This window comes from Battus philenor, unplaced genomic scaffold (genome assembly GCF_028537555.1).
Source record: "Battus philenor isolate CCGP_79_NKW_IND1 unplaced genomic scaffold, ilBatPhil1.0.hap1 SCAF_18, whole genome shotgun sequence".
NCBI lineage: Eukaryota > Metazoa > Arthropoda > Insecta > Lepidoptera > Papilionidae > Battus > Battus philenor.
This window is the reverse complement of record NW_027181680.1, coordinates 5,814,632-5,935,484: the sequence shown is the minus strand read 5'-3', so window position 1 is coordinate 5,935,484 and position 120,853 is coordinate 5,814,632. Positions and strand designations below refer to the sequence as shown.

Below are 120,853 nucleotides of genomic sequence, written 5' to 3'. Positions count from 1 at the left end.
TGTAAATTAAAATACGCAAAGCTCAGTTTCTTATGTAGTGGAGTTGTGTGCCTGTGTTATGTCTGTAGGGCGACGGCGACCGTCATTGCTTTCAATGCTTTAAGCTCATACCAACTTAATGCAGCACGCCCCGCTGACGCACTGAGTGCTTAACGCGTATCCTGTCGGGTTGATCTTTAATGCTCATTGATGGAGTTTACAAAGGCCGCTTGTATTTTATTTCACCATCATCACCATTAAATTAGCCGTTTAACGCCTACTGCAACTGGAGAACCCATAGGCTCGATATGGGTAGTCTGCCTACTGGTTTCGACTAGATAGTTAAAGTCGCTTGAAGATAGTAACGATCCTTGGAGTAAACCTATTCCTTTAAGTGGGCGTCTATTTATCTTAGTTACATTAATATATTCTAATAAAATGTTCTGCTACTGTATCACGTGTAAAATATGATTAGTTAAAATAAAATTGTAAAGTAACGGACACAAAATTAAAACGGGATACAGTACCGTCGTAGTAAGAAGCAGGATACTTTTGTATCAGAAATAAGGAGATCCTCAGTAGAACGCCGCTCGTGCAACCAACGGCTGTAGGGGTCAAAATGTTCTCACATAGCGACCAGGAGCTGGTAGAGGCAGCATTGGTAGGCACCCACTACGTGAATCAGTAACGTAATCAAGGTTGCGGAAAGTCACTAGATGCGAGCAGCGTAAGGTGGCGCTGGTCATCATGGCGATTTTTGGAGGAAGCTTATGCCTTGCAGTAAACGTATCGAAATGATGATGATACGACAAAAGAGCTGTTAAATCTGTTAAGTCAAATAACTTTGAGTTTATAGTACAAATTATTACGAGTTCGTTTAGTTATCCATTGTAACAGCACGAAGTAAACGGCTTAGTAATAAAATTACTCAGGAAAAGAAAACGTCTTAGGAAAATAATTGAGATAATTAGATATCTAGGAGCCGAGGGATATAATTCATGAAAAAACCCGCAAAAGATCTTCCGACAAGATTAAAGTAAATTCAAATACATTGTCTGTTTCTGAATTAAGTTTTCCTTGTTTCGGTATTAGGGTCAAGTAGATCGGAGGGATAAAACTCAACCCGTTCTACTCTTATAATGGACGATCCATTAATTTGTATTGCGTAATTATGTTCTTTTTTAATAATATTTGAAAAATTGGTAACTTTCTGTAAGTTTTAATTTTAAATCAATATATTTTTAATTGAATATATATGTATATATGTATATATATTCAAGGAATTTATTCAGCAGAGATGTCATAATAAATTACAACATTTTTTTACTTATATTTACAATTATTGTCATCTACTTAATGTGAATACAACTTCATTCATTCATTTATTTATGTCAGCCGATACACGCCCATTGCAAAGCATAGACCTCTACCAGAGATCACCACTATGTTCGATCTTGCGCTGTCGGCAACGAGCTACCTCCAGCTACCTTGATTATGTCGAGAACATTGGTTGTTAATAAATACTACTTACCTATAATTTTTATTTTTAATTTTTTATACACACCCTCTGCAAGGCATACGATCGCCACTATTATATTTCACATTTTTTAAAATGTATTTTTTTACTAATAAGGCAAAAGAAAGAAGATTGTTATTTTGTCTGTTTTTTATCATTTGCTTGACGCTAAATAACTCATCTTTCACTATTTATGATACACTCCTGTCGAGCAGTAGACCAGCGACTTGAAATCATAGGTTGCGGGTTTGATTCCAGTGATATTATTTCACGCTTTGTGCATGCAATTATATGGATTGTTACTACTCACACACAATTTTGCAGAGAATGGAGATAAGGATCATCTGCGTACCATACTGCGATCGCTAACCTGCCTGCCAGGCGTGGCAATTATAGTATTTTCTCATAGATCTCCTTAGGGAAAGTCTGTACTTTGCAGTGAGCGTCTATGGACTAAAACTACAGCGACAACGACTGTCAACCCGTTATTAAAACCAAGTAGTAATGATATATTAAAAAAATATATTTATGTACGTATATATATATTGTTCTTTTAAAGACAAGATATTAGCAATAAATGATTGCAGATCCATTTAAAAAAATATGTTTTGCGCTCGCAAAGAAATAACATTTCCAATTAAATCTGAAGTAGGTTAAACTCATAACAGCACACTCGGCTATTAATAGTAAAAGTGCAGTTAACATCGACGTAATGGTCTTCTGTGATCATTTGTGTCCATCAAAACAGACTTAAGTAATTGAATAGAGAGTCCTTAGGTTATGTCTTATTAAATTTATTTTATCTAGTCACATATTGTACTTTTTGTTTATTAACATAAAACTGTTTGTTGAAAATGTTTTCTGGAGTGTAAAGAATACTCAATTAAATTAAATTATCTCACCAATGAATTATTCAGTTTCTGTTTGCATAGAACAAATTTTATTAATTTAAATACTTCTTGATAATAATTTCATTCGTATAATTACATACTTTCGCGGTCGACTTTAAGCAGTTTATATTCTAAAAATACGAAAACGAACATTTACTTAATAAACCGAAAAATCACTAAAAAATATTTTTAAAATATATATGTTATATGCAAATGTGAATATATAGTTGTACATACTCTTGCAAATGGATAAGGAAATATTAAAGGAACCGTTATATTATACAAGATACTTTAGAGCTTTAATTTAATTATTATTTTGTGCAAATAAAATTTAGTGTACATAATTAAATATTTTAGTTTTGTTAAGAAATTGCAAAGGCTGGTTTATTTAATATAGCTTTTGTAGTTTCACTATTGCATTTTAAAAGTTTTTGTTTTTTTAATCAGTTTATTAGTTTTATGCCAAAAACACCATAGCATAATTTGAAAGAAAGTTCTATCAGAATTAAAATTTTATATACATTTAATGGTTTCCTTAATTATCCTCATTTTTTTAAATCCAGTTAAATCATTATATCATTCATATGATTTCTCATATTTTAATTTATAAGAAATTAAAAATGCGCTCTCACTTCTTCTAAACTTGAACATTATTTGTACTATGCTTTAGAAAATATTGAAATATGATAATGGCGTGAGGTATTTACAATAATATTGCAAAATAATAAATTTTGGTTTCATTTTACATTGAAACATATATAAACAGGTGATGACTCATAGGTGTAAATGTTTTAAAGTGGTGAATGTAAAGCTCATTTATCAACAAAATTTTTTGAAAATTGTATACCTATTCCTAATAACCTTGTATAAAGTGGTCACTGTGAAATATTGTACATTAATTTATTTTTCTAATGAAATGTGACAAGCTTCTGGAAGAAGGGCCTATGGAGACAGATACTAAATAATAATAAATTTTAATAAATAGTAATCCGAATTATGAAAACGCTTTTAAGGCAGTATATTGTAATTTTTTTCTGAAACGTTTCAACCCATCGGCGCCCACTGCAAAGCATAGGCCTCGCTCTAAGATATCTATGGGGGAAACTTTTTTGTGGGCAGTGGCAAGCCTACGTAATTAATGTGCAAAGTGTATCATTGAAGTGTATATTATATCGATAAAATCGAACCTTCGAGCTACGATAGCAAATCTTACTTTTCTACCGCGGCTACCACTGCTCGGATAGCGTGTATTACATATTAATTGAAAGTAAAGCTCTTAAAAATATAACCAATTGTCCTATATGTAAAGGCGAAGATCCTTTAAGTAATAACTATTATTTTAAGAAAAATTAATCAAATTTTATACATATTTTTAGCTCAAATACTTTCATTTTATTACTTTGCATATTTTAAATATACAAACCTCTGCTATAAAGTAGATACTATTCTAATGCTAAGTTGAAGTAAAATGTCAAAAAAAACACAATGTGTTATATCAAAACCTTCAGACGTAGCATACTTAGACCACTTGATCTTTCGCCAACAAGCGAAATAAGTTCTTTGAACTTTATCCCCTGAGGTGTGATTGTTACGATGTATAGGTATTCTGTATTTTCTCGTAACTCATAAGATTTTACAATATTATCTATAATGTCACACGATATTAACTATAAAGAACACATTAGGATAGACAAAATTTAAAATATTTACATTAATATATAAACTAATCTATAAACAAGCGCTAGTAATTTTGTAAAATATAATTAAAAAGAACTATTATTTAAAATGTAATTTAATAAATAATCATAGCGAATACTATCTCTACAATAACGAAAGCAAAAGATATTTTTATTAACAGGACTTATGAACAGGAAAAAAATTTGGGTATTTAAACTTAATTTTTACTTATTATTCAAACCAACCAATAAATAATTACTTGAAATATAAACGTGTAATTTATATATACGTGTAATTTATATATACCAGAAATTATATTAATACCGGCAGGGTATCGATTTAAAACTATTTTATATTTATTTTTACGAGATCCAGCAGGATCAGTGACAAAAATATTATAATTGAACATAAGTCATAAAATAAAAAAATATATATGTATATGTCGTAAATTTTCATTTACCGTAAAATAAAAAAAACATTATAATAACATTACATCTGTAGCTAAGAAGTATGAACATATAAATTGAAAGTTAAAGTAGTAAAAATCATTTATTATAATTTCAACATAAAATTTTTTTAACGATAACAACTCAAAAATTTATGAACATGATAAAACATATTTTAATAAAATTATTCGTGTAATATACATAAATAATTAAGAGATATATAGCAGATTAATTTGTAAAATTATCTTTATAAAAGATATACGTCATATATGTTTTCAGTTTCTCAAAGTTTAAGTTAATACATTTAACTAACTTTTTATACAAGGTCAACATTTGTTATAACAGTTCATTAAAAACTGTTTATGTATTTAAAGTAAATTGTACCATTTCATGCAAGCGATTTTGTGATAAGTATTATGGAGATCGTAATCATCTCTTTATTAATTATGAACGTAACTTAGTTTTAAGTATTCGTTTTATTTCGTTATTGCTTAAATATTTTCATGTTGAATATTTAACGTTATCATCTGTCACAACTAAATGAAAAACACAGAAAGGTTATTGCAGTTGAATAGTAAAAAAATAATAAAATAACTCTACCTCTACGATTATGAAATTTACACATAAAATTTTTAAAATTAAAATTATTTGAAATGTAAATATGGATGGTTTTATCAATTCAACATGTGCATCTCAAAATTACCGCTATCGTTCGATGACCTACATCTCCTGTTTCCTCTTAAAACTATAACTACAAACTACTAAGCAAACATAAACTTACAAGTCTTATTATTCACACCCACTGAAAACACTCCCACTCACTAAAAATCAAGTAATTACGTCTCCAATAACAGCGTGTAATGTTCGTAGAGTCTTGGAAAGTGTAGCAACGGAACGACGAGCGCAGCGCTCTACGGTCGTAGCCCGACTGTAGCTCGTAGCCGCCGCTCTGCACGGCCTACGCTGGATGGAGAAGAATCCTACGTTCTGATCGATGAGACTACACGCCTAACTTTCAGAGCCGTCTATATTTATGATGTCATGATTTCTACATATTAATATTTTCCTGGTAATGGAATTCATGTAACAAAATATTGTGTCAATATATTACGATACATAATGCTACGAACTCCTAAAGTTTGTAACAAAAATATTATGTTTTATTAATAACATTGCTTAAAACAAACATTTTATACATGAGATAATATGCGTAATATATAAAAATACACATGTACATACAGGTGATTGGTTATTAGTGTGAAAACTTTAAATTGGTTAAAGCTTATTTGTCAGCAGCTTTAATACTTTTACACCTATTTCTAATCACAATATATATATTTTTTTTGATTGAAACTTTGGGCAGTACATAGTTTGCAAGGAGTGATAGTAAAAAATAATAAATGTAGTAAATCGGATTTTATATACTATATTGTCATTATATTGTATTGTACTATTTCTGAAACCATTGGTTTTTGAATAGCGTATACCATACATTAATTCACAGAAAATGAGATTTTCATTCATCCCTTCAAATCTTTTAACACCCATAACCAACCACCCTGTAAAATTGTGAAATAAATCCTTAAGTCTGCGTCCACAAAATCTCACGTCAACGAAATTTTAATAAAATCTTTTGTAAATTAATAGTAACTTTTTCACGTTTAATTTACCGATGAAAGATTAATTTAGCGAGAACCCTATACGATAACAGCATCCAAATACGCCTACAAAACTTATCAAATTCCTACTGTGCTTTAATTTGAATGCAGAATTTTAGGATGGCGTTAACTTTTACAATTCTGCGCAATATGACAACACGTCATATATGTAAATTTGTCAAACGCAAACAAAATACTTTGTTTGTCAATATCCTAGCATCATATTGTGATTATATTGAAATAACTCACGCATCGTTGTCACACCTCACATCGCTTACAACAGTGATTATGATATATAATTAATTCACAAAGTGTGAATTATGTATAAAACTGCATCCCGGGAATTGAATTGACCTACGATCATTAGTATCATTCCTCTACCGCTAAACTACCTCTGCTCAAATATTCGATATTATTGCTGTAAAACTTGAGCGATGTGATAAATATATCTAAAACATTCAAGTGGTGCTCAAGATATCCGGAATAATAAATTCGCCCTGAATCTTTAAATGCTTGAATATTGTAGCGTTTTGACAAGATCTAATCTCTAGATTCGGGTAAGTATAAAATACTTTCACTAATAATATAACTACTTTTTTTTAATAAAAATAAACATTCGATTTAAATTAAAAAGTAGATTGGGAATTGGCAACATATTGTTGCATTTATGGTTTAAGTTAGCTCGTTAAATCGTCCTAGCTCATAAATTTTCTTAGCGTTCTACAAACAGGTACAAGAAGAAGCTCTTGCGAAATAAATGCCGCGCCCATAACTGTATGACCTTAAACAGAGGTTCTATAGTTTTCACAACATGAAAAAGTAATAATAATAATAAATATAGACAAAATATTTATGAATTAAATAATAATGTAAAATTTATAAATAATATTATTCTCAAATAGAATAAAAACATTTTTACAAAAACTGTTGTCGAGTAAGTTTGAATTTAGTAACACTTATGATTTCCACGACCGAAAGGTTATGGAAGATTGTTATCCTGTCTTTTCAGTACGGACTGGTTTCTGCAACATAACCAAATTGCACTAATTTTGCGTCAAAGTTATAACTTAGGTTATAAATACTGTTACAGTAAAAAAATAATATTAAAATTGAATTCGGAATTTCTCATTATTATACGAAAAGTCCGCCAATCGGTGTTAAATATTTTTATGATATAAGAATGACGTGGGGTAATAAAACATAATAAATAATTGTACAGCATTACATAAAGTAGGTATAGACCCAAATACAATTTTATAAACTCTCTATTCGCTTGTTGGAAGAAATTCTTGTTTAATATCAAATTCTCATTACTAATTATATATTTATATTAAAAAATATTAACAATATAAATATTTTAACAGTTTTAAGAAAAATATTCGTGATTTCAAATTAATCAGTATCCTCATCATTTCCTCCATAGCATGACCCCTGTTCGACTTAGGCCTCCCCCATAGATTTTAAATAATACCGGTAAAAAGCGATCTGCATTCAAATTAATATACACTTTTATGTAACTTTAAATTATATTAAAAAGCTCTAGAGATTTTACTGTTGTTTACATATACAACTAAAAAAATAGGTTCAACGTTTGACGCTGAACTATACTGAACACTATACTGAATATTACGCGGCACACAAAAAGACTGCCTCTGAACTCACTCGACACTGCTCTCGTTATGAAAGAGCACAGAGCATTATTTGACTTACCATTTCAGTGCGAACATCAAAATGCTCTATAAACATTTACCATCTCAGAGCCGTGCTTTCTCTGTCAAAGTTTCGATGTCGCAGGAATTGCAAGGCCTTGTTATTCTCCTATCTACTTGAAAGGTTCTGAATTCTCGTTCAATTTTTCATAATCAACATTTTCTAGGTTAATAAATCTAGAGAGCCTTCTTGAAAGTCGTTATTATCTTTAGTTCAATAAAAACAGTTATTTTTATTAGAAACAATTTAGCTCTCTATTTAATTCTATATTATTATTATTTTTTTCTATACTATTATTCAATGACTCACGGAAACGAATTTCACACAAACAAATCTTTACATTTTATTATCAAACAACAAGATATACCACTTCAGTCTTAACTACATAACGTTTATTTTGTGTTATTTAGAACGTGAAGACGTCGGTTACTGTGAAGTGAAAAACACATTCGCATTACATTTTATTTTTAAGAAATTTTCATTTGTGTTATATTATATATATTAAAGTTTATTAAATAGACTTGTGAAAGTAGTTAACATCTGTAAGAAATGTAAACGCTAGTTATTATCGATAATATTGCTAATTTTAATCTAGGAATAGATGTTGTTTATATACTATACAAATAAATGCATGTATTTTAGTTATAAAAATTATCCACTCTTTAAACCCTAATAAACGATTAAAACATCTTTTTTACATAGAAAGAAAGTTATTTATTATTATAAAGTCATAATCATTAAAAAATATCTCATATTATTTTTGTTAATTAAATTAGTTGTTCCAAACAAAATTTCTAATGAAAAGTTTTGATTTTTAACGAGAAAACTTTGGCTTCGTTCGGTCTAAAACTTAACCAGCGCTTTGTACTTGGATGGAAGCCACAAAAATATAAAAAGTTCTGGCGAATTACAAGCATAAAATATTATTCGATTTCAATCCTCAAAGAAAAACATAATATGATATAATACATAGTATATTAAACAAACGATGTATTTAAATTAGTTATAGGTGTAAAACTTTAAAAGGAAAAATCTATTACTTACTTAAAATTTTTTTAAAGGTTTACAGATTCTGTGTAAATAAGATTTCAATGAAATTAAAAATGGAATAATTACAAGGAAAATGGAAAAAACAACACTTCATTTCCCGAATAAAGCACAGAGTAAATTAAGACACCTGTCCCTAGCTGTTAACATTTGACATGAATTGAACACATTAAGCCAAATAAGACTTTTGATGTAATGAACCAAAAATATCGCTTATCTCAAAGTATCTATGAAAAAATAATCATATTGTAATTAAAGTGATGTAGTATATGAAATCATTGTTTACTATAAAGATATTAAATTTATAAATAAAATTACCACGCTAAAATACGTCCGTAGCTTTGGATAGTATGAAGACTAAGCAGTTAGTTGTACTATCTTTGATACTACTTAAATCATGCACACGGAAACCCACGGAATTTCCGTCTCGACTACGAAATAGTTACCGCAAACTTTCTGGCCGACAGGACAGGTCCATTAACTCATTTACACACATTACAGTAAAATGTATTCATAAAATTGCGGCTCCATATAATAGACCATTGCTCCGACGTAAACACGTACGTAAAATACATAACAAGCCCACCGTTTCCTATAAAACGACAGTTACTGTAATTGTATAAGATATTTTGTGTTGAGATTATACTCGGTCCATGAAGCAATAAAGCCCCAATTTACTACCAAATCCAATTAGTAACGTTAGACATACACGAAGATTACATACAGAAAATCGAGCCAAAGCAATCTGATATATAGTTCTCATTAACGAATGTATTTATTAATGTGACTAAAGTATTTATAAAGTTCGTGTAATATTAAAGCTTGATGGTATTATTTCTTTTGCGGCAGACTTTTGCAGCTTCATTGAAATTGAATTTGTGGAACTAACACAAAATATACTGTCCCTATCATATTCCATTTGAATTATGACGAACACACGAAGGTACACGTGTAAGTGTAGAGTGTAGGGAGTGTAAGTGTACGACTAGGGATGGCCGCAAGGACTACGTGGTTGGTATACGAATCCTACCTCGGATAACCCTCGCTGTACACGGCTAAGGAGAGAGCAGCCATTTCCGGAAACAAAGCGGATTATGGAAAGTGTAGTGCTTGATTCTGTTGCATTTTACACGTATTTGCGATTATAGTAAAATAGGTAGAGTAGTTGTTGTTTGAGGTGTGGTTTGCGTTTACAGTGTTCTGAATATCTGTGGAGGATGTGGTGTGATGAGTCGGTAAGGATATCCTTAGAACTCTCACTCAGTGTAACATAGCTCCTGAAGATGCCCCGTGGAGGGGTGAAACACGTGTTGAGTGATTTAACGGTGGTAGTTGTGTAAATCGCATTGTTTGCCGCATGCGCATTTATCAGCAGGCTGGCGGGCGGTGTACTTTATTGCACCACTACCACTGCATGTGCAGAAGTGGCTAAATATTGGTCGTCCTTAGAACGTCTCATCCTGGTTTTGGGGGAGATGTAGGGGTGAAGCGAGATATATACATAGCTGTGAGAGTATTAGAGTGTGTCGAGACTGATTCAAAGTAGGCCTTTCAGCAAGCCTGAAAAAACTCCTGGTTCAGCTTGTGGACATCTCTGCAATCTATTTATAGTTTGTAGAGGTCGTTAAAATATTGAATGCTTTGTTATAAACTTTAGGGATCAGGAGTTGAGATATGTTTTTATGAGTGAGTAAGTAGGTGAGACGAGTATTACTTGGTTAATATCATGGAACCAGTAGTTATGTATATTGCGACTACAAGCGCATCTGGAGAGAGACCCAATTACTTGCTGTTGCTAGTGGTAAAAAGAAAAAACTCTAAGCTCTGTATGAAAGAGGAAAAACTCACCATGGAGAATCATCATCATTATTTCAGCCATAAGACGTATACTGTTGGACACAGGTCTCTTAAATAGTTTTCTTTTACGACAAGTTGAAAACACACTGCATTTAGCATCTTCTAACGCCGTTAACAAGATTATCTGTCAAACCCCTGAACAAATGATGTGAGCTAGGACAGAGGAGACTAGACTTTTAGACAGACAGGCAAAGAAATAATTCCCAAAATGAAATCGAGTAAGTCAGTGTACTATGATGTATTGTATACTGACTTACTGTCTGTCCACACAGTCATATTTGGGAAATTATAAAACATGGCTAATATCTAAAATACTTTATATTGCTCATATGGTGATTGGTTATAAGTGTAAAAGCTTTAAAAGCGTCGAACTCATTTGTCAGTAAAACATCTGAACACTGAATATGTTGTATGAACATAAATTTATGTTTTTCTATAAGAATGTTACAGGCCAATAAATTTTGCCAGAACAAACTCTACAGGGACATAAACAATAATCAATCTTAATATATAGTTATCCGAATTTTTAAAGGGTTTTTTACTACATTATCAATACAATATTTATAATTTCTAAAGCTATTAACTTCTGGATAGTAATCTTACATTAAACTATGGCTAACGTCTTGCAGTATAGCTATATATATATTTACCACTTCAAAGCTTTTATTTGTAACTAAACATCTTATGTTAATTTATTAATAATCTTTAATAATAATAAATCACAAACCATAAAAAAATCCATTTATCAAAAAAGCACTGTATATAACGGAACAATGGCGGATGTCCTCAATGTACTTCAATCAAGGCGGTGTAAGAAATGACTCTATAAATATATTGGTCGACTGTAATAAAGTTCAGAAAGCTTTTAACATTTTACGTTTAGCGCAAAGATTGAACATTATTTTTACTAGTGCATAACACACTTCTCGTTTTTATTAGGATCAATAGTTATATTTTCTCTAATGCCTGTCATGAACGATATCTTTATACTACTTTAGGGGAAGCAGTGGAAGCTCAGCGGTAGAAGACAGACTTGATTTTAGGTAGCGGGTTCGTTTCCGACATACAATCTTATATAATTTACACTATGTGCGTTAATTACATAGGTTCGCCACTGCTTACGAGTAAGTTTCCAGAGGATGGGTAATAACGTCCTCTGTGTACCATATTATCACATTACGATACGATGATAACTCTTATCATATTTTAAGTTAAATCTAAATTTTATATCTAGTTAGATTTTGTTTCTTTTATTATTTGTACCTAAATAAAATTATAATCAGTGACGGAGTTCATAAATAAAGATAGCTAGGGCAAAGTAAAATTAAAAAATAAAGAAAAGTAAAAAAAAAGTAGAAAAGTAAAGAAGGACCAAGCGTCATTGGGCTCAAAATGGTAGACCGCTGAAGCCATTAAACCTAGACTTCTTTGAATAATAAGTAACTAAGCTTGTTACGGTGGGAGTAAGACGCTAGATGTAAGTCGCTTCTAGCCTCCCCTATTGGAAATCTATAGGGAAGCAATGTTCAGTAGTAAGCTCAAGGACTTCGTTAGGATCAGCACGTACCATTTTATTATTTATTTCATCGGACAGCGAAGCTGGCATACTCCTAGGTTGTTTTAACGCATATTTCATGGAGTAACATGGTGCTGAGGCGCACGTAAGAGTATTTCATCTTGAACAGACACTTGAGGTAGGGAAAAATTTATTTGAATTAAAATGTAAATGCGCACTTATGTTAATTTTGCACTACGCTAAATTTAACAAAGGTATTGGATATTCCTACATGATAAAAAATTCCGTAGAATATAGCTACATATTAACGAAAAAAATCATGAACAAAATATATCTATTAAAACAATACAATAGAAATATGCCCTTTTTAACAACGTAGCCTGGTGGATAGATAGGTTTAAGTGGCGGTGGGAGCGCCACATAGCAAGCAAAACTGTCACTGAGGCTTTGAGGTTCTGGAGTGGTGACGATAGGCCGCCGGAATGTACACCCACCCATAAAGTGAACGAAAAACCGTGTTAAAGCCATCTGAAAACGCTAATTGCAATCCGCTTCAAACTGATCACTTTGTAAGTCTATGGGAGAGGCTTATGTCATACAATTTAACCAATTTTGATGATATGCCTTTCGTTATTGCTGATAGATTTTGTATTAAAACAACAAATATTATGTTATAAAAATGTGAACTTTAATGTAATGTTTGTTTTATTACTATGCAAATGGATCGTACCAACATGCTATTGCGTGTTCACTGTACGTTAGCCACTTGTAAATACACGCACGTACGACGTTTGAAATGCAAATGTGCCACCGCACCAATCACTTCTGTGTTATTACGTTAAATTGTAGAATAAAATGTTATATGCAGATGTTTTGTATTATATTAATATAAATGAACATTGTAACCTATTTTTTTTCCAAAAAATCTTTAGAGATTTAATTTGAACAAAAATAAGCTACATATTTATAAGTAAATACAAAAATTCAACAACGAATACGTAGTGTTTGTAACAGTGCCTTAATTAAAATTGATGTCTTGAGGATATACATTCTGTTATACCAGAGAATACTAATGTCGTAGGTGGTACATGAAGGTGGTAAGTTGAAGTGGTTGTAAAGTTGCAGTCTGAAGTAGAAACTAACGCAGATAGGACCTCTACTCATAAGGTACACGGGCAACCTTCGGAATCGGAATACGATGGATTAAAGCCGTTTTCTGTCAGTCTCATTTAAAATATGAAGGAGAGTAGTCTAGTCATAGACATCATTCGACTGAAAGGATTATGACAATATGGCGGTGAGCAATGAAGAGAGCCGTGCTCAGAGTTTTGCTGCGAGATCGAATCAGAAATGACGAGATCCGCAGAAGAACCAAAATCACCGATGTAGCTTAAATATCTGTTTGTCTGAAGTGACAGTGGGTGGAGCATACTGCTCATGCAGCCGATGGCCATTGGGGTCGGAAAGTTTTCGAATGGCGACCTCGAGCTGGTAGACGCGGCGGGAGTAGGCCCATCACTAGGTCGACTGACCAATTATATATTATATTTATATTAATAATAAACCGATCATCGTGGCGATCTTTGAAGGAGGGCTATGTCTTGCAGTGGGCATTCATCGGCTGAAAAGCAGAAGAAAAATAATGAGGCGGTGAATTATTCCAAGACAAAAAAAGGGAATTTCAACTACTAACTTTCCTGTAACCAATATAACATACTCTTGCATGCATTTATTCTGCACCTATTTTTTGTGTACTTAAAATAGAACATTGTATTGTTCTATTCTGAGTGGGCAAGTCACCATGTTGAGCGTGTTTTAAAACATAACTTAGGAGTGTGAGTCTATAAGAGATACACTGGTTATTTCTTAACTGATAATTTGAAAAATTGAGGTAGTAAAATCACAACTGCTTAAGCGGAACGCAAAGGAAGGTCAGAGGAAAATTTTTGTTTTCAGACGAAAAAATATTCAACAACCAAGAATGGCTCTTTCAGCTAGACTCATAAAGCTCGATCCACCCATTCTGGCTTATAAACTAACGTTCTGAACTTCATGAGAGCTGGCCGTCATCTACTTCTGATCCTAATTCAATGGATTATGATTTATGACCAGTTTTAGAGAGTAAGGCTTGCTCTAAACGTCTTGATAATTTGGAATCTCTGAAACAATCCATATAATTTGCAGTAAATAATTACCCCAAAGAAGTAGTGCGTGCTGATATTGATAACTGGCATCAACGTTTAATGGACTGTATTGGAGGCCACTTCAAATAGGCTTTATATATTATTAACGATTTTATAGACATGCAATAAGCTAACATACTAATTATAGTATACACTATATACACGTACATACTATATACATACTATTATATAATATTGTATTTACGTACGTTACGTAAAAATGAAAAAATGTTTTTTTTTTGTAACAATATTTATGACAAGACACATTATATAAATGTCTAGATGTTTCAGAGGTGATTAGCAAAGCCTTATCGAAATAATTTTTTTATTGTTACAATTATTGCTCGTAAACTTTGTGTTCGAGTGTAAAAAAAATTACTTTCATTGTTAAACCAATCTGTAATTAATTTAACTACAAAGTATAGGCCACAGTCTCATTGCTATTTAATTGAATAAAATTCAAATTAATTTTTATAACTGGCTTTAGAGGTTTAACAACGCTCTCCATTAGCATAAAAAATACTCTCATTTACATAATGAGACATCTTCCTCGAATATTTAACGAAAAGAATCTACAGAAACTGCCCACAGATTTTGATTTTTAAACGAAAATTATTTAGTCTTTTCATATCCTACGAATCATATGAAACGTTCTATGAAGTTGAAAAATATTATTAAATTCTTATTATTATTATTTTTTGTCTTGTCTGTTATTCATTTTATTTTTAGTCCATATATTAAAACTTTCATTAATGACATGTAACTGTAATTGTAGTCGCTTAAAGGGCCATGGATAAAGCTGTGCTCGAAATTTCTCACCGAGATCTAATTAAGAATGAAGTGTTTCGTAAATAAACAAAAATGATCGTCATAGCCCAGCGCATTAGAGACCTGAAGTAGGAGTAGGCAGGCATAGCAAACCAATCAGATGGCCGTTAGAGTATTAAGGATTTGGAGAAGTGGCCACGGACTGGTAAGCCCTGCGTAGTAAGTCCGAGGTCAGCATAAGATTCTGGTTGCTCGCCGCTCTCAAAAGGTTCTAATATAATTTTCTAAGGGGAACGCCTATGTCCAACAGTGCATGTCTTATTGTTAAAATGAAGATGATGATGATGTACGGGTACGGAAAACATCTCCTTCTTGTGAGATATTGTATCTCAAGTGTATGTTGAGCGTAAAAATTACATTACGCAGAACATTGTATAACGAACTCTTTGTAGCAAGTGAATGACCTGCTCTACTTCTAACCTCATCACTTACTCGTATAAAAAATATTCAAAACACTGCCTTAGCAATTTGTACTCGCATAAATCGGTTTTTTTGTTTACATTAACGACGAGAGAAAAGTGTAATAAAGGGCCGTTGACCTTAGTGCAAAAATAATTTTTAGTCATTGAGTTTAAATATTAAAACAAAAGACGTGTTATATAAAATTTTATAGGCTGGAATACAAAATTGTAATTTTTTTATATAAAAAAACGTAATAAAAATTTTAAAATATTTCAAGGGAATCATCGAGGTTATAAGTATTTTCTCTGGCTTGTCCTTTTTTTCGTTTGCAGGCAAAACATTTGACCTCTGTCTCACCGCATGTTAAGCGATAACTAGGTCTACGATACTATATGCTTGCCTAAAAAAAACCTATTCAATCTTTGTTACATATTTTTAATCTTTCTTATCAATATAATTTCAGCGATAGAACGTTCCACGGAAGATATGGATTTCTGACAGGGAACATTCAATGGAACTTATTTTTATTGTTTCCATTCCGACCTTAATGTACAGTTTTAAATTATTTTCTGAAAGCTGTTTTAATATTTTGTGAGATGACGACAAAAGTATTGAAAGATTCACGAGCCACGATTAATCTCGCACGGCTGCTTATTTGTGTTCGTTCTGACATTCATTTATACCGAAGCTTCTCAGATTTTTTCTTATAGACAAATTTTAAATTTTCAGCTGGTTTCAATAGATATTTAATAGATTCAGGCGCTACTTTACGGAAGTCCATCCTAAGTAAGAAAGGGACTAATATATAGCTATTTCCGCTATGCAGCAGTAGTAGTGAAATGAAGTGCACCGCCCACCAGCACGCTGATAAATGCACATGTGGCAAACAATGCGAATTACACAACTGCCACCGTTAATTCACTCAAAACGTGTTTCACCCCTCCACGGGGCATCCTCAGGAGTAATGTTACACCGACCAGTGCCAAACACGAAGTCAATACATCGAGTTTATATCGAATTACCGAGTCAATAGTCGAGGTTTCAATAGATCCCTTGCTACTACATTTTGGTCTTGCAAGTCTCGACACGTTATATTGAATAAGGAATATTCAAGTTTTTTTAGGTAAAAATCGTGGATAATTTATAATATTGTATACCCAGATGAATAAGTGAAGACAAGCGAATATTTTAGTATCTTCTCTATCGAAGGCAGATAAATTTTGAACACTCGTTTACAAATTGTGAACCGTGTTTTTTTTTAAGACAACGATCCCTGGGTGTCCATTTAGGCCACATGGGACCTAAGGATATATACGTAAGACATTTACTTTTTTTTTGAAAAATTAATTAAAAGAAACATGTAACACAATTTTGTTTAATTAATGATTATTATGTAAAATTGATAACGTATTATTCTATATAATATCCTATTAAATAAAATTAATTGAAACCATTTTATTACTCTATAAAACTTTAACAAAGCAAGCGAAACTGCATTCTTTCTACTCTATTGGAAGTCTAGACATGTAGGAAAAATCCCTGTGGGAAAGCTTTTATAACCGTATTTAAACTTCGAGTCAAAGTTCTAGTGACTGCAGTCACACCACGTCCCTGCTACGATATTGAGTATCGCTTGATTTCCTGCGCTTACTCTATTTTTTTTTTTCTTAAGAAAAGTCGAGGAGTCATTTTTCTTTGAACGGATGTACACATACGTTAATACTCTTCACGTTACAGGTCAATGAACTTTCTTTTAAATATCTTTCTATTCTTCGGATGAAATCTACAGAAATACAGAGCAAATAATTTATTTTTAGAGGTAGTAATGTTAATTTCAAAATCACTTTTTCTTACTTTATTATTACATACAACGTATTTATTATTTCTGATTGATTGACAGCATATTAACTATACATTTACTCCTTTAATTATAATATACCTTTAAAAAGTCATCATGTATATTGGTTGTTTTTTAATATTGGACAAAAAAAATTGCAAACGGAGCTAATAATTTGATAATCAATGTTCCTTTAAAATTTTACTTAATGGTGCATTCAATGTTTCGAATTATGAATAGATTAATAAATATATTTTCCTCTTGTCTGTCTCCTGCATATAGCGGAAAGATTAAATATCTATGTTTGAAAGAAACGGCAAGTGCTTCTGATTGTTATTGACACCACAATAGTAGTCAACGGCCGAGTAGTTCTCTCTTTGCACTCCACCACAAAAGAACATTCATTACACTATGCAGCTACACGAGTATAGCCTTCCTTCATGCACATATCTTCGGTCAACTGATGCAGTGAACTGATTTTTATTTATTTTTATATTTCGCGAACCAGTCTGTTTACGAAAATCCGTCAAGGCTATCAGCGTCGTCTTCAAAGAAAAAAAACGAAAAAGAACATTCAATATTAGTGAAATAGAACAACAAATAAAAATTTAACTGCTGTAAATATCAAGTGCAACCTCATTAAATTATCGTTCGAAGAAGTTATGAAAAATTTAAAGATAAATTTAACACTACGCTACAAGTTAACTACTATATATGCTTTTTAGAACGAAGATAATATCTACTAAGAGGTTAATCGTAGAGTCTATCTCGGCTAGGCAGTGTCCGGGAGACAACAAAACATCTTCTCGACCAATATGCTTCAATGTCCTCAGATATGTTTTCATAGAGCTTAACGTGTGTTACCAGTGATAACTTCATACATTCAAACGTGGTCTCACACTTCAGGCCTTATTAGCAAGCTAACAAACGTTTCATAAAACATAGATGGTTACGCTCGAGATTTCTCTAGTAAATCGAATAATGAATGAAGAATTTCGTAGATTAATAAAAGCAATATATAAAGCCCAGTAGATTGACAAGTTGAAGCAGATAGTTGGCAGTAGGGAGGCTACATAAGAGAGCACAGAGTAAGACGTTCACCCACAAGGTGGACAGACAGCGATATTAAAGTCGTCAGCAGACGTTCATCAAGGCTTTTTCCAATCGGTCCTGCTGGATATGTCTGGAGGAGGTCTATATCCAATTGTTAACTTCCTACGACCTCCAATCTAATATAGAGTGATGGTATAGCTTTAGTTGAATAGGTCAAAACCACGTTTAGAAAAATCCGCATTTACTACTGCGTGATCATTAATGCTAGCAGAGCAGTGGTTTACAACTTCAGAGGACTGATACTGGGGATCGTAGATTGTGGATTGATTCCCGGGGTACAGTATAACATAATTCAAAGTTTGTGCATTAATTAAATACAATTGCCACTTTTCACAAACAAGTTTTCAAATAGGCAGCAACCTTCTACGTACCTATACCTATAACATACTTCTATCGCCAACTAAGCATGGGTTATGGTATGTCCCCCATATACAAACACACACACACACACACACACACACACACACACACACACACACACAATCACCCTGTGGATGAGGTCAGTCGGACTAGAACTGGCTGAGCAGAAGACGGAAGCAGTGCTCATTACTGGCAGGAGAGTTGCGGAGACCATCACACTCAATGTCGGCAGCTGTGAAATCGCAACTCAACCAGCTATACGGTACCTAGGAGTAATGATCGACCATAGGCTAAACTTTAAAGATCAGGCTGAGAGAGCAGCAGCGAAAGCGTCTCTGGTGACAGCTAAACTCTGCCGACTCATGCCTAATGTCGGAGGTCCCAAGCAAAACAGAAGGAAGTTATTAGCGTCGGTGACTACGTCAGTGCTTATGTACGGAGTACCCATATGGTCCGACGCACTGAGCAAACAGGAGTCCCGACGGAAAATCGCCTCTGTTTATAGAGTCAGCACTCTACGGGTAGCTAGCGCCTTTCGTACAGTATCGGAGGATGCAGCATGCGTGATAGCAGGTATAGTTCCTGTTGCGCTTCTTGCAGACGAAAGAACTGATCTGTACCGTAGCAAAAAAAGCAAATCAGACCCAACTTCAGCTGAACTTAGAATTCGGGGAAGACTGAAAAGCTTGCAACAGTGGCAATCGTCCTGGGATAAGTCGACGAAAGGAAAATGGACGCGTAAGCTTATACCAAACCTAGAGTCATGGGTGAACCGAGATCATGGAGAGTTGAACTACTACCTGACTCAGATGATATCCGGCCACGGCTGTTATCGAGCGTATCTCCATAGGTTCAAATACGAAGATTCCCCTGACTGTCCTAATTGTGTCGGAATGATTGAAGATGCAGAGCATGTCTTTTTCGTCTGCCCCCGATTTAACGAAGCCAGGAGGTCTTGGGAAGAAGGTGTAGGATGCAAAATCTATCCTGAAACTCTGATAGCTACAATGCTATCCTCGCCTTCGGCCTGGGAACTTACGAGCGCGTACTGTACGACGGTGCTAAAGGAGTTGCGTAAAATAGAGCAAGAGCGGAGGAAGTTGGCCTGAACAGCCACTCTATCAGAGAAAGCTGCGGCTAAATCCCCCCCGCGAAGTAATGCCTAACGGCCATGCCGTGGGGACCAGGGATACCGAAGAGAGAGGATTGTTTTTAGTCGGTATTGATCTAGATCGAGTCCGACATACGGGGCACCAACATCAGGCCCTATGATACGTAAAGGTATTTTTAAACCTCTATAAAAAAAAAAAAAAAAAAAACACACACACACACACACACACACACACATATATTTGGATTTGCAGTGAGTGTCTATAGAATAAAACTACGACGGTGAAGATGATCATTAAAGGCAATAAATATAGAAAATATTATTCATGAGAACGTGATCGATGTTCAACATTATAATGTTGCTTCACCCTCTTCTTTTACTTTCAGTCATGGATATAAATAAGGTAGACATATTTGATTTCTTGACACATAGTTTCCATTTGTATACGCCAAGATAAACAACTATAATTTATCTCATATTACAACTTTTCCTTTTCGTGATGCTAACGTTTAAGATATAGCATTTTATATTTATTACTCAATAAAACTGGTGTAATGTATAAGGTTTAAAAATATAATTTATTTCTTATATTCTGCGATAGTATAAAGAACTTCGTCAAAATTAAAATTTTTCAAAACAAATTAGGCGCAACTACTGGCGCATGGCCATTTACTAGCACTTCTACCTTAGTCTACCAAACTCACAAGTCTAGTCGCTATCATTAATTAATATAATAGAAAACTTAAAAAAGTAAAATAACACATTTTTTCATAACTTAACTTACGTTAATGCTGAGAAAAGACAATTTTAATTATATATTAAACTAATAAATAAATATATTATTTTTTTTTTCAGGTTGTGTAAACGGAATTTGTCTGTAATATAAAAATCTGACTTGCAGCATTGAATGAAATCAGTTTATTTTCTTTTTGATTTATAGTAATACATAGTAAAGGTATGTTAAAACCATATACTTCTTCAATGTGATAAAGACGGAATTAATAAATAAACAGAAATAATCCTTTCCCATGTTTTCATTCAGGTAAACAACATAATGTATCCTTCGTTTCTCATTAAAATTGGGGAAAAACGTTGTATTCAATACTAAAACCTCTTACGTTTCCTCATAAATATACGCGTGTTCCCATTACAGAGTCAAGATATAAAAACAAAAAGTACTTAAATTAACCCATTTTAACCATTAATTAATTAATTTTCTGCTTATTAAATGGCAAAAAAATCTTGAAAAACGTTGGATTAAACTTTGAGGTTTTATTTTGGACTGAGTAGTTTTTTACAGTGTTTGGTGTACAGGCACTGAGTGAGTTAATTACCTCCGTTTCGTTAAAATATTAACTGAAAATAAGTGGCTGTTTCTCTCTCTGGCTGCTTAACAATTAGAAATGTTTACCAAATAACCACATAAATGTAAAAAATTATGAACATTTTAAAACTTCATCGTAAAATTATTTAATCGCAATCCTGAAACAAAAACAAAGGCGTTTTACGACTGAAGTTAAGGGATTAATTGATATTCGATCAGAACTCAACCCAAGAATTGCTTTGCAAGTTTGGTTATCTGTGGGGGCAAATCAAGTAGTTAAACGTTCAAAAGATTATAAAAATAACGTTATTTATGACTTAATCGTAAATGCCTCTTGAAGAAAAACAAGGGGTGATTTCTAACGAACGAAGAACAAGAATTTGTGCCAACTATTTTTTTCATAAACGCGTTCCTAACGCGACATGTGATAAAAAGAGAATATCAAACATGACATGACAATAATATAATTTACACGCGACTGTGAAATATGTAATATAAATTGACATTATTTATGTTAAAAATCAAAAATAAATTACAAGTTCACTTGATTATTCATTACCATCATCATCTTTTCAACTGTTCGCCCACGCCCACTTCTAGGTTCTTCCTCAAAGATGACCAGTTTTGTGCTGGTCTTGCCCCCAGCGACTTTCTGCGTCCTTAAATATATCGTTAGTCCACCCAGTGGGGCACATACCTACGCCGCGTCTACTGGCTCCAACGGCTGCCTGATGAGTGTTGTTCTCCACCCGCTCCTATTTCAGATAATTAATTCTTCATCGTTCTACGTCGGTGACCTTGATAAACTAACTTGATTCTTTTTAAAGCAATTACTTTAACAATAATGATACTACCGTAATACAATTTCGATTCTTTCAAATCAATCGGAAATCAAAACGATGACCGGAGTAATCTACTGCAAAACAGGAATCAATGATGTTTTTAACTATTCATATTTTACTAACACATAGTCCGTATAAGAAAACCTAATGCATTATAAATCATTTATTATTTCATCTGCACGATGCCCACTACTGGACGTAAGTCTCCCCCGATTACCTTGGCAGATCCGTGGTGTCTACTCCAGAACTTTAACACCACAGCAGCTATCAGTTCTCTGCATTAAGCTTCGAGCCTCTTTAAGCTGCTTATTCTGTAGTTTTTTATCTTGACCGGACTCTCACTGCTGCACAAATGGCATTTGCAGGTTCTGCGGGCTTAAAGTGGCAGGGCGGAGAGTGCGCTTAACCTAAGACCTCTTTTTACTCGGTGGCTATGTCGATCACTATCGTTCGTTTACGGATCTCCTTATTCTTGAGCGTAACCCTATTCCTGACTCGTAGATGCGCGAGTATTATCTTGTCAACGAGGCCTAGAGTACCAATGAGGCTTATTACATGTTTCAGTGCCGTAATTTATCACGGGTAACGTCACTTGTCGTAAGCTTTTGTCTTAAAGCGCTGAGGAATATTAGGTACTTTGTGTTCAAGGCTTACCATAGTATAAATATTATTTTTAAATACAAGGAAACTTCACACACAGATACACAGATTTTTTGACCATTCTTTTAACAAATTTACAAACGGAAATAAAAATAGCTTCAAACTACACACAACTTAAAACTTAAAACAGACACTTATCACAGTTCGTTAGTCTCATCGAGCAATTAAAACATTGAACAGTGAACTGACGATTAAAAAATTGGAAATAAATATATTTTACATTGTACTGTGCACTGTAGCGTGCTGTGTTAAAAAAAACAGTACATCATGTAGGAAAATATTATTATTCCTGCCTCTGAGACAGGTGTCATTTTTAACAACAGAAAGACCTTTCTTCGAATGATCATATTATGGCGGTAGATAACTATAGATTTTATACGGAGTGATTAATTATATGTCTAAAAAATTTAATACTGAAAGCGTATTTACTCACAATTAATGTATAGTACAAAGCTGCCTAAAAATCAAAGATTTCAGAGATAATAAAGTAAGAAAAACGTTTACGAAATTCGCATAGCTACATATCTAAATTAAATATTAATTACTGTCAGTCCCTGCAGACTTTTTACCGCCAGAAGTTATTGGCTTCTTATATTGCAATAGAAAAAATAGTGTAATGTAAATAAATAATTTCAGTGATCCCTGCAGTGTGCAAGGAAATTAAATATAGCTTTTTGCTAACAAATGGGTTATACATTCACCCTTTCAAGCTTTTATGCCTATAGCCAATCACCATATATGTTGTTAAACGTTGTATTAATCATGAAACAGTGACCCAATTGGAACGGACATACTAGGGCGGATACACGAACAAAATGATAAAGAATTTTTTTTCAAAGACGACTGAAACAGCGAAAACGTTAGGAAAAATGAGTCTGGAGTGCTCGTGCGACCATAAAAGACAGAAAAGTTTCATGTGTGGACCTAGAAAATAAAACTTAGTTGAAAATATAGTTGAAATGTGGTGTTTGCGGAATTATTAGGAAATAACAAGTGGCAAATTTGTAAAATATGCTTTAGTAATAGCAGAAAAACGTCGAAAAACTTATTATTTCATTGAATTTAGGAATATAGTTCTATAATACAGAACAGTGAAAATAATGTATTTAGTAAATATAATTGTAAATAAAAATCAGCAAAATTTTGTCAAACAAATGAAACATAGAGAATTAGACAGTAATCGAATTGAAATTCAAAATAAAATAAATTAACAAGTACGTTGAGAGTAAAAATCTTGCTGCTTAATAGCTAAGTTTGTTCCAAATATAAATTGTTTTTTTCTAATATATTCTTTCTAATTGGATTTATATGCAGTGGTCCGAATATTTCTTCGAGGAGTTAGTTGAAACATTATATGTATCATTTAATTAAATAAATCATATTTAAGAATTAAATTTACAAATAATTGCATTGACAAAATGCACATATTTGTTCCAGCAGTTAATTCCTTAAAAACTACTGCCATAGTAAGACGTAGAAAACAACTTCAACAACAACCTTTCTCGGGATACAAAAGGTTCAATTCGAACAGCACGAACTAAAGTTAGATGAAAGTTTTAAGCTCATAGTCCGAACTAAGTTAAAGTTAATGTCTACGACCAACGCGCTGGGATCAAGACAAGTTGATGTTGTCGTTTATTTAAATGACCAGGTAATCGTTTTAGTAGCAGTAAAACCTAAAGAGATCATCAACATATACTGCAAATGTTTTTTCAATAGTAATAAAATTCCAATCTTTTTCCCTTTAATTACAGAAATAATTTGTTTTAACGAACAATAAAACTTAGTATTGTGTAATGTGGCAACAATGTAAGTTGGGTAAGCAGAAACGATTGAAAGGAATCAATAAAAACGACGCAAACTGGACGGAACAAAGAAGTGAAGTGGAGAAAATAGCTAAATATTGGAAAAAGCGTAACTCAGCGTGGCAACAAGGCGAATTTAAGAGATTTTCTTCGAATAAGAGAGTTCTTAATAAGTCAGCGTGAACCAGCGTAGTTCACAATCCTATCTGTGTGCTCGCAGCAAACCGAGACTTATCAAGTATAAATTTTCCCCCGTCTCGAACTTTAAGCGCCTAAAGTACAAGACTTACAAATTTTCTTCGCTTATGAAAATAAAGCATTTATGTAAGAAGAAAACGTTTCATTCCATAATTCATAATACTTGTTCATGGAATGGACAGAGTAACTTTTCTCCTTTTCGTTCTAACAAAGGCCTTATAAGATTAAAAGGGAAGCGGATATATTACAGAGGAAACGAGACGTCTACTCTATGACTTGCATGCGATAGTGTTTTAAAAAAAATCGTTTTGCAACAGATTTTAACCACGTTCGCACTTATCATACATACTGTACACTAACATGACACCAACATGTGACACAGCCACCGCAATAATGAATTTATTGCAAACTAAATTTTCATGTCGCATAGTTTCATGAAATTCAATTGATCACACATCTTATATACAGGATAACTTTAGATAGATGTAGAAGCTTTAATCCCTTTAAATTTATATAGCAATCACCTGTATATGTGGCTTCTTTTTTGCGAGTCAAAAATTAAGTAAGAATATACACAAAACCAATTAAATCGATTCCAGCCTTAAAACCCAAAATTCGTGAAGTGATTTTTATATTATTATGTAATTATTTATAGTTATTATTAGTCTGCGCCATGGTAATGGCAAAAGACTTCAATGTTGTTAAAACCAGAAAGAGATTAAGCTCGTCTAAAATGACATATACTTAGTCTGAGAGAATTCTACGAGAAACTATGTCAGGTTTTTTTTTTGAGGTTAACATAGCGATATCATTGATACAGTTGTAGAGAAATTTATTCCCAAAGTTAATTATTATTCATAAACTTTTCACATTGTAAAGAGATTCTATTCTGTTTTTGGATTTTGTTATGTTTTTAGTAAATTTTGTATATTTGTAATATTAAAATACAGAAACTAACTAAAATATTTGAACTGGTACCATGCTTAGAAATTTGAATGTCAATAAATATTCCAAATAAATTAACATTCATTTTGTCGGAAATACTCCAGAACATTGACGATACCTGAACTCTAAAAGTTATGGTGGATAAACCTACATATGGATTCAAAGAATAATTCCAAATAACTTTAATAAAGGTTTAACTCATATTAAATGACGCTTGTTTTTATACATATTTTTAATAGTCGTACTATTTATTTGATGAGATATATGTAACGTTTACGACTCGTATATATGTACTCGTATGTTTGAATAAGGATGCTATTGGACCGGAATAACAATCAAAAGATTAAAAAATCGATGACATGCGACTTGCATGGTGAATTATACCCCCCCCCCTTCCTATATCCATATGAATATTTAAGTTTAGCGAAACGTTAAAGTGGAAAAAATCAAATACATTTTGATTTCAATATATTACATCTTACTGACATCAAGACGGGCTCACAGCCTGTACATATGATAAATGCCTCAGACCTGTAAAAAATAAATAAAATAAACTAGGCTGCACTACATATTCTTAAAATAAAAAACACATTTAATTAGTATTGAAATAGCCCGGGGCAAGCATGTCATTTACAGGGCAAGAATACAAACGTTCTCAGACTTTTTTTATGTAGCAATATTAGCTTTCTGAACATTATCGGGGATCCTATTTCCCGTAGATAGTTATAGGCCAATGAATGAATGAATGTTTTCACTTACGAATTAGTCCACCAAAAAGGCTTAATCCGGAGAAAAAAGAAACTCGATTTCTTTATTCGTTTACCTCTTCTTTACATTAATGCCCTTGAATAGGAAATAAATCTTCGGTCTTATATCCGCATGCCCTAATATATGCTTAGTACCATGATCCAATCTAATAACACTTAATATGATGATATCCAAGATTAAATTCTCTATACATATCTTTTCAATATTTTTCGGGACATAGAAGACAATTTATATATAAAATGAATTTAACAGACATTTGAATATTCAATTTCGTTTGGCAGTCTATTCGATTTAAAGACTTGTATTGTTTCACATAAGTCGACGCGAGGAGTCAATGGCTCCCGTTTTATCTGCTAACGTCACCTTGCATTCAGTTGTTTGCGACGAATAATCACGAGTATTCCAGAACCAAAGCTTTGTTTTGTACCTATTTATTAGTCACTCTACCGAATGGTGTTTAGGTTTTCAGAGTTCAGATTCAGAACTTTAAGTAATGTAACATGTTATGTAAATGTAAATATAAATATATGTACATATACAAGACTATTGGCTATAGGTGTAAAAGATGAAGGGTGAGTTAATAGCTCATTTGCTGCCAATTCATGTATGGTACAGCCTATTCAAAAATCTATTTCTAATAAAAAGAGTGTAATAATAAAAAGTGTTTTCAAAACTTTGGATTACTACATATTAAAATTAATTACTGTTTACTATCTGTCCTGCAAACTGTACTAGCCGAAGTTATTGTACTGTCGTATTCCAAAAGAACACATAAATGAATGTAGCATATTTCAGATTGAACACTTTATACGGGATGATTGAAAATAGGTATAAAAGATTTAAAACTTTTTGCTGCCTAATGAGTTACGGTATTGGCAATCTGTATTAACGATTAGATAAACGAAAAACCTACTTCAGTTAAAAATGTGGTATACTTTGTGAAATCGTTACATAGCTTGTAAACATTCCATTGTGTTAAAAATACTATGTATGCAGATGACTAATACGATTTTGGTGAGTTTATTTCGTTTCTTTCGTTCTTTTTTTTACAATACAGCATCGTCATCGCCATGTCAGCCGATAGACGCCCGCTGTAAGGTACAGGCCTCTTGTAGTGTCCACATCGAGCGACTTCCCTCGGCTTTTATTATATTGTCGATCCACCTACTCGGAGGCCTACCGATACCGCATCTACCGACTAATCGACCACTAAGAAGTAGTCAATAGCAGACCTTTCGGACTAAACGGCGATCGGTTTTACTAGCGATGTACGAATCTTATCGAGTTACGTCAGTAACTTTGGTTCTTCTGCGGATCGCCTTTTCTACTTCGATACCACAGCAAAGTATTATAGTAAGTTAACTACGTATATTTTAAGTACTACGTATCTCGATATTTATGTATGTCGTAAGTTCACCCAATGGAGGTGCATCTCCACCAACTCCACCCATGCCGAGACTACCGACTCTGGTCGCAACTTCTGAAACATTCAGCTCAAGCAGACGTCTGTTGCACAAGCGATATGCTTTACCCAATAATAATTACAATACACTCCCATATAATTTCCTTCAGTAATTTGTAAATAAATATGAAAGTACAACCCGACATTAATGTTACCACAAAGTTGTTAACGGTTACCGATTATTTTGTTTACTTTAAAAACATTAAAATATTCATTATGCATGTTCAGTACATCGTACGTGACATAATGACGCTGTTCAAAACTTTCTAGGCAAAGTGCTGTTTAAATTTTCATGAACCCATCTACGTTTAAACAAAATGCAGGATTTCGTAAATAATTCCTTTTATATTAACAATCAATCTCCCTTCTATGAATTTGTAATACAAACTGAGTGCAGTGAGCTATAACAATTGTACCGTTTAGCTATTTATCAATTGTTCCTAAAAATCCGGATGAAATAGAATTCCCTTGATTTTAAAAGAATGCCAAAAGGTAGAGAGGCAGTTGCTTAATAAGCATTCTCTTCTCGACCGAGATTTGTGCAGATGTAACAAGTATGAAGCTAGTAAAAAACAACTCTTAATATTAAATATTGCATAAATTAGAGGATACAATGTACACATATGGTAAACATATCCATATAGAATATAATATAACAGTACGATAAAGATAACCAAACCTTCAATTTTAAATATATCTGTTTGCTAACTCTCGAACTTTGGGGAAAAGTTTATTACAAAGTTTAGTATAGAATAAGAAAAATAAACGAAGGCAAATTTAAAAGAAGGACAAAGTAGTAAAATATTAAATGACAGTCTAGATTTCGCTCAGGAGTCAAAAAATTGCAAGTATGAAGATATTAAAGAAGGAAAGCGAAGTCTTGGATATGATTAAGAAATAGAAAATAGAAGAGTCAATTACAATAGACATTTAACTATCCAATATAAATGAAATTAATTTCCGAGTTCTTAGTTCCTGAAAGAGCTGATTCAATAACTGAGATAGATGAGGCTTCGTCACAGTTCACTTCGATATCCAAAACAGGGCAAACTCTGGATCCAGAGCCATGCATTACTTTCGATATTATCTCTTTAAAGCGTTATTTTCCTTATGCATGAAGTGGCAGATATTACTTGATCTCACCTCCTAAATCCTGATCAGCGCCTGAAGAATGAAAACATTAGTGAAACGTGCAACGTGCAACATTTATCTTCAGATAAATAAATCACATATCCATGGATATAATGCTCTTCACTTTCTCTCTCATTGACTGAGTTTTTAGTAATTAAATTAGTAAGATAAATAGATGAAACCGAAAATATCAGCTTTATTAAAAAAAAATAGTTTTTTGTCATAATGTATATAAAATACACGTTTAACTGATAGTAATTTTTTCGGCCCCGCTATAAATTCATAGGGATTTTAAAAAAAAAGAGTACTTTTTATTAGGCAGTAATTTCTAAGCTAGCTTTCTTAGCTAAATATTCGTTTAAAGAGAAGTAAGGTTATATCTTCTTGAACAGAAAAACTAATATACCACTAATATTCAATCAATTCTGTTCAAAATATTCTATCAACCCAGTGTTCAACGAACTTCTCATTAATGACAGAAATATCCCTCTAAAGATACATTTTACTTCTATATATATAGACTATATAAGAAATATTTTAATTATGATTTTAAAATGTAAAGAATACACTTTTTTCGTTATATATTAGATATTATATTATAACGCCCCTATTTTCAATAGAAATAGACTTCGCAAAAATACCTAATATAATAATAATATAAATATATAAATGGATTCAGTGTAACCCCGAATAATATTTACATGAATAACGGAACAAAATGTGGCAGAAAATGTAGTTTTAAAGTTGTTTTCAAATTAATTCTATTAAATAAAAACAGATTAAGTAATTATTTCATGTCAAATTTGTGTGTTTATAGTGGTAGAATCTTTTTAAATTCGATAGCAAAGTTTCGTTTTCATTCCAAGTTTAAATTGATTCGCTATTGCACGAAATTTCATTTGAATATACATGAGAGCAGAGAAAGTTTTAATAGTATTCTGCGCTAGAAATGAATAAGTTTTACAAGATCACAATATTTGAATAGATTCAGAATTGAACAAGAATTTGAAAAAACAATATAAATTATTGCTTGTTTATTTGAGAAAAAATGTTTTAAGTCATGAGGAAATCATAAAACGTCTCAAATTTTTGGAATAAAGTATTCTCACATGCCCAGCACTTATTAAACTAAAACTGTTACACTCGTTGCGATTTTAACATTTCAATATATTTTCGGAACTTACCCTGAAAGTTCAGAATTTAAAATTTTATACGCTTTGAAATCTACTAAGTCAAGAATTCGACTGAAAGTTTCAAAGCGCTCATTTAATTCTCGAGTAAGCTGCAGCGACATTAGTTTCAAGAGTTTAAGCAAATGCAGGTTACGGGTAAGTGTACAGCGCATTAAGTTGCCCGCGTTAAACACGGAAACTAAGTTAAGAAGCAAGGACTAAGTTAAAAGAACTTGCGAAATTGTGTTTCCGATTCATTTATTTTTGTTTCAATTTCACTCATCTATTTTTTTTTTTATTAGTCACAAGCAATTTTTCGACTAGAGACCTTATCTCTATCTACGACTAATAAGTTTTGCAGAATTATTTTATAAATAATTCTGCAAAACTTAAGTAATTCTTTTTACTTTTTTACGACTAAATACTTCTTCATTACAGTTTCCTTTACAAGATTTTTTTATTCTTCGTTTCTATTCCTATTTACTTAACCAACTTATTATTCTAATATGTATTATAGTTTTTGTCCGAAATTCGGGAAATTTTTACAAAAAAATATAGAAAGGTCTTTGTTCTTAAAACGGTTAATCATAAGGAATAATCATTTATTAGAAAGAATCACTTTATTGAACAACAAATTATATAACATCAGGCATAAAATAAATGCTTTTCTTTTGTAAAATAACATCATAAACATCTTAACATCGTACAGACGGATTTCAATACAAATATGCAAAGGCTCTTCTTTGTGCTTCTTTTTGCTTATAAGGCAAATCTACTAATTACACAACAAATGAATTTCGTTCTAAAATTCTTCCTCTGAAAATATAATTACATAAGTTTGCTTAATTTTAATGATGCCTTCGAGCAATATAACTTAAAAATATAACAGAAAAAACTCCTTTAGAATTATTACAAGTTTAAAGAAGTTTTTTTATAATCTTATATGTTATGTTATCGATATTATCAAGTATTTTAGTACTCGAAGGAATTCAAATTCTATGGACTGTTTGTTCTGTCTATTCTCATCAATCCTTTTGATCAAATTTAACACATGTATTGAGGATTAATTTATTTTGATGATTCTTCGCCTTGGCAGTGCGCATAAAAATGTTATGGCGGTTTTAATTATTAATCATTTAATTAAGGCGATTGTTTAATATTTTTTAATAATTTACGTCTAAAATGGAAAACAAATGATAGTTATGTGTTAAAGTTTCGAGACACGCGTGATGTTTATCGAATGACGAGTAATACAGAAAACAGAAAAGAAATAAATACATAGAATATATTTGAAAGAAAAAGTACTTTTGAAAACATATCACTGGTAGAGTTTTCATTATCGTAATGACTTTTATGTCTTACCTTACTACATCATTATCTCCATATTCTGTGATTGTTTACTACGAAAGCAAAAACTACACAGATAAAATAAACATTGTTTCTTTTATTGCAGATCTTTCTGTGTATCTTATGTTTATTCGTAATATACTTTATTTATTATCAAATATTTGCAGATTGTATCAACAAAGATTTTGTTCTCTGTTACGTATCATACGAAGTATCTTAGGTTTGATTGAAATATTTTTGTAGAATTTAGTTACTTATGTAACGTTATTTATTCTTGACAACTAATGGTTGTCCTCGGTAGACATGTTTCCATAGCAAAGACTGCATTAAACTTATTATACATTTTCCACAACAATCTTTCAGTTTATTTGAAATTATACCTCCTTAGGATTATGTACAATGATTACTGGCGTACGTCATAAGAATGCCAGACAAGCTTAATTTAATCAAAACATTCTTTTATAAAAGGCGGTTCCAATCGCAGCCTGATTTAAAAAGAACCCACAAAAACAGGCGGTGTTTTTAAGACTAACAATTATACTTTATACAGTAGATCCGAGTAATTCATATACATTTTATTATAACTACAAAATTCTTTACACTATAGATTTTTATTCCAAATTTTAGTTTAATAAACTTTTTGGCTTTTTGCTTTTTTTGCTTCCAGGTGTTCCGAACATTAGAAATAACTTAGTAAATATACACATCGTAAATACCTACGATATTTCTATAATAATGAAAGATCCAAATTTTAAAATTTAAAAAATGTTTTGCCCAATTATTTCTTAACAAAATTTTCTATATATTTCCCTCGGAATTATTTATTAAGCTACATGCATCAACAAGCACTCATTGAATTAAATTTTTCCAATAACGCTAATGGAACTCCAAAGGAATTACATTATAGACATTCTCCTGCGGAGTAGTGCTGAAAAGTTAATACAAAGAATATATCAGCAAAGTCAAATGTCTCAAGATTGTACTTTTAGAAATATGACATCGAATCTCATATTTCTAAACGCATAATCTTTTATTTTAATATACGCCAATGATTGTTTTTTTTTTCAGTTTAACCAGCTATAGGGTATATAGGCAACAAAAATAACTGCTCTTATAAAATATGTTTATTTTGGCAATATTATAAAATATTCTATACAAAAGGCTAATAGTAAACTACACATATATCAACTTCATATGATTTAATTTTATTTTATCTGCGGTCAAGGTTCAAACTGTGAAAAAAAAACAAATAGTATATTATTGCGGTGCATACATTTTATTTACATCAAGTTTCTCTGAATAACTATAATTAATTATGCTTTTACATTATCATGTTATTCGATAAGTGCCCACAGTAAGATATAGACCTATTCCAAAAGTCCGGATTATGACCGGACTTGCGCTACCCACATCAAGTGACTTTAACTTTGTCTTAGGTCCGATTGGTGGTTGGCCTATCCGCCCTATGTTTACCGGCTCCTGGTCGCCACTCGAAAATCTTAACGGCCGACGATTGAAGGAGCCATCGCTGCCCCGTCTTATACTTTTACATGTTATAATTTTTTTCTTTGTTCTAATTTCAATATTATTAAAATAATATGTTACATATTTAAAAATATTAAATATTAATAAATTTTGTGAACTTAAATGTATTTGTCATTCGAATATATAACATTTTACACGTCAATTTCCCGTTACTAAAATGATCAGACCATCAACCGTACTTTAAAGTTGTTTTTTCAATATTTTGTTATTTTATGTTAAAATAATTGCTAAATAATTAGAAAATAGTTAAACATTGCTTTTTTATATAAATTTCATTAATATTTTCTACTCTGAACTGTTATTATTATAAATTGTATTTAGTTCAGTAAATTAAAATTTCCTTTCTTTTCACTTTTTAATAATCGATTTAAATTATTATGATTAATGCCGAAGCTGTCCTATATCTGAATCTGTATCCGCCTGCAATAATGACTGAAGGTTCTTGGTTTTATATTATTTGTGTTTGATTATAATTGTATTGTCTGTGTAATTTTTTTCTTATGTAGCACTATGTGTTATTTTTCAATAAAAATATCCAATTCTTCTCCATGAGTCGTTTATCGATTCTGAGGGTTGTGACCTCCTATCATTATAGCGAGGGAAGTTTTCTTATGAACATAATAATAGGTATAAGCTATATGAGTATTAAATGAAAATAAGATAAATAAAAACGGTAACGGTAAATCTTTTAAATAACTACCGTAATTATTTGTTGATAAAAATAAAACGTATGTTAAATAACAAGGCTACTCTACTCAGGCTACTATTAAAATTTTATATTTATGTATAGAGAAGTTCATTACATCTGTCTCATTTCCCGGTAATCGTAAAATAAAAGAAAATTCATTTCAATATTTCATATGGTACACAAATTGCACAACTTTTTATTTGTGAAGTTTGGCTTCTACAATTCTACAAATATGTTGACTTTATTGTATATGCAAAATTTTTGCAGCATATAAAATTAAAACGTTTCGGTTTGATTTTTAATATGTAGTCGGTATCGAAATAATCAATTCGATCGATGTTTGATAGTACTCTTTTTTAAATTTAATTGGTTATTAATTTTATTTACCACTTTGGATCAATTGTTGTGATGACATATGTAATTATGTCTAAATAAAAATAAAAAAGCTCAATCCTGTTGAAACAATATCGAACTGTTCTACTTTAAAATGACATTCCAAGCTTGAAAAAAAAATTGCATTATTCCCAAAATTGTATTATGATTTAAAATTCTGTAAACCATTGTATATACACCATTTTGTACAATTTATTTGAGGTAGCGTTAAAGATAACATTGAATAAGCTATTAATAGCAACAATGAAATTCTATTTATATTTACGATGTGATTTTTTTTTCATTATAATGCTTGGATACGGGATATTTTTTGTTTGATCACATCCCAACGCGCCTTTTGTATTGTTTCTATTGAGGTCAAAAGTTTGACGGTCGAGAGAGGGATAGGTATTTAAATTTACTCAATGGTTTGATTGGCAAAGAAGTATGGATTTTACTATTTCGGATACAAATTTTCCATTGTGTCTCCTTGGAAACCTTCCTTGTATTAAGACACAATGCAAGGGTTAGTAAATAAGAAAAAAATTTAACAACTTGTTTGGCGATTTGATTTTATTATAGATTATTCGTGTCTGAATAGGGAACTCCCTAACAACATAACAGTTTGATAATGTCTTCGGCGCTAAATTCGCCGTTATACATACATTACATAAGATGTGTGTAAATAAATAAAGAAATGATTGCACTAATTTAATATTTGAACCAATCAAAACAATATAGTCATGATATATATTACTAAAAAATCATAATTTATAGCAAATATAAATCTAATATTTATCTTAAGAATACTAATTCCTTTCCTATCCCATGTTAATCGAACTCTCTTCCAACTATATCTTTTCTTAAACATATTAAAAGCTTGTATCATTAAAGGCATTATATGCATGCGTGAGACGAGTCGTATCTCAAAAACCTTCAGCAGAAATTTTCAGTAAGTTATTAAAAGCTCTTCTGCAGTTTCGACGAATAATAAAAGAAAATATGGCTGTGTAAACAACAAAAAATGTTTGTCTATTATAAATAATAAAACCATACGCCTGTAAAATGTTATTTGTCACTTGTCGCATCATTCAGGCGACATTGCCCCCCGTCATAACATAACGCAGGAACTCTTGATTAATAGTCACTTCTCCTATAAATAGAGTAAAGTAAAGACAACAAACTGCAGGTTCATTTTTCAAAGAAGTATTTATATCATTTATATATTATCATGACGGAAAGTAACAGTAGGTATGCCGAGTACTGCTCTCAGTGGTCGTTCTCGATAATCATTATACTAGCTAAGGTAAAACATACGAGATGCGATCCATATTAATCTACTCTTATAAATAAAAAACCAAGAACAAGATTTTGCAGTTTTGGTGTTTGCTGAACACGGAATTTTTTCTCAACGCCGTCTCTCCCATTCGTTTTATTCATAAAGTTCTAAAATAAGTCAAAAATCAATCAAAAATGCACAAAATTCAGTCTTTAGTTCTTCCTTAGTTTTAGAAATGGAAGAACTGCCAACCCAAGTCTCTAACGAGGCAAGAATTGGCACATAGCTCAACATAATTTATAGAGAGAGGGCTATATCCAACAGTGGTCGCTCTGCGGCTGAAATAATAATGATAAAGAATCGAAAGTCAATTTTATGAATAGATTTAAAAAAATCATCAATTCAATACGAAAGTTTAAAAAAACTGTTCAAAAGAATATATGAAGCGGAAATTCATAGATGAGTGAAAAAATATGCTCAGCGAATCTGAAAAGTCTACCGTTTTCAATGGAAGTTTAAATTGTTTTTATTCAATTTGCCGCGATGTGCATATGCAATAAGCGTATAATAAATTTAAGAAGAATATATAATAACATTGTATTTTTTATTGATAAAAGCAATAAAGTTTTTAGCAATAAAATCCATAAAGATATCACTGTCAATAGAGACCTTTACTTTGGCTGTCATGAAATTTGATTGCGAAGCCCTCTAATGTATAAGTTATGAAATTTATTAAATTAATTGAGTTATTTTATTTTGATGAACAATAAACGCCTGTTGCATATTTCGGGTTTGGTCTGGCAGGGCACAAGGACCTACTATACTACACCTAGCCTAAGAACTCTTTAAATGTATGGAATCTTGGGGTCTCCCGCGAGAGCCTCGGCTCTGGCCGCCACATATTACTATTTGACCGGATATAAGACCATTTCAGGTGATACCGTGTTGCACCAAAACAATGACCACAATTCTATTCCTTTTTGAAAATTCATCACATAATTTGAATTAATTTTTGAGCTATTACTTGTAGGTCTTGATGGATGTATAAGCTCTTGTGGTATATAACCTCCAATCTAGTAATATAATACAAAGTATCAGTCCGAATCGAAGCTCCCGAAATTGGCTACCTCTGAAAAAAAGATTAGGTTTATCGTTACCTTCACGCTTTTTTTGCTTTTTCTCTGTTAATATTAATGATGTTAGCCCTAAGGTTTTTACAGTTTCATCGGAGCTGAGATCACGGAGCGAAGGGTCTGTGAACTTGAACTAAAAACTAAGAACTAAAGCTGGTAGGACGCCTACCAGTTGCACAGTGACGTTCGCACGTTGCTAAGGCTCTTCGCAAGTAAAGCTTCGACGGTGTGTGTTGCTGATGTGTGCTTGCGGCTTGGGACGGCAGCGTTGACCACAGTCGAAGAGGGATCCGGATCCAACCACGTTCCGCCCACAATGTTCGCGGTTAGGGAGCGGGCGGCTGCTCCCTAAAAACAGGTGTTGTGGCGTGGTGGGTAGTGTTTGGTTTTATTGTATAAAACGCGGCGACCTGTGTGAAGTGTTGCAGGTGCAGTGGTTGCTGATGATGCTGAGTAGTTTACGGTTGCAGTGTTGTGAGTGTCTGCAGCGGGTGTGGTATGGTGAATGTTCTGTAGGAACCCTCTGATGGGCGTGAGGAGTACGTCTTTAGGACGTCTCTTGGTCTTTACTATGGGGGGGGGGGGAGTAGCGTTAGGCGCTAGCTAGCTATTAGGCGGTTGAGATGTGCAGATGCCGACTCAAAGTAAGTTTTTGAGCAAACCAGAGAGAATTCTTGGACCGTAGGGAGTTTGAGGTCGCTGTGAAGGTCTACATTGCGCTGGAACCTATCCGCCTCGGTTGCTATCCGGGTGAAGCGGTTTTAGAGCGTTTGTAGAGTGTTGAGGTTGGCGGGTGCAACGTGCGCAAATATAAGGCTCGCGTAAGAGAAAACTGGTCTTACGTAAGTTTTGTACAGGTGCAGCTTGTACCTATGGGACAGTTTGCTTGAGGGGGTAAAGCCTACTGAGAATGTAAGAGGCTTTGTTCCTGACCCGGCGAACCTGCACGCTTCCCAATCCGGAACTATAAATGCTATTAAAAGTAAAGGGCTGGAGTGATAGTCCCGTAAAAATGCACAGAAACAGTTAATGCTTGAACAGACCGTTCAGATCTTTGAAAAGGTTGTTACGCTATTAGCGGAAAATTTTTCGAAACTGTGTTATATAGGGAATTTGTTATAATAAGAAAAATTATATTATTGGCGGCAGAGTTGCTATCGTCACGCTTTAAAAAAACTATATATATATATATATATATATATATATATATTTTTTATATATATATATATATATATATTAAAACACATTATTTAAGCATAAAGAAGAAAAGCGTTTTAACTCGTGAGCATAACCATGTCCATTGAGGGAAATAAATTATATAATGAAGCCATTTCGGATAATGTGATTACGTGACTTAATTTAATTAATTCTTGAGGAAGGGAAGCAATAAACGGTGAGTCTGAAACGTTTTTATTGGTAGCGTAAAAGCGTCCGAGAAATTTTCACGTAATAAAAGTGACAAATTAGACTCGTCAACCTCTTAATGGATGCAAATGGCACGTCTCTACATTTCTGTAAACATTTCATTAATAATGACTTTAAAAAATTACCTGATATTTCTATGTTAAAAAGCAATAAAAAGTATAAAATAAAACCGGAAATATAAAACACAGCCAGTATTTTATTTCTTTATAAATGTCGTCAATATAAAAAGTAATTAATGAAACAACGAATCATCTCTGAACGCAATCATGGCACGTGTCGGGGGATTAGGTTTGATCGATTGCAAATTGGAAATGCCCGCGTGACGAGAACAGGCGACGTCAATAAATCCACCAAGATGTGGACAGATACCACTATAGTGTTCTTGTCTTGCTTGTCTTAATATAACCATACAAGAAAAGAACAACGAAAGGTTTCTTTGTTCGGGTTACTTCAAAACATCTACTCATCCAATATCCCTCAGTGCCTTAGAACGAAAATCTACGACCAATGTGTGTTACCAGTGATGGCTTACGTCAATTAAATGTGGTCTCTAGCTTTGAGCTCTATTAGCTAGCAGATAGTCACTCAAGAAGCCCTGGAAGAGGTTATCCCTGGGGTTCTCTGAACGGGAAAGAATGAGGTGATCCAAAAAACATGCCGACATAGCCCATTGAATTAGTTTAAACTTAAAGTGGGAGTAGGCAGGCCAAACATCGCGCAGAACTAGTCTTCTAGGACTTTGAAATTCTTGAGTAGATACCACGAACCGACAAGGGTAGTGAAAGATTTCCTCTTTGGATGCAAGCCTTTTCCTGCTGATCTAAATGGAAATCTGTGTACTCTGTACAATGAAATCTGTGTGAACGCTTATGGTTAGCTATGAAAGTCCTGCGGCTGAAATGATGATGATAATCATGACCATTTAGCGTTATTATGAGGGTAACCAACCAGCCTATTCTATTTTTAAAGATTCAAACAAAGTGCTGATGTTGTATTTAAAAAATTCATTAAGCACCACACTACTATGTGCCTACAATACGTTCTTTCTTACATAATTACAACTAAATATTTATAAATAAATATTATTCTTCATAGTCACAAAACCAGATTTTATCCTAGTTAAAATTTTAGGTACATGATTTTTGTTATAGCTTTAAAAGGCTGACGAAATTTTAAAAATTTCCGTAAAGTGCTGGAAAAAATTTGAAAATTCAATCTATTTGTCCTGAATTTTTTTTTTCAAATAAATAACACAATTTTTATCAGATTTGCAGCATTACAAAAATTTAGTTAAGTAACTTCAGAACCAACCTTACGTCACAGAGAAACAAATTTTCATTAAACCTCGAGTTTCAGAGACAAGTACGAAAGGTAAAAGTTTTTAAGTAGCCTTATAAAGGAACGGAGGTATAATTTGACTGTCTGGTTCTCTTCATTTAATTTAAGTGGAAAACATATTGGAAGTTGGATTAAAGAGATAAAAAAGCTTGCGCACTGTTAACTCTTAATTTTGTCTATCTAGAAACCCATATATTGTATTATCGATTGTTTAATAACATAACATAAAAGACTTTTTTAAATTGTTCAAAAAGGTATTCAGAATTACAAGAATTAAAAATTTCAAAATATTCGTAAGGAAACGACAGGAAATTAGGAATGGCATTACAAAAATAGTGTCATATTCCGTTCCCGTAATAAAGAAGTGTGTAGCGCTTGGAACTGTAGCTCCTAAGAAACGTTTCGAACTTTGCTACCGAAAACGAGCTTTAGATGCTTACCCCATCAACCCAAGAAATCTATAAGTGCCAACAGGATTGACCATCCGACACAAAGAAGTGCTTAATTAAACTGCACACGCATACATCATCATCATCTGATAGATGCCCACTGCAAGGCAAAGACCTCTCACAACGATCACCACTATGGGTCTTGCGCTGCCCGCCTCCAGCAACTTCCCATGACCTTAATATGTAACGTATGGTGATAGAAATTATTCCGATTAGTTGCACAAATACTTTTGTATATACGCAATTCCTTACTATTCGTGACATTTTCTACTATAGTTTAATAATATATCTATACGCTGAGGAAAATTATAGAAAGCCCCTATATTTAAACCGAGTAGTAAATAGTGAATTGTAGTGGAACCTCACTAAAATTTCAATGTTTTGAAGTGGAAACTACAATCCAGCAAGCGCAGCGTGGGACTTCAACCCGGATGACTCTGGATGGAGGCTGCTTCCATTCGGTCCTAGTAGAAATCTCTGGCGGAGGCTCATGTCCAGCAGTAGACGTCTTACTGTGGAAATGATCATAATATATGATCAACTTACAAATACAAAAAATGTCTTAGGTAATTAGTAATTTTAGCACGACTACTGCTGCATGGCGGAAGTAGCTAAATATTTGTCCTTTTCTTACTTAGAATGGACTTCCGCAAAATAACGCCTGAATCCATTAGATAATTAGAAATTTATTTTTATAACCAAAGGTAAACAATCATGTTGGTGTAGTTTTAATTTATTTCATTGCTTGTGAAATGTGAGATATTTTTCTAAATGTATTTGAAACTAAATAGCGGAGTACTTAGCACTTAGGAATGGTTATCCGCCATTATGATTTTAACATGTTGTCAAACGCCATATTAAAAAATAAAAGTAAAAAACAACTCTTATGGAAAAATGCATAAAAGAATTTCCATTAAAACTTTAGTCTATCTGTGAGACTGGAATACTTAAGATTTATCCATTTTACGCAAACTGAAGCACGAAACCTGCTGCAAGCACGTACTAAAGATAAGTGAATCGGAGACATTAGCGATATCTCTGCTTAGTAAGGACTGATAAATGTAAACTGTAGTTGCGAAGTGAGGAAATGCAAGTCCAGACTACCGTGCGATGTAGTATTCATACATTTTGATATATGTTAGTAATGCTCAAGACGTTTTAACTGAATTAATAAAGCAATACGACAGTAAGTTCTGTTGCGTAAGAAAACAGCATATTATTCTGGGATTGTTTTATTTATTATAGAGACAAAAAAATGATAATAATAGAGTAATAAAAATTAGGCTCTAATACAATTTTAACACGAATATGAGATGAAATTAAAAAATATTATTTATTACGGAAACTAAATAAATAGGTTAGATTTTAAAAATATAAAATTGCCGTTAAATACTTAAATTCTATACTTATTTACTACTTTTTTACATACTATCTATATAATGCAATCAGAAAATCATATAATTTTCAATGAATCATAACATCAGGATGTTCCAAAGTAATATTAAGTTTTATTATCCAATGTTGAGAATTAGTAACACTTTTTTAATTCATTCGTCTCTTTATTAATTTATTTAGGAAGGCAAACTAAAAGCAAATGCTTTCAAGTAAATGTACATAAAGTACAAGTAATAACAGGTATTTTAATTATCTAATTACATATTTCTGACTTTTATTCTTTATAATGCAATTACAGACACAGTGAATTTTGAATGTATCATAATGTCATTAGTAATTGTTCTTGTTATTACAAGTTGAAATACAGGTTGTTCCTAAGTTTTAATCATGGGGATTTTTTTTAATTTTTATTTAATAAAGAACACCACAAGCACATATATGTACATAATTATATTTATGCATTATTAACAAATGAAAATTCTGATCCACCTTTAAGACATGTAGTAGTATGCGGTAGTCTGGCCAAACCCGTACCACTCCCAACATTGTTTTTTCTGAGACTACATGTCGTAGAGAATCTGAACAGATGGTGGAAGATTTTAAAAGATAAGATAACTTTATGCTTGAGGTCAAGACGACCATTAGGTAAACGAAACATGGAGGAGGTTGTATTTTATGGGTGTTTATAGTAAAGAACAGATTAATAGTTAAAAAAGTGTTTGAAGACAAAAACAGTTTCTTTTCGTATACAAACAAATAACGTTGCATCTTAAATTTGTTCTTTACATTGAATAAACAAAGGACACCTAAAACATCACATTATAGAACATTAGATCTACACTTGTTAAATATCAACTTTGATAGGACGCTTTCAGTGTACTCTAGTATTGTTTGCTTTAACTCGATTGTGAAAGCTGATATCGCAAGTGTACGGCGTCGTCCTTTTAAGTTTTAAAGGTCAAGTTAAATAGCACTCGATAAAGGTAACGCAATGTGTTCTGATACATAACTACAGAATAATTTTGTTTTAAACTGAAATTTATTTTTAATGATACATATAGTTTACTAAAAGTATTAAATAATTAATTCTATTTACACAGTTATGTAGAATTGAGTCTTTTTGAAATCTAATCAATCTTCAAGCAGTGATAACTCTGGAATATGTTACATTAATTTACTTTAAGGGGTGGTCGTTTGTACGGGCCCCTCGTCCCGAAATAGATAATTCGATGTAAAGAAAAACACTTGACGAGTAGTTAAACTTATGTAATATCACAGAACAATAGATCTCAATCTGTGTTACAAGTATTTCCTTTGTTGAACAGCGGTTGAAGCGACACGTCCGCTCGGTAGCGCGGCGCGGCAGATGCGTTCATAAATAATAAATTTGGGTGCGTTCTAAGGAACGCCACAACTTTTTCTATTAGAATGCGAAAGACTAATAACCTTTGGTAGTACAAAGTTTGTAGGGACAAACTGTAAACAATAATTAATTTTAATATTTCTCAATCTGAATTTTGGATACGATTTTATTACTAAATAAATAAAATTAATATCTAAAAGTTATTTATTATCTCTGTTACCATTGATTTTGTATCGGAAGTGCCTGCCATACTTTAATTGACCCTGAGTGAACCCTGAGTGACCATGATACATTCACGGTTGCTCCAACAAGGGGCGCGACATATAATTTTTTATGAATGAAGCATAAGCTCATATAAGATATATATGAAAGCATCATCATCATCGATGATGTGCCCTGCGCTGTTAATTCAGTCGAACGATCCTTTGGGCTAATTTAGACCTTGGTTCTTTTAGAGATATCATTTTTGATTCGATCTCGCAGATACACTCCCAGCTTCTTATAAGGCTCATCGTAAATTACTACGTCTTGGATGCATAAGTCATTTCCGACAACAAACACTGGTCAAAGATCTCTGTCTTCTGATATTGTAGCATTTCATTAAGATCCTACATTACCATAACATTTTGGTTTATTTTCGTATTGAGGTTATTGATATGACTTAAGGTGTAATATGAAATAAATAAATATTTATAGTGTACATTGTTTGTAGTATCCCTATAACATATATAACTCGCAAGCTTTTTGAGCGATAACTTATTAACTTGGATTACACTTTATTACATAAACACGGAATAACGATTTTTTTTAAATATTTGTTAGTTTTTTATTTGGTACGAAATAAATTTCTCTCATTAAAGTTCGGAACGTAATTTGCAATTACAGTATATCACGGAAACTAAACCCGATAACGGCTTAAACAAATGCTATACAATAAACTACTGTTATCTGATCTACAGAAAAATAGCATCAAACTTTAAGTCATTGGAACAAGTAGAACAATAAAAGTTACTCCATCTCAGACACGACAATTTCATTGCTGTGCGTCTTATTCATTTGACAAGTGTAAACAAAATTGTTTGTTTGCGATAAATTGCGTCATGTTAAGGGTTTATTACGTAATCTGACATCTGACTAACAAATCCTCTTGTAGCTGGAAAACAAATATACCCAAAGACCGCTCGCACAAATAAGATGAACAAGTACCTAACAAAATAATTATGAATAAATCCAAAGTGAAATTATATACGCTGAAGGTGAAAATCTCTCAGACGCGTACTAAAGAATGTAGGACTATTAGAAATTAAGTGAGATAGAAAGAGGAGTCTGGTCGGTGAAGGTAAACGCCTTTCTAACTCTGCTACGCGAGTTGTCAATCCCGAGCACTGAACCCGGCACCTCGACCTAAAGCGCAATGGATCCGGGAATTCTCACCATTCGATTGAAATGTTTAAAAGAACATCTCCTATTCTGTATCAAAATAAACTCTCACCTATTGCGATAAATAACAATGCCAAAGAATTCAAACCCTAGAACTTAATTTCACGCACAATTTGTACCCCAGGTATTTTATTTGATAATCATAAAATTATGCTACATAATATTACGACAGATTTACAATAATTTTATTATGATGATATAAAACATATAGAGACATAAACATTGGTTGTCATTGTCTTACAATCGAGCATCCATAAACAGAAAATAAACTTTTAAAAGCAAGATTACTGAGTACAGCAAGCACTGGTAACACATTTGTTTTAGACTTTCGGCTTAAAGTTACGAGGCATTTTGGACGAAAAAATGTTTCAGTTTTCAGAGCGCTACCCGGCCAATTCGGATTCGAAGATTAACCTCTTTCTAGAGTTAATAAATATATTACTTACACCTCCTTGATTTATAATTTCTCTACTTTATTTATTACATAAACAAGTTTGCAATACATAAAAGTAACGTAACAAATTTAATGAAAATTTAAAATTTCCGGTGAAGTATACATTTAATTTAAAACTAAGAAAAAAAATAGTTATGTTCTTGTAATATAACACATTTGGTAGCAAAATAAAATTAAAGACGAAACTGATAATAGTTTGTACGTCAGTACGTTATAAGTACTGTGAAAACTGGAATCAAAAATAAATTTGCAGGAAGAGTTAAACGTGAATGTTAGCTATAAAAAATCATAATGTAATAAACAATGAATAATTAACAATGAATAAAACATATTTACGCAATATTCATTTCTCGCAGTATTTTAAAATTTAATAAACAGTGATTTAAGCTTCTCATTACTGCGTCGTTCAATTTTAACAGAAACTTTTTTTTTTTAATTAAATCCGTTCCCGTCGTTATTGCCCAGTGACCGCGAGAAATTCAATCAAAAACGTAGTGCAACGAATTGATGGTGACGCCTGTTTTTTTTTTTTCCTTTATAAAATATTACAAATAAATTAGTTATATTTTTAACCGTATATTTCGTATTTCTCAGAGAGTAATAAAGGAGACTATGGTCGTAGCTTCGCCACAAGGTCAAAACAGAAATCAAGAGAGTCGCAGAAAAATCAAAGTCACAGACATAGTCCCAAGACATGCGGACAGCACAAGATAGCTTCGTGGCGATCTTTGGAAAAAACCTTTGCTTTCATAGGCGTCTATCGCCTAACATAATAAAATATTTCGTACTATAAGACGCATTAGAGTCGAACTTATGAAATAATTTGAATCCGGTGCGTCTAATATTTTTAAAAATATAATTTTCTTTGGATCAAAAATCGTGTTTATTCTATCAGCAAAATTCCATTCATTATCTCTATTGGTGGTGTTGTATAGTTATAATTACTTTAAATAATATCTTTTCTTTATTTATAACATTACCTTTTTTGCAATGTTTAACTGACTTTATAATCAAAAAATATTAATTTATTTTTTATACTAAAACCCAAATTCAGAGATGGTTTGTTATAAAAAATTAATAAATTTCTGTTTTGTAATTATTCATGCAAAACTAATGTTAAAATATTTTGTTTATTTCTTTTATTAACAGCAAAATTGATACAAAACTGTTACATTTAAAACTACACACCTATCGCCAAACTAACTTTGGACCCCTATAGCACGCGAGCAAAGTCAACCCTCTATTGAACAGTCTTCTAGTTAGATATGCGGCTGGGCTTGACGGAAGCCATGTTGATTGATGCGCGGCGCGACTCTCGGTACAGTCCGAGTGTACAATTAGTTAAAAAATGAATGTTATTAATACATATTTTCAATTTTTCACTATATACTTTCTAAAATGGAACAAACATGCTGTTTACTACACAAAATAGTGTTTCGTTTTAATTAGGATAGAAACATTCTAGAAAGGATAATCATTTATTTTAAAGAATCCACTTAATATGTGTATACGAACATAAAGCTATTCTGAAGTATGTATTTGAAAATTATGAATTACAATATATTTTACATTAATAGCGCTTATCATTAATATGATGTCCAATCAATTTTGTCGGGTAATGTAAATATATATATTATTGTCTATAGCTCGCGCATTCCAAACTTAATAACGATCAATAGCTGGCTGGTTCTGATAATATAACAAAGGTAAAATTAAAAAAAAGTGTAGAAAATTTTGCTGCGAGCATCATTTGTTTTTCTTTCTGTAAAATTTCGGTCTCTTAAGAACTCTTAAACAGAATCAGGCTGACTTCAAGGGGGGACAAAACTTTTCATCGCGTTGTTTTACAAGTTGTCTACAAAATAGCACCTATATACTTTTAGCGAATCGAATAACGTATTCGCTATTTTAGTTAAGGTTTGTGTGTCACAATAGTTCTGAAATGTTCTTTTAAATTTCCTAAATTATGGAGGTTATTATACAAACTGGTCACTCTTTGTCTTAAATAAAAAAAATCTTATATAAAACGTGAAGGAACTTTTGCTCGAACTATTGTAATAAACAAGTATATTATTCTTTTGAACTCTGACCCTTTCTGTATACAAAAAAGCCGAAAACTAATATGTTTATTTCCAGAAACCGTAATGGAAATTGTGATGTCGCAAAAAAAGTATTTCCAATTTATATTCTTTACCTAACCTTCCAAGCTTGAAAATAAATTGGGTAACTTGCAATCAAAATTACTTTAGAGTAAAATTCCTGCTTGTTTCTTGAAAGGTCTACCTAATGGTTAAAATTTTGGGTATTAAATGAATAATAAAACTTTTTATTACAACACTTTCGATCTACTGAATATTCAGTGATGATTTTTGATGCGACTCTAATCAAACTTTTATTATTCCTTAATTAATAAACAAAGATGGACTGGAACTAAAATCAGTTAACGGATTTTTATAAAAAAGTGTATACTCTATACCCTAATATATAATTTATAATAATTTAATCGATTCTGAGCTTAATTCTGAATAAGCTCGTAGTCGCTTAACATACTATGGACTATGCTCGCCATTTCACTACGACATCGAATCAGAAATTAGGTAATTCGTAGACGTACGAATGAAACCGACGTAGCCTAGCGAATTTCAAAGTTCAAATGGCATTGAGTCGGCCACAAAGTTCACTGAACAAATGGCCGCAGTAGCAGAGATCTGGAAACCACGAAACGACAAGTGCAGCGCAGATTGGCCCCTTACGCAATGGATGACTTAGATATGATTGTCGACATGTGCCCGGTGCAGACTGCTCTCAACCGACTTTATTGGAAATCTATAGGGAAGGAATTTGCTAACAGTGGACGTCCTACGACTGAATTTATAACAATAAATAGATTCTAATATAAATAAACACAAAGATTCTCTAATACATCTTCTTAATTAATTAACAAGATTTGTCTGGTAGAAATCGCCTCGAGCGATACCGCCTCCAGTCTACCTCTTTTATTTTAGTTGTTATCTATGGTTTAAAAAAGTTTAAATAAATAAATAACAGGACGGTTAGTTTTAGAAACTCGTACCTCAGTAACAAATAGGGGCCTTCGTCATATTTGACATTCGTACAAATCAACTCGAAGGATCAAGTAAAAGGATATTTTAATTCAAAGTAAAGTTAATATGTATCATATAGATGCGAGGCAATATTGAAACAACTGTCGCAAAGGAGTCAAGTTCTTGATAATAGGTGCTTCCGCCAAAACCTTCGAACATCCTGATGAAAATTCAGCATTGAATTCCTTGGTAATTGTCACGACATCATGACATCAATCGACGTGTTTATCGCGACAAAAAAGTCAAGAAGTAGCGCTTGCGCTATCGATGATTTACCTTGCTCATGCTGGTGACCTGACAATTAGTAACCCCGGCGTGACCTCTACGTGGGGAGAGGGGGAGAGTGTGACTGACATGAACACAACTCTTCCCGGTGAGCCGAATAATAGCCGCATAATCCAACAGCAGGTCAAGCGACAGTGCAATTGGATTAATTACACGTTACGTAGAACAACTGACTTTTAAGGAACACAACACACGAACGTCCCAAGCAACACGGGACTACGCCATACTAACAGAAATCATACATTGGCAAGTCACGTGCGAAAAGAAAGACGAAGCTCAAGACAGATCACACTGAAACCCCGTTGTATACGTCATTTCGCCTACTACAAAGTGCGCAATCCTAATCATAACACAGAAATACAGTTTTGTTATTAAAATATTAAAGAAAGAGGATTCAAAAACAGCTAATTAATGTTAAATGGGTGAACTTTAATAGTTAATGAGTAAAGTAATCCCAAATAAACCATTATGAAAAATAAATAATAAACGATGAAAGTAGGTCATTCGAAATAGACGCGAAGTAGGTAACAGGATTGCGCAGATGCTCTGACGTCACTCGATCTTCGTACAAATGACGTCATACACAATGTCGGACCACACCAGTTGGGAAATATCTAAATATTTCCAAATTTTTTTCATTACCTCATAATCGATATTAATGTGCTCATGTTGAATATTTAATTACTAGTAAGGATAATACGGGAATAAAAATAGACCATCTATTTTTTTTATCATGCCATGTATAAAAATTTATATTTAATAAAAGTAGTCTTAAAATAAACCGCTCCCATATTTTTTATGGTCCCCGTTATTGTGTGCCTCGCGTACAACGAGCGCGTACGAGCAAGCAATTTTTAATTAATCCATATTTGACAACATAGTTCTTAAAAATTTTAATAGAATTCAAATAACGGTATTATTTACATATTTTTAAAATAACTTATATATGGAGCTTGTACAAAAGTAAGACAAAGCACCAAAATAAGCTCGTTTTTCATAAACATAAATCAAATATAGAAGCTTAGTAAAGCCGTATTAATTTTCAAGGGAATAGGTAAATGAAAATACAATAGTGATGAATACAACTTTTAATGAAAGTCTGTAAAGATAAACCTGAAAACAAAAGAGCGTAAACATCTCGAAAGTTCGATAAGAAACATAAACGAATCAAGCTAGTTAACAATCAAACTTTAACCATTTTGCTTCGACATAACAGCGTAATCATATCTTGTTAGTTATAGTTATAACATGAAAAAAAAAACGTTAACAATGATAAAGAAACGGTATTTACATTTTATAACTGCAAGCATTTAAACTTCTTTATTTGTATCTAAATTAAAGGGATGCATACTAGCTAGATATATATGGACCAAAAGAATAAAGGAAAGCATTAACAAAACCTACTTTTAAATATATTTTTTTAACAAACATGAAACACTGAACTTCCACACAAAAATATAATATTAGCAGATATAAGATTAGCGAAATAAACTCAAAAACTGAATACAAATTTATGTATAGACGCTCTAGCGACTGAAACTACAGACGTACATAATGCAAATATCCATTATTCATTAACCCACCTTCAATCAAAAAGTAGCCACGCTTAGTTTTTACCTTTTTAGAGTCCCTAAGTTCTGGGGCTATCACGGGAGCCACGACTGGTTTACATAAAAGAATTCACCGGATTGCTCAACAGTCGCAATGAAATATCTAACGTAAACGTACTCGAACCGAAGTAGTCCGAGAGACTAGTGTATACATAAGAGTATAGGGCTGCATAAACTGCTAATTAGTTTAACAGTAGCTGTCACGAAATATAATCTGAACATAAATCAGCGTCTGTGCCTACCCCTACACCAGTTACAGAATCGAATCGAAAAGTCGTTGACTCATGAGTGCACTGGCCAACAGTAGAACTAGATGACTCTAACTTTAAGACAGATCGATCGTAATATGAGCAGGGTGACTTTCAGGAAACTGCAAAACATCTTACCGACCAAAGTCCTTCATTGCCATAAGGTCTTCAACCAATACGTATAGCTAATGCGAGTGATGACTTACGGCACTGAAACATAGTCTCTCACTTCGAGAAAATTGACAAGCTCACAGGCGAACCAATCAGCCAATGAACCATGGTAAAGGATATGCCCAAGTTTTCTTCTACAGATCAAAAAGGGAACTTGGAAATACGTAGTCGAATGAAAGCAACCTATTCATAAAGTGCATTAGAATAAAGTAACCAAGCGGATTAGCAAGTTGAAGTGACAGATGCCAGGCTATATAGCATGCAGAATTTATAGTCTCTGGACCAGGAGACCACGGAACGACAAAAGTAAGACTCACAAGGCTCACAGTGAAGTCAATTCTAACCAGTCTTATTATAAATCTATAGAAAAATCTCACGTTCAGTTGCGCACGTCCAGCGATTTCAATAACGATGACGGAGTAAAATATTTCGCGAAACGTCAAAATTAAACAGAATCATCGATAACAAAGCTATCTGTACAAAAAAAAAGTAAAAGTCTAGTGGTAAAATAGTCAAATAATAGAAAAAGCGTTAGGTCACTCAGGGAAAGTCGGAAGTTGCATCGTAGTACTCTTTGAGTGATCATTGAGTAGTTAGCGTGAAGCAACATTGATCAACAGCACCCCTTGTTCTCTCGTAAAATAAAACCTTTACATACAAAACCAGAGGTTTCTTAATCCTGAACCTTAATCCCGCAAGAGTATTTGTGTATACAGAACCTTAGAGGTCGGGAAAAGTTCCCTATTCTAATTTAAATAGATTATTGTATGAAAATAAACCACATGACAATCCCATACGGCCATTACGGAGTGCTTGTATTTGTAAATTTAAAATTTGAAAAAGTATAAGAAGTAGTCGAACTTTAGATCAAATATGAGCTTAAATAAGTCTCTATTAATGCTAATTTAATAATTACACTCTTTATGAAATATACACAAAATACATTCAATTAAAAAACATGTCCAATGTACAATGTTCATTTCTAATATTGAAATAGGCTATTCTAACCATTTTGATTATTGTCTTATTCGTTCCTTATTTAAATATGAAGAACAATTTGACAATCAAAAAGTTATAAATAAATCGTCTCCCTAATTTCTTAATATAATTAAGTGCTTCCAATTTGTGTATAATAACAGACGTTTAAATGTTCACAAAGATCGAGTTTATTCGTTTCAGTTTTCCTCTTTAAATAGCGAGCAATTGATATCCTTTGTTGTCTCGTTTTATGTTCCTCCTTTTATTCAACAGTCATTATCAAAAATTGATATCAATTACGAAGTTGTTTATTTGTCAACGATGTTACAGATACAAACTGCCTTAATTTTGTATGCAATATTCAAATGAGGTGTTTTTAAATGAAAGTGTATTTAAATATCATTTGATTCTATTCCCAATTGTTCTAGAAATTTCGGTAATACGAACTAATTTGGCATATATTAATTATGACAACGTTAATTTATAACCAACGATCTACCCAAATACAGTGAAAGCAAGTTAATTGGGTGAAATTGTAGCTGAAACATGAACTAATTATTCCACTTTAACATTGAAATATCTGTTAATATTAAACCATATAACTAATGTTCAAACAGGCTTATTTAATACAACACATAGCACTATTTGTACCTTTTATAGTATGATATTCAATTTATTTTAGACTAATTTAAATAAAACTGTATTATTTGTGTTTAATTTTAAAAAGTGAAGTAAGTTAAATCCTTTAAATTAATTAATTTACGTAGGCTTATCTAAGTGAATAAGAATATTAATAATTGTAAGTAGCGATGTACTTATGTACATCGCTTAACCTTATGGTGAACACTAGAAATAAAGAAAAGTCTGATGTAAGAGGTGCTAAGTCACCACCAATTTTTAAGAAAATGAAAAAAATCTTAAGTCCTAAATGACATCATCGTCATCACCACCGTGTCATATTATTAAATATTGGTGTATTGTGTGTTTTTTTTTTGTATGGTCAAAATCAACTTCATTACTAATCATCAGGTAAAGCAATCATCTTGACATTTTCTAGGATAGAACGACACACTGTTGATGTTTTAAAAATACGAATTATTGCATGAAAAATAAAAATAATGAGGTTGTGCAATCCATATGATAAATAAAACACAAAATCAATTGACAGTCTTTATTATTTTAAGTAGTTAGCTTAATAACAATGTACAGCATACAAAACAACATATATATATGTATAGTAGAAATATATAGGAATGACAACGTTCTAAGGAATTGAAAACATACATTAGCCCTAACGCGAAACACTTAACATTTAACATACAAATTTAATCGGTGAGTTAAGGGAGAAAGCCTCTTAATATACGTACATTAAATACAATACAGTATAAAACATATTATCCGTTACATATAAGGCACATTATAGCTTACTATTTATATTCCCTCGCACCATTTGATATTTGTAAAAATATTTGTATAAAATATTATTTCATTTATCACAAATACGTACACAGACGACGAAAAATGGATCCTGTAGGAGACAACATACATCAAAATTCTAATTTAATTGGCAGTCTGTAGTGTATATATAATTACGTAAACTAATAGATATGTATACAGTATAAACATTTACACACAATTTCGTTATCTGTATAGTTAAATTTAGAAAAATCTAAATTTTTAACTTGTTTTCTTTAGTGCCAATCAAGATGCATCATTTTTTTACTTGAGACGTTATATATTTTAGAAATTATATACATAGACAACAGAAAATAAATAGCTGCCATATATCTGATTTTGAAGATGAAAAAGTTAATAAAAAATGTCTATTTAAACCAAATAACTTTCCCTCCAACAAACTGTTTGTAAATTATTTGAGACCAATATTAGAAAATAATAACTCATATAACAAAAATAATTATATATAGAAATTTAAATAAACTTAAATTATTTACGATATTATTTATCACAAATATATAAGTTCATTTGTATGAATATTATGTCATTTTTCTATTAATTAAATATTACAAAGACCAAAATTCATGGTTTAAATTTAGCAGCAATCAAAATAAAATTTGACAAAAATAAACATTTCAACTTCAACATGTCACCTAAAATATTTAATACATCTGCATGTACATATTAAGGATACAAAAATAAAAGCTCATACTTCATTGTACTTATATATACAACACTTAAATTAAATATTTATACAAAATCATATAAAAATACAAATAACTCGTACATATAACAAACGTGGACTCAACATGAGTCGATAATATGTTGAAATTTATATCAACAGTCCTTATTATATTTAAATTCATTTAATCATAGTATATTTCATAAAATCTATTTATGTAAAAGGTAATATATGCACTTCATACATTTTTGTACCATCTGCGTTGTATTTGAAATATAATAGTATAAAAATCTATTATTTACATGGCACTTGTATTTGTTCTGTTTAACATATAATATTGTATTTATATTACACTAAGTATAAACAAAAATATAAAATGTATGATATAATCTTATTTACGATGGCACTGGACGATGTTACACTAAAATTACTAATTAGCTAAAAACGACCAATCACATTCATAATACTAACGCTTCGTCGGATGACGCCATACAATCACACAACATAACTAAATGTAAGTCCATTGTTGTTAAGTAGAATTAATTCCGATTGTAATATTCAGATATAGAATATTAAGATGCATTTTTACCTAAAATTTAATATCAAATATATCAAATAAGTCCAGAATTTTTATTAATAAGTTTTGTTTACGACTATAGAAACGTATGTATAAACTTTAGCTATTACGAAACAATATTTTCTTTGTAAAAAGTTGATTGGTAGTTTGTAGAAAATAAATAATAGAAACACAGTCATTAAAATTTTGACTGAAATGCGGTTTAAGTAATTATTTGAAAAGAATTATGTATAAAAACTTTATAAAGTTGCTAGCAAGTTATGATCCCTGAATCGCAGTAGATATTTTATAAAAAATAAATACCACTTACTTTAAGGATGTTATCATACTTTGTATCCTTTTATTTTTATGATTAGTTGTATAGTCAAGACTAACATTTTTTTAACAAAATGCCGTCTCTATAAGTTCTTAGTTTTAATAGCTTTAGGCAAATATGCATCCCAATATCCGACACCTGGTAATAATTAACGCAAACCGACTAGAACTTCACTTCCCATATTCCTTAACACCGAATTAAATCAACTAGGTTTTTTTTTATAATTTCTCACAAACATCCTTAATGCCTCTTTAGTATTGTTACTGAAAATCAGCATTACTTCAGTTAAATTTGTTTGAAAACTCTACAGAATCAATGTAACATATTTAATGTTAGATTATATAAAGCATTTCCCATAAAACAACGCCAAGCCATTATAAACTTTTGCTATAAAAAAATATTTGATTTTTATTTAACTTTCATGAATAACACATAAAAATTCATACTGAAATAGCTTGACTTTTGGCAGAAAACAGAAATTTTATGTCAAAATAAGAACACAAAACGTTTTACTTGACGTCAGCTTATGGATCATGCTGTATGCCTTAGTTTTAATCTCCTTACTAGGTAAATCCATGAGTTAAAACTATTATTCATTTTGGTCCATAGTTGGGATTTAAATACATGTCAATAAAACTTATCATCCTCTATATCGAGGTTTGTTTTGTTATTGGGCTGATTGGAATGTCTTCTCAAAGTGCCCATGGAGTCGTACTCGTTGGCTATCGCTTTTGGGTAGAGCTTGGGTGTGGCCAGCGCGCTGTTGTGGTTGTTTGGATTGGAGATGTTATTGCTCTTAGAGAGGAGAATGCCACTGGGACCGCCTATACCCGTGAACGATGGCTGACGTTTTGCTTTGCGAGGCTGAAATAATAACATTTTATTATATTTCCATAATCACCTTTATAAACTTTAAAAATGGAATATATTGTGCGATTAGTATACGACATTTGATTTGGCATGTCAGTAATATAAACCTTATATACACACAAAATATTTACTCTACAATAATTTAAAAAAATATATACAGTATGTGTGCTGAAAACAGATTTATTTACAAAGAGTATTTACAACCAAGCAAATACATATCCAAAGTGCCATATCAACTGCCGCGTACTATGACGCGCGGTATATATATATATATTTTTTTTTAATGAAACATGGTCGCAGCGAATCTAACTATCGCAATCTATTGTTTTTCAAGAACACCTAGGTCGCACTAAATAATATCATGCAAGTCTTAACCCTTATCTGTTTACTATCCGTATTATGCAAAAAAAAAACTAAGACATTTCAAATCTAAATAATATTTACAATATCAAATTGTAGATGTATTTTTACCAAAGTAATTTCTGTAAAAAATCATACTTACAACTTCTTTAAGAGGCACTGTCACGTAGCTGTTCTGCTTGGCGGTGATATAATGCGGACTAGAGGGCACGCGAGGCTGTCTTCGCCAAGGCAAACCGCCACGCCGCCTTTGGCAATATATAACTCCAGCCAGGCATACCAGGCAACCTACCCCAACAATTACAAATTCAAATTAAGTTATTATCATCGTTTAAGAAATAAAATGTTCACTGTTAGACGTCGGTCTACGCAATAAATTTTAAATAAGATCGGTTGAAAATGGTCTGATGAAATAATTGATAATTAAACAAGTAAAATATAAAACTCAAATCGTGTTTAAATATATGGGTCCATGTCCAACAGTGGACATCCTAAGGCTGAAATCATTATGATTACACAAAAAAAACATACTGCAATTAAAATTTTTGCAATTCAGAGCACAACAGTTAAATTTTAAGCCATAAATCATTATATAAAATCAATTAATATATTAACTGTAAATGATTTTGAATCAATACTATTTAAGTTCAAAATAATTATTTATTAAATTATGCGTATTATTACTTACGAATTTTGGTTTATATTTTAAAAAAAATTACACAAGTTACAAATAATGTTTTTTTTTACTTTTAATATATTATAAAAGATAATCAAGATAATATTCCTTAGTTTACCACAAATAAAAATTAAAAATAAAATGCCATCGTTTAGAGAAAAAAATTGTGATATTAAAATATGAAGATAAATAATTATATTTGAAAAAAAAATGTGGTCAAGTAGTGCCTTAACCATTTTATGTGTTCCATCCTTGTCAAGGGGAGTGCTAACCGTCTCTCCTTTCAATAGACACATGTACTCTTAATGAACGCTTGCTTATATACTAACAAGATAAAAAATGTTAATAGCGCGATTTAGAAGATTTTACAATAACTTGTTATCTTACTAATTCTTATATAAAAATAATTAACAAAGATATAATGCTGTTAGTGAGTAATACAAACATCATGATAAAATCATAATTTATCGTGTTTTTAAATTGAAAAATTAAAAAATTAAAATTTCTTCACAAACATTTTTCTACAGCGCCATCTATTGACGATGATGTATAAACTGATTAATGTTGCTATCTGTTTTTTAAAGTTCCAAGATTCCACCAAATACTTCATTTGTGTTCATAGTATTAAACTAGAAATATTCAGTAATCATATTTACGACTTAAACTGTAAAACAACCTGAAAAAGGTTTTTAACAAATTGATTCGAATACTTGTTATTAAAGAAACTTACTCAAAAATACTTGTTTTTAATATTTAATTTACTTACCCATAGCAAATGCCGCCACAACACAGCCCACAATAGCACCGATACTCAACGATTCATTGCTTGATGTCACAAATGAAGCCATCTCCACATTTTGACTGTACGCGGGCATCGCGTATAATTCTATAAAGGAAAAATTACTTTATTATTTCATATTGAAAGTATACATCGCAGTAACATTGGCTATATTTGGCGTAGTAAGAGATCTTTTTTAAAGCTACTTGTTTTTTTTATTATTGAGACAATAAATAAAAAGATAACCATTAAATAAGTTTTTTTAAGTACTTTTCAGAGCAGCCAGTAAAAGCCAGAAAAGAAATATACGTATTTTTAATCTAATTAGTACTGATACGTACGCCACCACGCCACACGTAATGATAGTATTTAAGATATGATAATAAAGATGCCTTTAAATAATACTTTAATACTGAGATGAAATCTAATAAATGACGATTATTTGCCGTTAAAATTTCATTACATTTTAACTGTATAACCCTAGTAAATAATACAAATTATAGCACATATATTTCTACATATTTATTTTCTAGATATTTTTTCTTTTAATTCATCAGTATGAAGAAAAAAAATATATAAGCATTGTCTTATTATTATATATTATTTCTTTTTCTATTTGCTTATATTAATATATTTTTACCGTTATCGAGATCCGTGTCATCTGCGCAGTGGGCGACCTGCAGCTGTGCGCCCACGCAAGCCCCCGCCTCACAGCTTCTCTGACGCACGCGCTCCCCACCAGAGCACTCCGACCATGCCCCCCACGCACCCCACCCGCTCTCCGATTCTGTGAACAATTATTATCATCAACATTATTTTAGGGAGGAAGTCCAATGCTTGATATAAGCTTCCCCTGGTAGAATTTCAAAAGAACAGTTTGATTAGGATGACTGTTGTGGCCAAAAGGTTCATGGGCAATTAACACCAGTCGGTAGACGAGGCCCCTCACTAGGTGGACTGACGAAATAGTTAAGGAAGAAGTCGCCCATGTGGTCACATTATTAATATAAAAATTATAAATAAGTGCAACATACCTGCACAATTATTAACACAAACGCGACGTTCCAAAGCAGCGCCAGCGTCGGCACAGCCCTCCGCCGACAAACACATTCTGGTTCGAGTTCGATGCCCGGCCGCGCCCAACGTACAATCACCACTGCAAGAACTCCAGTCACTCCAACACGACCATTCGCCTGCAAATTAAAATAAGAATAATGATCAATGAATTACGGGCCTTATTCATCACCACCCTGTCACCAAAGATCACCACTTTTGCCCTGGTCTTGCCCTGTCTGCATCCACCAACTTCCCACTACCTTAACTATGTCTTCGATCGACCTAAAGAGGGCCTACAAACGCCGCGTCTAATACCTCATGGTCGCCACTCAGGAACCTTAATTAATTAGTCCAGGTTCATTCGAACTTAGTTTTATTAACACAGTAAGCTATTCAATAATAGTATATTAGCTTTCAGGCAACCTTGCACTCGTTTAACAACCCTTGCGTGGCTATGCTCAAAATTTTTTAACGAGATCGAACTGGTAGATAAAAGCAAGTAAACGACATAGCCCAGGTGATTTTCAAATGGCAGTGAACAGTCAACATAGCCCACAGAACCAATGCAAAGCCGCTAGGGCCTTAAGGTTCTGAATTGGGAACCACGGATATGCACGCCCAGTGTAGAAAAGCTGAGAGCAACCTGATGGTAAGGAGGTCAGAACATGCTCAACCCAGGCCACTTACAACCGGCCTATGTTATGGTGCCTTCTGTATGTAATGGTAAAATCTGAAATGGTGATGAAGACATCAACCGTATTCTCAAATTCTATTGAAACACGATTGCTCACCAGTGCAAGCGTGCGTGTTGCAGGCACGTAGCATGTCAGAGGGCCCGGCGCAGGGCGGGCGGCGACAGCGACGCGCTCGAGCCTGCTGCCCTCCCCCGCACGCCGCGGAACACGCACCCCACGCCCCCCAAGCTTCCCACCCTGCTTCCTCGCCATCCAAAGGCGTACTGCTGCAAGTACCGCGCGATGTGCAATACCTCTCCTCCTCCCGCGCTAAAGATAACTGAACAATACTTTAATTAGTGCACGTGTAACTCAGTTGTTTTAAATAAAAAGAATAATGTAAGTTGCAATTGCGCAGTGAAGGCATGTACGTATAAAACTAAGAAATGTAACGCATTTTATTTTAAATCACAACCTCGGTACGGCAGTCGAAAGAATGTGGATAAGCAGAGGAAAAAACATAAAGAGTAGAAGACTATATATAGTTTATATATAGCCTAAATTATTGTAAAGAAATATGAAGAATACTTTATTATTTTACAATAAGGCTAAAGATGCCTTATTGTAAAATAATAAAGTAATCCACATGCACAACTAATCGTTGAAGTGACGAAAGCATTCCTTATTTCCAGTAGTTTCATCATAATCTTTAAATTTAATTCAATGTTTCAGAATGCTTTAAATGTAATCTTACATTTATACTCCTTACCTTTATTTGTTCAGTAGATGGTGCTTTGCATAAGAATTTAAAACGTTTTTCGGTGTAGCTGCCATCGGAATTGTTGCCTGGAAATGAGTAATAAGACTTCATACAACATTTCATACATTTTTACTGTACTGGCAACTATATTTATGATATGTCAGTAAACTAAAAAAAGATCAGGGCGCGTTTGGAGCCTCTTTAACTTGTTAAATTCTATTATAAAGGACTATTGACCTGTTCATCTCATGACACATAAGTTATCATTACAAATGATTCTACATATCAAATAGTATGAATAAGTGATTGAAAATGAATACAATAAAGAACTTACTAGGTATCTGCACCCAGGGAGTCCAAGCAGTGGCCTTCCTGACGTCACAAGGCTTGAGATCGCATGGCTGCTTCTCGCTACGGGCTCCCACGCAGTCTGCGCCGCCGTGCTGCGGCACTGGGTCCGTACAAAGACGTTTCCTTTCCCGCGTCCCAGCACCCAAACCGCAACCAGTGCCAGTGCAGGCTGACCACACGCTCCATTGCGCCCAGCCGCCATCAACTGGCGCGAGAGCAGGATCTATATATCGCAGAAAAGGGCTCTTATTTGTCTAAGTGACATTATTTGAAAAACACAATGTTGAACCAGATAATCTGCTCACTAAGGTCTGCGGAAGATGCCTGTTACAACATAAAAATGAGATCTCTCACTTCGGATCTCATTTACTAGCTTACAGTTGCTCAACGAGCCATAGATGCTATGCACAGGATTAGTTAATATTGAAATTCAAGTTTTAATTTGTATTGTATAAAAATTATTTTCGATATACTGTTACAAACAAATCGCTGACGCCCCTATATCGTATGTGTAGGAGTCCAAGTCGAAGTCCACTCGAAGGGGCCCTTAACTTAGTTTTAGGCCAAGGAGCGTCCGCCTAAACTATTTAAGAAACTGTAGCAAACCGAGCCGAGAATCCTTAAGAGTGCCTTTGAGCTTCGGTATTTTAACAGAGGTCTTTAGCCACTTGGGCCGTAGCGTAGGTAGGTGCATATCTGAGTGTAGTATTTACCAGGACAGGGGGGGAGGTTGGCGCAGTAGAGGTCCTGCGTGTCTACGCCGACGCACACGCGGCCGCCGTATCGCGGCTCGGGCGAAGAGCACGAGCGCCTCCGCGACTTGACCGCGATGCCGCACGACGCGCTGCACTCCGACCACCCCGACCACGACGACCACCCGCCGTGCGTCGTGCAATTCGCCACCGATATACTCGTACCTTAACACAATACATTACTTTAATATCACATCACATCTTTGCGTCGTTCTCAATTCTGTGCGACGTAACCACTCACTGGCTTTCGCCTTGCCACTTGCTTATTTACCCAGACTTTGCTGATAACCGTCATTTCCTCTATGCTCTTAAACATTCAAAAGTGTTACCAGTGGAACTTTTTGTTCCCTGGGACAAAAATTATCCTAATGCCAACGCAACTAAAACTAGCAAGTGCTACGGTATCTATAGACGAAATAGATAACAATAAATTCAATAATAAATTCAATTATAAATTCAAAAACGAATAGTAAATTGGGATAATAACGTTGAGGGTAATAGAAATATTGGAGCTAAATCTCACTCGCTCTATAATATACTGAATTAAACCTGTCAAGAAAGAATTAGATAAATTCTGGAACGAGGTCTCATAGCAGCAAAAGTAGGAACATTTGTAATATGATTAGGTACGGGAAGGTTGCTGGTAAAAGGTGAAGGCCGATGCAATGACTCTTTAAACGCGGGTCGTCGACCCTCATGGTGTATACCTAAAATGTTGTGTAGAAAGCTACGTAACTTATTCAAAATATATTCAAATTACTAAATTCTCATTTGAGGAACATAAAGCTGTAACACTATCGCGGGTAACTATAACTCGCTAGATGTCACATGTTCAAAATGTAATGACGAAAATACACTTAAATTATTATGGAATATTTATTCTAATTCACCACACAATCTGAGACTTGTATAAGTACTTAGGCATTCGTTTTATTTGTAACATTTATGTATTTGGTCGCTATTTGTTTTGTTTACGTTAATGTTAGTATTTGGTTTAAAGTCACTTCCCACATCAAAGTCACTTGGTATTTAATGTAGATAACAATAATTTTATGTCTTCAACCCTGTATTCCATTATAAAAAATTAATCGTACCTATCGTAATTAATTTTTAAAGATAATTAATTTTACAATGCTGATGTTGATCATGACATTTGACAGCCATCGAACTCCCAAATCATGACGATGAACACAATGGTAAATGATAATGATGGATTGTTTTTGTTAAAGCAAAAAAATTACAAAATTTTACTTTTTATGGTTAATACCTTCACACGGTTGCCCGCCATTCGCCGGTTTAGGATTGTCACATCTCCGTGTACGACACTTGCACATATCAGGTTTATCATCTGCATATGCGACGTGCGGAGTGCCGTCTTGCATACATTGCTCCCATTCCGACCACGAAGACCAACCACCATCAACTATAAGATAGAAAATAAATACATTTTTACACATTTGGAAAATTACAACACAGTTTATCATTTACTGCAGGAGGGTGATCAAAACGTAATCGCGAGGAATAAAACATAAAATCGAAAATTATAATAGAAGGGAAGGAGGGAAATATTTACGAGGGGCTCCCAACAGTGGACATAAGAAAAAAAACAGACAGTCACATAAAATCATCAATATATGTTATAAGATTTATGCCACTATCCAGGTTTCCTCAAAGTGGATAAACAGCTGTTTAGTTGCCAAAGTTGAGGAAAGAGATGGAACTATTCGTCTTTTTCTCTTAACGTTCAATTTGGACATGCCAGAAGTAACCACAAAAAACCCTTGGAGCCTGTTTCTCTAAGACAATCTAGATTTCAAGAAACAGATTTTGTTACTGAATCGTACGTAAACATGCATTATATCAAATGTTTGTAACAATGTACACTAGCATAGATTGAGCAGACTTAAATGAAAATTCAAATGTGATGCAGAAAGCTTGTCAGTTTGTACGTATTAATATATACAAGTTATTAAATGGGCCCTGTTTTTACTAGACATTATCATCCAGTTTGTAATAGCAAAATCGATTAGCATAGTTGGTTTTTGCAGATTACTTTAAATAGGATGCTTGAATACTTTTACTAGGATAATTCAATATACACACAAAAGGGTTCTAACACGTCTAGTGACCCTACGACCCCCATAGATTTAAATCGTTATATACTTTACTATAGAACAAATACAAGTCGGAAGCCTACCCACACCGCGTCTATTGGCTTGTGCTCGCCAGACGATATTACTATAATGTAAAACATTTTACGTAAGGGTACAAATTTTATTTTAAAAATATGCCCATTTAAGTAGATATCATAGTGATATATAGGTAGACTACATACGCCAGATCGATCACTTGGTAGTGTTTTTAATTTACCAGGTGTATGAATGGTGGGGCAAGTGGAGGTTGCCTGTGCGAAGTAGGCGTCGTGCAAGTGGGGGGCGGCTCGCACGCATAGCTCGCGTGCATCGTCCCAACCGCAATGTGGATCTGTGGCACCCACGCAGCTTGATCTGCTCTTATACCGGGAGCAGCGCTCACTGCCCAGCCGCAACACACCTGTCTCACTCCCTATGTACAGCGACATCTATCGAGAAATAGCAAGCAGGACAAAGATTATAATAAAACTGTTTTATAACTTTTTCGTTTCTGTTTTGATGTTATGACATACGAATAAGGGCTTGATCGATCGTCGATTTAAAAAATATTGATTGATTAATTGATTTAATTTCTAAAATAATAATTCATAACTAATGCACCTTTACTTCTTAATTGCAAACTTTATTATTTGCAGTGTAAATGATGATTGGAAATTTTATTTACTATTTTTTCATAACCGTATTTACAATATTATTTAACTGTTTTTATGACTAAATTGTAGTACAGCTCTTATCTACTCATAGTTATGATGTATTAACTTCTCAGTTTTAAGTTATAGTTTGTGTAAATAAATAAAATAAATGAAAACTTACAGTATCTTTCACAAACTGCATTGTTTTTATGTCAACTCCACCTTTCGCATCTTTCAACTTCCAAGTTTCAACCAAACATGCACCTTCAAATCTTGGTAAGATCGCCAACTTTAGAACGTCGCTGTCCTGTGTTGCCACAAACACCACCAGTTGTTTAGCAACATTCTTTGTTTTTGTAACATCTACTGTTACATGTGTGAACCTCTTCAGTGTCGCTTTGTAAACAGGTTCGCCAGAAATAGGCTGTATGGATTCGTACATAAGATGATATCTTTTGAACTCGATTGTCTGGTGGATTCTGAAGAAGAGAATGTTAAAGAATTACAATTTTTTAATTTAATTATTACTACATTAAAGTGTCAAGATTAAACCTATTAATTATTTTTAACGATAAATTTATTTAATCCCTTGACCTCTGTGGTTGCTGCAGACCTGTATTAAAAAAGGGGCTTCGTTCGTAAATGGTTATTAAGAAAAAATTTAAAATTGAAAACAATTTGGGAATTGCATATGTACATAAATGAGTTAATGTTTAGTGTGTGTAGTCCGCATACTTTAAAACTTTATTGCAATCAGATGACAAAGCTAAAAATGTTGTGACATTTTGGTCAATTTATCACTCGATTAGCATTGTCAATTAACACTGGATCTATAATTTAGACTCCTACAGTTGGAAGGTTAGTAATACAAACTTATGATATTTCATCATCATCATCATCACTTTAACCATGGCCCATCCACTGCTAGTCATTGGCATCCGCCATTGTTTTTCAATAGAACCCGTAGGATGCGGCCTGTATCTCGGTTTTCAACGACCTTTACATTGTCGTAATAGTTATCATTACATATATACTTTTTACATGTATACAGTAACAACTCTTATTGCAGGAGGAGCATAAGGAAAGGGTATAGAAAATGGACTAAGCGGGTTTACTACGGATTCATAAGACGTTTTTCTTTTTTTCTCCAGCGTCTATAAGTAGTAATGTAATATTCCACACAAACGCCACGACATTTATCGCTTCATAATATAACTATAATATCACATTTCTAAGCTAGGCTATTATTAATATCATCTATATTAGTTGACCATCATAATCTTTTTAGCGGTACAACTTCCACTACTGAACAAAAGCATTGCTGATAGATTTGTAACAGCGCCGGTTGGAATCGGCATGCGTATTGCATTAGATGATGTGTAAGTAGAAGTTGGAATGAAAACGAACCTGGAGTCAGCAGCGCATCGGAAATGTTCCCTGGCCTCCCGGGAAGGAGAGCGAGACTCCCAGATGGAAGTGGGAGAGTCCTGCACTTTGTAAGGTCCGTCAAATGCTGCGTTAACATCTGACATGTTGTATATACACACTGCGCTGCCAGCTATGCTGTTCCTGGTGAAATTAAACTTGATGTTTAATAAAATTACTAACCCACTTTTTGGAATAGCCAATATAGATATTTTTTGATACTCTACAGGTGCCTTCGGGGAAAGCATTCTTAAACACTTTTCATAAATTATTTACTTTTTTTTCTCATATAATATTATTGTAACAAAAGTATATCTTGGCTATAATTAATTTAACATACATTATATTCTTTGTGCACTGTTTTATAATTATTAAGAAATCCGTTTAATATTGTTTTTTTGGTTTATTCGGTTATTAACGTTTGGATGTAATCTTATTACGACCACGACTGTATAAGCTTTCGTATTTGATGCCTACAGTAGGCAAACATATTAATTTTGTTCTATATTATACGAAACTATTAAGTAATGTCTTTGGCGGTCCTATTTGAAATAAATAAAATAAATAACTAACATTTATATTGCCATTATTTTTCGCCTCGGTTACATGTCAGATTTATTGTAATTTTTGCTCATAATTCTAGGTACATTTGTACATTTTGGTGTCCGACAACAGATGGAATAAACTTCTATTCCAATATACAGACAAAGTTGGACTAAGTTTATATTTTTTAAAATAAAATAGTTAAGTTATAAACTATACTAAAAATGCATAAATTGCATTCGTTTTATTTAAAAAAAATTCAAGTCCTTTAAATTTCTAACTATCCGTTAAATATCACTTAGACTGTTATCTTTCGAATAAATGTCTGATGTCCTATGTCAAGGTATCATTAAAAATGTATTATTGTAACTACTTGCTTTATATTATATTAATTGTACAATAACAAGTACTTGATTATAAGTGACAAAATATTTAATTTTAATTTTGATATTACACTACACAAAAATAATATATTTCTTTTCATTTAGCGCAAATTTTTAAAATAATATTTATGAATAGCTTTTCACAAATTACTCTGTACTACACAATCAAAATTTAACTTAAAGCGTTTTACTATACAAAAGCCGTCTACCTTACAGATGTGTACATCCCTACCGTACATTTTCATCATCATTTCAGCCAGAGGAATTCCACAGCTGGACATAGGCCATCTCCATAGAATTTAAGTTGGACCAGTAAGAATCGATACTCCATCGATACTTAATAAAATCGTTGGTCCGCCTTTAAGTGGACGTTCTACGTTTCACTTGACCAGATGTCTCCGCTTCAGAATCGTAAGACCATAGTACCCATCTCTTCTGCACGGTATATGACCTACTTACCCACAAAGCATTTGAAATAAGAAATCTAGAAAATAGTGTTTGTAAGATTAAAGCTAATAAAAAAACAATACTCAGGAATTTGATGCGTTATACCCCATTTAAAAAATTTCATAACACGCAATCTTTTATACTAGATTAAAGCAATAACAGCAAAATAGGCATGATACTTACATCGGCGTCGTGAATGTGGCGACCAGAATCTTCTCTTGGGGTAAATATTCAACGCTTTGGACCTCATCGTAATAAAATGGCATATCGCCGGGCACCGGGCACTTCAGCCGCGCCTTCAGGAACGTACTCCAGTTGTCCTTCATTACCCTGTGGCCCCCGGAATCGTTCTTACATACGCGTGCTACACGTGAATAAATGGTCTGGAAATATAATTATTTTATTAAACGTATCTTTATTTATTTTGATGTAAAATGCTATACATACATTTTAAGTGAAACACATACGTTACTGAAATGTTCATAAAAAATTAAAATAATAATTTAAAACTTATTTTTATAGCCTAAGTTATCGACATTTCATCAACTTATTTTAATATACTCGCAGAGACAGGTCTTTTCTTAAACAAGAGTAATATATTATACAAAAGAACAGTTGACGAAACTGATAAGATAAATTTGAATTAAGAAAAAGAATTTAAGTTTTATTACGACGTTCACCTTTTTTTTTTTTAAATGTGTTTATTGTGAATGTACATAAATTATTGTGATTTTGACTTCTTTATGTCCTCTATCTTCCTTTAGATAGTAAAAAGGATAGATGACTTTCGATTCTTTTAAGGTACCGTACACATTATAACTATTTCGGAAATCCTTAACTGGACTGCAACTTCACTTATTTTGCAAAAAAAAAAAACAATATTATGGAACTTTTTCTGAACGTTCATCATAATATTCAGGGTGCTCCATATAGTAAAATCGAAAGTCGAAACCGAGTAGACATTGATTTATAAGACATCCTATAATTTACACATAAAGTGCGCTAGTCGAAAAACAAAACCAGTGCATTTCAAAGTTGGTCAGCGCCTAACCTTTGACAGATACATCAAGATTACAACAAAGGCTCGCTGACTACATGTACAACTCTCGATTTTCAGTAATATGCTTTTACGGAGCCAGTTGCATGATTTCCAAGGACAAAGTGTCAACTTATTAAAGCAAAGTACATTCACCGCAGGATCATCCGGTGTCGTTAAATAAATCAAACACTAAAAGTCAATTTCCGATACTGAAATGTTAATTAAGCGGTTGAAATACGCCGTGAGTTTGGCTTTCGATCAAGCGACAGAAGCTATTAATGCACAATAACAATTTGAATATAATTAACATATATTATAGCTGTTTAAATGTCAATACGCTATCAAAGAAAAAATTTACAGCACTAATGAGATTATATGGTCTCATTAATTAATTTATTTATATGGTAACATTTAATCGCTTACTGATGAGTCAGCGGTTGTGCAGACTAAACTTAATTTTTTAATTAATCTAAAGGAGGCGCACTTGAAGCTTCGTGTTGTTGTTGATGTAATTAAATGTTTAATAATATTGTTGTTAGTTCCTTCTCAAAGAAATATAAAGAAATAGAATGGAAAAAATAAAAAGGCTTTAAAATTAGCAATATTAGTAAAGGAAAGCCGACATAGCCCAGCGGATTGGCAACTTAAAGTGGCAGTCGCCAAGCCACATGTCAGTGCAACGAAGGTCTTTCCACCCAAGGTGGGATAACAACCTTGTTAAGATCGTTGTCGAAACAGTGGATGCAATTCGCTACCAATCGGTATTATTGTAAATCTATGGGGAAAGCCTATGTTCACCAGTAGACGGCTTACGCGAATAAAATAGTAACCATAGAACGCCGCCAAATCTTTTAAATAAATTACTTAATTAAATTATAATTTTGTGAAATTTTTTAAAGGCTCACCTTGCCACAGTTTAAATATTCTACAGCGACTTCTCTGAACACAAAGTAGACAAAGTAATCGTCCTCAAAGCTTCCAACAAACTGGGGCTCGTTCAGCCAGTTCAAGTCATACTGGGTTGTTCGCAGCATACCCGTGTCGTGGGACGCCGCACCGCGACTCCTGTATTAACAAAGACTATCATTACAAACTTCGTTCATTCTTCGGAATTTAGTACTGTATTAGCTCACGCTTAGATACTTTCATGTGCAATACAGGTGAATAAGACCTAAATACTTTGCGAAGCGAACTAATTACTGACTTATTTTCCCTCAATATGCTTGTCAAATAATAAATTTCTCCTAATTTATAGAATTAAAATTTGTTTCGTATATCTTCTTGTAAATTAAAATGAACCACTACGATTGTTGCCGAGCACAAAGCTCAAGAACGGCAAGACCAGTTCGCCTATCTTTTATTAAGTAAGGTTCCTCTAAAAGATAAAATGAAAATATGTGAAGAAAATAGTAAACAAAAAGTTGTTATCTCGAAATAGACCCATCATCAGCCGTCAAAAATCTGACGCAAATTAAAATATAAGGAGCGGTAGGGTTATTTTTGGTATGCTTTACCTTATTAGTAATAACTTACAAAAGTACAAAGTCTGTTTGTTCATCCAGTAACTAATAAATATAGTTACGTTTATACAGAAAAGATAACTGTCTGATTGGTATATGCGCTATTCTTCTTATTTTAGCCGATAGGACCCGACTGCAAAGCACAGTCCTCCCCAAAGTTAGCCACGACGACCACGTGGTCGTCACTTGATTTGATAGACATAATTGTAACACATATTGAAAACGAACTATGTACTATGTATAAAACATAAATAACAAAATAAAATTTCTTCTTAAAAAGTGACTTTTACATACAGAGCTCGATAATTTTTTAAAAGTATTATAATAATTGCAAATGTAACTATTAAAAATCAGAAAACGAAACTATAGTTTTACAGACAAGCACGTGCCTCTGATACTAATTGTAAATAATAAGAAAATAAAGTGAAGGTTCGCGTCTTTATTTAAGACGAAAGTAGCAACCACTTAGATAAGTGCTTCTCTTATTCACTTGTACAACTTATTATAGACAAATAACACGTGAACGACGTATTCATTTATTCATAATATTATCGATACACATTACCTATTTATTGTAATCTTTTTATTGTACACGTTAGAAAATATGCACATAAATTCAATGGGGAGTCTTACCACACGGAAATTTATTCCAGACAACCATAGTATGGAAATAGAAATAAAACAATATCGAGTAGTTAATATGTGCATTCAAACATATACGCACACATTTATTCAATAAATTTCGTATTACCGTATTCGAATAGTAAATTTCAATACGTACACACGTGGACATTTGTATTGTACATATATATACGTCATAAGATAAATGAGACTAATTTAACCGAAACTAGAATCAAATTGATCACTCCTGTCCTGTTGTCTTTTAAATTAAAACTACGACGGTTTCAAACATGCCATGATTTGAGAGGAGTCCACAACAAACTCAAACTTTTTACGGATTTTTTGAAGAAACTTTTCTGATTATCCCTAACATATTAGTAAAACATACGTTCGCAATCTTTTCTATCATTTAAAAATCCTTTATACTATTAACATATTATCATCCAATAGACAACCACTGCGAGGCATAGACCTCCCCTAGAGATCGTCATAATGTGTCTTGCGCTACCCCCATGCAGCAACTTCCTGCCACTACTATGGGGTGCCTACCTTTGCCTTGAAACTATAAAAAGATTTAAATTTATTACGTGATAATTGAGAAATATTTCACGTGACTGTATTGTAAAACCGTACACAGTTGCCCAAAAAAGATTATCATACATACCTGGATATAACCGTGTCCGAGCTGGTGAAATCAGTGGGTGTTCCTGCATAATACTCTCCATTACTGGCCAAGATTCCGCTGACGTTAGAATGAGGGCTGTGAGGGCAGAGCACCACACCCGGCAACCACTCGGACACCTTGTTTATTTCCTCGATCTAAGAAGAAATGTTTGGTTATCAAAACATTTTAGCTATGTGTAAACGCTTGCTAAATCTCAGCAAACTATCATAAATTCTAACTTGTGCTGCTGTTTCAGTAGATTTGCGCATTCTTAATCGATTTTATGAAGTGACGGTTTTTAACCAACAATAAAATGACTTATTTCTCTAGCTTCTTGTATATTCATTTATTTATTAACACTAAATTGCACACAAAAATAACAATTAAAAGTTATATCTAAAAGGAAATGTAACAAATAATATTTATATGTTTAATTCTTAGAAAGAAATTTAAAGTTTGTAGAGGTTTGCAAGATTTGTTGCGGCCCAGTTTCAAAGTTATACCCGCTAAACTAATATAGAATATCGGAAATAGAAATTGTTTTTTTTTGTTAAATGAAACATTATAAAAACGTTGCTATTGCGATCACAATCTTTCTCAACCACTGCGAATTAACTTACTTTTTACAAGATTTGCAATTTGCTTACTGTATTTTATATAACGCAAAAAACATCTTAGTGTTAATTTTGCGGGTCCATAGTTTTGGATATGTCTCTTAACTATACGTATTATAAAATAAAACCGCCCAATATTCCTAACCCTTGATTATTTTAAAACTATTTTCTGCTAGTAAATATTCTGAATTTATTTCTCCGCTAATAATAGTGTAGTAAATGTCGCAATATCATTAACAACCTATTACGCACAGAGAGTTATCACGGACATGGTCAGATTATATTAGAAAACTTTTAGTCTACATGCGAGTCCTTGAAAATTTAGGAAAAATTACAAAGACAAGTTGATCATTACCACGCGGACATAGTCCAGTACGGTAATACACACCACACTGGATTCTACGATGTAAGATGCCATACACATCAGGCAATAATTAAGGCATCGGGACCGATGGCGTTAGATCATAGGGAAAAAAAGCATGTGAGAGGAGGAGGTGACACAATAGAGAATAATAACCCAAGGAGAGATTCTACATAACAAAGACTAAATCTTTGCCAAGAAAAATTCAACCTAATAATAAATAAATAAGGTAAGAATTGTAAAAGTTATTAGTCAGCCGTTAACAACCAATCGAGTCGTAGCAAAGCCCTCTCAGGCGCCTTTGAGACGGAATCCTAAAATGGTATATTATATAATTATCGATGTAAGAAAGTACAAGCCGAGGTACCGTCGTGGGGCAAAACGATTTAAGAACTCAGTGGAATAGTAGTTTGTTGCGAGCCGAGCTGTGGCTACCCTGGGAGTCCTCGAACATTGCTCCTTAAAAGTGGTTTTAGGGTAAGCGCGCCCTGCGTCCCTACCACCCTGAACCTGCAGAAACTGCAAATGCCATTTGGGCATTAGTAAAAGTCGTGTTTAAAAAATAAAATAAACAGTTTCTCTTACCTCTCTCCAACTGCACATTGGACTGAATGCATTTGTACCGCAAGCGAACAGTTTATGACCGTATGACAGGAGAACTTTTACATAGTTATGGCAATCTTCTTCACTTTGTCCTTTAACTTGACACATCTTCGTCTTGTCCGGTGATGCAGGCCAGTGGGAACGTTCCATCGGCCTCAGTCCACGCAAGGATAACCGGTATAAAGTATCTCTGTAACAAATATGCAGACATTAATAATATGTAATCTTTACCGCACCTTGGCAAATGTAGTTATTGCAAATATGTACAATGTAACAAATGAGACGTTTACACGTCCCGCTGTGACGCCTATAAATATAGGTGTAAGATGAAAATATGTATATTAAATGACAATTATGTCATTTGTACGTCGTTGAAATACTATGAACTGCGAGCACAAATATTTTGCATAAAATATACCGTACAGGGAAACATAAAATAATTCGAAGTCTTAAGTGTTTCCGTTCGAAAATGAGATGGTATTAAAAAATAATCGATTAATTAGCTATCTCATTTCAGCCGTAGACCGTTCGTTACTGGACATAGATTTCTCCCATGGATTCCCAATAGGACCGGTTAAAAGCAACCTGCATCCAGCGACTTCCGACGAACTTAAAAAGGTCAACTGTACCTTTTGGGAGGACGTTCTACTCTGCGCTTGCCGGTCCTCAGTCTCCAATAGTCGTACAATGATCAAACGTAAAATAATATTTACCGGCGCTTTAAAATAATGACTAACCAAACATAAATGAAAATAAAACGACTAAAAATTCTAGTGCATGCGCATACAATGCGCTCAATGATAAAAATGCATTAGACTTGCATTAATTGTAAATCGATAGAGCAACGGAAGACACTGGATGCAGGTTGCTTCCAACTGGTTCTATTGAATATCTGTGAAAGAGAATCAGCTCCAACAATTGAAATTCTACAGCCGCGAGGATAATAGTAACATGGCAACAAATAATAACGTAAAAAAACTAAGTAGAACTAAAATCTAAAATACACAATGACTAGAGAGCACTAAACGTACGTTGTGGATTAAAATTTGAAAGTAATTAATTATCCTATAGTCCGTATGCTGTATGAGAGGACAAATGCAAGGACATTGAAATGCATATCACAACAATTATACAAAAATGGAAGCAATAAATCATCATAGATCCACATGTTATGCTTTAAAAAATGTACTGATATTAATGATCATGTAAGCAAAGCTGACAAGTCGTTAAGTGCATAGTCCTGTCTGCAGCAAAAGCTGCCATCTCTCTCTGCCGGTTCACTCTGGCATGTCAATTAGATGTGATAGTGTTGATTTCATGCTCGTGTTTCGCTAGCCACGTCCACTTGTTAGTTTCTTTTTTTGTTTACTCTTGACTCCCTTAACAATCAATCAATGGCTTTATTAATACGACAAAACACAATGTAGTCTGCCCACTATCACTTCCACTTGCCAATGCGCTGCGACGTGCAATGTCTGTTACTTTTCGTCTAGCATTTTTATCATGGGCAATGTGTTTGTATGGATATCAAATTAAAATATCTTTATTCATGTAGTCATTTACATGCGCTTTTGAATCGTCGATTACTTAACAACTATATATTTTTGTTACTAACATACTTATATTCTATGGACTCACTAGATTCAGAAATAAAATTTATTATAATTATTATTTTAGCAACAAACTACCACCGGTTCGGAACACTAATCTGTTGAAAACAGCCGGCTAGAAACTCAGTAGTTGTTCTTTTAAATAAAATTGAACAATATTTATTAATGTGTTTATTATAATATATATCAAGTTAAAGAGTCAACAAACGGAGTTCCACACATTTCGATCAACTAAAATGCTATATTAAGAATTATTTAATAATATATTTTAAATTAAAAACTAAGAAACGGAAGGTCTAAGACATCTCGTGGAACATTATTATAAATGCATTAACCGTTCGAGAGGAAAGTTAGGCGTTACGAGCTTATTTTTTTTTTGTTTATACTGCGTCTCTAATAAAAACAAATAAACTTAATATTCACACTACAAAAAAGGGAAATATTTCTTTCTGCATCGGAGCATCGCTTAAGTTGACTCTCTTTACCGCAGAGATTTGCATGTTAATGAATCTAGTTTATTATCTAATCAAGGAGCAATAACATCAACTAGCCACTAGGGATTAACAATTCAATTAAGTGGTTTCGCAGCCCGGAGCCAATCAAGCTGCAAGTGAAAGATTACTTAAAAGAGAAAAATAAGCGAGATAGTATGGCTAATGCTCAGTTGCATTTATACGAAACTATTGAAAATCCTTTAATGGAATCAGGCTTTACCTTACGGAAGTCCATCCTAAGTAAGAAAAGGACCGATATTTAGCCACTTAATATATTTAGCATGTGCGGAAGTGGCTAAATATTGGTCCTTTTCTTACTATTGAATATCCGTTAGTTTATTCGGTTCTCTTTTGCTGAATGTATCTTTTTTTAGAAAAAAAATTATGTCAATTCGCCTTTACACTTTTGTACTCGTTGGCCATTATACAGGTTGACTGAAATGAATAGATGTAAAAGCTTTAAAGGAGAGAATTCATAGCACATTTACTGTCAATTAATGTAATATACTACCTTTTTGAAAATAAATATATCGAGAAATAATAGTAAAGTAAGAAAAAGCGTTTTCAAATACGGATCACAACATATTAAAATTAATTATCATTTGCTATATGTCGTCTGCAGACTCTGTCCTGCAAGAATGTTACTAATATCAGTGTTTATTTGCTGATTAATTATATATATATTGTCCATTATTAACGTTTACGTTACCTATTTTCAATCAGCCTGTATATTCCTTCTATTTAGAAAGCCCAGTTTTATATGAATATATAGTATACTGTCTCGCGGATAACTAAAACAGCCGTACAGTAATTCCGTGCCACTGTAATAAAATGACCTTGACTATAAGTGTAACGTTACAAATTCTTTACCGATACACGATCCTTCCAGTATCGTTATTGCAATGTAAGAATCAGGTAGCTTAATTAATTCTAGTAATAACATTCAATACATTTAATGAATTATATTTAACCAAAATGTGTTAAAATGTAGTTTTTTATTGTTTTTCTCAGAATATTATTTTATTTACAGCCGCTGGTCGTACGCAACTGAATCATTGGTCCTACCAATAGATTTGCAATAGGAACGGATGGGTGCGAACAGCAATTCGCGGTTTTCAATTACCTTATCCACCTTGTAGACAGTCCTTCAAACTTGCTGGTTCGTGGTCCCCACTCCGGAACTTCAATAACCCAGCAGGCTTCTTTTTCTATATTTTTTTTGGCCGTTGGCAAATGGTTTGCTCATTGTTATTAATAGCTTTACCGAGTTTAAGGATGCAAAGCGCTGAAGACGTTTATCTTAGACTTCTCACAGTAATTAAACTATGGGCACTACGTTAACATGCCTATGTAAGTAACACGCAGTTTTTTTATCTGTAATTCGGTAAAATAATAGTATGAAGCGGCCCGTTTCGAGGCTCCGGGAGCTCTCGATCATCCCCTTAAAAGAGGTCTTAGGCTACGCCGTCTGCGACCTACCATGTCAAGCCCGCGAAAACTGCAAACACCATTTGGGCAGCAGTGATATACCAAAAAAAAATTATCTAATTCACAGATTTTGTGATATTCGTGACAATTTCATAATTAAATTATTAAATTATGAAATTGTCAATTGTCTTTATACATCTAAATGAGATTTGCACCATGTACTGACTGAACATGATATCTCTGGCATCATAAGGCTTAGATACTTGAAATTTAAAGTAGTAATATTCCTTACGCCGAATAGATGTCAGCTAAGAACGGATTTTACGAAATTCCATCCGCAAATGAGTTCAGAGGCGTTCTAACTAAATAACTATAGGATTAATAGGTATAAAACGTGGCTCCACTATTATTTCGGAATAATATAGGTTACTAAGAATGAATTTTATTAAAATACATGCACAAAACCAGTGCGGCCCACGCAGAGGACACTGCTGTCTACCATTTGGAAACCTGATTGTTAACAATGGCCACCCTGTATAATTAATTCGCCATGTGTGATTTATATAAGACATTGTCCCGGGAATCGAATCCGCTACATACCGTAGTGAGTCTCAAGTCTTCTACCACTGGTCTACCAATTCTTATTCAAATAGTTCACATTGCAAAAACTTACTTAAGATTTCTTAAGTAAAGCATGGTAAATACCTCTTAAACGAATGTAATCCTGCTCTATTAGTACAACATTTATTAAAATTGCCTTACCTTAAGTGAATGCTCATGTAGATAGGTATTCCAATAACCAGTAACACTAGTTCGCCTGAGAACCTTAGCTTTAAGTCAATGGTTAATCATTTATAGAAACATAAATTACGCGCCACTTCATTTACTATTCGATTGCTTATAACAGGAAACAATGATGAAATTACTCGTATAATCAATATACACGTCTTTAGAAAAGATTAGTTTCCCTGTAAACGGCTTTACTATATTATTTAAGTTCTAGATTATCTAAGCGTGTATTTAAAAATAAGCGAATGAAAATGATTTTGCGGTATAATATGTACACCATATTACAATCGTTATAAACTTTTTCCTCCGTTGTATTTTGTTTACACAATAAAAATCAAAAAATAATCTCTTATTTCATATTACTTCTTGTTCTATTAGTGCCATCTCATACCCTCCGGTATGAGATGTCAGTTATCATCAGAGCCATGTTTACTTTTAATACTGTCCGAAATAGCGCTTACTATACATGAATATTAATATCAATTGAATCTGGTCAAAATTCACGGCGCACGTCTCTAACCATGTTTCTTCAGCCTTGTTTACCCCACCACCTCTAGGTGGAGCGAAGGGCGCGGGAAGTCAGATAGATTATGGAAGAATAAATAAGATCAACTGATACTTATCATTTCTTGTTATTTATCCAAAATACTCTTTTTTCCGTGTTTGTATTGTTTTTTATCAACCCACTATAAATCGTTCTCGTAGATGTTCTTCTTGTCAACCTATATATTTACAACTTCATTACGGCACAACCAATTTAAAAAAGAGTATAGAACGCCACATAAAAGGAAAGAAATCGTGCTAATCACAACTCCAGAAATATCTTTATAACTGTAATGAAAAGAAGATATTGCAATTAAACTATAGCCCTTATTATCTATGAGAATACAACCCAGATATTTCCTACAAAGGAGTCAACTCTAAATAACTCGATAATAAATAGACATCTTATATTCGGATCCTTCCAGCCATAACTTTGGTCTTGTTGTCATTAATATTGTATTAACATTACATCTCTTACACACACTTATACTGCAAATTACACAAATACACTTACACAACTAACTTACTCCTAAGTAAACCTTTTAATTCTCAATTTTTGTTACTAATTATTAATTGGTAAATTTGCTGACGGATTGCTCCGGGGCACAAGTTAATTGTTGCCATGGGCATAGGTTTACATTTATTTACTGCTCACGTTTATGCCAATGTATAGTATATGAATTATAATTCTTTGTTTAGGTTTTATGAAAATTAAAAAATACATAAACTTCTTTAACAGCGAACAAAAAATTTGTTATGCCGAACTTAGAAAATGGGTAGATAATAATCAGTTGTTTATAACAAAAAACTTTTTTTAATCCAATAACTTCCTTTTGTTTTCGTAACACTTAAATAGCATGAGAAGCACTCAAGCGCGACTTCTACGAGATAAATGTTCTCCATTGAACCCCGCAGCAGTAGTGTTGAATAATGTGCAATATTAAGACACATTACGCTTGCGAACAGTGAGACGTGATTGCAGTGCAAAAGCTTCGATTTCATTGTACATTAACGTACTCGTTACGAATGAATGAACACGCTCGAAGTACACCAGGAAGTAGCAAAGAATATATGTCAGCTCGAAACCTAATCAAAAGAATTCCTTTACGACAGAAACGACAGTGGTGTACTGTACAGAGGTATATCTAATAACGTAACAATAACTGTACACTGTTATTAAGTGAAATTATATCAATACTATAATGCCTAAACTCCTCCCCTCTTCTTCCATCATCAAGACATTCCTAATGCCATCTCAGGTAGTTTGGTTATGACCCTCATCTGCGACACCTCGTTTTATAAAGGGAAATGGATTGAATTGTTTTCATTATTAATCTTTATCCAAAGATGATTCTTAGCTAAAAAAACATTGCTATTACTACAACAATGCTAAAAACTAATCCAACATATCTAAGTAATACAAATCTTAACATAAACATACTTTTTAGCTATGGAATATATTTATCAATTACCGAAGGAGTAAATATTTTCATATACAATTCACTAACCTAAAATATAGTGCGATAATATTTCCGATAAGTTGTATCTTGCTCTATCTTCTACGGATTAGCGCGGGCGATCATAACTACTACGTAAACTAAAATATCCGATTCATAAGTAATTAATGCTTAACTTGCGATATTAGATGCTTTTATGCTTTACAAGGATATGCAAATTAGATATGTTTATTATATTTACTACCGTTACTCTTGTCATGCTTCACTAAAAGCCAGAAATGACATGTTCTCACTTTTTGAAAGTATAAAAAAGACAGTGGTCCAGGAGTAATGATAAATACGTTCAGATGATCAGTCAAAACGAGTTTTCTATAATGTTTTATTGAGTCTGTATTATACATGCGAGCAATATTTTTTGTTTCTTACAGTCATAAATAAATTATCAAATGAAATGTAATTCTTAGACGACCAGCTCCGCACTTCATTATCTTTAATAAACATATATTATCAGGTCGTAAATTATCAGCACTGCGAAAAAAGTAATTGGAGCTCCCGTTAGAGGCTAGATTCAGTTTATGGCAAGGATTAAACGGTTCTGTTCCCAAGACCGTACAGCCATAGAGATTATTAGCGCTATGTAACTGTATGCAGCAGTGTCGGACTTAACTGGACTAGTCAAACCTGACCGTAAATTAAAACTTCGAGAATATTCATGTCTTGTTGAACTAACCGACAACATGCCGTGGATTTGTTTGCGGTCGCTTTGAAACTGGAGAAGTGATTGAGATCAGATACGCTCGGGAGCTGGTCAAGTCGCCCGTTACCGTAGATCGTATAAACGTCCGATACCCTATGAAGTTTGAACATAAAACAGTAGACAACGTTTTATTTAGATAACGAGAAATACACTGTTCTTTTGATATCGCATCTCTTTATGTCTTTTTTCAATGAATACCACTTGTAATTAACTTAAATTTTCTTGTAAGTTTTGTGAAAATCTGCATGACAGATTATATTGGAATGATTTTCTTCTAAAATTGATAGTATATCCTCCCTTTTAAGCGTTTGAACTGACTAACAATGTACTCAGGTACTATTAACACAGTTACCTAGAGGACTATTTGAAAGAACGCAGTGAAGTAGATAGAAAAACAAACGTAGGAATATTTCACTTACCGTCGTATATCACATCAACAGTAAAAAGATTGTCTAGTATATGAAGCAATACAAATATAAGAAATTGTTTGTTTTACCCATTAGAAATTTTGAGGGATAAGACAGTTTAAGTGTTCCTAAATGTAACAAATAATCATAACATTCATTAGAACGTGGCAACAAAGCATACAAAGCCGCAAAACCATGAAAGCATCTCCTTGATCGACTCGAGAACCACTTGGTCAAACACTGAATGTTTTAATAGCTGCTCAAATGTTCGCCACAAAAGGCGTATTGACGTGATAAAGCATACAGTCGCATTTCCTTTTGATGCGTGCCGCGCTTCACGCCGTCCCTGTACGACAATAAAACGATGCTCCCATGTAACGTGAAAACTCGAAAATCTCACCAATCGCTTTTGTAAACTTTGCGCTTTCATAGTGGAGTGATAAATGTGATAAATGGACCCATGTCACAAAACGATTCGAATTATAACGAAATCATGCTTTCATTGCACACACATTTTTTATTTTCTATTAAGTACTTTGAGAATTTTAGTTTGTTAAACTATTTTATATTATGGAATAAAAATGTCGCGTTTTAACTACGGACGACACAGTTGATTTAAATGATATCTAACATTGTTTTTACGAAAAACTGTACAATTGAAGAATAAAAAAAATCTTTTATTTAATTCTCCTCTTCTTTTCCGCCGATACACGCTCACTCCAAAACACAGGCCTTCTCCAAAGTTCTTCTAATTAATATGTATTTATTTTGTTTGATATTATTTACTCCAATGATCAACGATACAAAAAGGACGAAGCCTGACTTTCAGCTGTTTTTAACTCTCTGGGCTTTCTATCAACCCTTTGATTTAATGGAACTCGCCCAAACGTCGTAATAACTCTCAATTCATGTTACAATCTCACCAGGCACTTATATTAATTTTAGGAGCCAATGCCCGCAAACGGCGAAGGAAAATATCCATAATTTTCTCTGGGTGCGAAAATTAAAAAAAAAATAACCTATTGTGCAAAGTACTGATTTATTATTACAAACGCAATTCTAATGTAGACCGCGGCTCAGTGGATACCTAAAAGGTATGTTGTTTATAGTTTTCTCACGTATCGTATCGTTTTAGTGCAATACACGTAGTACCATATATTGCGTAAGGCCTAACATTTAGTGCCTTCTGATATATGAGTGCCGGAGAGCCTTGAATACGATCTGTGGAATCCTACGACAATTGAAAACAAAGTCAGTGAAATACGGATGGTTTATAAAGAAACTGTTTATCTGCTGACTGGTTATCGATGTTGGGTTTTTGGGTTTTCGAGTTTAAGTAATAATGGTCATTGAGGTTATGTTTGTAGTAGACGTCTATCAGCCGACATGATGATGTGAATATTATCATTAACGCTTAAGGACGATAATAAATGAGAGTAAAAAATGTGAGAAAAAAGGGTGAACAGATTATTTAACTAATATAAACTGTAAATCACATTAGAACATATAAACAAAACAAAGCCAAAATAAACCTCTTAGGATGCAATTAGACGAAAATATCATATAGTGTGGTCATGCAGTGCACGAAATAGAAAAAAAAATTCTATGTAGAAATTTGTTATTAAGATTTTAAAACACTCAATTTTTTGGCCCTCTGTAAATTTAATATTCATGTGAATAATCATGATTTAAAATTAAAAATTATTTATACGGATTAAACGATAGATATACACCCCGTTATACAACACAATGAACTGAATGAACACAACCCGTGACGGCCTGCAGGCTCATTGAAAGAAATCAGTGTTTTAGTCACTAGCTTAACTATTTACCTTTTTAATTGGAATGCGAATGCGTCTGACACAGCAAGAATATTTTATATAGTAATTTATTGGTTCTAAATAAATCATTAAATGTTAACATGACGTTGTAATCCACCAGCATTATAACGTCTCGTATACCCCGCGGACCGAAGCGGGCGAACAGCTTTCAAAGCGGCATTGCCCATTTGCCACGGCTACAATAATTGATAGAAATCACTGTTGCTACGGCCCGGATAATTTACTTACGCTAAGTACTCACATTTGGAATGTCTAACTTAAGTTATATATTAATGTTAGCTCCGTCATAACACATAGTCATAGACTTATATTTCACCGCTCGTCTATGGAGTGAAACCTATCAGAGATAATGATACCTAGGCATCATTGGTTAACCTAACAACAAAGTTCAAATAAAAGGTTTAGTTTTATTTTTCATATAAAATGACCTTACTGATGGCAGTGTGCGGCCCTCATAGTGCAACAGAACAGATGGCCGTAGTGGCCTTGAGGAAGCGCAGCGCAAAACGTCCACACGCAAGGTGGACAAATAAACTTGTTAAGGTCGGCGAAAAACACTATTGGAAATCTATTGGGAAGGCCTATAGTCAAGCAGTTAAAGTCTTATCGATAAAATTATGATGATGATGGTGTACCGTTTAATATGGTACTACAAGATAGTGTAAGCAAGTAGTATAAGTCAATATTATTATAACGCAGTATAGTACTAGTTTAAGAAAATAGAATAAGTGTATAAATATAAATATAAAGAGCGGCGTACCGGTCGACTCATAGGTAACCGTGTGTGCGTAAGGTGAGAGAGTGATTGTTTGTGGGATAGTATATAGTCATTCATTGATGCGGTTATTTTGGTGTTACAACTAGTCAAACAAGAAAACAATGCTATATTTTTTTTATTTACTTCAATGTTTAGTTATTTTACATACACATTTAATTATGTAATCTGTTTATACACAAGTGAACTTCATTCTAATAAATATTACTTGATTGTGATTTCCACTGTCCAATGGATGCATATCTTCAATGGGACGTATCTATGTATCACGTTTACTGCTATTCAAATAGCTTTACAAAATAACCTAGTATATCTGCAATAGCCATAAATTCATTGTCTTTTTTTCGATGTATTTTCGAATAAAACAACTTTTTTATTTTATTAAGATGTCTTCGCATTATACAGTGATTGATATATGTAAGAGTTTCAAAGAGGTGAATATATAACACATTTCACAGCCAACTATGAAAGCTTTAAACATATTTGAAATAATTTGTATAAATTGATTATTATGAAATATGTTATATTAATTTATTGATTCTATTGAAAGCGACAGGCCAATCACTTCTGGTAGAACAACGTCTACAGGGACAAATAGCAAACAATAAATAATTTTATTATGTAGTAATCTGAATTTTGAATACCCCTTTTTGTACTATATTATCGTTACATTATGTATTATTTCTGTTTTTGCATTGGATTTTTGGATTGGATGTACCATACATTAATTTACGGCCAATGAGCGATCTGTCCCCCTCTTTTAACACTTAAACCTATATCCAACAATCCTGTTGTTTATGCGAATTTATAATTTCGATACATTTTTATTTATATTATTGGTTATATCAGTCGTAGTAGTCTTAAGTTAATTTTATGGTCACCATTGCCGTGTCTATACATGATGTATGATTTGAAACATTGAAATTACGTTTTTCCTGGCTTGTGTCACGGACGCTCGTTTTTATGATTATATATCAATATTATTTTACGACCGCCTCCGTCTTACAGCGACATGTGTCCCGTTAGAAATCGGTATTGCCAATACGTCGTAGGTGTTTACTTAGTCAAAAGAAATTTAAAACTTGAACCGTCAGTCTATTCTATGACAGAGACAAATATCAATATCAGTCCGTTTTTATTCTTGAGAAATTAGTTTATCTCTAACTGTTAAACACAGTTTATAAGTTTAATAATAAACAACTTTAGTTCTCAAAAAATATAAATTTTTAAAAAAATCTTAAAAGTTAAATGATGTATTTACTATAAAAAGAAATAAAGAACGAGTCAAATATCTCCCTTCCGCCTTTTTGTCTTTTGAATTTCGCGGCTATGTACAAAGCGCTACAGAGCTCGTATCTGGCAATACTATACATAATTTGAAAGGTCTTGACATAACCTACAAATCGACGCTATGCATGATTAGTTTGAATATTGCGTTCAACAGTTATAGACGTGTAAACATGGAGTTCACTAACGCCGAAATTCGCGCTATTTTAAAGTTTTCCTTCGTTAAAGGCAAATCCGCTAGAGAAACGTTCCGTGAGATTAATGGTGTTTTGGGGGATAGTACTCTATCACTTCGAACCGCGGAGGAATGGTTTCGACGATTCAGAGCCGGCGAAAACGACACCATGGATAAGCCAGCCGGCGGAAGACCTATGACGACAAATACCGATCAAATCATGGACTACATCGAGTTAGACCGGCATGTGGCATCTCGTGACATCGCTCAGGAGATGGGAGTTAGTCACTAAACCATTTTAAACCATCTGCAGAAGGCTGGATACAAAAAAAAGCTTGATGTTTGGGTGCCGCATGATTTGACGCAAAAAAACCTTCTGGACCGAATCAACGCCTGCAATATGCTGCTGAAACGGAACGAACTCGACCCATTCTTGAAGCCGATGGTGACTGGCGACGAAAAATGGATCACATACGACAATATCAAGCGAAAACGGTCGTGATCGAAGGCCGGTGAATCGTCCCAAACAGTGGCCAAGTCGGGATTGACGACCAGGAGGTTTTGCTGTGTGTTTGGTGGGATTGGAAGGGAATCATCCACTATGAGCTGCTCCCATATGGCCAGACGCTTAATTCTACCATCTACTGCGAACAACTGGACCGCTTGAAGCAGGCGATCGACCAGAAGCGTCCAGAATTGGCCAACAGGAAGGGTGTTGTGTTCCACCAGGACAACACTCCGTTGATGACTCGTCAGAAGCTACGGGAGCTCGGATGGGAGGTTTTATCACATCCACCATATAGCCCGGACATAGCGCCAAGTGATTACCACCTGTTCCTGTCCATGGCGAACGCCCTTGGTGGTGTAAAGTTGAACTCAAAAGAGGTTTGTGAAAAGTGGCTGTCCGAGTTCTTCGCAAATAAGGAGGGGGGCTTCTACGAGGGAGGTATTATGAAGTTGCCGTCTAGATGGAAACAGATTATCGAACAAAACGGCGCATATTTGAACTAAATCCGATCACTGTAACACTTTTTATAAAGCATTGAATAAAGAGCAAAAAAGCGGAAGGGAGATATTTGACAACCTGTTATGACTTTACGGAATAATTAGAGAACAATAAAAATTGTTACAATTTTTTTTTTGGTAGACTTTGATAGCATTGTAAAAAGTATCATCTATCTATATTTTAAAACAACGCCGTTTTTAACAGCGCTACTTACTGTGCACTATATGAAAATTTCTAAAAAATAACCACTATGACTTGTTTACTAACCAAATTTATATTTAAAAAACTAATTATTTTTGTGATATAATTTCAAATTATGTGGCTGGCGTAAGGACTTCTCAGAGGAGAACTCCGCTTGGGCAGCTACTCGTTTAGCATTCCAATGCAAGGGCGCCTGAGAGATCGGAACATTAATATGCTCAGTTGCTATTGCCTTGCTAACATCAATACCAGTATAATAACAGACATACATAAACCAGTATCGGAAATATATGAGAAAAAGTGGCGAAAGAAAATCTCGCGGAGCTTCTGTCTTATACTTACGGAGGTTGGCATCATTTGCGATATGGCCGACCTTGCCGACTTGTCGGTTAACGAATATCTGTTTTTTCACTTATCAATTTACAATGTACTAATCTCCGGGAATAGGTTCAAACCAGGGATGAACAACACGCGGCACGCGGGCCGTTAAACATGTTATACATTTATGAACTTTCTCTCATCAATATATTGGCATAAAATTAATTTTATTAAAATGGTGGTAAATGCTAAACCAAAACAACTAATATTGGCCACCGATCAATACAGTGATGTTTAAAAGCGGCGTACGTATTATATATAGGCTTGTTTCTAAAATACGGTGCCAAATTTCTTATTAACATTTTCAAGTTCATTCGTTTTAATACTATACATTTTGATTTTACATGAAAATGTTTACATTTTCTTATTTTAATGTTTATTAAAAATGTACTTATTAAAAATAAATGTTGCATTATGTGCTGCCAGCCAAAAAATTCTAATATTTGATTTGTCCCGTTGATCAAGGTTGCTCACTCCTGTTTTAAACAATATCATACGATAAGTAGAAATACCTTAAATAACATAAATAGTTTTCACAACAGTTTGCAATGTGCGCTGACATTATTAATATTAAGACGTCTGTCACGGTGCCGTATTACAATATTCAAAGGCGTCAAATTATTACAATACCCACGCAGATTCCTTTACGGACTAGCGGTAGATACGTGGGCAGTCTATCGTGTTTACGATTGCCACTAATGTGCCTGCTCGGTGTAAAGTGATAGCCGGTACTTAGCTCGGAATTGTGATGCACTGGCGGCACCGTAGCTCTAAAGCGCGTAAATACGTAACATCGACTACCATTATATTGCTAATAAGGAAGCCACTAATATACACTATATTTGTTGAGAAAATTACGAACGTAAAATATGACTCTTTATTTGAATAATATTGTAAACATGTCGAAGTAATGATGTAATGAAATTATGTTCGTAAAGTTTTCCAATGTAATACAAAATAAGTAGAGAATGTTCTATTAATTTAAAAGCCCAAGAACTAAGTATTCTGAAGTTAATTGGATGTAAGTCTAAAACAATACATAGTATATTTAAGTTATAGATTGACTTTTTAAATAATGGATACAAAATGTTGTGAATGATTTCGTTCCTCACATAGATCTTAATATTGTTTTGTTTTCTTGTTTATATGATTAACATTGTGAATGTCGTAAACAAGTTAAATAAGCGCACGTGCATCTGAAATCCAACTATTTAAAAAGTATAGTTGAAATCCTTTTGTTATGATGTGATTTTTTAAAATAAATGAACAACTAAACGTTTATTTAATGATTGGCAAAAAAACAACTACCGCAATGTACACCTAACTTTAATAGCCTAATAAAAATTAATTAAAAAAAATAATAATCGAAAATATTTTTAATGATTCGACAAAAATTAATAGTTTAACACAATCTACAGTCAACTTTATATTAGTTTTATATTACCCAGTAATAAATAAACAAAGTTATATTTCATCTATCGTATACCTTTAACGAATCAACCGAGTTATTACAAGCGTAAAGTTTGTACTGGCAAACCACTTAACACAATTATCTATTACACGCATGACAATCAAAGCAATCAACATCTATTTTTAACCTGTCGCAAAAGGTAAAGTGCCGGGTTGTAGTTAAGCAATAATTTATAGGGTCTGCGTATCGCTCGACGCGTGCCACAAGAAATTAAACGTCATTACGAGTTCGTTTACCTGCGAGTGTGGATAGGCATTTATTAAACTAACGAAATGGAGTACTAGAAATACGTGCAAAGAATGTCACTTTGAGATGTTGAATAACATTTACTTAAAAGATACATACATACATACATTGTTTACTTACTATAGTGTAAAGAAGCCAATGTACCACGTCATAGGAAAGCGCGGCGGGAGGGGGCAGTGGGGAAAAAGAGCATGGCCGACGGTGCCGCGAATCTTGACGGAAGCCTGATGAAACAGAGCGACGGCTACTATGCCCTGTCTCGCCGCGCATACCTAAAGCGCGGTACAGCGGTTTCGGTAGCTCTTAATTTTTTGACACTGCGACACTGTTTGCCATACCGTTCTGCGGATTGACAGAGCGCTAGCCTGTGCCGCATTCTTAGTAATATATCGGCCCTTTTTACATAGATTTATTATCGGTTTAGGAGGCCGCCCTGATCGGTGATCGTTTGAGCGTTCGCTCCAAGTGACCACACACAAGGGACCCTCAGAAAGGACCTCGTTTTGCGCTAACAATATGCGTTTAGCATTCCTGTTGATACATGAGATGATTAGTTGCTATTGACTAGTTAACGACTACTGTATTCCATATAATGCTTAGACACATTGTAATGTTTTTATACGAAAATGTTAGTGAACTCGTTGAAAGTCGCAAAAAAATGCTTATGGCAATATTTACTTAACGACCATCATTATTTTTAAGTTATACCTAATGAACTTTTATAGAAACTGTCATTTAAGTACTTGGCCATACACTAATCAACAATTCAAGACAATCGGCTAAAAGTTTAGATTACTTAAAAAACTCTCTTAATGTTTATTTATAACTAAGACGTTACGATATTTGGCGCAACGTTGCAACCGTTGTCAACACGCAGGCTTCGCATACTGAGGACTGCACAAACAAGTCTTTCCACAACCAACTCAAAATCAAAACTAAGCTTTCGATAATAGGTTACCAACGAGTCTAAAGTTTTTTTGGCCACACCACCCGCAAACAACCATATTACTCCGCCAACTACTAGCCAAAAGTGGACTGGTAAATACTACGGTATCACCGTAAATCTGATCAAGTAAAGTCAATAACTAAACTCTTCATCACTAGTGTTTTTAAAAAAGCATAAGGTAGGCATGGAAAGAAATTGTCATCAATTCTGTTAAAGCGTTTCAAAATGGACTCTACATACGGTAATAAAGAAATTATCGAAAAGGAAATGGTTTAAATGACTTTATTTATGTGTCGTCATCATGTGAACCCATAAACGACCGCTGCAATGCATAATCATCCTACAATGATCCATTTTCCACGCTGATGATCTGATGATGATGGCCACGATGATCCGTCTTCTACCCCAAGGTGGTCGATCCACCTAGTGGGGGACTTATCTACGCCTCGTCCTCAGTCTTTTTGTGTCATGTGTATTATCAGTTAATTATTAAAATTGAACAAACGTCATTTAAGAGTATCGGTTGTGACGAAATTAACGTTCAAATAATCTTGTGCCCGTATTATCGAAAAGACTACGCAATAACTACCATGTAAATAACACCCGTATATCTACCTTAAATAAGATTATTATCGTAGTAACCCTGTAGTTTTTTATTGATATACGATAGCGCGGACGATTTTCGACCTTAAGTTCTTGCATGAAAGCGCATTATTGATTAAAGTGTCCAAGTTCCAAAGTGCATTAGCGCCCTATCATTCCGTTACGAACCTGCTGGATGATAACGTTATCTCGTATCAAGTTGACATACAGGTGAATGACTCAAGTATTGTATGTAGGGCTATTAGAGCGAGTGTGTTCACCATTATCAAAATTCAAACTGGCCTATGATAATCTACATTGCACATGAGTTATAAATTGATTTTATCATTTTGATTTATTTAGGTAGCAGTTTAAAATTGGAACACAAAACTGAAAGTAAATATTAAATTAGTTATATCGACTTGTTGGCATAGTAACAATAAATATTATAGAAATTAAGATTGTATACATTATCTTTATTGCAACATGTAAGGCACTCTAGTTTCAATATCATTTTTTGCACCAATCAATACAAGAGCGGTTTTGAGTTCCAGTCAAAATATTCATCGAATGAGCAAAACTCGCTGGTACGTAACTCTCTTGTCAAACTATCAAATGCACCTATATATGTACTAAGTTACAATACTCTTTGGTGTTAGTCGTGCAGCTTAACGAACTAAGACAAAGTTGGTCATTAAGAAATCATTTTGACTAAACCCAATTTACAATTGTTCCACAAGCATAAGTAACACACTTTCTAAGAGTTAAGCAGTGGTAGACCAGCGGTAGAAATCTGAGATTTGCGATCGTAGGTGGCGAATTCGATTCCCGGAATGCAATCTTATATATAATAATAATAATGATAATAGATGTAATAATAATCTTATATAATTTACACTTGGTGTATTACTTATTTAGGATTGCCACTGCTCACAAACAAGTTTTCAAAAGAGACCGCAGCGTCCTCTGCTTTATCTTCATCATAACACCACACCGCAATCACCAACCCGCCTGCCAAGCTAGGCGATTATGTTATGTTTCCCCCGAAAATATCGACGACGAAACGATGATTAGTACACGTTCGTAACATTATTAAAAACTCTGGTGTTTATATTCTACTTAAACAAAGTGAAAGCTAAAACAATTTCCGCAATAATTCGGCAGTATGCTGGGCAATCATTTTTATAACGCGTATGTCAATTATATATTTGTATAAAGAACCATTAACGTGTTTTATTTCTTTTCATAACTCGATTGTGAAACAAATTCACTTCCTTATCGCGACTGTATAAAAAATAGTTGAATTGCTAAAATATTCAACAGACTCATATTTAATAAATTTCTATCTTTTTGACATACTTTAAATTTTTGAAATAATTTTTTTTTATAAATATTATTGTGTATGCACTTCTTTATATCGAGGATTGATGTTAATATAGAAAAATCAGTGGGGTCAAAGTGACAACGATTAAAGAGCTGTATTCAAAACTTTGTTCAAAGACGACGTCGTTGGATACGAGCCACGCAGGTCCAGCCATCGCGATGCATGGTGGCGATGTTTGGGGAAGCAAATTCTTTGCAAATCCCAGTCTTGCTAGGTTAGAAGCGTTACATAATTTTAATAAAAATAAACAATGAGCAGGTTATGTCGAAGTTGTCGAAGTTTTATAGATATAACTATCTATAACCAATGTGTAATGTTCTTGTAATTTATGATTTTTTTAAATAATAATTAAATACATGTATTCATTCGTTCATGTTACCTGGTAGACGTCCAGTGCAAGAGATATACCTCTTCCAAAGATCGCTACAAAGACCGATCTCGTATACTTTGTTTACTTATAAAATTAAACTGTGCTAATCGCCACTATGTTTTCTAATTCTGACATCACTGCCCCCAGATAACGAGTTCCACTTATGAATTAATATTTTTATAAGAAATCTGGAAAAACCACAGTCTAAACAGTTGAGGAAACAAGCGCATTCTGACCGGAACCTCTATGTGTCGAGTAATCGATGGAGACTTATCCTCCACAGATTTATTCAAGTAGTATGTAAACGTCAAAACAAATCACATTAGAAATATTGTATGTTTATTTCTAAAAACCAAAAGTAAATAAAAACTTGTGTTTCAAAGTAACGTAGCGTTATTAAGGAATTTGATAAACTATATTATGTATTTAAAAAAAAAACGATATCACATTAATTCACTGGTGGGAGTATATGGGATTGCCATTAAGAAGAGAACATTAATGCCCACGTTACAATTAAAATTAACATCAGTATTTGAACTGTTACAGTTCCATCTCAAGTTTCCATTTGAGGAGAGATTTTACCATAAAAGTAAGAATGGGTGTTATTTATGTAGTCCATGGTAAAATTAATGTTATAGTACCAATGAAACGAATATATATCTATATAGGTAATTCTGATACAATAAAAGTATAATTTTTGATTACATTAATAAAACTTGAACATTTGTGGTTTGCAATTACCTTTATTTAATACCCCTATACATTATGTGGGATAATAAAGTAAGAAAATATATTAAATGCAAAAGCTACATTTAAAATGTAGGTCACTGCAGTTTCTGTCGGTATACCATACGCAAAATTTTTTCGTTTCCTATAGCAGAAAATCCAAATAAACTTATGAAATATACACACAAAATTTATATAACCGATAACAGATAAAAAAATTATTAAACCCTTGTGCCCGTGATATAGTGCTATATACCGAGCAAGTGTACCGCGCCTGAGAAAGCGAGGAGGTAGAGGCCTTAGAAAAGTATAGCATGAACGCCATCGCGAGCTTCACGGGGGACTGATGATGCGGAGCGGCCGATACCCTCCCCCGTGTCGCCGTGCGCATACCTAAGGTGTGGTATAGCGGTATAGTGCTACTATAGCTTGCGTTACACGCCTGGTGTACTTCTAATAATATTATCACGTTATGTATCAAAACTTAAGAGAGACTTACACTGCTACCCAACTGGCATTTACAGATTCCGAGATACACAATTTACATAATACTATTCCACCGGAATGGTTTCTGTACATGTGCGAGTCTAAAATCCATGTGTGAAATATAACACATTTAAAAATACTGCTGCTTGGTTTCGATTGAAGTTGATGCTGATGGTCCGTAATTTTAAAAATAAAACAAGTTGGACAGACGCATTCCAGTTGTACGATGATGTTCGCACGTAGTAAACCGCTCTACTGTGTAGTGTTGATGTTGTGTACATGCGACCACAGGCGATCCAAGGATGGATCCGGATCCAACCTCGGTCCGCCCATGCTGTTCGCGGTTAGGGAGCCCAAAGAACGGGTGTTGTCGTGTAGTGAGTATTGTTTTGTTCTATTGTGAATGACGCAATATCCTGTGCGGAGAGTATAAAAAATACGCCATGTTAGGTACTCACCTAGCTCCCACAATCACCTGGTCTCTGGCCACGTCGAACAACAGTTGTGAAAAAGCACTGGCTTCCTTATCTTCGAAGATATCACTGTCCGTCGCCAGTAGGTCTGCGAAATCGTAAACTTTTTATCAATGAACATAAACATATTTTTTTTTGATAAGTTATTCAAATCGATATTGAAATGAAGATTCCGTGTCGAGACGATAATGGATGCCATATTACTGTAAATTTTAAAGCGACTTGCTTTATATTGCATTACCATAAAATTCATAACTGGAAGAAGCGTGTTTTAATATTGCTTTACTTTTTAGTGAACCGATTTTTTTTTATTTTCAATCCAAAATTTAATCACTTAAAGTATGAACGACCTTTTGCCACATTCAACGCCGGATGGAGAGAGATCAATTTGTTTGCCACCATTAGAATAAACATAATATTAGAATTCACACGATAACATTAGAATTCGCAAACTTTTACCCATTTATAAAATGTTAAATCAATCGGAATAAATTAAAAACTGATACTAGGTTGACAACTACTTCCAACCCAACTTTCTTTTTTTATTTACCTGTGTTATTTTTTAAATATACAATAAAAGTCTATAATTAATAAATGTAGCCTGTAAACGTTTTGGTTACGTCTAAACGATGCATCGCCAAAATTTTAGTAAGGTTTCTTTTTAAAATAAATGTGTTAATACAATCCTACTACAATACCGAATATATAATTTAATCAAGTTTCTAAGCTATGTTATGAACATCATCGCGAATTATAATTTAATCAAGTTTCTGAGCTATGATATGAACATCATCGCGAATGCTTCGCCAAAGACACAAAATGATCACTTTAGCGTATGAAACTGGTGTAGCAGTATTTCCGATTCGTGAGATCAAGGTATTAAAAATCGTTCTTATTTGTAGTGTTGAAACCATAAGTAAAATATTATTAAATTAAAACTTCTTTGGCTTTGTTCTATTCGAACATACTATGCAATCTGTTTAAAATATTCTTGATTAGTCGACTAACGTTGGTTGTGATAGATAAAAAAGATGACTCCCTTATTACTGCATTTTCTAACGATATTTATACTTTCTATACAGAAGGGAAAGATGCAAAAATACAATATTTAAATATCAAAAAACCATCCATAAAACTGCATAATATGTTTGAATTTAATATAGAAAAACGGCATTATTATAAATAATTATTGAATTTATTTTGAATAATTTTGCCAATACTCTCTGGCAGCTTTACTTTCTTTAAAAAGTTAATGTTAGGCAATTTATTTTAGGCAATCTCTTTTGCTTTTTGATATACACCTCCTAAATATGTCAAAATTTGTAAAAATATATTTAATTATTTACGACTAAACTAATGATATTTCCAGATCTTTTCTTCCTTAAACTTTATTAAATCCTTTCATAAACAATTTTTTAAAAATATTTCTAATAGTATTTTAATATATTCATATTACTGCAATTTAAAAAAGCAATAGCTGCACAGCCTGTGTCACAATAAGCCAGATAAATTCGTCTGCAAATAGAAAATATCAGTGATCGACTGACTAACAGCCAGTGTCGATTTCTAAGAAGCAACTCATGTATAAATAAGCTTCCATGTCAAGCATATTTGCCGAGCCACACCAGCGGCGTCATCGATGTAATTAAACCAGTTATTCTTTGTTTTTCAAAACACTAACAGGCGCAAGAAAAACGTAAGAGCAAATGCATTAACGCTAATGTATTGCTAAACATCGACCCGGCGGACGCGGCCGGGTTTTTGGCAAAAGAGCTTTTGATTGTTAATCAACATTATCTAAACAGCAGCGGCCCCGTTATGCCGTATGAAGTGCTCCACGTACGCGACACCGATAACTTTACTTTGACCTACATAATTTTACTTTATTTAAACATTCTTATAACTAGCTGTCCTCTGTCCGCGTCTTGTGGCCTGCAGTACCTATTGTGGGTGTTATTTCACAAAATAAGTTCACGGTTATTTTAGCATTCCAAAATTAAATATTCTGTCCAATTTTTAAACCTATAGGAGCTGAAGTTTTGAATATTTGCACTAATTTTTAATGAATGCCTTGTCAACCTATCTTTTGAATGAAATTTCAAAAAAGTCCGTTCTTAGGCGATCTCTGCTAAGCAAAATAAATATTCTGAACAAATTTCAAGGCTCTAAGTCTTACGGTTCCAGAGAAATCGTGATGAGTCAGTACATAGATGGAATCTTCTTTTTTTTTTTTGTACAGAGAGGTTGGTAATTAGTATGGCTCTAAAAGAGGTAAACATTTTTTACATAGTCAAAAAATTGTATAAAAAATTCAATATTATGGCATATATAGGTAACGCTGTACTAAAATAATTGTAATTGATACTTTGACTAAACTCTCTAAATAGATAGCTCTCAAGGAACAAAGAGGACACAATCAATACTTTATGAGTTAATAGAGAAATAAATAGGGCACATAAAATCTAAAGCGTATATATCAAAAACGACATTTACACATCAATTCGTTTTGCCGCCTACTGTTATCAAATTTTCTGTACTGTGACCTCTAGGCATTATAATGAAGTCTTTGAGAGTTAAAAAAAGAATGATATAAGTTGACAAGGCGTCAGCAGATGGTCAATGCTCCCATATACATACGTTGAAATTTAAATTTATGCAAATTTATTTAGAAATCATTAGTGTGATTTAGGTATCGCGACCGATATTTTGTTTCGCAACATTTGATCTTAAATATTTGTTAACCAAGAGTTTTGTGAAGTAAGATATTAACTATGATTTAACAGAAACATTTTGTTATTTTATGAAATTCGTAAATAGAGCGTTAAGTCGTTTTTATTTTATAAATGATTACTATTTTTCTAAAGTAGGCATTCACTGATTAACCGGGCTTAAAGAGCCCAAGCACTGAAGGCTTTCTCACATAGTTCTTTACAGTAACTAAACTTAAGTGCTCCTTTATAGGGCCTCGACTCGTCACTTAATTTACAATACTGAATTTGGAGGTCGACGTACTCTTAGTTCGAATCCTTTTTATTGACTTGTTATACTACCTATTGTAAACACATGGTTTCCCAGAAATAAAAGCCGAAATCGAGTGATATAGCATATACTGTCTAATTACAGAAACAATCAACAAAAAAATAATTATAAAAAACCTCTGTTCCGCATATAAATAATATTTGATCAAAATGCTATTTTCAAAATAAAGTCATTGCAGTTTCAATTTGTCTGTTATAGGAAGGTCACACAAAATAACCCAAAAGTGTTAATTTTTTTTAAATATATAAAAAAAATTTTGTTTAGTTAATCTTCTGGGGAGCAGCGGTATTCCAGCAGTAAAGGAGTGAGATTTGCATTCGTAAGGTCGCGAGTTCGATTCCCGTGTTACAAATCTTATATAATTTATACTTTGCATTAATTTTTCCACTGTACCCAAACAAGTTTCCAGCAGATAGGAACCAGCATCATCTGCGTAATAATACCACACTGTGGAGTGTGCAACAGGCGTCTATGGACTGAAATGATGATGAATCTTCTGGAGTTAGCCCTGCCCTATCACCGATTTCTTCGGGTTTGACGTTGATATCTTGGACTTCCTGTACATAATCTGTATATAATAATTTATGAAATAATTGCGTAAACAACTCGAGCCTTATAATCTAGCTTCCTAGAGTACATACTGCATGCAAATTTATAGACAAGACGATGAACGATTATTAACACACGTTGACTTGTCTTATATACGACGTCTAATGTTAACTAGCGTACATAAATCGCTGCTAGGAGCGATCGTTTTTTAACTCAATTGTCAGCACATAATTCATGTTTTACTTAAATGTCGGCGGCAACAATTATTCTCTACAATAACTCGTACAAACGAAAAAGAAACAAATATTTTAAAATTTTAAAAATTATTATATTGTAAGGTAAAATTTATTCACAAATCTGTTAGTAATAATAATCTAAGGATGCATTTATACGAAAGCAGTGTCTGTCTTATTGCACGGCTATGTGATTGAAAGATGTTTTGTAGATCGTAGAACCAGAATATAATACTATGGGCTATAACATGGAAACAATTTTGTAAATATTATTATAATTAATTTTAAAATTCCAGGAGCCTAAGAATGACAAATTTTACATTTCTCTAAGATTACCTCGTAAATGTTGGTATTCACTATAATTACGTCGTTTTCGCTTGCATATAACAGTGCAGATGGTACTATATTAACTATGTTCGACGAATATATAATTATAGCGAACAGCGAATAAATCGCCTACGTCTCACATGCTCGATAGCGAAATGAGTACGAAAGGATGTGACAAGTCCTGTCCGGTTTTTATTTTCGTTGCAGATAAAGCTGTCTTTTTCTTTTATCGAAAATTTAATAATTTGTCAACCCTGCCACGTAAGAAACCTGGACATTCGCTAAACCATCGTATCATAACTGTTTACATATGCTGTGGTTTTTGTGGCTAATATACGGTACCGGAGACATAATTCCAGTTTTCTAAAATAGAACAATTTCGGTTACACAAAGAAAATGCTGTAAGCATATTTTAACCATAATGAATTTACGACCTTACTTCCTAGAATCATTTCCATAGTAAGTTCTCCACAAAAACCTTACGAAATATATATGGTTTGATAAGAGACCATTACCAGTTTTCAGAAAGAAAAAAATCTTGGATATTATTGAAGTAATATTGATTTAAGGTAAATGTTGATTCAAGATTCTTACTATATTAAGAATGATTAGTAATCTATTTGAAGCAAAATACGTTTAATCAGTCAAAAAGTTTAAAATTATTTTGCTTATGAAACTATTTTAAACCGATTTAAGAGTACCTAAGGGGGTGTACCTAGACTAGATTTGATGCTTTTGTCCTGACTACCATTACTATCATTTTGTAAAATGTTAGCACTGGAAAAAGTGGCGAAGAAATATCTGAAATGTGCTAATGGTTCGACAAAACTTGCTCAGTACATGGTAGTATTTTATGTAGCGTTTCAACCTTCTAATTCGGCGTGTACGGCATGGTCTTGTCTGGCTACGATTTGTAAAATCCGGGAACGTCGGGTCGCGTAAAAAGTATGGAAATCCTACTTAAATTCGACTTATACTATTACCACTATAACACAACAGTTCATGTGAATACAGAGGATACTGTGAAATGTTATTTTACCCCAAGATTTTTGTCATCTGTTGTTTTTATGTTTACTCTCATCTATCTTGTAACGCTCATAATCAACTCAAATTAAGCGGAAGTATCACTTTATAATTCATTTCAAAACCCCGGGTCGCCACTTTACTCTCATACCAAAACAATTATAGAACAAATCAGAGTAACGAATCATGTTATTTTTGGACTTCGGCCTTGAATACAAATATATACAATGAAATTTTAATAGCAATGAGTTGTCAAATCGCTGATCTAGGTCATATTTGTTAAAAATAAAACTGTACATAAATCTTTATTATTTCCAATATGAATGCAGTAAGATCTGTTATTTTACAGTCACCTTAAGTTCGATTGAAACTATTTTTAGATATTTTATATAATCACAAAGGACGAAGTCATTGCATAGACAAAAGATATTTTTTTATATAATTAAAATTTTATGAGACGATATAAGTATATACTTATTAGTTGATATATATGTTTAGGACAGTGGCAGAGGAATGAGACTTGTGATCGTAGGAGGTGAGTTCGATTCTCGGGGTAAAATCTTACATAATTCACACTTTTTGTATTAAACACATAGGATTACAACAGCTCACAAATAAGTTTCTAGTTGATGGGCAGCAGCGTCTACTGTTATTACGGTAGACACTGCGATCGCCAACCAGTCTGCTAAGCGTGGCGATTACTGGTATGGAGGATATACCATAATCGCCAAGTATGCCAGTGGGCACATGTGGTATGTAACGTTGTATTTAGGATTGTTAAAAAATGAATATTCCTTAAATGAATTTAATATGGAGCTTCACAATCTAATACATTTCATAAAACAAAAAACAACTTTTATTTCTAAACTTTATAAATAATTGCTTTACAAAGGAAGACATTAAATAACCAATCTTTTATGGCTACGCAAACTAGGTACTTGATCGCGATTTAATTATAAGCGTTGAAGTGTATCATGGACTTACCTTGACGATTTATTATCCTAAAGTCATCTTCAGGCAATTCACCCTTGCTGAGAGAGCCGAGGAAGATCAAAGCGGCGACTTTGTATAGAGCAATCATCGTTGCGGTCTTCATTAATGTAACTGGAAAGAAAATTAAACGTAAATATTTTTCATTATAAGTAGTTTAACTAAATGAAATATGGAAAAATAACTTACACACAAAGTGATAAGATGTATTAAAAACAGACATCTTCAAAGATTATTAATAAAAATATAGTTGTCAATATTGTGAAGAGCACTTCCTAATTCATTTCTAATCTCTCTTATCGCGTAGCCTGTTGTAACCATTAAACTTATGCAATGCACATATTTCAACCATAATATTTTTTGATTAAATACAGGGTAAGTGGTTACACATTTATACTCATATATTGTTTAATAAACTACAATCGTAATGGATACAAAATACGTCATTTTCATGGAACTTAAATATGTATGTGAATGTGTTTAAATTCATCTCTATTTCTTATACAAGCCATTCCTTAATAGTTCTTGTGTGACCTTTACAACTTCGCAACGATCTCGAAGATAAACTACAATCTCGCACATATTTAATTATACTGTACTGTATATTGTATATTATTTTATAACTGTCATTATTACAGACTATTTCATATATATTTACTCGTAACAACAATACAAAGAACGTACTAAGGTTTCTTATATTGAATAATATGTTTATGCAATTACTAATGGCAAAACACTTAGGTTAAACAAAACTATTCGTATTCAGAAATCGTTTCATTGTCTTTTAAGAAATATAATCCAATGATTGATAGACATATCCTTGGGTACGCGCAACGAGACGCGTGGCGTACCTCTGGCCTCCCTGTTCCGTCAGTCCGCCGTCAACACTCGTGGCGGCGGCGGCGCTTATGATTTTTTTCCTTGGCTTCCACCTTACCGCGCTTTCCTAAGGCGCGGTATAGCGGTTAATAGCTACAGAAATGTCAAACTAATATCTGTAAAAGTTACCGGGCCTCACATATAAATTTCTAAACACTTTGATAATTTGGTATATTGACAAGTTAAAATTATTTTAGCGTCGCATATAATTTGAATCTCTATTCAAATGATAAAAACCATAATTCACGAGCTACACAAATCCGAAAGCTTTCTACGTTTATCTTTCTTTAACGGTTATAGCAGTATTTCATACAGTTTATTGTTTCCGATACATTTGAAAACTAGGCTACAACATTCTAAAGTTTATTTTTTCAACGTGGGAAAAGTACCTAATAATTCCATTACCCCGTATTAGAGACGGACATCAGCTCACGTTCCTGAATGTTAATAGCCGTTAAACTGGTTTCTAATAGTGGTTCAGTTTTGATATCTCAATCTACATCTATCGTGATAAGGCTCCATGGCTTTGATTAAAGTGAAATCATAGCGCTAGCTTTTAGCCCAGCGTATAAGGTAATGTTTGATTAAGAGAACAAATTGTTTCTTCGTTTAAATTACGGTTACGAAAATGGTTCTTGTACATGTGAAATATATGCAAAGGTTTTCATTAACATACCAATAAACTTTTAAAATCAGCTAAAGTCATGTGCTTAGAATTCGATAGAAATTCTTTCTGGGGCCTCATAAAAATCGATACCACATCTAGTCAAAGAAATTGCATTTTTTTTATTTAATTAAAGCAAGACTTTATCAAACCCCATTGTTCCCGTCACATATTGATAATATTACCACAAACCAGTAATAAGTAAAACTAAAAAAGGTAATAAGATATAAGTTCGGGTAACAAGGGAAATACAGGAAGTAGGTAAAACATCAGTGATAAAAAACTCTAGTCAAAATTTTAATAAAATTTTTAAAAGTAAACAAGAACCCTGTTTTATATAAAAATACAATAGCGAAAACAAAAATGTAAAATCTACGAAAACTAAAATTAAATATACATTGTAAATAAAATGTAATAGTATAAGAATTGAGGCAAAGTATAGGAATTGATGCAAGGATATATGTAACTAATAGTTGAAGTTATAGATAATAAGGAGTAAAACAGAAAATGTGAAAGATGAAATAGGAGTAAGTACATACGAATTAAAAAAAATAAGGGAAAAGTTATTAAAGAAATAAAAATCTCTATTATAAACATGACAAAGGAAACGAAAGCACCAAAAACGGGGCTCTAAAAAACCTTTCCGGTCAACAGTATAACTTAACTTTAAATTTAAATTAAAATATCTTTATTGGACTGACGGATTACATCGCTTATTAACGTCACGTTAAAGTCACCGCCAAATAGACCATAATATATTTTTAAATAACACAAAATTACAAAAAAAAATTTAAAAGCCTGGATGCCAACACATCTTGATAATCTGTTGGCATAGAATTTTGAACAGAACTCGATGTTCCTCTCAAAGAAGAGAAACTGAGATACTGTCACAATTATTCGTATCACATCCTAACGTTAAATTTATAATAGTTAACTTCACAATACACTGTATTTTAAGCGGTGTTTCACTGAAAACTATCGAGTATTTTTGTAGATACGTACTGACAAACCCAAGGTAAGACGTAACCTAAGAATCATTAGTATGTAGCAGTACGCTGTGATGGTGTTAGATAAGTATGGTAATTTTATAAATAACCAAACATCAAAATTAATAACTAACTAATAACCAATTAACCGTAATCAAACATTCCTATTCAAAGAATATCGATATTTTTAAACTTAAAATATGTATCGTAATTTATTCGGTGGAAATATTTAATAACTAGAAAAGATGACGGCGTTTAGCTTTGATGACTTAAATAGAAAATTATATGACTGACTTACTATATCTAATACCGGCAGGGTAATTTTAAAATGACATTTTTTAGAATTATTCTAAAATTAGAAACATTGGTTTGTAAAAATCTTAATATTCTAGTACAGGTGCATCGTTTTAGCCTAAAAAAATATCATGCGATATAGACATGAAACCATAAAGTGTGATAAATAAGACACGTCAATTTACAATAAATATCATTTCACATCAAAACATTTGTTTCAAACAGACGCACGGGTCAATAGTGTTTATGCATCCACTCGTCTTTATAATTGTACTTCAAGTACTCGATTATTTCGACCTACATTCAGCAGAGTTAAGATGATTACATTTATATCAACATCAACCAGACAGTGTACAAGGCCTCGTAGTTCTTATCGTCCACTACGGTCACGCTGTGGCGATTGCCGCGTTATCTAACTTGGGAACGCCCATTTTAATCACATTTTTTATTTCAGCAAAGCCGTTACTGCGTTCACTCATTTATTATTTTGGAGATTATATTTTGTTACTCCTACAGCTATCGCTGGCGACATGCCTTTAAGAGTGGTTATAAAATATTAAGAAAATTTTTAAATTATTGTAGCTTTCTTCTACTTGTGTGCTTCCTATATCTATTTGGATAGTTCACTGTCACTTATGGAGCCATGAAGGACGATGCTCGAAACTAATTTGTAATCAAATTAGGAATGAGGAGATCCGTGAAAGTGGATTAACAAGTTGAATTAGTGGGCAGACCAGATAGCGCACAGAATTGATGGTTAATCAGGTCTAGAGATTTTCAAGTGGAGAAGAAAGAACGGCAACCACAGCGTAAGGCGTCTATTCACAAGGTGGACAAACGAACTTATTAAACTCTTTGGAAGACACTGGATGCTTACCGCTTCTAACCATATGAAGGCCTAAGTCAAGCAGTTGCCGTTCTAGAGCTAAAATGATGATGATGATATCGATTTAATGATTAACAGTAAACTGATCAGACAACCGATACCGACTTAAAATGTCAAATTCAAATATACATATCATTGTACATTCCTTTTGCAATAAAAAAACTGGATAGAACGGCATTATTATTGGCGAAGCCTACTAATTCAATGAACGATCGCTTTGTTCGCCTTGTTACCTATTTATATTACAAAAACAATTATAATTATGTGAATGACTCTACCTAAAGTTTATATCCGATATAATTCTTTAAATTTTTTAGTGATTTAACGTTTTACCCTTTTCAATTAAACCGACAGTGGTATGGTGAGATTAATAGAGCTGGTAACTATAAAATTCCTGTCATAAAGTTTGTTGTACGCCGTACGGACGGGCGAGTTGATCAACGTGAGGCGAACATGCTCGTAAATAATGTTTAATGCCCATTAAATTGTACACTCGAGCTTGAAATAAAAACTCGTGTCTATTCAACAATATCCGTGCCGTGTTTAATAAAACAATATATCAATTATCTCGTTTATTAAATACTCAGACCTTAGTTAGTAAACTCATTAGGCAGGAGGCTTTATTGAACGAAACCGTTTAGGTACGCTAGCAAACTTAAATTCGGTTTATTAGGACTCACTCAGAGAAATAATGTATTCACCTAAGTATTGACAAACAAAATGTTGAAGGACATTTGTTTTTTGCACGTTATCTCGGTACTATTTTAATTGGTTCTGTTTAACGTAAGTCTTGACATGTATTTGTGTTTATCTCTAATTATAACATGTGCAAGTTGTCGAACGAAAAGCGAATGCCATAAACCATCATAATATGCGAAATTTATTATTATTAAATAATATTAAATGATTACCTGCGCATATTTTACGAGGTAGCCCCTTTGCAAAAGTGGTCAACGTTTATAACGCTATGCACAAGATGTTAAATTTCAATATTATATGCAACATACATTCAGGTATAAATGGACAAAGGCATCTTGACAATTTATTTTAAAAAAAGGTTTCATATTGATCATTAGACAACATATCAATTACACATAATATTACAAATATGACATTAAAATTATGATTTATATATTTAATAGAGCAAACTGTACAAATGATTCAGTCACACAAATAATCACAGATAAACCACCTTCGCTATAACCGCTCTTCCTTTGTGTATGGATAGGTACTACATACTCGGTTTTTAGTAGGAGTCATGAACACTCACTATCTATGACCAAACGTCAGTCATTTGAAATGTTAACACAAAAAAAAAAACAAAGAATATCGTACACATGAAAAGTATAAAATGACAATTCGGAGTCAATAGGAGAAAAGAGATCTTGGATAATAAAAATTAGGAAGCTTCGGTACTTTACTCATGTATCGCATAATGATAGATACAATTTTCGATAACGACAAACCTGATATAATACGCATCTCATGACTAAGACCAATAGGACTTGTTTCAAGATGAACACACCAGAAAGCAAAGATAACCATAATAATTACTTACTTCCGACGGGTCAAAGATACCGTAAAAAAATAAAATATGTTTTATGGTAATCAAAATGACAGTACTTGTGTACATACATCCTTATATTCAAATTGAAATAAATCATTTCAAAATGGCTTCTGTGTATTAATTTAAGCCGGAGTCAGTTATGGGCGCGGCAGGTATAGTTAGTTATCGCGAGAGATTCATCGTTCTAATTTCGATCGGTAATATACACTTGAAATTTTTTCTTAATGCAAACATGTTGTAATAATCTGAATATTTACTCTGATAAACGGCCCACTATAAAAAGGTAGCCGCTACGTGTTTGCGTTACGTAAGAAAAGTGGAGGAAATTTGCACAGGTCTAACGTAGGATATGTTGTAATAATGGATATTCAACTTAAGTAAGTTTGGTCACGTTTAAGATACAGTTTGAAGAAATTATTTCCGTTTTGGCGTTCGGCGATAATAAAGAACCCTGTACAATAGAACTTTAGACGGAAACGGAACATATTTATGTAATGTGTTAAAACATCTCTTTATTATTTTTTGATAAGAAATGTTTCTACATTACACTTTTAGTGTATCCGTGATTTGCGTGAATAATTTAATCTCTATACCTTAGTAAGTTATGTACTATTTTTATACTGAGATACAGTAAACTATCCACACTGATAATACTGATAATTATAATTATCAATACGTACATATCACACTTATTAACATGGAATAGAGACAACAAGCCTAATTCAAACACATATAATAAGAGAATTTTTACCAAATTTTTATACAAAATTACTTATTAAACCTTAGGATGTACATGCAGTTTGTATAAATAATAACATCAAGTTCACCGAATGTTTTATTGTATGTAAACTATTTTCCAGAATAAAAATCTCAACGATTAGTTAGGTCCAATAGACAGGTGGTCTGTGTGTTAAATGTAGAACAATTCACAAAGACTTTAAACGTTAACATTTGACCCAAAGAGGCAAGGTCTACCTTTCAAAGCGTGGGCAGCCTGGGACCCGCGCGACCCGTTGACTGAAAACGGTTCCCATACAGTAACAGGAATAACACTGTTTGACCTCAAACAAAATATGCAGGTAAACGTTTGCACTGGCCGACCTCTATGTCAATCAAGCAAGTCCGCGCCCCATTATAATAGTCTTGATGTTTAAATGAAAATAAGACAAAAGCTTCATATGTTGCTATTACAACAGAGGTACATTTTTATTTATTCGGTTACAAGTTTATGAACAATTTATTTCCCTCTAGATTTGTGACCCTCGTTACAAAAGCTAACAAGAACCATAAGAGAGTTGACAAATACATATTAAATAAATGAAATTACGTTATCGCTATAAGTAAAACAAGTTAGACAAGATAAGTTCTAAGCGCATATTATATACTCTGTGCATACTACACAGTGGCTAATGAGGCAGTTACACACACTATCAATTTTAGCAAGTCATCGTTGTCATAAAAACCATGGACTCAAATTTATAAACAGATAATATAAAACTGTACCAATGAAATCCAGAGATATCGTTTGGATTGTACATTTAAAAATTTTAAAAACTATAAAAAATGATACATCTTGTCTTTAGTTTAGTTTAATCCATTGTATTATTATTATTTTTTCATTATAAATGTTGCTTTCAAGTTTTAATTTACGTCATATATTTTTTTTATAAATGTATTATTATTTTTACGTTCCAATTATTATAGATATTTATGTTCTATAAAATATTTTTATGATTGTCACTATTGGATTAAAATAAAAAAATACGTTAAAATTTAATCGATCGAAACCATTCTATTAATAGATACGAGTTTTAATATTAATTGTACAAACACTTGCCTCGATATAGAATATTTGTACAATGTTACAGAGTGCATGATTTTAAAGCAGTTATGATTGATAAGGTTTTAAGTCGAATGACCCGAATTGATAATTCGTTATTTACACTGGTAGTACACCTTAGAGGATAAGTCGGTATATGATATCTATCAAGTGCGTAATTATATCTTACACTCGAGGAAATAGTCCACCTACCAAATAAGTGTAAATATTATTCGTTTCGTTGATAACCCATGAACAAAGTTCATTGATTACGTTTTAATATAAAATAGTAATTATTAATTTAAACATTTTAAATGTTAGTTAATTTTAAAGATACATACATACATTGTTCATTTGTCTACACACTTTATTCGCATGTATATCTCTTTGTCACAGCGACTGTTTGAATGAGAATATAAATCGATAGTTTACAGTAATGTGCCCATGATAGTGCGATACACATCCGGATTTTGTAACAGAAAAATTTAAACAGCACCACGTTTGCACTTATTACTTTAGAAATGGTCGTTGTTATATCACAATCGGAGTTGACTGAACCTCGAGACTAGGGAAATCAGTCTCCTAGTACGTTTTTCTACCGAATATAAAAAAAAAAAAAACAGAAATTTTACAGTGGCCGAGAATGGGAGTTCTCGGGAGCTCTTGATCATGGTCACTCCGAGTGGCGTCCGCTTGATCAACTTAAGATTCCGGCGGTCTCCTAATCCAATTATAGGGAACCCTAAAATTAACGCTCTCATCTGCTCTACATTAATTTAAAGTTTTTAATTAATTACTATTTAAAGTTTAAAAAGGCTTAACTCAAACATTTCGCGCGATGCTTTGTCTCAGCAGGCAACTAAAAAAAAGCTAGAAAAAAGAATTCCATATTGTTATATTCACATTTGATAAAAAAAAATAAAGTGAAGTTTAACATGAACCCAAAAACAAGCTAGAGGAAAAGTATGTAAAAATATAATAAATTAAAAGTAAGATTTCATTTGTAAATTTCGGGTACCAATTTATGCCGCTACGTGCCTTCACGCATGCCGGTCACAATCGCAATGAGCACATAACATATATCGCTGAAAACATAACTATCTTAACATGTAAACACCGCGGAACAATGGCCTCTCACAGGGCAACAGTACGCTGCGGTGCGAACAAGAAAGCTACTGTTTCTTGGAATAGGTCGAGAGCAAAGCTAATGCGACCATAATTCTTTCACGTAGAAGGACAAGGAAAAACTTATTTAAAAATATTTTTTTTAAACACTTTGAATTGCATAAATTATGTCGTTGATTATTTTTTTAATTATTGTTAATTCGTAAATCTATTTAGTAGAAGTTAAAGAGTTGGGCCAACACTTCGGGCCTGGTTGCAGGCAGGCTTACAATTACTAAACGAGCCCAGGGGAGAGCTTTACTCGGGATTACTCTACGAAATCGAATCTGGAATTAGGAGATTCGTAGATGAACCAAAGCAACCGACATAGCCCAGCAGATTGGCAAGTTAAGGTTGCAATACGCAGGCCACATTGCACGTAGAACAGATGTCTGAATTAAGGTTTTGGACTGAAGGCCATGGACCAGTAAGCACAACGTAAGACGTTCTTCAACGTAAGATAGACGAACAAGGTTTCGGTTGTAGGATAAAATAAGTGAGATTACCATCGCCTCGTTGGTGTACAGTCAAGATATTTGCCGTACCATCCTGGAGTATTGCAGGTGGATCATAGGAGAGTGTACAAAGAGGAACAAACAGGTTGGATAAACAAATAAAACCTATAAAGAAATGAACTGTGATAGTACTAAGAATATTAAGCAGATAAAAAAGTAAAATATAAAATAATTGAACGTATAAGAAAGTAAAAAAGAAAAAATAGAGTAATACGTAAAATATAGAATTCGGTGAGGAAAGGCGACGAAAGTGAGTTGAGATATGAACGGAACAAAAAATGAAGAGAAAAGACGACAGCATGATTGACATTAAGATGGAAAAGAGATAAGAATTATATAATTCTGCGAATAAATTATTGTGTTGGGTACAGGGGACAGACAGGGGAAGTACAACAACAGGCCTCCAATAGCGACAGCCGTAAAAAACTTTATTAACGTCTTAGGAAAAAGTTGGATGGAGGCCGCTTTCAACTGGCCCTAATGGAAATGTACAGGGTTGACCTACGTCAAACAATTATTTATCAGCGTTTCTCTTTTCTCGCACCTGAATATCCGTTGTCTAGATATATCGGATCGGAACATATATCTTACGTCGTGACATGGTTTACGATACGTTTTTTTTTTTTTTATACAGCTCAATTAAGCAAAATTAGCAAAATAATGGTTACTGTTAATATATTTTATTCGTGGTGTCGTAAGGCGAATCTTAGAAAACTGTGATCAGGATTAACCGAAGTTAAATCTGTCCACAATTCTCCGAAAAAGAGACTACAATACGGTACAAAAAACATGGATACGCTGGCTGTAGCTTTAAAAGTTCAGGGTTGTTTTCTATCATGACATGTGAACAGTCTAATTTTAGTTCGATACAAATGATAGCCTGTTTCTGGAAAACCCATTACAATATATCCTTGACCGCAACGATAAAAACTATTTGCAGGCATTAAAACTTTAAAATATATTTCACTAACTCAACTAATAATGAACCTTTATATTGTCTGTTATAAATAAAAGTAGATTTATATTTTATTAAATGGATGTTTCCAAATTTAAAAATAATATAAAAAATATGGCCACTTTAAGTGAAGAAATTTCCGTCATCCAAATTTCTCTTCGTCTAGCAAATTATTAAAAGGTTGCCAAAGGTGACTATATCATCACGCCGCGACAGCAGAAAGGGGTCGAGTATTGAAGTATGGTGAAATCGGCCACAATAACGAGCGACTCAACTTCTATATACATCGTGCTTGTTAGGGCTTAATGTTTACTCTGTCGGTAACAAGCAGGTATATAAATTGTCATAGGTCCAGTTTCCTTAATATTTCCGTTTATATTATGCCCTTCTATATTTCATCGAGAACTGATAACAAACAAGGTTTTTGTTTTAACAAGACTAAAATTAAAATATAAACCGTATGGCAAACAAGAACGAGTTTGGCATAAAAATATATAGTTATATGAAGTTCATTTAATTGGCTACATATTTGCATTGGCAGTTTTCGTATATGTCCATCAAGAATGATCTTCTATCAATATATAACATTATTTTCTTTAAAAAGACGCATTAATTTTTTAACTTTATGAAATAAAAAAAATTCATATCCCATTTCGTTTAAGACGTTATAACAAAAAAATAAAACGGAAAATTTCCACGAGTCTAATTTTATCTGTATACTATAGGTTTTATAAACATTTAATCCAGATTAGATTATTTTTTATGACTTTATTTTTCCGAGAACTAGTTTCACCTACATAATATCAAGTATTCTCAACACACAAATCATTCTATACAAAATTTAACTTGTATGGTTTTTAAATAAGCCATGTAATTTTTTTGTTATGCGATATATTAAATATACATAGACACTTTAGGACCTAATTAGAAAGCATCGGTTTCTAGATTGTACCAATAATCTCATATTGGACAAGTGACATTTTGCTGTGTATCACTCCAGGTCAGGACGGAAATGCATTTATTAATAAACAATGACATTAGCTATTGATAACAAAGAAACGTTCATCGAATACTTCCGTTTGTGTAATACATATGATTTATTGAGTTCGAACTTGGTGTATCTTATGTCGACCTTGTTAAACATTCTGCACTTCCTGACGATTTCCTACATCCCAAGTTAATATATATCGCGCAGTTTTATTTACGACTAGATATTCGTAAATGTTACATACTATCAAAAATTATTTTCCTGTCAAACTTTAAAAAAAGTGAAAACTTTTTATTAAATGTATTAATTAAAAATAAAACTTAAAAGGACTTTTTTTTTCATACACTGCAAAAGTTTTAAAATAATAAAAGTTTTTATTTGAACTGATTAGTGCCTACTTTTTGGTTTTGATTCATTTCCTTAAACAGTACGGATAGTGGTTTTAATTTACTATGTAGTTTTTGTTGAAAAATAAACATCGTTTTCATTGTTATGCTCACAATTTCTCTTATTTCTCTCGTGCCGAAGGTACAAAAAAAATTATCCGAATTGGCCAAGCCGTTCCCGATTTCTACGCTTAACAAAAGAGTTGGTAAATCAGTTGAATTTACATAGATTCTTTTTCATATGAATATATCGATTCAGACGATTGTTAAGAATACAATCGCTATGATTTTTGATTCTATTTGCCGTCTAGAAGTCTTCGGTCGTGTGGCCTTGAGTTGCCGTCAAGGACTGGCGAGGGTCGTTGCACGCCCTTTTTTACAGTCCCCCGCCTTTTTTCTCTCACCCATGCACAGATTTAGGACCCGTTCATCGTCAAGAAATCATGCGCAGGTTTAACTTTATTCGGATTAACATGGTGTTATTGATTGTCATATGTACCATTTCAAGTCAAGTTGGCGATATGTATGTGTACATTTTAATGTTTCAAGATTTCGCGAAAAAATCTTTTTTATGTAATACCTTTTAGTAGCACCTAAATATTTAGATGAGTTTTAATTTTTTTATTTGCTGTATATTATAAATTAACGTGACAATTACAGCGAGAATGAAAAGTTTCGAAGCTCAAATAGCTCATTTCTCAGAAAATGAAGTACTATTAATCTTTTTTCTATTGGAATGCTACAAGCCAAAAACTTCTCTCAGAACCAAATTTTCTTCGACAGATAGTAAACAATAATTAATTTTAATATGTAGTAATCTAAATTTTTTAAAGGTTTTTTCTCCGTTACCATATTTATTATGTCTGGAACTATTGATTTAAGATAGTGTACCATACGTTAATTGATAGCAAATAACTTGTACATTCAACTCTTTAAAGATTTCACACCTATAACCAATCACTGTGTGTATTTAAGTAATATTAAAATAATTTTATAACATACAAGATCCCTGTGTCAATTCAAAGGATACAGCATTAAAAAGTTAACGTTAATGTCTGGCGCGACAAACATTTAAGAAAACAGTCTTCACACCGAATGAATACGCACGTCGACTGCGGGAACTTTAATTGCGTAACTTAACAGGGTCTTTGACCTCAATAAGCTTTCGGGGTTGCACGTTTTTAGAAATTTAATTGTACGACCAAAATCGTTTGACATCAACTTTGCTTTGTAAACTCGGCCTTCGTTTTAATTAAAGAATTCCTTGCATGAACAATACTTTTATGGCTTTTCTCTCCCCAGCAACAATCAATTTTGTGTTTATGCCTCATACACTGTGTAAGGGATACCAGACATTCAATTACTGGGTACGATATATTTCACATTAAAAATTCTTTTTTTTTTTCAACAATTTCTTAACATTACTTCCACAATTTACTTTAATTGAAAAACTAACGTAATTTATCACATAAAGCTTTTTAACTATAGTTGACAGATCCCTTAAGGCTCTGCTTTTACGCATATGTAATATAATAAAATTCCAAGTATCATAGAACTTCCTTTACTTACTTTTTAATTTAAAGTTTAATGTATATTATTAAATAAATCTTATTTTAATTTTAAATGATTTATATTATATGTCATATAATATACGTTGTTATGTTTACGTTAAATATAATTTTATTATATGACATTTTTTTTAAATAAAGTCATTTAAAAGAATAACTGCGTTTCTGGCCGACTCTTCTCAACATATCAGCATTCTGAACCGGTGGTAGCTTATCGCTTGTAATGTAAAATAATCGATGATTCAAAACCACATGTACATGCCTACAGGAATAAAGATATTTTAAATTTGAATTTGTACTGCCCCGATAGTTTTCGTACTCTCTTAAGTAGTATTTGCCGGGTGCAAAACAAAAGCAAAAATAAATAAATAAAAGTTATTTAAGACTGATCAGTTCATAAATTTATTTACAAATTTAAAAAAATACACGATAAATGAAGCAATTGACACACACTTGCTAGTTAGCCACACCGGGCGATAATTTTTAGTAAAATTAGATATGAAAGTGTTGATTAAATACTGCAATATAACGTCCTAACAATAACATTGCATTTCATGTGAGTAATTTTCTCAAGTTGTTATTGACTGAAACAACGTTTGATTAGGCATGTAATTGATTAATGTAAACAATTGATAATAAATATCGTCACCCACATGTGCTTGTTCAAGCTGTTTAATTAACATATATGTCATAATATACAGTGTACATAATGCTGAACCGTAGACATCGAGTTTCTTCCGAGCCTATGAGAATCGACACATTGCGAGCATGGCTCTAATTTGCTAAATGTGCCAAATAAACTGCTAACTAGATATACCGTAAACTGCATAAGTAAAATTCTTTCGTTCTTTCGTCACTACTAGATTATATTTATTATCATATATTTACTTATTTATTAACTTTTTTGTACACCATAGACAATAAATAGAAGAAAAAAGAAAGAATTCATATGGTACAAGAGGCGGTCTGTCTTATCGTTCGAGGCGATCTCTAGCAGACGGCAAAGGTTGTGATGGAAATGGGAGACATGAAAGAGAGCAGATTAGGATGCACGTACATACAAATATATACATTACTATACATACATACAAACGAGAATACTTATATACACATATACATATCCACAAATACGAATAATTGAGGGATGCCACACAATATCCTATTTTAGTGGACAAAGAAGTGCTCTTTGACCATTTATATCATATATTAATAAAAAAATAATCTATTATCCCTCGGTGCCTCAAGTAGAACTTCTACGATCAATCTGTATTATTATAATGACTTGCGTCCTAGACACATGATCTCCCTTTGGGCTTGATTTGCTAGCACACGGTCGCTCAACGAGCTATGGAAGCTAGATATTTTTCTACGAGAACTGCCTGGCGGAACAAGTTAAAGTGTTTGTTCTAGCTACATAAAGCACAGAACAGGTGACTGCTGGGACCTTAAGGTTCTGGTTGGAGACCGCGGACTAGCAAACACAGCGTAAAACACACGCATGATGGAGAGACGACCTTGTTAACATCGTCGGAAGGAGCTGGAAGTGGGCCGCGTTCAACCGCGTTCCCGGAAATCTATAAAGTCCTATGACCAGCAATGAGCATACTACGACTGAAATGATGAAAAAAATTAAGATAATAATACTTTGTAGTCCTAATTAGTTTATTCACGTTAACGCTTTAATTAATGAATACTATTTCATTTTTGATTGTCTATTCAAGTAGGGCTGGCAACGAAAGAACTGTAGGTTGCAATTTACAATTTTTGCGGTTCCGGCATCGGACATTGACTTGGTTTGTCGTGTTATGAATTAAGGCATGCGCGCCCCGCCTATGAGCAATCATAACCATTTCTCAATTATAAAGCTTAAAGAAAAGTAAAGTTTTTGAATAATAGTCTATTTAAAAATAACTTTGCAAAAACATTTTATTTATATTTTTCTATTTTCCTTTCGCGTTTAAAAATAAATAAATAGATAGATAGTTTTTAATCAACTAAAACATAAAATAAATATCACCATCTACTTTAGTGATATTTTTTTTTTTTTAATTAAGTGGATCGAGAACAGTTGAGATCAAACAGAAAATTATTTTATTTTATTTGTTAATAAGGATTGGCAACAAAATTATCAATATTCCATACAGATATAATTCAATAAATAATACAGCAATTTTAATAACAGGCCACATGCGCTAGGTTAACAAAAAAAAAGTAATTTTGAAAATGACTTCCTACTGTACTGTTGCTATTTAAAAAGTTAGAAGATAATTATTATGAGGACCGTTGACAAAGTCGAGGACACTGAAGTCGCTGTTTGAGGGCAGCGCAAGACTGCTCGTCATAGCGATTTTTAGGGGAAGCCTATGTTAAATAAATAAATATAAAATAAACATTCAACTATTTATTGATTTTTTATTTATTTATTTTTATCAGATGTGCATCATCAATATAAGTAGCACTTTCTTGTTTCATATACTTGGTAAAGAATAAAAATATCGTTATATTTTTAATATAAGCAAACTTAACAAGCATTTCAACAGCATCCATGAGCAATAAAAAATAAAATGTATCGGCCGCCATTTTGGTTCAGCTTACAGAGATTGATTCGAGTTTTTGCATCGGGTTCCGGCGATTGTTAGTAATAAAAGCCGTGATAGCATTGATACGCATCAAGAACATCACGAGTCTCGGATGCTGTGTTATTAACTATTTGTTGAATCGAATTACATGGTTGGAAATTGTGCGTTTCAAAACGCTGCCGTGATCTCGACTTGAAATTGAGTTTTTTTAAATCGGTGCTCGCAACAGGTTTTCCTCTCCGTTGTATTACACGTTTAAAATGCAAATTTAAAACACAGGTACCATTCGTAACCAACAAAAGGGAAAAGAATCGCTTGTTTACATGTCACCTTATTTTATAGGCATACCGAATCTGTCAACTAGTTCTCTATATGAAAAATTCATATTAATTATTATGTATAATGATTTCAACTAGTTATGTAAGAAAATTACACGACGTACATTAGTATTAGTTTTAAAATCAATTAACTAGCGAATTTACAGAATGATTCGTAATAAAACTTCAAAATGGTGAATGTGTATCCCTTTTGTCGGCAAAAATCTTATACATCATGCATGCGACAGACCCATAACTTTAGGTAACACAGTGTACACCTACAGGGATAGATAGTAAGCTATCGTTTTGATACGTAGTATTCGGAATTTTCAGCGTATTTTCACTGTATTATCATTGAGGTATATATAATTTCTGACCATTATCTTTTGGATAGACATCAAGTCAGCCGATAGTTCAGTGTCCTTGACTATGTCTATAGTCTACCTAATGGAGAGGTACCCACGTTGCGTCTACCGGCTCGTGGTCACTACTCGAAACCCTCGACCCCAACGGACGTCAGTTGTATGAGCGACATGCCTCGCCCACGAAGAACACGAAGAATTGCTCGTATGGAGTGACAGCAATTCTTTTTTTTTTACTTTGGTTCTTCTGTGGACCTCCTCGTTTCTAATTCGATAGCTCCGAGCCTTACTCTCTCCAATGCTCTAATACATGCTCTTCTAGATTGTAAAATCAAGCTCGTCGATTAGACGTTAGTAACTTGATGTCCTATGTTGGAACGTGCAAGATCTGACTGCCAGTTCAAGCCAAGGTTTAGTGGCACCATCGCCTCCCTTGTGGTTAAAATATCGACACAAGTTTTAGCAATACTGCACAGAAGTTATTAAGGAGTTCATTGATAAAAATAAAAGCTAAAATAGAAAAAGACCTGTATAGATAAAAGCTGTAAAATGAGAAAAATTTAATGTGATAAATTATTGATTAGGAATAAATAAAAGTTTAAATAGTATAGTAAAAATAGTGTAGTATATAACAAATAATACTTTAGTAATAATAGTGTAGTAACTTTTATTTATATTGCAAAGAGTGTAGCGAAAGAAGAGGCGAAATGTGAATATAATAGGGAACAAGAGCCCCCATAAACGTGGTCACAAAAAAAAACATAAATAATAGCGTTTGGCGTTTCCATTTTTATCCTGGTAGTAAGAAGCGTTGTAAAATGTGTATTATATGTCCTATTTATGTTATTACTCATTTTACACAAAATCTCATAGGTATACCTACTAGTCAACCTAGGAGAGTATAGAAATAACAAGGTACATATGCAGGTGTGTAAATATAATTAAAAAATAATACAATACATGTAAATATTTAAAAACCTATTTAACTAATAAGAACAAATATATAAGACCAATTACCTAAACTTTAGTTCCATACAGTACTGATTAAAGGCACATAAATTTATGGGCACTATTATTTACTTATTTTATCGTTCCTGAAGCTTTTTCTGAGAATAAGCGGCAGTTTTTTTAATAATGAGAGTATATAGCAAATATTATTATTATTGATAATAAATAAATTTACTCGAAATCAATAATCACTTAATAAGTTATTTGAATAAAATTATAGAAAATGATATGACGTTGATATATAATTACGTTGCTAAATAACTTATTGACGAAAACATCAAGTACTATTTAAAAAAAAAAACATACAGATAATATTTACGTACCAGAACAAGATTGGATGTATTAGTAAAGTTGTAAAATACCGAGAAAGCTTAATCTATACAGTTATTACGTAAATCTGTGTGGGTTGTATCAAGCCAGGGCGGTAAAGTTTCGCAAATCAACACATTCGGTACAAGTTGTGTTATTTATTATTGCTTATAAGTATTAATAACTAACCAATAACCGTGAACCATCCCCATTATTACAAAAACAATAAAAGGTCCAAAAAAGGTACGTAAAAACATAAATGTTGTAGATTACGAAACAAGAAAAGGAACTTTTTAACTTACCATAAACGTTATGTGGGTGAAGTTGCAACGAAATTCAAGTTTCGATACAAGAATACGAAGCCCATTCTCGTCCAGGATTTCCAGTTTAGGCCATTGTATAATTCATCACATAGCTTTTTTTTTATTGCAAGCTGGAACTATAACTTGTTTCGATCACTGTTTATATTTGTATGTTGACACGAAACGAGGTTATTGCCGTCTGGTCTAACATCTGGACCTAACATCAAAGTTTTACTACCAAAGAAACGAAAAGGTACACGCAATTTTCACTAAACAATAACAAAACAATCCCAAAGTTAACACACTATACTCTAGCAGGTAGAGCGCGGAAGGCAAGTGGTCGACTCCGCTCGCAGGACTAAAAAAACAAAAGTTTCGAGACAGAACGCTCAGCAACACACAACACGAACGACGCACAAGTGTGCGTGAATGAATATGCGCCGCCCGCAGTGCGCTCTCGGGAGAGATTAGTGTTATCGCCTTATAAATCTATCTTCCTATAAATTTAAAAATAAATATATTTTTTATTCAAAATTAAATTAATGTCTTCTGTTTATTTTTGGCCGATAGGCTTCGTATGTAAAGCCTAGGCCTCCCCCTAAGATCGCATCCACCAAAATAGCGTGTATACCCTCCACCCACCCTTGCTGCGTCCACCTGCTCACTTTCATATTAAACACGGAAGTAAGTGGATATTAATCTATCTTTTTACTTAATATTCTTTGTCTCATTTTAATCAAACTTCTTTTATAATCAAAATTACTCCTGATAACATTTGAACTTTAAAAACATAAAAAGATTTTAATAAATAAGTATATTTAAATTGTATTAAAATTATAAATAATAAAGAAATTGGACTATTTTTGGGAAGTCGTAATAAGCTGGCAACTCCAACCGTCAACGTCGTTTCCCGCGCTGTTTATGCTATACGAATGTTACCAAGATGCGTGCACACAACAACATTTTTTCAAAGTGTGCAACGTCGAGAGCTTGCCTCCGCCCGCTCACCGACGTCCTTGCGGCCACCGACCGCGTTTTAACCACTGTAACCTTCTGCTTGCCATGCGACGTACCACCTTTCTGATAGATATTATAAATACTGTTATTACCCAATCGGACGTCACGCTTAAGAAATAAGCTTTAAAGAACTGGTATAAAATATTGCTTTCATAGACAATTTATAACTTTCTTGGCATAAAACTTCTAATTTTATCGATGCGACATTTTTTCCTCTACAGATTAAATGAGCCAAATTAATTTTCATTAGTCTTTTAAACCTTTTTTTAGTAGATAGTGTTATTGACAATATTTTATTATAGTGAGTAGAGTAAGTCTCAAGTTTGTAAGATTCATCAATTATTTTTTATTACGTATCAAATACTAATAAATATTATCACTTATGTTTTTAAATATTAATTACTTCTATTTTCTGTACAAACTGACTGACAAGATCGTACAAAAATCACGTACAAACTAATACATAAAAGTTTTTGAATAAGTTAGTTTGGATGTATAAAATATAACATGAACTACAACATGTAATTTAATAAAATTTTGTTTTGTATTATTGCACATTTCTAAACAAACTTTGACGAAAATATTCAAAAGTTTGCAATAAATCTTAGAAAAATAGGCCGTCTATAGTATATATTTACAAGGCACTGAGAAAAACTGGCTGTACATAAATTTCGACTTCAGGGTCTCTACTTCATGATAAACGGAATTAGATTTTTTAATAAAATTCTGCAAAATATTGTCAGACTCCTATTTAAAAAATTCAAAAAGCATGTGAAAGGTAGATTGACGGGAAAAGCTTTTTATTTAATAAACCAATATTTAAATGACAAGAATCCTTGGCAATGATGTCGCTTAACTATTTTGATTTCATTTAGGCTATATCTGTTAAAAACCATGATTACGTTTTTATTAATTTTATACAATAAATGTGTTGTCTAAATGTAACGTACATAAGCCGCTGGATGCGAGCAGCGCAAGAGTGGGTATCGTGGCGCCTTTGGGGAGAGGTAAGGACTGACTTTGTATTTATTAAATACATAGGATTGCCATTGCTAACAAATAAGTTTCAAAAAGATGAGCAGCAGCATCCATACCAGAATACTATACTGCGATCACCAACCTGCGTGCCGAACATAGCGATTACAGTATATCCTACCTACGTATAGGCCTATGCCTTGTATTGAACATTTATGGGCCGTAACGACTTACGTATCATTGGCAAATATTGTATGCATATATGTATGGCCACTTCTGCTTTAGGTGCCAGCATTTAAGCACAAGTTAATTATGTTATTATGTTGTGTGCAGATTAAAAGAGATCTTAATAAAGTAATTACACGCTGATGAAATAAAGGATAAGTTTTTACATGTTATTACCTAATAATCAATTTAAGAAAAATGATTATGTACAGTAAGTACCGGAACTAAAGAGAAGACTGTTTTACTTTTCTGTGGAATTCATATAAATTAAACAGTAGTAACTCTTTTGTGCGCAACTTCGTATGGTGTTACAAGACACTGTCATGTAATGTCTCTAAATTATCACGTAATAAATAAAGAAATTCATTAAACAAAAACGTTAAAAAAATTCTATAATAGTGTGAAGGATTTTTAAAGCGATAACAAAGCTTGGGAATTATTTGTTCTACTATTACATTAAAATACTGTAAAAATGACCACAAAAAGTAGATTTAAGTGAGTGATGGGCTGTTCTAAGATCAGGCCTCTTGTGGTACCCTCGTAGCTTTCAATTGTAGGGTGTCATTTTATTGGAACTCAATCTAATGCTAGTTTCTATTAAGTTTAGCTCTTCTGACATTATTTTCATGATGTATGCAAGTAGTCACTGAAAATAATCTATGAGGACAATTATGGTAATTTTTAGAATCTATCATTCACTACTGGACGCAATTACTCGAGAAAAAAAATTATTTAATCTTCGCAAACACAACATTAAACATTCGAACAAGAAATTTTATATTCAAAATAACATCTGGACATCTCTTAATTCCATAAGATCTAAGTCCTCCCATACAATTCTCGCGCTTCTTTTGGCGTTCTCAAACAAGTCAATCGCTTCCGTTGATTTCTTTTTATGGTCATCTTTCTATTAGTCTATTAGTCTATTATCTAAATAGATAATAGAGAGGATACTGTATAGCCTCTCGCAGCAGCTAAATCCGATTAATTAGTATAACTCTGTCAATAAATAAATTGGAATAATATTTACCTTTTTTGTAACCAGAAACAACACTTAAAAATTTATATAAATTTATTATTCTCTTTAAAAAAAGCACAACACACTACATTACAACACACTACGTAATTGAAACGGAACTCTAAAATTAGCAAAACAAAGTGAAAATAAAACTGTATTAAAATTGAGTTGATTTTTAGTTAGAAAGGAAATCCTCGAGTTTTGATGACATGGCCCAATTAGAAACAAAAGTGTTGCCATCTTTTAGAAAAAAAAAAGAAAATTAAAAAAAAAATTAACACTCCAACCCAAAACAACGCAACCTCAAAAATCTAATGACGCACAGTGAAAAATAGTACTAATTAAGCAGCGGCGCAACTTCGAAAAAACGGAAAACGAATCGACGCAAAGTGAGGTATTGGTGTAGTCGTATACTGTTAGGCCCTAACCGCTATTTAGTATTTAGCTCTTAACTTGAAGTGGCAGTGGACTTTGGCTATAAGATTCTGGAGTAAAGTCGTAGACAGACGAACGTAACGTACGACATCCACTCACAAAGTGAACAGTTCTTCTTTTTAAGGTCGTCCGAAAACGCTGGGTCCAGGCCGCTACCTACCGATCTTATTGGAAATCTATAGAGGAAACCTATGTTAGACGTACGTCTGAATAGTTAAAATGATTATATAAAATTAGAGATGTTATAACTTGCACAAGTCAATTAGCTTCAAACCAAAAACCTTTTTTTCCTCCACTGCCCTGTTAATCGTATTATAACACTTTTTATCATCACATCTTTACCTTTATGGTTATCTTCGGTATAAAATCACCATACCATCATTCCAGGTAGATGTAACTCTCCCTAACTTTTACATATTTTTGTTGTTGTCCTCTTTACTAACCAATTAGGACACAACAAACAAAAATTAATAGGTGCTGTATGTTTTATTTTTTAATAAATTATTAATTAGTTATGAATAATACCATACCCGATTGAAATTAAAATAAATTAAAAGCGTTTCTTAAAAAGAAGTCAAAAATTTAATAAAATTATAAGTAGGTTATATGTAACAAAAGTAAATTTTATTGTAGAATTGGTATTGTATTAAATTGTCTTGCCTTGAAATGTGAAAAGATTAAAAATAAAAAAAACCGGTTGCAGTTGTTGAAACATATGGTCGATCCATTTACAAGATGGGATTTTTGTAATATGTACGACATTTACAGGGTTGTCATCGTCATTTGTAATTAAATAATAACTTATACTAATAATTTTTCTACTCGAGATAGTCTATGGAACAACATTATAAGCTTAGATTTTCGTCAGATATTGTATTAATCCCTTAAATTATTTATTCCGTTTTCATTTATTCGCGAAATATGTTTACCGTTTTAATTAAGTTGCGACTGTCTACTCAACTTCAAAAGAAAATTTATTTGCTAACAAAAATTCCTTAAAATCTTACCAAAAAATTACATTAAGCTGATTTATAAATTAATACATTACCACGAAATAAATACCACCTTCATGGCAGTATCGATAATTGTCACAGGGTTGGCCACATCTGTATTTAAATGATTATACAGCATTCGTTTTAAGTATCCCTTATTTGATATAAAATTAGGGTCACATCGTGATATGCGCTGTCCCTTTCTTACACAGAGGTTTTAAATTTTCACAACAACCAGTTGTCTCATTTTACAAAGATAATGAATCAAGATAATAAATCAGTAACAGATTAAAAAAGTCAACTTGTTCATTTAAAAGACAAACGTAGAGTGCAACGCAAAAACGTTAAATAAGATCATGACAATAAAAATTCCACGACTACATCATTTAAAAAGCGCTTCATTAAACTTTAATGCCTTCAAATATTTAAAAATAATAATTTATGTACACTTTTCCTTTATTAATATCGTTCTGAGACTTTATGAAACAACATAATAAAGACTTTATACGTGATGAAATAAGGATGATGGATAGCAATAGTTATTAAAAGAATAATTAACTTTTTTATGCATTTCAGATCTTCTTGCCATTGGGGAAATGTAGAGATTCGCAGTAGAACAAAGGTCACCGCCCTAGCTTAAAGAATTTATCGTCTGAAGTGACTTCGCTCGTACAACCGGTAGCTATTGGAGCCGAAAGTTTCCCGAGTACTAAGACACAGCGTGGGTACCCCATACTGGGTGGACCAATTTTATACAGGCAACACGTTGAATAATTCCTAAAATCAATATAAGTGAATTTGTTTTCCCGTTTTGGTCCAAATTATACAACAATTTTTTTACGCTAAATCATTTTAGAATTGATTCTGAAACTATTTATTAAAGTTATGATATAATGATACGAGGGTCAAACTGAAAGTTCTTAGAAAATCAAAAACTAAGCATTCTATCAAGTTATTAGTTTTATTATAACTTTTCAAAATAGCGTCCATTTACATCAATACATCGCTGCATTCGATGGAACCATTGAGAAAAGCACTTTGCCCACTCGGCCTTAGGGGTCTCTTCGACGGCGTTTTGAAACGCAGCCACTGCTTCTTCGGCGTCCATAAAATGTTTTCCTCGAAGTTTTTCTTTTATTTTCGGGAATAAATAAAAATCGTAGGGTGCGAGATCGGGGCTATACGGCGGGTGACCCAGTAATTCCACGTCTGAGGTCGCCAAATAGTCGATCGTTTGCCTGGCGGTGTGCGACGAGGCATTGTCGTGATGAAGGAGG

At 33.0% G+C, this 120,853-nt stretch overlaps 1 protein-coding gene and 1 non-coding gene across 2 annotated transcripts; both read right to left on the bottom strand.

Annotated features, from left to right (window-relative positions):
• Positions 1-54,490: 54,490 nt before the first annotated feature.
• Sema5c (Semaphorin 5c) lies at positions 54,491-115,318 on the bottom strand. The gene is made up of 20 exons (XM_068763436.1): positions 114,915-115,318; positions 97,361-97,480; positions 91,191-91,293; positions 71,356-71,563; positions 69,796-69,950; positions 67,896-68,055; positions 66,135-66,334; positions 64,561-64,722; positions 63,335-63,632; positions 62,739-62,949; positions 61,636-61,791; positions 60,330-60,533; positions 59,600-59,839; positions 59,275-59,351; positions 58,623-58,845; positions 57,810-57,968; positions 57,416-57,562; positions 56,764-56,883; positions 55,464-55,609; positions 54,491-54,955 (listed from the first exon to the last, which is right to left on the bottom strand). Exons 2-20 carry the CDS (start codon positions 97,470-97,472, stop codon positions 54,719-54,721), a joined length of 3,318 nt encoding a protein of 1,105 aa, XP_068619537.1. The 5' UTR covers positions 97,473-97,480; positions 114,915-115,318; the 3' UTR covers positions 54,491-54,718.
• Positions 56,201-56,291, bottom strand: LOC137920728 (U6atac minor spliceosomal RNA). Its single transcript, XR_011106984.1, has one exon. It is a non-coding gene; the product is annotated as a U6atac minor spliceosomal RNA (small nuclear RNA).
• Positions 115,319-120,853: the final 5,535 nt, after the last annotated feature.

Bases quoted from the DNA above. Each gene is read 5' to 3' on its own strand.
- Sema5c (XM_068763436.1), bottom strand. From the start codon at position 97,472: ATGAAGACCGCAACGATGATTGCTCTATACAAAGTCGCCGCTTTGATC. The intron at 60,534-61,635 runs GTATTAACCATA...TATTGTGTTAAG, and splicing joins TGGCGGGCAACCGTGTGAAG to GTACGAGTATATCGGTGGCG. The intron at 54,956-55,463 runs GTAAGTATGATT...TTATTATTTCAG, and splicing joins CAGTGCCTCTTAAAGAAGTT to CCTCGCAAAGCAAAACGTCA.